This window comes from Paramisgurnus dabryanus, chromosome 11, assembly GCF_030506205.2.
Source record: "Paramisgurnus dabryanus chromosome 11, PD_genome_1.1, whole genome shotgun sequence".
In the NCBI taxonomy this organism is placed as follows: Eukaryota; Metazoa; Chordata; class Actinopteri; order Cypriniformes; family Cobitidae; genus Paramisgurnus; species Paramisgurnus dabryanus.
This window is the reverse complement of record NC_133347.1, coordinates 5,925,922-6,041,063: the sequence shown is the minus strand read 5'-3', so window position 1 is coordinate 6,041,063 and position 115,142 is coordinate 5,925,922. Positions and strand designations below refer to the sequence as shown.

The following is a 115,142-nucleotide window of genomic DNA, read 5'->3' as shown; positions in this document are numbered from 1 at the left end:
ATTTTTTTGCTTGTTTTAATCACAAATTTACTTAAAGTTTATATTTTTAAGATATATACGTTTTTATTAACATATTTTAAGAAAATAATTAAACATATAGAAAATACGTTCTTATTAACGTATTTTCTTCACTGCAAAAAATTATTTTCAGGAAAAAAATTCTTAGTATTTTTGTCTTGTTTTCAGTAAAAATATCAAAAAAATCTTACATTAAGATGCTTTTTCTTGATGAGCAAAACGACCCAAGAAAATAAGTCTAGTTTTTAGACCAAAAATATCAAAATTAAGTGATTTTGTGCATAAAACTTTGCCAATGTGGTTAGCAAAATTTTCTTGAATTTTTCTTGAATTTAGTGTTTAAAAAAAAAAATCTAGATTTTTTTTCAAGAAAAAGCATTTTAATTTAAGAATTTTTAGATATTTTTACTGAAAACAAGACAGAAATACTAAGATTTTTTTTTCTTGAAAAGCATTTTTTGCGGTGTTGATAAGCAAAATGACCTAAGAAAATAAGTCTAGTTTTTAGACAGAAAATATAAACTTTAAGTAAATTAGTCATTAAAACAAGCAAATAAAATCTACCATTGGAATAAAAAAATTCTTGAAATAAGTTTACTTTTTTCATAAGCACTTAATAATAAAAATTAAGCACTAATTTGCTTAAATTGTATATTTTTTGGTCTTAAAACTTTGTCTTAAAATATAGACTTAATTTCCTATGTCATTTTGTTAATCAAGAAAATACATCTCAATTTAAGTATTTTTTATTATTTTTACTTAAAACAAGACAAAAATACTAGGTAAGAAATTCATTTTTTGCAGTGTGCAGCAGCCTGCAGTGTGACTAAACACATACTTTAAACATTTTTCTCATTCTGTAACACTAACATGCATTCAGTTTCTATGAGCTCATATAAATAGAAAAATTACATCAAATATTTTGTTTTTTATTTTGTCACACTGCAGGACCATTGCACATAAAAATTAAGGAATATGCACAAAAAATATAATGGTGGCCAGTTAAAATATCTAAAATAAACACACTTATATCAAATCTATGCTAATAAAGTTCATGTCAATATTAATTGTCAACAACCCATTTAAAGGAGCAATACTTGTTATTCATTCAGTAACACAATTTGTAAGATTCAGAACAGCGAGATCTCCTTTCGGTCTCAACATTACAGTATAATGTAAGTTCATACAAGCAAAAATCAGTTCTCATTTGTTTAAACACCCTACGCTTGATCTACACGTGATATCAGATGACTCATATGGAGGTGTGGTCATATTAAAATAATTTCTGATGATTATATTCCCTGCAGATAAAGAACGGTACACAAACCGTTCGGATGGGGAGTTAAAGTCACAATAAAGAAACCTCTCCCATCCGTGACATTAACACGACATCAATGCAGCAACAAGCGTCATTGCTTCAAGTTCACTACTTGTATTAGACACTCAAAACACATTTAAACAGTCCCTGACAATACTGACAAACCGTCAGATTTGACAAAAAAAGAAACGTATCAAATATGTACGTGTGTAGATACATGTATGCCATATGCAAGTATAAAAATAATTTAAACATACACTTTAAATATATATTAACACTTTTTAATGTATGTGTGTGTATATATGTGTACTTCTATAAACTTATTTCAAAGCATTACAAGACACTGATAAATGAAGATGCACAAACTGCTTATACAGTAGATAAGAGCATTTTTTTGGACCGAGGAAGACGGCGGATCCGATACCATCCACAGCATCCATATCAAACAATTTCACATGACTTAAATCCACAAAGAGCATCCCTTTCAGGTTTGTAAGTGTCGATGAAAGGGGAAGTTAAAACCACATGCATGATGTGTCACACATGAGCACACAAAATCCAAGACAAGATTCAATTTAAATTCTTCATGTAATACTGAAGGTCAAAATTTGTGTAAAAATCACAAATCACTCGATCTAAGTGTATCTGTCATTGCAAAGACAAACATCCCATAAATCATCTGACCTGTCCAGCAGTCGATGGATCTGATCGGCGCACAACAGAGGCATAATTTAAAAAGTTAAGTTACAATGACAAGAGTCACGTGAAAGGCTCATTACAGGCAGAAGCACAAGTCCAGAGAAAAAGACGCTAAACCGACGCCTGAAGATTTAACTCATCAATAAAAATGATATTTCACCTGTCAGTCATGCAATGACAGGAACCTAAAGGGATGTGAGCTGGTTTATAACATCACACACCCTAAGAGACGCCCGACACACACAGGAAGCAAAAACACACAGCTCCAGGATCATGATGGATAACCTGAGGTCTGCCCTAATGAGTGCCTGTTTCTCATTTAAAACTCCAGCGGCCCTATGGAAAGACTTTAACCTTGAGAAAAGGCTGAGCTGTTATTCATCTGCTACCAGCTCTCTGTCAAAGACAAACACTAAAGCTGTGTTCAGAATAGCATACTAACACACTAATCCTATGATTTCTGCCATGTGTAGTGCTGTGCACTGTATGTAATTCATTACATGTATGGCACACGGTTAAAATGTGAATATCAGAGCACACTGCACAAAATACAGTATCCCACAATGCAATGCAGACTATTCTCCTACTTTAATGAATGAAATCGCATACTGTGACAGTAGGTACTATATAGTACTGTATAAATAAGGATAGTATGAATGAATTCGGACATACTACATCTGCCATGTTGATGCATCACATGACATACTCATACTAAAACAAGTGCAATTTAACCACATGGGACAGCTGTTTAATATTTGTATTTGCATTTGAATAGAGCCTCGTTACCGCTTTCCGACATTTTTTAATAAAACAATGCCTCTCCTTCTTCAACGCAAATAACTACTTTCTTACTCAGGTCATTTTGCTCATCAAGAAAATCTTGATTTAAGAACTTTTTAATATTTGTACTGAAAATAAGACAAAAATACTAAAAAAATAAGTCTAGTTTTTACAAAAAAGTGAATTTGTTCTTAAAACAAGCCAAAAAATTGCCAATGGGGAAGAAAAAAAATCTTGAACTTTTCTGAAACGTATGATTCTTGACAATTTTAAGAAAAATGTGCTTACCCCATTAGCAGATTTTTTTGCTTGTTTTATGCACAAATTCACTTAAATTTTATATGTTTGGTCTAAAAACTAGACTTATTTTCTTGGGTCATTTTGCTCATCAAAAAAGCATCTTAATTTAAGAATTTTTATATATTTTTACTAAAAACAAGACGAAAATACTAAGAATTTTTTTTCTTGAAAATCATTTTTTGCAGTGTACCCCCCCCAAAAAAAATCTGCTTACTGGTCCCATCTACAAGAATTCCTACATTCACTTTTATTTGATAGTAAGATGGAGCACAAATTCAGACATTAAACATCTGTAAAATTTGATGATGTCAAAATGAGAAAAAAATCTTGAATTTTTTTTAAACGCTTAATTCAAGAAAACTTTAAAGGAACAGTATGTAGAATTGTGGCCAAAACTGGTATTGCAATCACAAAACTTGTGGCTAAAACTGGTACTGCAATCACACAACTGGTGGCCAATACACAAAATGACAACATAAACATCAGTTGAGGGCTGCAACTCCAATTTTTAAATGACAATATCCTGGCCAGACCACTGTTGTCAGTGATATAAGTATGTGAAATGAAAATGATTTCTTAATGTCTAGTGACATATCAGGGCCATTTTATGATTAATTGATATACATTTCTTACATACTGTTCCTTTAAGAAAATTTCCTCACACCATTGTCAGATTTTTTTCTTGTTTTAAGCACAAATTCACTTAAATTTTATGTTTTTTGCCTAAAAACTAGACTTATTTTCTTTGGTCATTTTGCTCATAAAATGCATATTGATTTAAGATTTTTTTTATATCTGTACTGAAAACAAGACAAAAATACAAACAAAATAAGTGTAGTTTTAGACAAAAAAAAAACATAACATTTTAGTGAATTTATGCTTAAAACAAGCAAAAAATCTGCGAATGGGGTAAGATTTTTAAAAACTTTCAAGATTTTTTTTCTTACCCCATTTGCAGATTTTCTGCTTGTTTTAAGCATAAATTCACTAAAATTGTATGGTTTTTTTTTGTCAAAAACTAGACTTATTTTCTAAGTATTTTTGTCTTGTTTTCAGTAGAAATATCAAAAAATTATATTTTTACTGAAAACAAAACAAAAATACTAAGAATTTTTTTTCTTGAAAATAATTTTTTGCAGTGTACCCCCCCAAAAAAATCTGATTACTGGTCCCATCTTTTTTATTTCACTGCAAAAAATTATTTTCAAGAAAAAACAATCGATCAAATGTCAAATGTAAGTGATTTTGTTCATAAAACAAGCAAAAAAATCTGCCAATGGGGTAAGCAAAAAAATCTTGAAATTTTTTCTTAAACACTAAAATCAAGAAAAATTCAAGGAGAAAACTGCTTACCCCGTTTTATGTTTTTTTGCCCAAAAACTAGACTTATTTTCTCAGGTAATTTTGCACATAAAAAGTGAGACATTTTTTCAAGATTTTTTTTCACCCCATTGGCAGATATTTTTGCTTGTTTTAAGCACAAATTCACACAAATTGTATATTTCTGTTTAAAAACTAGACTTATTTTCTTAGGTCATTTGCTCATCAAAAAAACGATCTTAATTTAAGGATTTTTAGATATTTGTACTGAAAACAAGACAAAAATACTAAGTAAGAAAGTCATTTTTTTGCAGTGTATAGTATGGAAGTAGTATCACCCAAAAATGTAATCAACTAAATTACAAACCTTAATTAAAATAAAAAAACAAAAACGAATGATGCAACATAGTGAGGTCACATAACAATGTCTTCATTGTAAGAAGCGTTTATCGTTGCTAATACCACGGAGCTGTTGAATGCTTTATTCTGATTGGTTGAGAAATGTTCCATGGGTGTTAATTATTAACACCTAACTTGTCAAATGTCTTTAAAAAGTCTTAAAAAAAACGAATGTTGTGCAGCATTACCACCTTTGGTGTACATTATTTTCTTATAATTCAAAGGCCCGTCATCAATTATTCCTTATTCCAGTCTAACTGTAAATAACAATAGGTGATACAGTAGTATATAGTGTGTAGTATTCAGCTAGTATGCTAGAATTCTATTGTGAACACAGCAAGAGATCTGCACCGCAGTCAACGCCTTCAAATCAATGACAAAACAAGAGAAATAATGACAGAACGTATGAATCATTGCATATTTCAAGAGGATCTCATTCGTCTTCATCATAAATACTTCAAAGTGTTTTGAGAGAGCTGAGACTGGAGAAGGTTCAGATCTCAGCTTGCGCAGCGTTTCCTCACTAATTGGTCTGAAGTTCAAAAGATCTGAATGTTCTGATGTGCAGATATTTTATGCAGCAGTTGCAAAAGCATCCAAAACAGCCACCCCCCCCCAAAAAAAAATTGCTTACTGATCCCATCTACAAGAATTCCTACATTCTCTTTTATTTGATAGTTCATATCTGATCCAAACATTAAACATCTGTAAAACTTGATGATGACAAAATGATGTCACTTCATCAGATCTGTCCAAGATACTTGAATCTATCAGAATCAGTCATAAACCAATATATCAGGTATGCTGATACGTAAATCAATGTGTATTTGGTGATGTTGAGGTTATCAGTGTTTGTTGCTCACCACCATGCCTCAGTTTTACTTCAGCCCAAAGAAAATATTCCTTATTACATTTATTTTCATTGCATTTCAATATTTTGTGTGCATTATCACTAAAATTGCATTATGTATACGGACATAATATTGACCAAACATGAATCTGAGCCTCACTGGCTCCCTTCAAACACACAGCTGTCTCAGACCAGCGGCATTCTGGGTAGCTTTCATAGAGTAAAAGGAAAATAAGCTGACTGGGTGAATCAGAAAGAGATCCTTGCTACAGTTTCATTCATCTCTTCTGTTCTCTCACACTGACTCTAGATCAGTAAGGATGATCGTTCTCTTAGCTACTGCTGAGAGGTCAGAAACTCCTCATTATGAATGTGTGAGTTGTGTACGCAGACCCACATTGGCTCGAATCGGCCCTCAGTCTTTCAGGTTGTCCTCACCTACGCCCTGTGCGGCCAGTTCTCTCATAACATTGTCCAGGTAGTTGGGGTCCGGGTATCCGTGGCCCGTGAGGTTCGAGCCGAACTCGGTTTTATGATGAATTTCGTTCCACACGACCGTATCCGTTTCTCCTGTGGTGCTAGACGTCCCGATGGTGAAGATCAAGTGCCGGTCCCACGCCATGATGAGCAACTTTAACACCTTGAAGAAACGAGGGTTGCATTCGTCATGAAGTAGATGCAGTCTTATTTTGTTAAATTATACTGATAACACCCTAAAATGCTTTCTTTATGTAGGGTTAGACACTAGGATTTGGAATCATATTTGTCGAACATGTAAAAACCTGAACTCTCACCCGTCTGCCCTGCTCATTGTCTGGCAGGTAGCAATGTCGTGGAAAGCCTCGTGCACTGAATTTCTTCCCAGGGTTCGGATGTTCTGAGGTCTGGACATACAAACATGGTCACACTTCACACAACACTATTCAAATAGCACACAAGAGTGAGACTGATAGACAACACACTAAGGTTTATGAGTCTTATTCAACACCACAGGGCACATCATCAAAAATCACTTATACAAAATTGATCCCAGAAAATTCCCATATAATGACAAATTTCTGTAATGACCGACGTGCGTTCACGAGAGAGTGCGTTTCCAGTGTATGACGTAAGGTAGTCGTCTTCAACTACTCTTCAAGGGCCAAATTTTAAAATATGATGCGGGCCAAACTTTAACCCCTATTTGTACCTTTTTTTTTTCTTTGACCTATTTTATATATATATATATATATATATATATATATATATATATATATATATATATATATATATATATATATATTTAGGGCAAGACACAAAAGTTCATTGCAAAAGAAGCTGGCTGTTCACAGAGCTCTGTGTCCAACCACATTATTAGAGAGGCGAAGGGAAGGAAAAGATGTGATAGAAAAAAGTGTACAAGCAATAGGGATAACCGCATTTATTTTAATCGCAATTTCTGTTTAATTGTAAGTCAAGTGAAAAGCCTTTTATCTAAGTATGTATGTATTTATACTTATTAATTTATTCCTCAGTAATCAATCGTTTTTAAACTGAAAAAATTAAACAAAAATGATTAATAATTTGGACCTTGCATAGTATTTTGATTGGAACACACTGAAATACATCACTTCCGGTTAACATGTCACTTGGCTTAGTGAACACGTTTATTTTTTATGCATCCAAAGCTCAAATTGGATCCGAAAATTACGCACCTGCATTTGGTTGGCATCCCACGCAGCCCATTTCTGACTCTCTTTCCGGTTTTTCACCCGTTATTTGTCATGTACAGTGGAATGATAAAAGTAACCACGCTGATTTTAAATCAGACAAATATTTCCAGCGGGCTGGATAAAGATGATTGTAGGGCCGCATTTGGCCCGCGGGCCACCAGTTGACTAGCCCTGACGTAGGGCGTAGACGTAGGTGAGACAAGACAGACATACGCTGGAAATGCACTCTCTCGTGAACAAGCGTTGGTCATTTCCAGAAGGCAAGCTAGTTATTTACGTTTGTAACGTTTTAAATATTTACATTTTTCTTAAAAAATCACATTGACTGCCATCAGAAGGCCACCATTATAAGCTTGGAACAGCCAGGACATTTTCTGTTATAACTCCGATTGTGTTCGACTGAAAAAATATAATCATAAACATCAAAGATGGCTTGAGGGTGAGTAAATCATGGGGTACTTTATAATTATTTGGCTGAACTATCCCTTTAAATGTTCGCTTCCTGCCCCGTCAATGACGTCAGTGCTAAAACAGAAATAAAATACCGTGAAATGTTTAGGAAGTGAGTGGGTGCTCATGCTTTAGTTTGCAACACAAATACATGACCCAGTACGAGCCGGAAATCCCCGCTTAACCACTTCCTCACATATATGTACATGTACATCACCAGGTGACCTATTAAACATCACAAACACACATCAATACCCAAACTGTATCCCACATGTACCTGGATCCCAGCAGGAATGTCATACACTATTCGAATAGTCTTTGTTTCAGAGTAACCGGGTAGAGAGTGAGGAATAACATGATATTCCATTTTCCCAGGCGGCTGTGTGCCCGTCTTCTCTCCGTAAATGGCCTTACAGGTCGGACACTGAAGACTTCCATCCTGAAACAACATCAATGAACAGTTCACGATTTGACACATCAGCATTTCTCTTTTATCATTTCACTTAGTTTATTATGACTCAACTTGTATACTTAAATGATCTGATTTCTTTGTATGAATTTAATATTTGGCTTGATGACTACATCTGGTGAAAATTATGTGTCAATAGCCCACATAAAAATCAGATAAAAGTGCTGATCAAATACTTATTTTCCCTGCTGTATAGATAGACCTCTATGTGCTGAATGGTTGGATTAGATGACCATGCTCCTCCCAAACGTAGTTAAATAAACTTCATTTAATCACAAACAAAACTTACTTTACAATTATCCTCACAGGTGTGTCTGTCACCTATAATGCATTTATGACACTAAGAAAGAGATCATGTGAGCAGTATAAAAGCTTAAATCTGTCAGAGAAGATGTATTACAAACCGTACGGTTTTTATCATTTCTGTAATAATAATTTAGATTTTTAGGCCACTGACATGTGTAGCACATTGTGTTATCAGCGCAAAAGTCATGAGCTCAGTTAAAAGTACTGTATAGCTTGTACTGTAGTAAGCTGCATTGTATAAGCATCTGCCCAATGCATAAATGTAATGTAAATGATAAAGTGGATACGAGGAGAAGTCCTGCCGTATGCAGAATTAAAACAGCTTTGTTCAAACCTTATTTCCATTGTTGTACATGGCCACCAGACACAGAAGATGATACATGTGGCCACACTTGCCCAGTTTGCCAACCATTTCGGGTTTGATGCCTTTAAAGCTCAGAACCCCCTCGTATCCAGATGCTGTGGTGAGTCTCTCCATACAGATGGTGCAGTCCTGACATCAACATAATAGCATTAAAGCATAGATTCAAGTGTGAATTACTGTTAGTGTATTTTAAATCTGACATTCACCTCATCTGGGAGCATTTTAGTTTTCTCTGTGTAGCGCCGGACCACATCTTCTGGGTTTTTACCTGAGAAAAAGACACATGCTTACACAAAAAGACAAGTCTATGAGTCTGACAGATGTCTGCCTGATCTATGGCAACACTGTTTGGTGTTTTGTAACACTGTTTAGAGTTCCCACACCTTAGTTAACTTCAAATTCAAGGACCTTTCGAGTCGAGCTGTTTGATTCCGGATTTTTTAGGAATCGATTCCAATTACGATTCCTGTTTCTGGAATCGAAAGAACCGATTCCAAGAATCGATTCCTCAGTGTTATTTTCTATTCTTTTTTATAACATGTGGTCGCGTCACCGTGCCACAATTACATTTCCCTTTCGAGGGAACTCGCGCTGCGTCAATGCGGTGACACTTTGGGGACGCCTCCAGCGGTAAGTGCGTCTGAATGTGTATATTAAATTCAACCAATGGTGAGGCTTAATAAAAAAGACATGGTGACGTGGGAGCCAGGAAGTACATCGCTATCTGAAATATTGCCAAAGAGGACGTTACAGGGATGCAGGAGGTATGGCAAGGAGACGCAGCGTCTCGTTCCCTTCTCAGGGAACAACAGTTACATACGTAACCTGAGACGTTTTCATGTGTCAACTATAACACAACTATACAAAAAGCATTTTTGTATGAATCAACATACAGTTTAGCACGTGTGCTTAAAAAGTCTACAATTTTTATGATATTATCCTACACTACACAGGGAATAATATGGACTTTTTTTCAGAAAACTTCTTGCATTAAATAGATTCAAGCACTTTCAATGACCTGTATCTATTTATGTATATTTTCAAAAACTTCCAAGGGCCTTTAATTTTTTTCCCCAGATTCACAAACTTTCAAGGATTTTAAGGACCCGTGGGAACCTGACTGTTTTTTACAAGAAACTGTGACACTGTTTAGCTCTGGTCAGTCACAGAGAAATAAATGCAATCACAGACGGACACACGTAGACCTCTGATGTCTCACCTTTACGAATGTGTTTCTTCTTGGTCTTGCGCCTAATGCTGTTGATTCCTGGTACTGGTTTCAGATCACTCTTGTTGACAGGGGGTGGGTGCAGAATGGGTTTAGGGGCTCGGGTCAAACACACAGGGAGTCCAGCGGCACACATCAGAATGCCTGTCATTCCTGACACAGAGAGACATATAGTAGAGCTGTCAATCAAATCAAATACATAAACGCATCATTTTGTAATAAGTAATGCATTCAGTCTAGAGCAGTGGTTTTCAAACTGGGGGCCGGGAGATGGTGCCAGGGGGGCCCCAGATATATGACATTTTATAAAATACATTAGTAATTTACCATGAATTCTGTGTAATTAAACCTAAAAAATAAGGCTACTAACCAACAGCACTACTTTGTATAATTTAATGTTTTGTTTAATTAAAATGTTAAGTTTTAGAACTGTTTTTGTCATACATTTTATTTTGGGGGGCCGCGAAGGAATGCACAGTACACAAGGGGGGCCGCATGCTGTCTAGAGTATATGAAATGATCTGGTGCAGCAAAAAAGTATTTTTGTGAATGACATCCATATGAAAAATATAAACTGGGTAATTTTCAACCCAGGTCAAAAAGGGATGAGCCCAGCATGTTGGGTAGTAATTTAACCTACGCTGGGATGTTTCAACCCATTGTTGGGTCAAATGTAAACATTTTCTACGTTAAATTACAAGAGGACATTTCACAAGACTTTTTTAAGATGTCAAATAATTCTTTGGTGTCCCCAAAGTACATAATTTAAGTTTTAGCTCAAAATACCATATAGATAATTTATTATAGCATGTTAAATTGCCACTTTGTAGGTGTGAGCAAAAATGTGTCGTTTTTGGGCATTTTGTCTATTAAAATGCAAATGATCTGATATGTGCACTAAATGGCAGTGTTGTGGTTTAATGGTGCAGATTAAGGGCGGTATTATCCCCTTCTGACATCACAAGGGGAGACAAATTTCAATGAGCTTTTTTTTGCAGAGAAAATTTAAACCAAAGTTACTGGGTTGATCTTTTTCACATTTTTTAGGCTGATAGAAGCACTGGGGACCCAATTATAGCACTTAAACATGGAAAAGTCAGATTTTCATGATATGTCCCCTTTAACCCAATGGCTGAGCTCCATACTTTCCTGCTTGACCATTGACATTACGATTGTGAGTATTGAGTATTACCTGCTAATGCAGGGTGGACAGGTCCTGATCCCGTGAGATTCTTTACAGGAAGTGCAGGAACCCTAAAATATATCAAAAATAAATAAACAGACACACAAGTTAATCAAACCTGTGACAACTTGTGCATGAAAAAGTCTATTTTTGGAGAATTTGATGGTGAGTAAATAATAGTAACACAATCAGAGATGGTGAACACTGGAAAGACGCCATCGAAAGTAAAATGGTTGAATGGTAAATGGACGATACCATGGTATTAAATGATTACCGTGCACTATGGTAATTACGTAATACATTAATGTAACAGAGGAAACAGGAAGAGTGAAATAAAGTGATAAACGCTAAAGAAACATCACAAATACAGACAAAGAGACCAGCAGGTCCAACATCTCTCTCTCTCTCTCTCTTTCTCTCTCTCTCTCTCTCTCTCTCTCTCTCTCACACACACACAACGCACACACAGCATTCCTACCATCTTGTTTCATCCGAATCTTCATCGGACTCCATAATTTCTTCTGTTTTTATCAAATATAAAAAGCACACACTAGAAACTTCCTCTTGTGATCAAACACACTCGCTCAGTCTCGATCACACACACACACACACACAAAATAAACACACACACAGCACGACAGGAAATCACACAGGAAGACACACAGATGACACACTGAGGCTTGTTAGTTTCACCTTAAACATTAAGCACTGAGCAGGCCGCATTTACAAAAACAAATAATGAAACATGACATTTCTTTCTGGAATGCTTGTACTCTTATTGTTGTATAAAAACAGTTTGAACTTTAAAAGTACAAGTCTAAAGAAACAAAATGTTGCAAAACTCACCTAAACTAAAGCATTAAGTTCATTAAAGCCTTTAAACCATGTTAGAAACTTGAGAATCGTACTTTATATTTCATTATGTGATGAAAGTTTGTTAGTGACGTGTGCACACGCATGCATGATTCTGCCCTCTAGTGGTGATGGTAAAATCACACCACAGTCATATTAGACTGAAATACAATACATCTGTCGAGATACTGAAATGTAAGATCTCAAAAGCACGACACGGAAGATTTTGATATTCGTGTGATCCACAGTTTAAAATGTATTTCGGTGAAGTGAATCAATACATGAAACAACTAAGGGCTGCACAATTAATCGTGAAACTTATCCGGATTACAATTATGGGTGAAACAATGACATAGTCGCCAAATGCCTCAATTACAGCTGTTCGTTTGTGCTCATTTCTGTGCGTTTTGGCAAAAAAATACAGAGGTGATTCACTGATTTTAAAATTGAGAAGTTGATGGGTCCTTTAGCCATTCGTTTTGGATTTCGTTTTGGAACATAACTCCTATCATTATTTGTGATTTACATTATATTATTTAGTTTTGGATGTTTACCATGCAAGCTGCTTCACAGAAAGTTATTACACATTTCAAAACTTAAATGTAAAATGAATCACCAATAATTTAAAATTACGATTTTTTACAATTATGATTTTTTTTGTCAATCGTGCAGCCCTAAGATGAACCTTAAGAGTTGTAGCACTCGCCCCCATTGACGTGCTCTGATCCTTTCATCCCGAGAACGAAACTGTTTCACAACCCCAAAAAAAACACTTGATGAGATGAAAGACAAACGTTTCATGCCACAAAGTGGGAAAGATGTACTGCTGTATAAGTCTGATAGATGTTTATACTACGGTATCTGCTTTATGTGTGTGTGTTTGTGTGTGTTAACCACACTCATCCTGTGTGTGGAACCACTCGACTGGGAAGAAAGTGAACTCATTTGTCTGTCTCTTTATAAACATGTTCACATCGAGCTGATGTGTGTGCTTTTGTGAATCCAACCTGTTTGCGGTTTCACTAAACATTTTCACATTTACTACGATTTACACCCCTTTATCAAGTGCTTTACTGTGTGTGTGTGCGCATGCTGAGACATCTGTTTGGCTTGATCTATTATTCATCTTCCCCTTGTGTATCGAGGCCAGATGATTCACACACAGTTGTGCGCACGCACATTCACTTTTAACACAAGCATAGATAACAGTCAAACAATGACTGTCATACATGTACAGAGGAAAGCACCTGATTTATAGATTACAGACCATTGTGTGCGTGCATGTGTGTGTGTGTGCGCGTGTATGTGACCATTATTGATTTTTTATTGTTTTTAAAACAATTTATCTTTAAAAACAGAAAGATAAGCTGTAGCATTGACAGAACGAGTGACGCAAAGAACAACAACCAGATCAGAATGGACAGTGACGTCAAAAATAAATGAATAAAATGAAAAGATCACATGTAGCATAGAAAATGTAAATCAATAAAGAATGAAGTCATTTAAAATATAATTTTATAATTTTTTTCTTAATGTAAATTTTTATGTGTTTCTGTAATATTTGTCCTGACATACTAAATAATCTTTGCCAAATTATGTAAAAATGTATGTAAAAAAATCATATTACACTAAACTAGATGATTATATTTTATTCCACATTTTATATGAATATAATAATATTTTAATTTAAAAAAATACTAGTTACACCAATGGACACAAACCGGTTACACCACATTGACATTTTTGCTACTATACCCCAAATATTTCTTTAAAATTAAATAAAACCAGAAAGTATTCTGTATATACGCAAGTAATCTGCAAATTTATTTTGCAATTTGAACCCTTTTACATTTAATTTATCCATATGGACACAAAATAGTTAATGTCATTGACCCACAAATCATTGCAATATTTTGTAAATGTTAATAAAAACCGATTGCGAAATTAATCGACTAATTTTTCCTTTTGCAATAAGTCATTCCAAAAGCCATGGCGATGGTTGTGGGTAGGTTTACGTATATGGCGGTCATCGCACTAGGTATTATTTTTAGTCAAAGGAGATGCAGGTGTGTAATCCAATCATCAATTGCAAGAAAAGCCCCTTATGGTTAGAGTCGTCATGTATGAGGTGTTTCTGGGAGGTTATTGTATGCGATTTCACATCATTACAGAATAATCATGTGACTTTTACGCACGTAAGATGACCTTTAAACATAAAAAACTGTTTGTATTGCAGTTTAGCAAAATATATCTGTTTTTTAAATTGCATTGAAAAACCACTTCATGTGAAAAAACGTTTTCACTTTCTTGCTCATTTTTCTTTTGTCGCTAAAAGCTTAATTTAAGACCTTCAAATGCTTTATCTGTAAAATCCAGAAAAAAGTTTTATGATCTAATGATTAGACTATATGCACTAAAGTTTGATATTAATCTTTGACATGACCTTACTCAGTCAATATTAAAGATATAAAGTTTATATACGAGATACATGGTAATGGGGCCTTTTATACATTTTGTATTTCTTTAGAAATAATTAATGGACAAATGGAGTCTTTAAACGCTTCAGATGTAAAATTATTTGCTGTCAAAGTGACGCCAAAATGAATGGGAGTCAATGGAATGCTAACAGCAGGTGGGGGTCCGCTAATCAATGGCGGAGCCCAGGGAAGCTTCAATAAAATATGAAACCCTGCCATCATTAACGAATAACGCTACAGAAATTGGCTTTTGCATCTATTGATAATGCGCATTACTTTTAACTATACTGTAACAGAGGTACGTTTACATGCAACCAAATAATCAGTTTGTAATCGGATTGATGGCTCAATCGGATCGAAAAGCCTTCATGTAAACACTTTAACTCTTTCCCCGCCATTGACAAGTTATCTCGTCAATTAAGAGAAAACATATGCATAAAAAAGGGTTCCTGATGATTTTTTATGTTAATCTTATTATGATTATCCACTAGATGGCGCACTTACCAAATTTATGAAAAAAAACTGAAGCCAAAACATTAGTTACTCATTTTAAACTCTGTGTATGTTTTGATAATCGTTTTGAATCTGATCTCTAACAAAATTCCTTCACAAAAATGCAATTTCATCTTTTTGCTAAAAAAAACATTTTTAAAGAAAATTACCCATATTTAAGAGTTTATAAGCAGAGATAAAAAAAAATATACATAGGACGAAACTTTTTTTCCCCTGTTTTATTTATTGTTTGTTTGAAAGCATAGGGTTTGTTCCTTCATTTAGTATGTTTATATATTTTTAGAAGAAAATTTTCCTGGAAGGCATTTTGTGAAACTTTTGTGAAAATCACAAAAATGCTGACAGGCAACTTTTCGACAAATGGCTGGCGGGGAATGAGTTAATCAATACAATTTGGGTCGATCGGATGCAAGATCGTATTGAAAAAGGGTGGTGTAGTCCTGTCTTTTATCCGATCATCAGGAGAAAAGTACACATGTAAACGCGTGAATCATATATTTTCTCAATTTGATGTTGTGCACATGCGCAGGAGAATTGTGCTTAAGTTCACATCTTGTATTAACCTCTTATTTACGTATCACATGATTCTCGTCACAGAAACATGCAATAGCAACATTATTGTGGCAGTGTTGCCAGGTCCTCTGCTTATTTTGAATTTAGATTTTGGTTACTTTTAAAACTGTTTCTCTTTAATTTTGTGGGTTAAAAATGAAAGGATTTCCTTCATTAGTTTTAAGTATTTGGTTGTGAATAGTCATTCGGATGCTTTTGGGCTAGTTTTGAATGTCCCTTGGCCTGGTTTTGATATCTAAATCTGGCAACCCTGGCTGTGCACTTGTGCAGATGTTTGGTTCGGATTACATAGAATGTACATGTAAACAAACATTTTAATCAGATTGCAATGTTTAAGATGCAAACTGTATTGTCGTAACCTGCAATCAGATTAAATTCAGTCGGATTGACAACATTTTGTGGCCATTGTGTTATATTCACACTAGTAAGAAAGTATGTGTGTGTCTGTTTCTTACCCAGGTGGGATTGCTCCTCGAGGGGCTGTCACTGCGATTCGCTGCGTGCCTGGCCGGTTTAGATTATTCTGTCCATTAATAGTAAGCATGTGATTGGCTGGTAAGGTCACCAGCGCAGGGGTGCATGGGAAATTTGCCCCACTCATCCCCACCTTCCCACCTCCTCCACCTCCTGTCGAAATGTTGTTATGATGTCCTCCAGCAACGGTCGCCGTGGGAGACCAAAGGGAGGTACCGGCAAAGGTCTTGCTCTGCCTCACGACAGCAGCTGTCTGATTGGCCCCGCCCTCCGTTCCGTACAACTTCCTCTTCTGCTGCAGGGCCAGGATGGCGTTGGACGCCGCCCGCGTGCTGTGAACCAGGAGGCACTGCTGGCATGTGCACGGGGTGCCCGAGTTGGTGCCCACCGGCCAGGACTGGGATTTCGGGATGGATCCGGCGATGAGCGGGTAGGCGAGGTCCATCCGACGCCGGATGCGGCGTTTTCTCTGGCTCTGTCGGTTCGTCTGGGACATCCCGTCAAAGTCCACCAGGTAACCGAAGCCGAGGGAGCTAAGGTCCAGCCAGGGGTGCTGCTTCTCATAGGCGTTCTGAATGCTGACGCACAACTCCATGTCGTAAGCCGTCCAAGATCCACAATCGTTTTCCCACTCCCACACGATGCCCTTCCCCGGAGCCGAGGACGGGTCGTAGAAATTTCGCTGCACGGGACGCATTGTGCCTATGGTGAGAGAGACAGAGATAGATGTTAACACAGTGTCTCCATGTGCGGTATGCAAAGTCAGCTGTAAAAACGACATCGCCAATGAGTGCTTAATCCTAAACGCTGTTTCATAAATAAATTAAAGGCCATAAATAATTAAAAGACATAATCTGCTCAAGGTTTTACTAGAAAGACATCAACTGAATTGATCGTTCCAGAGAAGAGTGAAATCATTTTGACAAATGGTTGCTTTCATATATGAATGATGAAAAGCCGAAGAGAAGAATGGGCAGCGTGACCTCGCGCATGATGAGAGAAAGACTGAAGGTGAAGGAAAGCGACACCGATCGGTTCCACAACCCATTAAAGACCAATTACACTAACACACACGGGACACACACACACAGAGGACACACACACACATCCACCCTTTATTGGACAGCCATGGCACTTTCCTGAAGGATGTTTCTGTGTGTTTGTGTGCAGAGAGGACTGTAAAACTATTGAACACTATAAGAATTTATATTTTGGGGTAAATTTAAGAAGGGTCACTCATAGCAACTAAAGTTTCAGTTGTAAATAATCACACAGACGCTAAAGGAAAGCACCACCAGAGCAACATAAGCAGAAATAACATGACTGACCTTGAATTTCTACAATCCAGCCCTGAATTCCCCACCCGACCGGACGCTTACTTTATTATTGACCCAGGTTCACATCTCAGGGTGATACAAACTTCATGTGTTAAAGCTCTCTCTACATCCGTAATGTGCTGTAATTTCCTTTTCCTTTCTGGAAATATAAGTCTATAATTCTCAGTAACATCGTGATCTTTATTGTAGATAAACTCTGTTTCACACTGCAGAGAAAAATATCAAACTGTGCTTACAGCTAGAATGGAAAGTGTACAGAGGACAAACAAACATATAAATTAATCGCCAACTAAAACAAAATGGCCTAATTTTTTTCAATGTACTTATTTATCTAAATAAGACATTCCATAGACATGTAAGAAAGAGTATTTCCGGGTCCGAGCCTCCAATCGCTTCATATGTGACTACAATATCAACAGCCGTTTATGAGCAATATTTATTTCTATCACGTATTTAAGCTTTATTTTTATAAACTCACTGTGTACAATGCATTCTCCATGACAGCAATACTTTAACAATTAAAAAAAGATTCAATATTTTTGGCCATCTAGAATTTCAGAATTAAGAAAATGTGTTAGGAACATGAATTTTCGGTAGATTTACAGCACACAGTGAGTGTATATTAATATCGTTGTGGTTAGCTTAAACGCTTCCCTGCCAATGACAAATTTAATGGTATTATCCACTAGGTGGCACTCTTACTCAACTTATAAAACACTGAAGCATCCACTGATCCAAACACAGTAAAAACTCAGTGTATGTTTTGTTCATCGTTCTGAATCTGATAACAAAAATGTAATTCTCTTAGCTTTTTACTCAAAATTTGTTTTGTTTTTTTGAAGAAGAAACCTTCCTATATTTGAGAGGTAATAAAAGAGAACACATGAAGATAGGATGAAAAAAAATTCCCACCAAAGGGTCTGTTCATTTGATATATTGTATGTTTATGTATTTAAAAATACAATTTTCAGGAAGGCATTAAACTTTTGTAAAAATCATAAAAAAATGCTGGCCCTGGCTGGCAACTTTAAAAAAAAAAGCTGGCGGGGAAAGAATTAAGGCTTTTGATGGAGCTCTTGGACCTGAAACTGGTAGATATGATAAACCGATAGAAATTTGTCAACCGATAAAGATTTTGGACTATCGTTTCTATCGAGATTATGCGCCTACCTCATGTTGCTGTGAACAAAACTTAACGTTTGTACACATATTTAAAGACAGCAGATTTTAAGCCAATAAAACACAAACAACAGTGCTATATGCGTGCACTGTTTTTGTGTGAGAGGAGCGCGTAAGTCGCACATCAGCTTCTCATTAAGCATTTCTGCTGTTTTATTTGCCTTAAAGGAACAGTATGTAGGATTGTGGCCAAAACTGGTATTGCAATCACAAAACTTGTGGCTAAAACTGGTACTGCAATCACACAACTGGTGGCCAATACACAAAATGACAACATAAACATCAGTTGAGGGCTGCAACTCCACTTTTTAAATGACAATATCCTGGCCAGACCACTGTTGTGAGTGATATAAGTATTTGAAATAAAAAAAATTCTAAATGTCTAGTGACATATCACGGTCATTTTATGATTAATTGATATACATTTCTTACATACTGTTCCTTTAAATATATATATATATATATGCGTCAAAATTCCCGTCTTTGCAAGTATCCTCATTAGGAGGACCATTTAGGCCTAAGAGAAAGTTAACAACTGAAAGAGAAAACACACTTGGAATTGGATTTTTGTCTTAAAGGGGAAGTTACCTAATTTTGCTCCTGTCTGTCACTCATGTTTTTGTGAAAATCTCTCACTGCTCTAGACTAGATCACTTTTCTACCTTTAATAAGACATTATCACTGACTGTTTCTCTTCTTTTTTGTGAGAATTGTGAAAATACTATGGCATGAAATATTTTAATAACATAAAAACCTAAAAATAAAAATCTCTACCGTGATACATATCATTATCATGATCTAGAAGGAATCTTATTGCGATATAAAATTTTGGTAATATTTAGTGATGCATCGATGTAACGGCCGCCGATATTTATCGGCCGATTTTTGATTAATTTAGAAACCATCGGCATATCGGCAATAGCACGAGAAAGGCCAATACCGATTGTTTATTAATTAACCGTAAAAAGGCAATGAGTTGCATGTCTGTTGTTCAATTAAAATGATTTAATGTTCTGGTGTGCACTATACTTATGCACCGACAGAAAACCTTTGTTGAGCTGGCTCAAATGTCTTGGACAATAAAAGAAACAGACTGCACTTTAGTGGGGGAAAAGAAGTCCAACTTTTTAGCAATATTTATACTCCGTTTAAAGCAATGGCACTGGCATTATTTATTTTTATTAAAGAAATCCATTACATGTTAAAAAAATTAGTTCATGTTGTTAATAAAAGAAATGCTGAATAGCAAAAACCACCTTTTGTAGGTTTTTATGTTGTCTTATTTGTTTTAGCTTAATTTGTGCCTCTCTTATTATGTTGGTCAGTTGAATGTTAATCAGATCAAATCCATGTTCCGTAAAAATAATTTGATGCAGAAATAAACTAGCTAATAGACCAACTGTATAGTATTTTATACAAGTGTTTAATATCGGTATCGGCATTGGCCAGAAGTTTTCTGTTTAAATCGGTATCGCCCCAAAAAAATTCCTATCGGTGCATCCCTAGTAATCTTGCCCACCTCTATGTGTGACTTCAGACTTAAAGCGGATGGCCTTTATAGAGCACTAGTTGTAAATACTATAACCTAACCCAAAACTTTCCAAGCTTTTAATGGTAGTGAAAGGTGCTTCGGATCTGAAGGCCAAAAAAGTGCATCCATCCTTCACAGAATGGACAGAATTCTCGCGGCTCCAGTGGGATAATAAAGTCCTTCTTAGGACGATTTTGTAAGAAAAATATTAACATTTAAAACTTTACCAACTTAAACAAGAGCAAAATCACATCAATTGCCCCCAGAAGGCCTTTATTAACCCCCTGAAGCTGTGTGAAATACTTCTGTGAAAGATAGATGGCCTTTAAATCAGAATCATAGACATCAAGGATGGCTTGAGGGTGGGTAACTAATGATGTCATTTTCATTTTTGGCTAAACCATGCCTTAAATCTTGAACAGACAGTAATTGAGACAGTTTTCACTAAAAGCTTGAAACACTTTTATTCACCTGAATAACGTACCACATTAACCTCATCTCCATTGTTTACTCTAAAACTACAGTGGCGGTCTTTCTGTGTGAACGTTGTATTTCAGGATGCATATCAGTTTTTTTTATCTGTGTACCAAAATCAAAAAACAATTACAGAATGTAACAACTATATCAGGACATCTCAAGTAAATGGAAAAATAATATTTGATTTTAATAAAATTTGTATTTATATGAACGGCTGTATGTGATTATTGGGTTTGTGAAAAGTAAACATCTCACAATGCTGTACACAACAGCACATGAAGTCAAACCTATGAATACTACAGCAGTAAAGACAGCATCCCAAGTTAAACACAGACATGACACAATTAACAAACGATGCAATGGCAAGCATTTTAATAAAGCAATATCCCTTTAGTGGAAATGTGATGTAACTCTGTCAACACAGCTGTGATTAGCCAAGAATCAAGAGGCCAAAGGCCAAGATCAGTGGAAGTGAAACAGATCTGATGTGCCAATAATACTTGTCTTAATGCAAACATGATACGATCAGTCCCGATGCTCGATACTGTACAGGGCAAAAAACTCATGCATTAACACACACAACTCTATTTCTCTCTCTCTCTCTCTCTCTCTCTCTCTCTCTCTCTCTCTCTCTCTCTCTCTCTCTCTGTCTCTCTCTCACTAACTCACTCACTCACACACGTAGATGCATCGTGACTGTCCTGTGCCAAAGGAAGTTAGTGTAACAGTGTCCGCTGCCCCAGCGACAGCCCAGCGTGTGAACGTCACTGTGAATTATTCACACCTCATTAAACCAACACAAACACGCACATACAGACACACACATACAGAGAGAGAGAGCTGTGAATATTGTGATCTTATTCACACACACAGTACACCTAAGCATTCTTATTAACGTGTTTCAAATAAGATCTGTGTATTTCCTGCAATATAAAACCAACAAACACATTATCCCCCCACACACTGAAACACATGCACACAAACATATGCACACACACACACACACACTCGCAGGCACGCATACTTTCTGCGAAAAACCCCCATGATAACACAACTGAGATTAACGCCTACACTTTTCTCATAGAACATCTGTGGGTGGAGCCTACAAAACAATCTGTGGGTGGAGCCTGTAATTTAGCTGGGTTGCATTAAATTGTTGAAAAAGATCCCATAGATTTACATTGATTAAAAAACCAGAGTCAAAATATTTGTTTGTTTAAAGTCCCTATTAAATCAAAACTGTGTATTCTTATATTTTATGGAATATTGCAGTGTTCATCAGAAACAATTTATCCGTGTGGGTAATAATTGTTTTTTATTCATGTGCCCTCATAAACTTAAAAAAACACTCTGAAAATGAACTTACTCCCTCTTGCAGCAATCCTTCTCTGATGATGTCACCGAGATGGCTTGGGCGGAGCATCCGTTAACTCCGCCCCCTCCAACTCTCTGTGAGTCTGCTGTGAGTTCCATTTCTAAATTAAACGCCTACTTTTCTATACCCAAACAACTCACAGTGTAAAACACAAGCCAGCCACGCCCACTTTTTTCCACGTGACATTCCAATTCACTCAGAAATAAGTCACAATACGGAAGTAAAGACTTTTTGAGCCCTTATTTAGACAGGTTAGTGGAGATTAGGAAAGCATTGGGTGGAAATAAGGTAGCGTGATCGGCAACGGACCTCAGAGACGAGAATCGAAGTGGGGTGTAGAGATGCTACATTTTGCCTGATCAAAATTCACCTTCAGACCTCAGAGGAGACTTGATTCTCTCTAACAGCACATTTGGCTGTCATTCTTGATGAGAAAAGAGGAAACTGTGTCTGTATGATACAAAAAAGTGTGATTCAGCCGCATGGGCCGCTGCTGCCAAAAAGCATCTGGCTGATATTATTCACTCCGTCAGTCAAGATAAGAAAAGTGCTGAGCAAAGAAAGAAAGACAGAGGTGTCCTCCATCATCCTTTACAGGTTAACTCTTTTATAATACTTCAGTGTGCATAATAATGATACAAGACACTAGGGCTGAGCAGTATGGCGGTATATACTGTTACCGTAAATTCACGAACTTGCAATAACATGTAATCAATAGGGAATGAGATAAAGCATATTTGACGTGCTGTCCGAGGGGAGGGGTCAGAGCTCAGAATTTTAGCCTGAACCCAGAGTACTCCCCAAAAATGCCACGTAAATGACAGACGGCAGCCAGAAGACGAGTGTAAGCGTAAAAACCAAGCATGCCACACATGCCAGAAAAGTGAAGCCAAAACGTCTCGATCCCCCCAGTGACTGGTCCCCGTATAGATCATAAACCCCGCCTCCCCTATGTTATTCAAAGGGACTTGAGACCAACTACACAATTTAAATACACTTCAACATCTTTCTTCTGAAGCTGGTTTCTGTCATTTACTAGTTTTTATCACGATGGTGTAAATTCAAATGTTTGTTTTTAAAATAAGTTTGTTATTAGTTAGTTAATTAATGCTGTAAAAACATTGGTGTCACGTCATGACTGACAGCTGTGATATGCGCATTCTGTAAGAGCGAGGGCGGGGCCTTGATTTCGCGGCTTTATTTCCTGCTCACTACTCCGCAGGACCGTCAGCACCTTATCGGGACACTGACGGCTTTACAGAGGTCTCTCGATGTGCACACAAAAACTTTATGATCATCCCCTCATAGCACCTTTAGTGTATTTTCACCTATTATATTTTTAAAACTGTTGTGAGCATTTAATTAAAAGCTAATTAGTGAGTGGCAAATTTCTGTATATTCCAAAAACAATATAAACATAAAGCTACAAAAACATAAATAAAATGACTAATTCCATGAAATGGATTTTTGGTCATACCGCCCACCACAATAATAAATAAAGCATACTGAAACAACTGTACAAATATTCAACCGTATAAAATCTTAAACTCCTCTTTAATTGTTGCTCCGCCCTTTATTTCTAAGTCAAGCAGTAAGCAGTTTAAATATAAACCATCGGTGATAAATGTTTAGCAGCTTTTTAGCCCACTGATAAAGATTACTGAGAAAGAAACATCTCTGTTCTGATGTCAGTGTTTCTTGGGAAACTGCTGATGTTTCACTTATAATCCATCACAAGCACAGATCAGTTTTATCTTCACTAAAGCATCTACAGCTATGAGACACCAAGCACGTAAACTTCCCACAAAAAGAAAAAAAACCTCCCACAAGCATACAGTAAACATAAGCATGTATTCAAAGTGCACGCACACACATTTGTAACCACACAACCACATGCAAAGAGCCTTGGAAATAAACATACATCAGCTCTGATAAGTTTCTCACGGTAAAACAGAGGTGTGAAAAACCTTGCCGACCCTGAGGTAATCTGCACTGCCCAAAAAAGAAAGGTAAAGTGAATGCATGCAGAGAAGATCTGTTTATCTGATTGCACACGACGGTAACCATAACACCTGTCCAACACACATTTACAGATGACTGCATTAAACCCACGTTGATTGTTGTGTCATAATAAATCTGCTGAGCCATAAAAACCCTCACATTAAACTCATAACCTTTACACAGCTACATCACAGGCTGCTCTGTCACAAATCTCACAGAATGAACAAATTGTTTCGATGCTCATCTTGATATGCAGTTTTGGTGTGAACTACAGTATATTTGTGGTTTTCCACTGAAAATTTGTATGAATTGTAAGTGCATCTGACATCTTCATTCTTAAATTAGCATTTTTTATCAGACTCTTAAAGGGGACATATCATGAAAATCGGACTTTTTCATGTTTAAGTGCTATAATTGGGTCCCCAGTGCTTGTATCAACCTAGAAAATGTAAAAAAGATTAACCCAGTAACATGTGAAAAACAGGTCATTGAAATTTGGCTCCCCTTGTGATGTCATAAAAAAGGGGGGAAAAATAAGAGGAGCTCAATGTGTACACAAAAATTCTTAAAAGTTTTAAATACGTGGCCGATAACTATTCTGAAACGCACAGACGATATTATTCACAGTCGTTTCATGTACTACAGCTTTTGATCAGTAAGTCCTTATCGATCTAAAATCGATCTGATTCGTTAATAACATGCATTTGAAAAACCAACATTCGTCAAACATAAACATTATATTCTTTATTATCATGAAAGTACCTGAAAAGGTTTGAAGAACAGCAATATAAATATATCCTTAAAGGAACAGTCTACCCTTTTGCCATATGAAACTATGTTATTACCTCAACTTAGACTAATTAATACATATCTATCTTTTTTCAATGCGTGCACTGTACAGCGCGTCGTGAATGTGTTAGCATTTAGCCTAGCCCCATTCATTTCTATGGTACCAAACAGGGAAGCCACCAAACACTTCCGTGTTTTCCCTATTTAAAGACTGTTACATGAGGAGTAATACCAGTAAGTATGGTGCCACAAAATAAAACTTTTTTTTGGTACCATAGGAATGAATGGGGCTAGGCTAAATGCTAACACATTCACAACGCGCTGTACAGTGCACGCATTGAAAAAAGATAGGTATGTATTAATTCGTCTAGGTTGAGGTAATAACATAGTTTAATGTGGCAAAAGGGTAGACTATTCCTTTAAGCCATTTCCTGGAGCTGGGTGTCATAGCTGCATGTGTATGGTTCTTCGTCTGCAGCGCATATTGAGTTTCTGCACGAGAGCGCCCTCTGGCTTTTGGATGTAGCGGCATTTCACCGTAATTTATTGGGAAGCATAGCAAGCATTATCGGCTGATATATCGGTGCTCCTTTAGTTTAAAACGCACGCTCTCTGGATGTTTATCTCATTTTTGACGAATGTGGCATTTAGAGGATTTTGCGTCTAAGCTCCTCATTTAGTTTATATTAATTTCGATCCGTCATAGTTAGTCGAGTAAATGTGATTTACTCACGTTCAATCTTTACGTTTCTCATATGTCTCTTAAGTGTAAAAAGGAAGCCAGCCATTTAAAACTCAAAAGATTTATCATTTATATTTAAAAGCTAATGATTGGACTTTCACATTGTACCCACTAGGGCTGTCACAATGATTAAATAATCGTCTCATTGCAATTGTTTGACCTCATCGTGATGCATACAGATCACCACAATGATTGCACATATCTTTAAAAACACAAGGGGGAGCTGCAGTGCTTGTATAAACAACATTGTAAACCCATAGCCATTCAATACAGTGGATAAAACGCATTTAAAGATATGCTGCAAAACTTTGATAAGCAGTATGAATTGCCAGGTAAAACATACATTTCCAAAACAGCAATTCCAAATTTAGGGAAGTGAAGGATGCTATACTTAAGAATCTGTAAGGAATAGATTTTTTTGCAGTCACATACAGACATGTGGTCCAGTAACAATATGACCTTGTAGGATCATGTGTGAAAATAATTTCATGAACAAACAAAAAAATTATGAGAAGTAAATGTCAAAGCAATAAAACAGTCAATTAATCATCATAATCGTCACAATCTATTAGACAATTAACCGCCAGCCAAATTTCATAATTGTGACAGCTCAAGTACCCACAACCCTTGAGTACAAGATCAGGTATCATGTAGGGTTTCAAAATCTGTCTGCGTGCGAGACGAGTAAGAGGAGAAGCTTTACCGCGGTATAATCAAACCACAGTCACTCTCCTGAGACAAACACAGATCAATTCGGTCTGACAAGAGATTAAACACAAGATACACAATCTCACCGTCTCTGGTTTACATTAAACACACACTCATCTTTCATTTTACAATCATTCAGTAGTGTTAACTACATCATACATTGACATATTAACATTTCTCATATTAATTTCATCAACCCCTTAATTATTAAAGAGTAACTAAACCCTAAACCAACTTTTTTAAGTTAATGATCTGTAAGAATGATGCTTTATTAGTGCTGTTCATTGATTTTAGTAAGTTTTTTGACATTTGGATATAAAGTGTTTCAATACTACAATATATGGTGTAAAAACGTCTGAGTGCTGCCCTCTTTAGGTTGAATGGTGGCTACTGCAGTTGAATTTTCCTATTGGATGTTGGGTCCAAGAAATAACTCGTGACGTAAGCAGGTTCAAGATCACCACGCCCTTGTTACGATCTCACCACACACTTAGTTCGTCCCCTCTATCTCCGTTGGGATCTGCCCACTTTTCTTGCATTTTTCAAATATTGCAGTGGGTGGAGTCAGGCTCTGACCAGGGGTTTAGTTACGCTTTAAAGTTTTGCGTTTGTATACAGAAAAATGCTATGGCTGTTAAGAAGAGAAAGTCAATAAAACTTCAATCAAACCACCCAAACAACCATCTAAACACCATAGCAACTGCATCACTCACTCCGAGTACCTTAGCAACCACATACAGTAGCAACACCACAGCAACCTCTCAGAGCATCCCAGCATCATGCAGATATACAGTATAGTATGAAACTCTTCTCCGAATGTATCCCACATAAATCAAGGGTATGGGAATGCAGAAATTGCACTATACTTTACTATTTTTAGTAAAGAATGCAGGGTTGAACCATGTCAACATGACCTTAGCAACCCGAAGATAGGCCTACATCACCATACTGTACTACACATCAGACCATAAACAAAATGATATATTCAAACAGTTTGGGAGGAACAAGAACACACATCAAATTGCGAGAATCCTTCTGGACATCTTAAAGAAGTATGAAGTTAATAGGTTTGTTGTTTAAAAAAAAGTTAAGTTCTGCTTACTACTGAGTACTACTAGTTAATGAGTTTACACTAGGGCAGAATTTACAGATACATTTTCATTAGAAATAAGGCAATGACAGTTTAACTTTCAGTGCACACGAGGACAGCAACCATTGGAATGAGTTTTAAATGTGATTATCCATTCAGATAAGGGGAATGCTTTTATTAAAAATCCTGTGTGATTCAAAGGTGATTGAGTTCAAATTCATCTTGTGTGTTTGTTGTCTTACCTGTGTCCTGTCTGAACTGATGCATGGACTGCAGGTCTATGACATAAGGCGCGAGCTGAGCCTCCACCTGCCCCAGTATGACGGTTCCACGCGCATCTCCCTTCAGCACGTTCTCGATATGATGACAGACTGCGGCGGTGTAAGGCCTCCAGCGGCCATGTTCATTTAACCATTCCCAGACCACCACTCTGGCCATGCTGGGAGAGTATCCCAGTCCCCCTCCCATCGACACCAAAACACCAGAGCCAGGACGAGCCATCGATTCATCCAGCAGAAAACAGAACGGATTTTAAGCAAATATTCCAGGAGCACTAATAATGGTCTCTTATTTATTATTTTTATTAACTCGATCAAATACTTTTCAGTTCATTTGAGATCCACAGAAACAGCAGAAGGAATGAAACACACTCTGAATGTCACCGCATGCTGAAGAGGTCAACACAAATCCCGTAGAAAAAACGAACAAGGGGCTGTTTCACTCGCTATAGATAGATTCATCACTGTAATCGAGTTTGCTTAAATAAATGAGATTAGTCTCTAATATTCCTGTTATGGAAGTAATCATGGTGTCCACAATACTCCTCCTTCAAGAATAATCTATGATCCGGAAAGAGCAGATGTGATATAAACAGACAGAAGTGTTGGTTGAGATGATCAGATAACAGGGTGGTCCTAAGGTCCAGTTTATCAGGTCCAGATCAGATCTCAGACAGAACTCCCACCTTCTGTAGTCAGAATCTCATTATGGGTTCTTCTTAATTACTGTAAAGTAATGAACCAGAAAAAAGTCAGAAACTGTAGCATGAAATATAGACACAACAAAAATGAATGTAATATGATAAAGACTTGAAGTAATGATAATAATGTGTCTTAATTATTCCTGTATTTTTGTGGACAGATTTATTAAACATCATCAATGATGATTTTCAAGCTGCATAAAGGTTTTGATCATAGAGTTAGCCACCAGGGGCGGGTCTAGAGAATTTTTCATGGGGGGGCCGGACTGGGGCACAGACTTAGAGAGGGGTGGCACATTTAAATACATATAAACAGTGAATTAGTGTAACTTGCCCTACATTGAAGGTAATAATACTGTATACTGTATCCTGATACATTCAGTACATTTAAACCTCCTGATGTGTTTTTGTTTTAACCTCCCTCTGGTCTCTGCATGTAATACAAATACCTTGGTTTGCAGAAAAGTCAGTGGACTACTGCTGCATCTTCCTCTCTTCCCTCTCCTCATGCCTTTCTGCTTCGATCTCTCTTTTTTTCTTCAAAATGAAGAAATTCTGAATTTTTTGAGACCTTTTCATTGGTCCTATTGCCTGTATCTGACTGTCTGTCTGTCCCTAAAGAAATAATAATGCATTTTTCTCAGTTACTTTGTCAAGTCATAAACTAATTTATTTCCTAAAGTTGAATGTTGTCCGCATATCATCTTAATAAAGATATTACATTTGGTAGGGATGTTAACCGATGACCGTTTGACCGATGGTTGACCGTATCAACGTTAACCTGTCAAAGTTGTCGGTTGTCGGTTAAAAAAAGGGATCTGTAAAGGGCTATTATAGACTAAACCCTACTACAGTTAGTCATCTCTTTCTTTCCAAGATCTTTTTGTGTGAAGTGAACAAATCCCTCACACTCAGTTTTTCATAACTGGTCTGTTTGTACTTTATAAACCAATAAAAAAACATTTGGCGTGAGGTCACTGCTTTTGGTTTGGCATGTTCACAAGGTTTGCGAAAAGTAAATGCTACAGGCTATTTTTTGATAAATTCCTTTATTCGAATAGTAAATAAAATACAGTAATACAATAATTAAAATTAAAGTCTCTCCTGGTTGTGTTCCAAATTATTAACATTTATGTCTTTTAGGCTAACAGTAAAGTGCAGAGTAAGTTTTGTTTCTGTAAATCCTCAGCCATGATTTTTACCACTTTATTAAGTTTTGCTTTGTAGAAAGAATTTCTTTGAAGTGAATTTCGTTTTGTATAAATTGTATCTTAATTTTAATAAATGTTTAATCAACCAAATGCATGTATTTATTAAATAAAAAGCAAATATAGCAGAGTATATAATTACCGGTCCGTGCATGAAGGCGCCGGCACTGCGCGTTCACTTGCATTGCATTGTTAATTAGAACGCACCTCATCATAAATAAATAAAACTCAGCGTAGGCCTATATGCCTCATACAAGCATTAAATATCTTTGCTGCATTTGTTCTAGAACAAAAACAGTGCGAGACCTGCTTTGGCCGGTGCTTTTACACATTCTGAAGGTGCCCGTTTAATCCATTGGTTTTATCGTGTTGCAGTCTATTAGGCAACATTCCGCATAAGATGGGTTTAGATTTGGAAATACATTACATCTATATTTCAGTGGTAACAGAAAAGGTGATGATGATCATCCTATGTCTTTAATATTACTACCCCAAACTAAAGCGCAGTCTCTCTTCTGAGCTGTCATTTTATTAAATGAGCCGCGGCAATTTTCAAATGAGCTTCACAAACGCCTTTATTTTCAAGTTCAACGCGATCACCTAGTACCTAAACTATTTCAAAACTAAGCACGGCGCCGCGTTTGCGGGACTCATGTTTGGCGCTGTAGGGGATTTAAAAAGTATTGTGAGGTCTGTGTGTGAGCCGGAGGCAGAGCGCAGAGAGATGCGAGTTGCGAAATTGCAGGCGCGGCTCGAAATGGCTGTTTATTTTAAATAGCATAGCATATTTTAAACTAATAGGCCTATCAGTTAACCGGTTTCAACCGGCCAATGAGGCTCGGTGGCCGGTCAAGAACATTTTTCGTTTTCGCCATCCCTAACATTTGGTTGTATTAAATGGCATATTGCACAGAGCCCCAGTGAGTTAATGTATAGAAAGAAATAATGTTTATGTTGTTTTCTTTAAATATGCTTCTGAGGCTGTGGTCTGTTGCATGAAGCTATTTGAACAACAAACTCTTAATTTTCAAAATTCAGAGTAAGTTTGGAGTCGACAAATCTAGATAAATCCAAACTGGTTTAGATCAGGATCAGATGTTGGACAGTGCTTGGTTTAAACTTTGTGTTTTATCTAGAGTTTGCAAAGCCTGTGCACCTGAAAGTGAAACCTGCTTCATGCAACAGAAAATGTACTTAACAAAAGGAAAACAGTTAATAGCAATGAAAGTTTAGAGGCTGAGGAAATTCTAGACGTTTATTCATAGTCGTATGACATGTTAATGTTTTTGCATGCGCCGAATCAACGCAAAGCTCTCTCCGTGTGTCGACTATTGAGGGCACTTGTTTGTCGTCTTAAATAAACCCATGCACACACAGACGGCGCAGCTTAAACAGTCAATCCACATAAAAACGTTACGTTGTTTTTCATTGATCTATTCCATACACTATGAGATACAATAGCGCAACTCTCCCTAAAGTTTACACATCAATATTTGAAGGATATAGGGAGGATTACGTCTGATTGGAACGGGACCGGACACATTCAACCTGTCTTTGCATACAGCTACTCACTTAGTGCCTTTTTAGTGTTAAATTGCTTAAAAGCACTTGAAGGTTAACATTTTAAAACACGTGTAAATTATAAACTATCCCTGTTTAATCCGCGATCGAATCGCATGCGGGTTGAAACGTGGGTTCTGATCCGTATGGATAAACTGCGATCTAACACACCACTATTTATTACAAACGCAAAGGCAAACGTGACTTTATATATTCTTTTAATGTACCGTTAGGTTGTCTTCAACTTTAGTAATGAGCATTCTCGACAGTAACAGAGAGGAGCTAGCTCTAACTTACTAATCGCAGGTTTCCACATTTAAGGAAACATACAGTATCAAAACTCAGCTCACTCACCTATGACTTTGTTGTCCTTTTTCACTATCTGCATAAAACTCCTTTCTCCGTCCTCTGTGTTTTTCCTTGTTTTTCCTTGCTTTTTATTGGTGCCACCACCGTTCGTTACTATAAGTGTGCGCCTACTAATTGACTCCGATAACAACATGTCACGGTAGAGTGGTTCCTCGGGTCTAGACAATTTTTCATAGGCGGAGCCTCCACAAAAATTTTTATTTTAATATTTTAAGCTAATAAAAAAATGTAATATAAATTAATCAAAGCCCTGTAAAATATGAAGTTTTATTTTAAGAAAAGCAAAACCACTAGTACATAATTAATACTGACGAGACTGATGGTGTGGGAGGGGGGGCACTTGGGGTGGCCAATCAAATTGTGGGGGTGGCCCGTGCCCCCCCTGCCCCCCCCCCTGGCCCCGCCCCTGTTAGCCACGTGCATTTATTGTAACCATATAAGCAGACACACTTAATATCAGACAGGTACATATGTACATTATAGACTGACACAAAGATAGAATCCAGCAGTCAAACATATCTCACTGGTCCCCGTGACTGATCCTGTATCAGTGATCAATAACTGAAGAGATCTGCTGATGTACAGCTTTGACCAAAGGATTCTTTGTCTCTGTCATTTTATGCGCATTTTTCCAACACACATCCTTCCGTATAATATCGAGGTCATTCCTCGTGTGTCTCCCCCTTTAATAATCCCATAATAAACCCATGTGCGCACAAACCACACCGCGCAGAATGTTCCGACGAAGCTCGTGTGATAAAAACGATCTAGTTCGCACTGAAATCCCTTATGTTTAATTTCGGTTAAAGACAGACATCTGTCTGAGGTCCATTTACACGGCCACATCTCCTTTCATCCCCATTTACCATCAAATGATCTCGCTCTTCTCCATATGGACAGCAGATTTCTCTTGTCCTGATTTTATGAGATCTGTTCATCAGAATCTCATCAGAGCACCACATCCAGAATCAGATGTGCCAGTTTTTCTTCGAGCTCTGATGAGAGCGAGAATCGCAATGATATCTTAAATAACGGAATATAAACAGTGCACATATATACTGTAGGCTACATGGAGCCATTTCCAACATTATTCCTAAAAAGACTGTATGTGTATGTGCATGTAAATGTGGCTACGGTTAGGTCCGTTTTTTACCTCATTATGGACGCAGACAGTCGAATTCACTCACCTGTGATTCGAGCCGATCCGCTGAGAGCTTTGATCCGGAATAAAACATCTGCCCGGCATTAAATAAAAGACTTGATTGATTCAATCTTTCTAGGACACATTAAACGAACAGAAGAGACTCAGAATTGACCGTCTACTGTTGTGTTTCAGCTGCATTTGCTGTTGCTCGAGCTGTGCGCATTCCCTGCCGCGCGACTGTTGCGCGACCATCGGAGATTGTGCGCTTGCGTGAGTGTGCGCGCGCTCAGCTCTACTAAACCCAGCGTGAAAGGACGCGCAGTTTTAGGAGGAGAAAAACTGATTTCTGTTTGGACGAGCTCACGTTTGACTCCCAACTCAAAAGATGAAACAAAACCAAAGATAGATATGAAGGAGACAGGGGCTAGTTGTCACAGATAGACCTACACTGTAAAACAACCTCGCTGACTTACATTTTTATTTTCAAAAAATTGACTGTGCAAGTCATTTCAACTTACTAATTAAAAATTTGGGTTTGCGAAGAGTTGATATGAGTTAATATAATTTATTTTTGGAACTTTATTGTGTTATCATTTCCCTTTTTGTCTAATAAATCAAATCAAAATTTACAAAAAATAATAAAATAAAAAAATGACACAAGTAGGCTAGATCTTGACAAACATTTACTGCAGTAAAAGTGTGACAACTAGTCCCAGACTCTATTAAAAATAAATAAAATAAATAATAATATTAATGGACCAAACGTCCATTAGGCAACCACAGTAAATGCACATTTGGTCGAAATTGAGTTTAAAATCTCTTTTTAAATGGACTATTAAGCCAAATGTCGCTCAGATGTTTTTATATCAAATAACTAAGACAAAAAAATGTAAACTATTTTTCGTAGTTTTAGTCTTGCTATAGTTTCAGTGTTTGCCTTACTATGGCATGTCTACATGCCCCTTCGTCTGCTTCAACGTCTAACACTACTGTAATACATTATCATGCTATAGCATGTTTTAACAGAGGTTTTGTGTCAGTAATAGTCTGTGGTCGTCCGATCTGATGCTGACACTTCAGACTTCACAAGATGATCTGAGACTGCAGAAATCAAAAAATATAAAAGGCACAGCGCCTTCTAGCGTTTGATCTGATGATATTCATATAATAGAAAAGGCCACAGTAACTTCAAAACTCACCTCTGAGCTAGTTGAGAGGTCTGACCATGAAAGCAGTACAGCCTAGTATCTGACATAAGTGTTACCAAGGCAACCACAGCATCCTAGTTTTACAGCCTGAGGCACCTTTGTTTGTCTAGCATGAACTATATAATGTATATTATGTTTTTGTGTCTGTAGTCAGACAATATATAGACATATTTCTGAAGTATAGCTCGCCTGAGTATAAAAACACATTACATATCAAGAGAGCAAAAGGATTTTCTCATCATCGACTGTATGTCTTTCTTATCACTTGCCTCATAAACTGATGTAAGTTCAAATAATTTGAACAGCTTTATTATATATAATGAAGCATGTGTTTTAAGTTAAATGGTTAAATGAATAGTCTACTAAGTGACTAATAAAGAAAGCAACTTGCCCCAGCTATAATAATGTAGGCTTACCTGCACTCAACTTCACAATCCACAACAACACTAAAAGGCCAACCACATTGATTAACGTCCTATCTAGTTAAACTTTATTTTCCAGCCTTGCTGCAAAAATATTTTGGGGAAAAAGTATTACAAAAGTCATACAGTTGTGTTTGAAGGGGACATTTCACAAGTTTCACACAAGATTTTTAATATGTCAAATAATCTTTGGTGTCCCCTGAGTACATACGTAAAGTTTTAGCTCATATTAAAATGGCTACTTTGTAGGTGTTAGTAAAAATGTGCCATTTTTGGGTGTGTCCTTTTAAATGCAAATGAGCTGATCTCTGCACTAAATGGCAGTGCCATGGTTGGATAGTGCAGATTAAGGGGCGGTATTATTCCCTTCTGACATCACAGGGGGAGCCAAATTTCAATGACCTATTTTTTCACATGTTTGTAGAGAATGGTTCACCAAAACTAAGTTACTGGGTTGATCTTTTTCACATTTTCTAGGCTGATAGAAGCACTGGATAATCAATTATAGCACTTAAACATAGAAAAGTCAGATTTTCTTGATATTTCCCCTTTAAAGGTAGTAATGTGTTGCCATTTTGGGTTTGCTGCTTATGGTGGGGACCCCCTTCATTCAATTCGACACTGCTAACAATGAACAATACTTCAACAGTTATTAATCTTGGTTAATGTTAATTTAAGCATTTAAATTAAAAGTTTTAACTGTTAAAATTAGTTAATGCACCATGAACATGTTTGGCCATAACTCTTTTAACAAAGATGAATAAATTATGAAAAACTATCGCTTATTGTTGGTCCATGTTAGCCAATTCATTTAATAATGTTAACAAATACAACCTTATGGTATAGTGTTAGCAAAAAAACGAAACAAACCATATATATATTTGTTTAGCTAGCTTTAGTTAAAGGCAGGGTGCATGAAAGCCAATGTTGACATTTGAAATCACCTAAACAAACACACCCCTACCCCAATAAAATCTGAACCTTATTTTGATAGACCCGCCCCACACATACACAACCCAAGCAACAATGTCGGTTATAAACACGCCCCTTACTGCTGATTGGCTACAAGTGTGCTTTGGTAGTCGGCCCGACTCCCTTTTCCAAAGTGTATTTCAAAAATCATGCACCCCGCCTTTAAGCGGTCTTTCTGCCTCCACCTAAACTTCACCCACAAAAAACTCACAATGTTTACCAACACTGAAAGGGTCAAATGTTGAACTTAAAAAAAAATAGCAAAAAACTGTGACTTTACTTAGGAAAATGCAATTGTTTTTGTCTTCTTTGTGAAACAATGTAATTCAGTTAGATAAAATGCATACTTATTTTTAAATCTATATAACTATAATAGTTAAACAGAGAGTGTGTCATTCCACATGCTCAGGTTTATAAAAAAATTATATACTTTCCTTGTTCTCTTCAAAGTCAAATGAATGAATAAATGGCAGAGAATGTTACATATTATTAAAGCTGAGACCGACCTCTGGTGGTTAGATTGGGAACAACAGGGTTTGTATGTGATTGTGCTGACATCATCGCTCCAATGTCCTTACATAAAAGTTTTGAACAAACAAAATAAAACACTGGACATATTTTAGGACAAGAACATTCAGTCTATCCTCACATGCAGAGTTCAAATATCTCACTGATTCAGTTTTAGGTTTAGTCATCTTTAGTATACTACAATAAATAACCATGTGTACACATGAAGAATTAATGTAGACTAGATTTATTCAATTTAATACCACAGACAGAATAAATACACAAGTAACAGTGCAAACAAGTTTACAGATATTACTTTTACTGCAGTTTACTAATCAATAAATGTGTACTACAAAAACAAGCAGTCATTAGCAGTGATTGATCGGAAGTCATGTGACCTAAAGATTAAAAACATGTTAAAGTCTGATCAAAAATTATTTAAACGACAGAATTACTCTCTTTATTTGTGCTTTAAACTCAAAAAGAAAAATATAATTGCGCCATTTTTTTTCTTATGGTTTTAAAACCTCATTTTCAAACCCGTATAACTTTCTTAAATATAATGAAAAAATATAGTTTGAATTTAGGATTTATTTATTTAATGATTCAGTTCTAGAGCTCATTTAGACTGTTCATGGTAGAAGAAGATTAATAGTCACCTACATAATTATTTAATATGCTAAATGAAACATCTGATACAATATAGCACACACAAGTACATTATGACACTTTAATGTTTTGTCATTTCTGGAGCTTGACACACATGGTCACTACAGTATGTACTTAAGGTGTCAAGAGGACTATTTAACACTTTTTTATTATATTATTTTATGTTTTATGGAAAAATAAAATAATAACAGAATTGTAATTTTGGGTGAATGGTTCATTTAATGCGAGTTTGTCACCTGTACCATTTCTAAAATGTCACCTGGAGCTATAAAATAATACATCTGTCTTCAGTCCAGTCACTTTATATAGTTACTAAAGTAGCATCTGTTGTCAGGAACACAGAAAAACAACACTTGCACAAATCTGGTTTAGTAATATTTGCAGTGTTTAACTAAACTCCATTCATGCAGTGAAACGACTGAACTATGAAACGAACAACACACACAAACATTTTTTTTTTAATATGATCAAATACTGCTGATATTATTAATCCATGCGAAAATATTTGAAGCTCATGAAGTATCAGGCTAAAAGAGAGAAATAAAATATGTATACACACTCTCTTACACACACACACACGCAAGCTCCCTCTCATGCACACACGAATGTATGCGCACACACAAACATAAACGCATACACAATGGTCTTCAGTATGGAATCTGATTTTGGTAGTACTGGATCATATCATAGGTTTTGCTCCTGAAACAAATATTTATTTTATTATTTTTAAACATGTTAAAATGCAAGAATAAAATGTGTGTATGTTAAAAAGAGAGAGAGAGAGAAAGAGAGGGAAAGAGACACTTACCTGCTACTCAGAAAACAGTTTTGTATAACTTTAATGATAAAAGCTGCTGCTTCTTTCTCACTGACTCCAGGATTAAAACGCTGCCTACAACAAAAACTACTGTTATCTGCCACAGTCATTTCAAAACTATCAAGTGTTTGATTTACTGCTGTTTATCCCAATACCTGAATCTTTCATGGCATTTTTTATTTTAATGTTTTTTATTACTTTTCATTAGATGAATTATAATACAACCACATCCTTCCTGGATCTGAATGTAAAACAGAGATTTGTTGCTTGAACTCACTTAAGTAGTTTGATGGTTTGACCACGGAAGCAGGGCAGGCCTGTATCCAACATCAGCGTTACCAAGGCAACCACAGCATCCATGTACGGCCTGCAGCACAACAGAAGTTAATTCAGTCTAACATTAACCCTGCATCATAACAAAACACGAGCACACTTCACCTGACGGCCAGGTACCCGCGCACACACATCTCCATAAACCATTTGAAGGGCGTGGCCTCCATCTTCCCCCCCATGATCATCACCATCTCATCCGTCAGTTTGATGTCCGGCTCCCAGCCCAGATTCCCACCTGGGGAACTTTCAAACATAAAGCCGAAATCTGTAGAGGACACACAAACACATTCAGGCAGGCAGACAGAGATGAGATTTGTTTTTATAATGATGAGTTTATGTGCAAAAGATTTGAGATGAATTTTATTTGTGAGATATTTGAATAACATTCATAGTACCCCACGATTTGGTTTGGGTCAGATTACTTTTGGGGGCTTTTCCACTGGGTGCAGTACTTTTTTTAGTACCACCTCAGTTGGGGTTCCAAGCGACCTGAGCTGATACCAAAACGTGACGCGAAAACACTGTAGATCACTGATTGGTCTGAGAGAATCGTCACTACCGTGTCATCACTATAATGTAAAAGATTAGCTTTACCTTTATGCTAGTTTGCGCTGTCTCGAGTAAACGTTTTCATCCGTGCTTTACTTTAAGTTCCCAAACTCCCTTTTAGCGATGAAAAACATCCACAGGTTGAGAATCAGCAACACCATAACAGTTTTTTTCCAGACTTGCAGTTTGTGGCGACATATTCGCGACGCGCACGTTCGTATATATGCTTAAATGCAATTGAATTAAGGCTCAGCGGAGCGCAAACATCTACTTGTGGTGGGCAATTTTAATTTTGTGTCGGACTGAGAAATAAATTAATGTACGGGAATGTACAACAACGCTCTCACTTGTATGATGTCACAACAGTAGGCAACGCAAATATAACGACACGCCTATAATCCCACCCACTCCGAAGTGATACTAAACTCAATGGAAAAGATAACCAAGCAAAAGTGAGGTGAGCTGACCCGACCTGACCCAAACCAAACCGTGGGGTACTATGCAATGGAAAAGCGCCATTATAGATCTGTGTATGTTGTGTTTGTGCAGCTAAATGATCTTCTGTGATCTCACCGATGTGGATAAGATGCCCCTGTCTGTCCAACATGATGTTGCCATTGTGTCTGTCTTTAATCTGAAGCAGAAAGAGTAACAGACTGTACGCAGCCATACTCCTGATGAAGTTATACCTCGCCTAAAAGAGAAATAAATACATAAAGAATGAGCAACACTAAGTAGGGTATTGAAATACAAGATACCTTCTGGATTTTCCCACCTTCTGGAACGCCAGTGTTGATTCATCTCCATATTGGTTGCGGAAATAATCGTACATTCCAAAATCTGTCTGTCGACCCAGCTGATCTCTGGACTTGCAGTCTGGGATGCATTCAATGACTCCACACTGCAGAATAAACGCAAGATTTGTAAGATTTTATATCATTTAATATTTACTTTTGTTCTTTTGTAAAGGTTGTGTGTAGTTTAGCGGCATCTAGCTATGAAATTGTGAATGGCAACCAAATGGCAACTTCCATGTAAGAGAACCTGTGGTGTTTGTAGATAAAAACGGCTCATTATAAGGTAATAAAATCAATACAGTTCATTATGTAAGATCTTTATACACCACTAATAATATAGTTATGTATATTATATTGCATTTCTGTCAACAGATCCTCCTAAAAGTTACACATTGCATCTTTAAAGAAAAGGGCTGCCACAAATTGGCCATGGAGGTTAACTTCAGGAGCTGAGGTTTGCCTCGGACACTGAGACAAAGAAAACGTGAAAAACACTGAATAGGAATTATGTTTGTTAAAGGAAAACACCACTATTTTTCAATATTTTACTATGTTCTTAACTCAACTTAGACTAATTAATACACACCTTTCTTTTTCAATGTGTACACTTAATCTTCGTACAGCGTGTCGTAAATGTGTTAGCATTTAACTTAACCCCATTAATTCTTTAGGATCCAAACAGGGATGAATTTAGAAGTTATCAAACACTTCCATGTTTTCCCAATTTAAAGACTGTTACATGAGTAGTTACACGAGTAAGTATGTTAGTAAATTAAAACTATATTTTATGGCGGAAGAGCACTTAGTTTGCAGCACTTGCAGTAATATTGACGGAAGTTTGATCCGCTTAAAAACCCGCCACGTTTTATTTTGTGCCACCATACTTAATCGTGTAACTACTCATGTAACAGTCTTTAAATAGGGAAAACATGGAAGTCTTGGTGACTTCTAAATTCATCCCTGTTTGGATTCTAAGGAATGAATGGGGCTAGGCTAAATGCTAACACATTCACGACGCACTGTACAAAGATTAAGTTAACGCTTTGAAAAAAGATAGGTATGTATTAATTCATCTAAGTTGAGGTAAGAACATAGTAAAATATAAAAAAACTATGGTGTTTTCCTTTAATCTGCTATTGTCATTGCAACATCATCCACTTAATAGAAAAAAGCCAAAAATCATTCTCACACGCAAAAATACTTTCACATTTTTATACATGGCTCTATCTCACACCTGGCCCGACGCAAGTGTCTTTTGCTAGTTTCCACCTTGCGCAATTATAATTTTTACGTTTAGCGCCACGTTGTTTAAATAGCAAATGCATTTGCGCCCCCTTTTGCACCCATGGGCGTTCTGGTCTGAAAACGAGGTGTGTTCAGGCGCATTGTTGGCGCATTGCTATTTTGAGGCAACTAAAATAGCCTACGCCATTGACCAACAAAAACCTGCTCTAAAGTCTAAAGTCAATGGCTCAATGTGTTTTATGTTATTTAAAGAGCGCATTAGTAATATGCACCTAAATGGGACGACAACGCGGGTTTGCTTAACACATACATGAATGCGCAGCAGCACAACAACGCTTTTAAATATTAAAGATTAAAGGATTGAATGTAAAAGATTATTTTTGAGTCTCTTGGACATAAATGAGGACTAATTATGAGATGTTAGAAAGCGCAAAGAGCTGCTTCACCTGCAGCCTGGTAAGTAAATAAATGCTTTGCTTTAAACAAATGCATCTATTTTTAAATGTTTTTTTTAAATGCTACCTCACGGATTTATTTTATATGATGACTCTGTACCTGTGGATATGGTGGGATGAGAAACATTTTTAAGTAATGCTTTAAAAAAAACTGACGCTGTCCAAGTGCTGAACCTTGCGGAGAGCCGTTTGTAAATTCTTTATCTCATGTTTGTTACAAATAAAGTATTTTTAGAGTACAAACCTTTTCTTACATACTTGTAAATTATTTTTTGATGATATTGGATAGCCATACATTTAAAGCAGTTAAAAGCCTGCTTTTTTACTTCCATGACTAAAAGAAAACGGGTTTTAAAGGTTTTAATAAAAAAAAATAACAATTTCAATACAAGTGAAAAACAACACAATTATTTAACATTAATCTTAAACTGTGGATCTTCTTCCTCTGATAATTTTTTTCAGTTTACAAAGTCTGTCATCTAAATAGGGATTACACACAGCGCCAGCGCAACTGGCTTTTAAAGGGGATGAGAGCTGAGACTCTCATTGGTTTATCGCACGTTACGCCCAAAATACTCCCATCACTCATTAAAAAAAAAGGACCAACCCTTTTCGCCCATGCGCTTGGCGCACAAACCATTTTTCCTGTCGTTAAATTAGCAAAAGTGGGTTTGGACACGCCCATTTAGACGTTGCGCTGTGCGCTTTAGACAATGCGCTTAGATCGTTAAAATAGGGCCCACAGACTTTATATTTCTGATGTAAATTCAAACTCACTCCTGGTGCCGTAGCCACAACCCTGTAGGGAAAAACGAACAGATCCAAGCCGACCAGCTGGAAGATGTTCTTAAAAAGACCAATGATCTGCAAAGCCAACATGTCCTACAGAGAGAACAGTACAGTACTGTTATTTTAAGAGCTGTTTCATTAATCTATATATATAAGAGATAGACGTGAAACGTCTACGCACCTGTCTACAGTCATCTCCTACTTTAAAGATGGCCGCCTGCCAGCAGATCCTCTGTGCATCTTCCTCACTGCGTGCTTCATCCAGCGAATCTGATCGACACAGTAAACCTACACAAACACAACACATGTGTTTATGAGTTATCTTTATATGTTTTAACAAGTACATGTGTGCATAATATCACACAATTTCCTATGTAATTATGTATGTGTTTGTGTCTGTACCCTCTTTTTCCAGCTCACTCACTCCACAGCGTTTCACCTTGAATTTGGCCAGGTACGGTGCTTTGGCAGCACTGTGATGACAAACATTAAGAGACATGTGAAGCCCATCAGACAGATGTCAGGTGTAAAAAAAAAGGCTGATAATGCTCACTGTACCTCTGCATTGGTGTACCGGATTTATAGTCAATGTCTAAGACTATCGCCTCTGGGTTACTGGGCAGGTAACAACCTAAACGCAGAGCAAACGCGTGTTAGACGAATTATTATACAGGGAAAGACTGTCATATGTTTAGATTATAGAGAAATCTGATTTGTAACCTGGCTGGACTTTGATATCAGACAGAGCTCTCAGACATGCTCGCCGACGCTCATCTCCTTTAGGAATAGGTCTGATAAATAAACAAAGAGATTAGAGAAACTTTTATTTAACCATCAAAGTGTATCCGAATACGAACATTTCATTGATATCAGAAGTACTTTATAATAGCTGAGACGTTGGTGATCTTGTTGAAGAAGTCAAACTCGCGCTGGTAGAAATCTTTCGCTGGACCGGACAGAGAACCAGTGATCTCCTCCACCATCTGCTCAAGAAGTTCACCGATGTCAGCTGGAGAAAAAAAACACACGACATGAATACCACAGTAAAGCATCGACACAAAGGTGTTAAGGAGATTATTTATTTACGGTCTTTCTGGTGTCCCTCTTCATCCGTGTAGATGTTCGTCTTCATGTTCCAGATAAACTGATGCGCGAGAAGCTGAGACTTCTGGGCGGCCCATAGGATATACTCTCTCACGTATCCCATCTACACAACAAAAATTCAGCATTTTTCTCCCAACGTGTATCTAAACGTATGACCTCAATTGTAAGTTGTATTTCGACCTTAAAAACAAACAGAATAATACCTTGTCATAGCGCAGAGCCTGAACAATCTGAGGGATGTAGAAGAGAATGGCATCCTGTTGAAAAAGTAAAAACTACATTCAGTACGACACGTTAAAAATGATGTTAAATACAGATGTTATGGATTAAGATGAGCGTACAGGAGGAAAGGAGCGCAGGACTTTAACAGCGTATTGTGCCGTCAGTGGATGAGGTGGATACATGCTGGAGAAATACGACAGTCCTGTGGGAGGATCGGCTGGAGCCCAACACAAGATGTGACTCAATTCCGGAGAATCAGCATCTATAGTGTGCCACGTCACTAAAAACTGAAGACAAACACACATTTAGAAGTCTTACCAGTGAAGGGCTGGTTTAAAATGTGACTCTGGACCTCAAAACCAATCTTAAAGCGATATTTCACCCAAAAATGAAAATAATGTCAATTCAAGAACTATGAGTTAAATGTAATTTTTTGATGTAATAATTTCTGGGTTTTTACCTTCACAGCCTCAGGAATGTCACTGACCGCTCCAGGATCAAGACGAACCAAACGGGTCACTTCTGAAAAAATGGCTTCTGTGTTCTTGAATCTTTAAACCAGGATGTCATGCATGTGTTATTTGAACATCTAAAGACACAAACACACAGAGATAAACACAGACAGACAGAGACACCTGGCTGGTAATTGCAGGGCGAGATAGGGTGCGATGCTCCAGGCCAGATTCACATTGTCCTTCCACTGTTTCTCGGTCAGACTGATGTATTTCGATCTCCAGTTAGCGATGCTGGTTTCCACAGATTGTTCAGCAGATATCTGAAGCTCCTGACCGCCCAGTGGACTGTACCAGGTTGTCAAACGCTCCACCTCACTCGCCTACAAACCAAAAATAAATAAAAAAAACAACACATCTGTATGAATAATACTTTGATTAAATCATTTGTCCCGTACAAGACAAAATTAATAGGATCATATGGGCAATTCCATGCAAATGTCAAACTTATCATGAAAGGTAAAGTTTTTACACAATGTTTTTAACCATACCATTATCTTAGATCTAAATATTTGCTGGTTTAAATACTCATGCAAAGTCTCTGTTAAAGCATTTTTTGTATTATTTTTCCCTAGTAAGTGCAAATTTCTCTTCCGAGGGGCACAAATTACAAATATGTCATGTGTTGTTTGTGTTTTCAAAATGTGTGTTTGTTGCGTCATGTAAACCATGTGTATCATGTATTTTGTCAAAATAAGTGTCTGCTGCACACGTTTCAAAACTGTTTATAATAAAATAGAGACATTTACAAAATACACTCCCTTAACACTAAACTCTGATTACGCATGAGATTATGCCAGTATCTGGAAAACGCGAGCGTCTCTTTTATCATAAAATTTTGATGAAATCTTAAATGTTATTTGAAGAGACGTCCCTTCTCCATTTGTAGGGTGTTATTGCTTCTGGTTTGTGACTTTTTTTACTGCAAATGTCACACCCATGACGCTGGCATTGCTCATATAATAATTTGTTCTAAAGCCCGATTTATACTCGTGCGTGGGTTCTACGCCGTAGGTTATACAAGCCTGTGCGTAGCTCTGCGTAGCCTGACGTGCACCTCGCAAAATTCTTAACAGCACGTCAGATCTACGCGGACCACAAGCGCTGTGACTTGTCCACCAGAACCCCTCCAGTCAGGTAAAAAAAAATTGCGTCATAGGTATTTCCGTTTGCGACGGTGAAAACAAAGATGAACCAAGTTGAGGAGTGATTTAACTCAAAGTGCAACCAAAGTCAATGTTTATTTACTTCCATCATTGCTGGTCTTCTTAAAGGGATAGTTCGGTCAAAAACGATATTAAACCCATGATTTACTCACCCTCAAGCTGTCCGAGTTGCATATGTCCATCGTTTTTCAGACAAACACATTTTCAGATATTTTAGAAAATGTTTTAGATCTTTCAGTTGATTAAATGTAATGTTACGGGGTCCACGACCTTCAAGTCCAAAAAAGGTGTGTCCATCCTTCACAAAATAAATCCAAACGGCTCCAGGATGATAAACAAAGGTCTTCTGAGGGTAATCCGCGAGGTGTTGTTGTAGAAATATCCATATTTAAAACTTTATTAACGTTAATAACTACCTTCCGGTAGCGCCGCCATCTTAGACTCCTCTGTATTCAGGAGAGAGTATTAGCGTAGTGTACGCACTTTTCTTAGTGACGTATGACAAATTCGGAGGGCGGGGGCACAGATCAGCAGCAGAGTAACCTCCGTAGGCTGCGTAAGCTCTCATCCTGAATGCGGACGCGACTAAGATGGCAGCGCTACCGGAAGGTATTTATTTACGTTAATAAAGTTTTAAATATGGATATTTCTACAACAACACCGCGCGGATGACCCTCAGAAGACCTTTGTTTATCATCCTGGAGCCGTTTGGATTTAATTTGTGAAGGATGGACGCACTTTTTTTGGACTTGAAGGTCGTGGACCCCGTAACATTACATTTAATCAACTGAAAGATCTAAAACATTTTCTAAAATATCCGAAAATGTGTTTGTCTGAAAAACGATGGACATATGCAACTCGGACAGCTTGGGGGTGAGTAAATCATGGGTTTAATATCATTTTTAGCCGAACTATCCCTTTAAATCATACACAACAAGTTGCTGTTTCTTCTTCGTTTGTGGGTTAACTTGTCAAGCTTCTTCTTCTTTGAAGGTCGCGCTGCTACTGTGGTTACACGCGTGGATACTGCATACCAGCGGTCTGCGAGTGTGTTTGCACAGCGTCGCGGACCTACACACAACTAAAACTATAACCTTAATGCTGCGTTCAGCCCAGCCGCGGTAGAGGCGTCAAGCGTGAGTGATTTCAATGTTAAGTCTATGTAATGACGCGTTGACGCGCATCTGAAGGTCTCACAGCGCTAATGAGGCAGAATCGTGTCTATCGCCCGCGGCAAACGCTCCTATGATGCAAATTTCCGCGTGAATGTCTCGATGACTAACATTTCACGCACGGCTTACAGGTGCGAATTTAGCGAGTAAACTCAAAATGTTCAAGCTGTAAACTAGACGCGGTGGACGCGAATTTGACGCCTCAAACGCGGCTGGTGTGAACCCACGGTTACAGCTAATGTCAGTCAACATTTATTGGCTAGTTTAGTCATTCATCATGTGACTCTAAAAGGTCAGTTAGATGTACTGTAGACTTGTATATTTACTACATCCTCACCAGCAGGGCCAGAAGAAGTGTTCTGCGTTTCATGAAGTACTTATGTAGCTGTGTTCCTCTGTTAGTCTTCTTGGACAAACCTACAATAAGAGAGATCATTTAATTTCACTATCTGCGTTTCCATTACCGTTTTAACACAAAAACGTTTTTACGCTCACATAAGGTGGTTTTTTAGGCTTTACGGAAAAGGTATGCAATATTAAGATGTCTGCTCCCAAGTATAAGAGGATTTCCTTGCCAATAATGTTTTGATAACACTCCTATATCTCTTTTGATTTAAAATCATGTACTATTACCTCCAAGAAACACCTAAACGTTGCCGCTCCTAAGTATAAGGGCCTTTCCTTGGCATTATATTTCATATTCATCTCCTTCGATTAAGAATAATGCCTAGTGCGGTGGATGTTAAATTAGTAAACGTACAAACATCAGTTGATGTGAGGTTAAGAATAATTTAACGCGAGAGGAAAAACTATGTTTCAGTCACCTTTCATCGGTTAATGGAAACGCTGTCATTTTGCAATAGCCTTTTGACGACATTTAGAAAATAACGACAAAGTTTTGTGCAAATCTGCAATGGAAACGCAGGTACCTGCTGGAAAAACCATCATACCAGCAAGACCAATAAATGTTGTGTTATGCTGATGACCACCAGCTAAACCAGCACCAAACCAGCATGGGAATGATGCTGGTATATGCTATTTTTGTCAGCAGGGGTATTGTCTGAGCGCCCCGCTCACAGTTTACAGCCCAGAACAACGTGTATGTTATAAACAGTGAACAGAAATTTCCTCAACATTGATGGAGGAAGTAGAGAAAGTCAAACATGTATAATAACCAGATTTTTTGGAGAGTGTTGAGACTCCGCTGGACAGTGGGTACGTGTTGATCCAGCCCTGTGTAGCCTGCTGTCTGGAGCCCACGGCTGCATCCAAACTGCTTCTGGAGTCGGTCACGGCCATCACAGACAGACTGTTCACAGACACATCCTGAGGATCTGACATAAAACGTCATTATCAATCATTATCATTACAATCACATAAATAACTAATTAGCACATACAATTGTTCAGTGAAGAGGTTTGTTACCTTGTGGCACGAGTTGTGCAGCAGTGAGATATTTCTTATCAGACAGCAGACATGCATAAAACTTAACAATAATGCTGATGTCCTCACGCAAACGTTTCTCTGGCTGAGTGGGGAATCGCGGAGCCACGCTGACACACACATACACACACATTGCATGAGAAACTACATATTATATTTCTTCTATTAATATTTGATAGTTGTTAGTGCTTGCATACCTAAAATAATCAAATGCTGTTGAGTAGATTTTCTCTCGGAGGACATTACGAACAGTGGCGTTAGTCACAACATCAGCATGAAGGAGAGTCAGACCGAGAGTCAGGAGCCTGAGCAACACACACAAACACACACACACACACACGTTGTGTTTTCGTGTTGTATGGGTACTGTACAAACTGTAGATTTTATCTCCTAACCCCAGTGGCGGCTCGTGACTTCTTTTCCAAGGAGGCACGAATGTGAAACACGTCAAAACATCATCATGTGTGTGATCTTCATGTCAAAATGTGTGTTCCATGCGTCATGTGAACCTATGCGCATTGCGCGTCATGTCAAAATTTGAGCCTGCCACAGACACTTCGTAAGGGTTTATGGTAAAAGAGATGCTAGATACTTGCTTAATCTCATGTGCAAACAGAGTTTAGTGTCTTGCGAGACATGAGCGTCGCTTTATCACAAACACTTTCCAAGCGTATGCAGCAGGCACATATTTTGACATGACAAGCCACGCATGATACCCTGAACACATTATTACAAAATACTGTTATATACAATAAACAAAATATTGTTTTGTTTTGTACCGACCGCCACTGCCTAACCTAGGGTTTCCAAAAACTGGGGGTAGTGAGCACCTAGTGGTTTGTGGGAGAATTGCAGTAGTTGATAATAAACAATTACAATAAAATCATAAAATGTGACCATGGACAACAAAACCATGGGGTCATAAGGGTACATTTTTTTAAATTGAGATTTAGACATCATCTGAAAGTTAAATAAATTTTCTTTCGATTGATGTATGGTTAGGATAGGACAAGTATTGAGAAACAACTATTTGAAAATCTGAGGGTGCAAAAAAAAAAATCTTATTGAGAAAATCGCCTTTAAAAATTGTCCAAATAGTCTTTATAAGTTTTGATATATTTACGGTAGAAAATGTACAAAATATCTTCATAAAACATGATCTTTATCATAATGATTTTTGGCATAAAATAAAAATTGATAATTTTGACCTATACAATGTACAGTGTTTTTTGGTTATTGCTACAAATATCAGGGTCACAAATGTAAAAAAAGTATAAAATAAAATAAAAACTAAATAAAACATTTTTTAACAAAATTATATACTGTTTGTTTTATTTGTTTAATTTGCATGTCATGTGACCATTTTACAACAAAACAATATAAAAAAAACTGAAAACTCATGCAAAATTGACAGATACGTTTTATGAACCAATAAAAAAAATTACCAGATGAAGAAAAACTGTAACTACTACTGATAAAAACTTTAAAGAGATGAAAAAAAAAATTCCGCAAATGTGCTATTAAAATTTATAAGTACTTAAAAACTCAGAGGGTACTTCAAGTAAATAATTTAGGACAAGGTTTTTGGCTGAAAAAAGTCTGTAAGCCCCTGGGGAAAGAAAAAATGTGGGGACAGTGTTTTTATTCCCATACAATTTTATAAAATAGTATCTAATATATAGTATAGTCTCTACAAAATCAGCAATGTCTGGCTCTCTCTTAAGGACTTTTTCCGTCAAATGTTTTATTTTTTTCAACCCCTAGGGAGTCAGCTGACATTGGCTTAACTTAGTACTCTCTTCTATATGTTACATTATTACTACGCTCGCTAGTATGATTTAATCTTAGCCGTTGTACTATCCTACTTTTGTTGTCCCCAGATTTTTTTTGTGTTTTTTCTTGCTTTTATTGATGTAAAGCTGCTTTGAAACAATTAAACGATTGTGAAAGCGCTACAATGCAAAAAATGATTTTCAAGAAAAAATGTTCTAGTATTTTTGTCTTGTTTTCAGTAAAAATATCTAAACATTATTAAAGTCGCCATGAAACGGAAGTATCAATTGCCTAATTTTCCCCGTGGTGACGTGTATCCAAATAAAACCGGCCTCTGAAATGAAATAAGGCAGGGCTGGATTTGAATTTGTCCATCGAGATCTGATTGGATGATTTGAATTTGGGTCGTGTTGCTGATTGCAGCGATATTCTCCCGGACCCCGCCCACCTGCCATACATTATGACCGGAAGTGAAGAGAGATCGTTTTTAGGAGGGGAGGAGATTTGCATTTTTGATTAAAGATTATGAGGGCACATGAATTTTTAAAAATTAATGAAGCTCACAGATAAATAATTTGTAAAAAATACCACAATATTACAAAACTAATTACAGTTTTTTATTTTACTTTTCATTGCGACTTTAAATTAAGATGATGAGCAAAACGACCCAAGTCCCAAAAATATCAAATTTAAGTGTGCATAAAAAAGCAAAAAAATAGTTCTTGAATTTTTCTTGAATTAAAATTTTAACGATTTTTTGCTTACCCCATTGGCAGATTGTTTTGCTTTTTTTTCGCACAAAATCACTTGAATTTGATATTTTTGGTCTAAAAACTAAACTTATTTTCTTTGGTCGTTTTGCTCATCAAGAAAAAGCATCTTAATTTAAGAATTTTTTGATATTTTTACTGAAAACAAGACAAAAATACTAAGAATATTTTTCTTGAAAATAATTTTTTGCAGTGTATATAAATAAAATTGAATTGAAAAGATAAATTGGACCCCACAATCTATAAAAACCAGTACACACGCACACGCACACACACACACACACTTGTCTCTATATATTTTACATGTATGCATTTATAAGATGCTTTTATCCAAAGCGACTTACAGTGCATTACAAGGCATACATTTTTATTAGTATGTGTGTTCCCTGTCTTATATATAAACACAAGGAATAAAGAAGTGATTTCTCCTATAAAGTTGTAAAACATTCACATTAGGTTTTATAATGTGTTTGATTTATCACCTGAATCGAGGTCCTATGGCAGCTACATGACGGTTCAAACAGCTCTTAGGTCCACCAACACTAACAGACAGCGCCCTCTGCAGGAGACTGATGAAAATCTCCACCTGATCTGCACTGCTGTACTTGGCGATTTCGAATCTCTGCACTAAAAACTACACACACGAAAACACACAAGCACTGATGTGAAGAATATATTGACATGATTATAATTGATGTTAAGGTAAATCACAAGCCACAACCGATTTAAAATTAATTAACTGTACCAGGTAACAGTTCACAGAAATAGTACTGAAACAATAGATGGAATACAATAACAAGCTACAGAAAGAGTAAAAAGTGAGTATTGAGATACAAAATAAAAGTTAAAGTGATTCAGACCTCAATCCAGAGTGAATGAGGAGTGACATCAGGAGGGCGGGGCAAAGGCTGACGCTCCTCTGATGCAGCTAAAGGATCCGCCTCCGGCTCCATCTCGGAAAATAAACCCATCTTCATCTCTACGCTCATCTGCCACGCCCCTGCCATCTCACGCATAAACTACACACACATATACACCAATGTGAGCGCTTTGTTTTACATCACACGTGACTTTCAATCGTACGTCTGAAGAGTCACCTGCACTTCCATCTCTCCGCACGCAGCGAGCAGCCACTCCCAGCAGGCGATGGCCGTCTCCATCCCCTGCTCCACAAACATCTTCAGAGGAGACCAACACAGATGATGGAGTAATTGAAGATCCCAGTCTGGGAAGAGAAACGACATAACGGGCGTCAGTCAAAAATCATCTGATTTCTTCTCTGCAGATTTGTGTGTGTTACCTTTAGTGCTGATCAGCAGCGCTGTCATTTTAAACATGTTCTGTGTGAAAACCTCCAGGTTTTTGCTTTCGAGAGCATCACTCATCTGAGAGATCATTAGCTTACTGAGGTTTGACTCGCTGTGTGTGGCCTGAGCAAACTGCACCATCCCTGCTACCTAGTCACACACATATACATTTAGCATAAAATATGAGCCAGATTTGAGATTTACAAAATAAAGCATCTGTATGAAGCGGTACTTCTCCTGTGTAGCGGTTCCTCAAATTTAGAGATGCCATGAAGTTGGAATAATCTTTCTTCACACAGGTGGGGCGTTCAGTCAGCTGGGTCACCTGAGAACCACACAAACTCCATCAGTGTCTGAAACATCTCATTTGTTTATAAATGATGAGTGAGTTACAGAGAGAACGAATGAATGCTGCGATACAGGACAAGAGCAGCAGTATACCAACCTGAGGAAAAGCTGCCTGGGAGGAAGGGGGAGGAACACAGAGCAGGCCACGCCCAACAAACCATGACCAACCAATCAGGCACACACAGAGATGAGTTTACAGCAGGTTAGATGTGACGCAGCACAAAACACACACACACACACACATCAAAATAACATTGAAAGCAAAATGAAGTCATGAATAAAATGAAAATGCTCTACAGACATTGAGTATTAAATAAATAAATAAATATGGAGAATAATGAGCATAACACTGTTAAAGAAGCGTTAAGAGTTAATGCATAAAAAAAGTGTTTTAAAGAGTAACTAAACCTTAAACCAACTTTTTTTAGTTAATGATCTGTAAGAATGATGCTTTATTAGTGCTGTTCATTGATTTTAGTAAGTTTTTTTGACATTTGGATATAAAGTGTTTCAATACTACAATATATGGTATAAAAAAGTGCTGCCCTCTTCAGGTTAAACGGTGGGTACTGCAGTTGAATTTTCCTATTGGATGTTGGGTCCAAAAAATAACTCATGACGTAAGCAGGTTCAAGCTCACCACGCCCTTGTTACAATCTCACCACACACTTGGTACGAGCTTATAGTTCATCCCCATCTATCTCCGTTGGGGTCTGCCCACTTTTCTTGCATTTTTCAAATATTGCAGTGGGTGGAGTCAGGCTCTGACCAGGGGTTTAGTTTCGCTTTAAGTGTTTAAATGGAAGATATTTTGAATAATGTCTGAATCAAATCGATCAGAAGTCCCTTTGACTTCCATATTAGGAAAAAGGAATACTATGGAAGTCAATGAGGCTTCTGCTCGGTGAGAGTAATGGTGCGCTCACACCAGAAGCGAATAAAGGATTAAATGGGAGTGATTTACATTATAAGTCAATGCAAAGACGCATCATGATTCACACGGATGAATGGCATGTACAACACGATTCGCACAAATTGAGCGCTTCGGGCATCTAATGTGCAGACGTGTGATTTGCTTGAGTTGAAAAATCTAAACTTTGGAGGATATTCACGCAGCATTAACCAATCAGGAGCTTGCTCTAGTAGTGACGTGATTACGACGTCGCGAGCACAAGCAGAAATACAAAGCAAAAATCCTCTTCACTGTATGTGGACACTCGGAGAAGTATAACACATCTTCATACTTTTATAGAAACAGGAATACAAAGGTTCTTGCTTGGAAGAAAGTGAGTGAGGAGGTCGGACAATCTGATAAGTTGTAAAAAATGCTCTTTACTCAATTTAAGCTATATATATATATATATATATATATATATATATATATATATATATATATATACATATTGAGATTACAAACTAGCTAAAGCCGAAAAAATTTATGTATTCGCATTTGATCACGTCACTAATAGAGCAAGCTCCTGATTGGTTAAAGTGGCGCACTTTTCTGCCAAAGTTCAGATTTTTCAACTTGTGTGTTTCCCGCGGCAACACTCAATTCTTGTCATTTGCGCGAACTAGACGCGCAAATAAGGCGGATTTGTGTCTACCGCGCCGCGCTAAATGTCTCATTCGTGCCGCGAGAACTCCAGACGCACGTAAAAACGTCTTTAAATTGACTTAACATTGAAATCACTCGCGCTTGACACCTCTACCGCGGCTTGTGTGAATGCAGCATAATGCTACCTACACATCAAACGCAGGGCATCGCGTTACTCGCTCTAGATTACTCGCGGGATTTAACTTCGTGTCATGTGAATTTTTCGCTCGAGTTGAATAATTTCAACATGGGGGCGAAGACGTGTTTGAGGTGAATCAGACTCACATATATATGCAATCACCACCCATTACCCAAATCCCTCGCCTTCGCCGCTTTGTACCCCCCAGCCGGACAGACGGGTCTGGGCCAGCGCCGAATATGGCTGCAGGACCGGATGGCTGTTTGCCTGCGCTGGGCTATCTCCAAACCCCCATTCCCCCCTATCGTGTTGCAAGTCGTGTGTTGTTGATTTTGTAAGATGTACTGAATATGTGCTTATGTTGCTGAGTTGTTTTTTTTCCCTGTTCCCAAACTGTACTCCTTTTGGAGCATAGTCTGGGGGTTTGTTTTTTTTAACCTACCCTCCCTCATGTAATGCTGTACTTCTTCTCAATGCTCTGTCGACCTGTTCTGTCTACCCCCCCCCTTGTTTTTATGTATTGTATGTATGGACAGGTTGATGGCTGTAATTTCGTTGTACTTGTACAATGACAAATAAAGCTTCATTCATTCATAGCGTGTGTTTTCGTGGCAGACGCGCCGCCCATATCGCGTCATTCGCATCGCCCCATGCATCGCGTCTTTGCATTGACTTTGTATGTAATCTATTTGTGCAAATCGTTGAACTCGCGTCTGGTGTGAACCCACAGTAAGAGTACTCTTATGCTGCATTCACACCAGCCGCGGTAGTGTGCTGATGAGAGTGAGTAAAAGAAGACAAGAATTTTCATTTTTAGGTGAACTATCCTTTTGTTAATTTAATCGGAACATCTATTATTTTAGTATTAATTACAATTATTTAAATGATTTATTTTTATCGATCCCCAAAGACTTTAAATGATCGATTGATTGGTTTTGATCCATTATACACCTCATCTTACCTTAATCTGGCCAAAAACCTCATAAACCATCTCAGTTATCATCTATCATTAAGAGTACATCAGTCTGTCAGTATGAGGATTTGACTGGTGTTTATGGGCAGTAACTCGAGTGTTTTCTCACCCCTAGTGTCGTACTTTGGCGGTTGTATCCAGCAAAACTCAAAATACTTTCGGTGGCCATTGCCAGACCGGTGTGCTGAGATAAACCCGATATCCAATTCTGATGTTTATTCAGATACTCCTATGAAAGAAAGAGACATTTTCACTTGCAGTCCCTTAGGTGGTTTACTATAGTATATTTTAATAATACTGAACTTTAAGGCAACACTATGTAGTTTTTTTACCTTTAAATAATGTCTCTAAAATTATTTCAGTGATAGAACAACTTTTAACTGAAAAAATTGTACTGTTGCTGCAACCTGAGCAGCCTCCTAGCTGCTACAAGCACACTCTGAAAGTGGCGGTGGAGGGTAGGAACACAGCCCCGCCCCTCCCCCTGCCTGCAGAAGAGTGTCTGATACCAGGCACTGTTGCGCTTTTCAACCACATGGGGGAGCTGTAAGTCATTTTTACATGGAAACTACATAGTGTTGCTTTAATATATACCATGATTCTGAATGACCATGATATTTTTTTATGATCGGGTCTTTCTTTAAAAAAATATATTCATGCACCTCGGGTTTGGGTAAAAAATGACTCGGGTCATTTCAGGTCAGTAACATTACTTTGGACCCGAGAAGACCTCTTGCGTGTAGTGCTCACCTGAAGATGGGACTTGGTGACTGAAGCGGCCCATTTCATAGCCTCCTTTAAGATCTCTCCACAGCGGGCAGCAAAGTCTTTCACGATGCTCTACATAACAAACACAACACTCAGGCCGGTCTGTCTCACACTGAGGAGATTTATAACTCATGTTCATTTCAGTTGTGTTTCTCACCTCTCTGGCCTCATGCGTGTCCGGGACTGTTATTCTGTAAGGAGTACCGGGAATGTCGTAATACGGCTGATCTTTGTGGATGTCCTGCAGCAGGGAACAGAGTGTTGGATAGTTAACTGTTACGCAAGTGAGAATGTGTGCAACATCGATCATGTGTTTCCTCATGGGCCACATTTTCATTGCATGTTTCAAGGGACTCATTTCCGATTATATGTGTCACAGATCGGATATGACCCACGAACAAAAAGAAAAAAAAAGGAAAAAAGCGCATAGATTCCGATATTCTCAAATCGGTTTCTGGCATCATTCATATGTGGAAATTGTATATGAATCTGATACATGCATTCGTGTCCGTAATGTAAGCAGAGAGATAGGATATTTCCATGTCAAGAATTGTCATGCGTCACCTGACGTTAATTCAGGTGGAGACCGACGCCATGAAGCCATGTGTTGGACTTACAGCGCTAAGAGAGAGAGACAGAGTCTGTAGGATATCCAACATGGTCCTTAAAACTTTTCCACTCCAAAGGAGGTGAGGAAACCTGGAGGAGAAATGGACAAAACCTTGTTGAAAGTAGACTAAGAACTAATGCTCTCACAAGCAAAAAAGGTTTACTGGGCTCAGCAGGTTTCCCAGCCTGGTCACGCTGATCTGTTGGTTGGTTTTCAAACGTTTTGTTTAAAAATAAATTGTCTCAACAAACGTAGCAGCTCGCTGGGGTTTAAGAACGAGTCCGAACGAATCATTGAGACACTTACGTTTCGGCGAGTCCCGAGAGATATTTGTCGGCAACTCTGCGGATCCTCTTGTGGGTGTGGTTAAAGTTGACCAATAGAAACTGAGCATGTCGCTCTAGCTCCTCCTCATGCTCTTTGGTCTTGGGCTGAAACAGTGAGCGGTAGGATTATCAATAATGGATTATCATTGATCAATACAACATACTGAAAATACTAAATGAGTTTTACTGACCTTCTCAGCCATCATCTGCAGAAAAACGTCAAAGACTTTGTCACCGACACATATCACACACTGCATCATACCTATGTGATGAGAGAAACAAACTAGCGTTTTATGATTTTCACAAAAGTTTCACAAAATGCCTTCCAGAATTTTTTTTTCTTCTAAAAATATATAAACATACAAATATATCAAATGAAAGAACAGATCCTATGCTTTCAAACAAACAGGAACAAAAACATTTCATCCTATCTGTATTTTTTTTCTGCGTATAAACTCTTAAATATGGGTAGTTTTCTTTAAAAATAAAATTTTAGCAAAAAGCTGAAATAACTGCATTTTTGTAAAGGAATTTTGTTAGAGATCAGATAAAGAACGATTATCAAAAAATACACAGATTTACAAATTAGTAAATAACTTTTTTGCTTCAGTTTTTTTTGGCTAGATTGGGTAAGAGTGGATAATGTCGGTATTACAGATTAATATTAAAATTCATCAAGACACTTTTTTATGCAAATGTTTTCTCTAAGCTGGTTTTAGCTGGTCTTATAGGGCTTCGATACACAAATCTTCGTCTTGTTTTAAAGAAGACAATTGAAGGTTTCTCACAGAAGTGTTTGGAGGTGAAAATATCAAATAAAAATAATAATAAAAAAAATTGTTATAGCGGTTAAAATTTATTTTAAGAAATAAAAATAATGCAATAACATAATTTTATAAATAAAATTATAAAAATGTAAACGTTTCACAAAAGTTATAATGTAAACATGAAGCCACAAGTCTCAAGTAGTTGTGATCCAAATTTCAAGTTAAACATCACAAAAAATGAGGTTTGTGTCACACTTTTAGTGGTTTTACCAACAACGGCCACTAGGTGTCAACGGTTTGCTGCATACTCTTGTCACAAATTAATAAATTACTGTCACTGCATTATTATTAATGCAAAAAGGTTTCAAAATATGAAAACTACATTCTAATATTAAAATTCATCAGGACACTTTTTTATGCAAATGTTTTCTCTAAGCTGGTCTTGGCTGGTCTTATTAGTAGGGTTTGTCTGTATACACAAATCTTGGTCTTGTTTTAAAGAAGACAATTGAAGGTTTCTCACAGAAGTGTTTGGAGGTGAAAATATCAAATAAAAAAAATAATAAAAAAAATTGTTATAGCGGTTTAAATTTATTTTAAGAAATAAAAATAATGCAATAACATATTAATTTTATAAATAAAATTATAAAAACTTAAACGTTGCACAAAACTAATAATGTAAACATGAAGCCACAAGTGTCAAGTATTTGTGATCCAAATTTCAAGTTAAAAATCACAAAAAATGAGGTTTGTGTCACACTTTTAGTGGTTTTACCAACAACGGCCACTAGGTGTCAACGGTTTGCTGCATACTCTTGTCACAAATTAATAAATTACTGTCACTGCGTTATTTTTAATGCAAAATGGTTTCAAAATATGAAAACTACATTCTTCGAGCTTTCTAATGATATATTGTCAACATTTTTTAAAGATTTATAATAGAATATAGCGTAATGAATAAATAATAATTAATATGCATTCCTATGGGCTGGGGGTCATGTAACAAAAAAACTGTCACTACATTATTTCTATCATCAGATGATGACCTTGAAACATGAAAACTACATTCTGAAAGCTTTCCAGTAATATATAGTTTGTCATGATTTTTTAGGTTTCAAGTAGGGTGTTAGTGTTATAAATATGTAAAAACAAATTTGGCCTTACTGTGGGCAGTGACCTTTTAGAAACTGACTCTCACTACGTCATAATTCTTCCAAAATGGTGATGCAATATGAAAACTAAACTCTTAGAGATTTTAAATGATGTATAGTTTGTCAAGATTGTTTAGGTTTAGAACAGGGTACCTGTGGACCCGTGGCATTTTAGAAAATGGTTCTCGCTATGTCATTCCTTTACCAAAATTGTGATGATAAATTAAATCTACACTCTTGAAGCTTTCAAAAGATTTATAGTTTATAAATGTTTTGAGGCACCCCCTTTTCACAATAAGTGATTTATTTTCATCATTAATATGAACAGTATTCAAATCTGCTTGTTTTCTAACCTGACTTGTCTTTCTGGATGGCTTTGTCCTCAAAATATCTGAACATCACTTGGAAACGGTCAGGATCATTTGAGTGCAACATCCTGAGAGAGAGAGAGGGAGAGAGAGGAGAGAGAGAGAGAGAGAGAGAGAGAGAGAGAGAGAGAGAGAGAGAGCACAGAAACAGCCCACAGATAGTATAAATTACACACAGAATCATTTTAATGACTATAATTTACAGACTGAAAGGACAGAAGGGACCAAGCAGGGGGCTGAGAGCATCTCTAACCTCATGTATTCAAGTCTGTAGACAGACAGCAGATATGTAGACATGGCAAAGTCAAGTTTATTTATAAGGGCAGCGGCCTCAGGTGACGGATCCAACAAATTGATGATAGTACCGCGTAGTTCGCTCAACTCCGCCTTCATAACAGATTTTTAAAGTAAGCAAACCATATATACAGTACAATGTATACAGGTATACCGTGCATTTTCTGTTTTGGTTACCGGTGTAACAGTGTCGTTCTTCAGTGCAGAGTTATATTGGAGTTCTGAACGCAGCGGCTCACCGCTGGGAAATGTGAGCAGTGGAGATTTCGTTGCAATTTCACAAACTCCTTCATACCATTCCTCAGGCCAAAGACCTAAAACACACACGCACGCAGACAATGAGTATTTGCTCAAATGTTCAGTTACTGTGATACCGTCGATTTGATTTGTTTACCAGAGCCTTCCACAGCAAAACCCATGACCACAGAGTACAGCCAAAAATCTCTGAAGAGCTTCTGTAGACGAGGTTTGGCTTCTTTAATGGGGGGCAATCGACGCGTTAACTGTAAAGAAACACACATAACCACTTTATCTTTATCCACAGCATTAAAAAACTCAAATATGTATTTATCTTAGTACACAACAGATGTGTGCTGCTGTATTTCAAGGGTTAAATCAGTCAGATGAGGAGGACTGTTTGAACTCGGTTCTGTTTGATCAGTGAATACCCACTACAAAGTCCAGCTGAAGATTATATTCACAAACCAACAGTTCATACACACAAACAGAGATTTCAGAAAGAGAGAGAGAGAGCAGGTAAGCTCTTTATTTTAACATTAAAACAACTTTATATAACTGTTGATTCGTAAAAGATAGCAATATGTATTTAATTTAATACAAAAAAGTACTTCTTTATAACTTAAATAAGTTTCAGCTTGTCCTTTCCGCAATTTCCTAGGATGTGGGTCATTCCAGTCATAATTGTAGCCTCTCTTCTGAGCACCCCTGCTTATGCTGGGATAAAAGATCTCAGTTCACATTTTAATGACAAAACGTCGGTGGACGCCCGTGGACATTCTCCAGGTGAGGGGACTACAGACATAGAGTCCATACCTCTTGACTTCCACCGTGAGAACACGGTCACCAATGACCTGCCGATGGAAGGACTCGATGAAGAAGACTACATCGACTTTGATAAGATCCTGGCAGAGGGTGAAGATGACTACAGTGAAGGTGATGCAATCGATGAGATCTCCACCCCCGCCCCTCATCTTGACCCCTTCTCGGAACCCACCGACCCGAAAATACGACGGGAGCGTCTCCTGCGGCTATTCCACGGGCGGACACGCCTGCAGCGAATCAATGTGGTCAACGGCCGCTTTGGGTGTAGGCTTTATCGGAAACTTCGTAATCGACTCAACCAGACAGACAACATCCTGTTGGCCCCGGTCGGAATCTCGATAGCAATGGGAATGATGGCTCTAGGCGTTGGCCCTACTGGTCACGAACAGCTCTTCCAAACTCTTGGATTTGAAGAATTTGTCAACGCCAGCGCTCACTACGACAACACGACCGTGCATAAGCTTTTCCGCAAGCTGACGCATAGACTTTTCAGACGAAACTTCGGTTACACCTTGCGTTCGGTCAACGACCTTTACGTGAAAAGAAACGTGCAATTACAAGATAGGTTTCGCGGGGATGTAAAGACTTACTACTACGCTGAGCCACAGTCCGTGGACTTTTCCGACCCTGCTTTTCTGGTGAAGGCGAACCAACGCATTCAGAAGATCACCAAAGGTTTGATAAAAGAGCCACTGAAGAGCGTAGACCCCAATATGGTGGTGATGCTACTGAACTACCTCTACTTCAAAGGTGAATTCATTCTGACCAGTTCTAGTGACTAGTAAGCTAAGAACAAATGAGTAACACCAGATTGTCTCTAATTAGTCCCTTGACAAGATCCTTGAGCAAATAGTTGTGCATGCAATATGAAAAATGTAGGTTTCAATACCAGAAATCAATATATATACTACATGGTACTCATAAGTATCTCACAGTGATACGTTTCTCCACTCAAAACCCAAATGTAGGTACATGGGAGCAAAAGTTTCCGAAGGAATTGACACAATACCGTAACTTCCGAGTCAACGAGAAAACGCAGGTGCGAGTTCTCATGATGCAGAACAAAGGCAGTTACCTGGCAGCGGCCGACCACGAGCTGAACTGTGACGTACTGCAGCTGCCTTACGCCGGAAACATCAGCATGCTCATCGCAGTTCCGCAAAAACTCTCAGGGATGAGATCTTTGGAGCAGGAGATCTCTCCAACCCTGATCAACAAGTGGCTTAACAACATGACCAACAGGTAAAACTTAAAGGTGACATAGAATGATTGAACGGGGTATTTATCCTTGTTCTGTGATGTGACATGTAGACAAAAAATTTTTTGTTTGGGTCTGTAATGCCTTAGAAGCTTCCTAAAAACCTCTCTCAGATAGCTCTATTAGGGTGGGGGATTTTAAACAAGTGGTTTTGCACCTATTTGGCTCCCCCTACTGGCTTAACTTGCAATCTCATTACTGATTGGCTGACTTTGCTGCCACTCTAAAAATGTTATTTTAAAGTGGAGGGGCAGTGAGATGTCTGTGATGTCAGAAGCATCAGTTTTTCAGATTGGGCCGTTTTCTGGCTGACATTTCTAAAAGAGGAATTTCTATGAGACTGAGATGTTTAGCATGTCTAGCACTTTTTGTATGTTCGTGAATGCGGGTAGACTACTATTATTCAACAAAGACAAGGTAAAAATGTTTTTTCATTCTCTGTCCCCTTTAAAGTAAAGTTCCTCCCATGAGTTAAGCAGAACATGTTTTTAGATCAGTGTCACTTTTGGTCCCGAAACAATCTTCCTATGAAACTCAGGTTTAAGGATTAGGGTTGTTTTCAGACTTTGAACCTTTGTTTCGGAACCTGGTGCGTTTCTCCCGTGTTTCAGTTTGTTTAGGCATATGAACACTGCAATTGCGCTCGGATCCACACCAAAACAACTGCTCCGAAACCACCTGAACGAGGTGGTCTTGGCCTGATTGCAAACAAACTCTGGAGCGGTTCGGTAAAAGTGTGAAAGCAATCTGACCCAACGGATCAATGAACAGGCAATCTTACTGCTTTATTAACCATGAGCTCTTACCTGATAGCTCTTTGGTGACGATTCTGGTGAGCACGTCAACGCCATTCAAAACCAAACTCTACTGTAAAATCCTGGTGAGCTGGTTTTAGCTGGTCTCCCAGCTTGGATTGCTGGTGTAGCAAGCTGGTCTAGCTGTGTTTTGGTCACTTTTTGAGCTGGCCTAGCTGTGTTTTGGTCACTTTTTAAGCTGGTCTAGCTGGACTTAACTGGTCAGGCTGGAAGACCAGCTGACCCACCAGCTTTGCCAGGTTGCGAGGACCAGCTTAAACCAGCTACTGCCACCTTAAACCAGCTACCAGCTTGTGCTGGTCTTAGCTGGATTTTTCATTAGGGAAGTGCACCTGTTCCTTAAAAAATATCTTCTAATTGCTCTTCTCCACAATAGGTACATGGTAAGAATGTTGTCTCTCCCAAGGTATGATTCCTGCTTAAAGGGGACAGAGAATGAAAAACCATTTTTACCTGGTCTTTGTTGAATAATGGTAGTCTACCCGCATTCACAAACATACAAAAAGTTCTAGACATGCTAAACATCTCAGTCTCATAGAAATTCCTCTTTTACCCCGGATTTCCACCGACTGCGGAACGGCTGCGGATCCGTTGCGGAACGGCGGCGGAGTCAATCGGTTTCCATTCAAGTCAATGTGTGTATTTCCACTGACTGCGCTCCGAATCCGTCACAGCTCCGGCCATCCGCAGCCCTCCGGCACAAATACGCAGAGCTTCTATTTTTTACGGATGCCGGACAGCTCCGCAGGGCGGAGCCATGACTTTATCGCGTGATCATACCTGAATACGCGAGAACTCGTGTTTTTTTAATTAAATATTTGCTATACAAACATTACAAACACACACAAATAAAGTCATTAATACAGAAACAACAAATAATAGACAAGAACAGAGCCAGTGGGAGTTTCAAATAAATACATTAAAGATAGAGCATAAATAAATGTTTTAGCAGCCTTCTTATTTTTTGAATTTTGGATGGATATGATGTACTGCTCTGTCTACGTGAGTTCTCGTGTTGTGATCTGGGCTGGTTTGTAAAAACGTCATAATTCAACGGAATAATGGGCAGAGATAGAACTAGGTATCGCGCGATCTTCACGTGAATTTGCGAGACCTCATGGGTCCTCGTCACTTCAGCACGCAGCCGCTCTGCAACAAATACGGATCTGGTGGGTATTGATGGACGGCGGAGTGCAGAGCCGTAACGCAGCGGAGCTGATCTGCAGCCGCTCCGCAGTCGGTGGAAATCCGGGGTTAGAAATGTCATCCAGAAAACGGCCCAATCTGAAAAACTGATGCTTATGACATCACAGGCATCTAACTGCCCCTCCACTTTAAAATAATTGGCTACATTTTTTGAGTGGCAGCAAAGTCAGCCAATCAGTAATGAGATTGCAAGTTAAGCCAGTAGGGGGAGCCAAATAGGTGCAAAACCACTTGTTTAAAATCCCCCACCCTAATAGAGCTATCTGAGAGAGGTTTTTAGGAAGCTTCTAAGGCATTACAGACCCAAACAAAAAAATTTTTGTCTACATCTCACATCACAGAACAAGGATAAATACCCCGTTCAATCATTCTATGTCACCTTTAAAATTATGAAGTTATAAAACCGCTGTTACCAAAAAATCAACTCAATTATCCAGTAAAGCTACTGTCTGTCCCTCCTGACGGACAATTTGAGAGGAATCCTGGAAAATAAACAAATGCACTTTGACCAATTAAAGAAAAGTTTACTCGCACGTGGCTCGTATTAACAAAGTCTGGTACGTTTGGAAATATTGCCATGTAAATGCGAACCGAACCAAGATGAAATTGCAACATTGTAGCCATTAAACCCCCAGTTTCAAAACAATGCACTTGAACTACAGGTCTGAAAACACCCTAGGTTCTAGAATTGTGATTAGGAGATTGAATGACTTTTGTTCCCATCATATCAATTCCTTATAATTTTATGTAATTGTTTGTTAGATGGCTTGCACTTCCATTGTTGGATGTTGGACTGGAATGCCCAAATACAGAAGGATAAACACTTCCTTAGCTAAAGTCTTTTTTGACTTGACATGGTCTGATGAAAATCAAACAAATATTATTGATCTGTTTTTTGTCTCGCCTGTAGGACCCGTGAGGTGGTGTTCCCTCGATTTAAACTGGAGCAGAGCTATGATCTTATCGAACACTTGAAGGAATTGGGTCTGACAGATCTGTTTACTGAGAAGAGCGACTTTTCCCCCATGACTTCAGAGAAAGTCAACATTAACTGGGTAAGGGAAGAAATGACATTAGTCAAACAAATGTATCGTACACTCTTAAAAATAAAAGTGCATAAAAGGTTCTTCATAGCAATGCTATAGAAGAACCATTTGTGGTTCCTCAAAGAACCATTCAGGTAAAGATAACCATTTCTTGTATATTTTAACAATCTAAAGATAAGTTCTTCAGATGTTAGAGGATCTCTATGGATCCATAAAGCACCTTTATTTTTAAAACTGGGTGTCTTCCTCACCTCTTGATGGATTACAACATTGGGCATTTTTCTCTAGTCTAGAGAGTACATTAGGTTACCTACAGTCAACGAATCTATGACAAAACACACTCTTTGACCTTAAATTATCCTTTCTCTCTCTCTCTCTCTCTCTCTCTCTCTCTCTCTCTCTCTCTCTCTCTCTCTAAGTTTAAGCACCAGGGCACTATCACAGTTAATGAAGAGGGGACCGAAGCGGCAGCAATGACACAAGTCGGCTTTATGCCTTTAACAACACAGACACGTTTTGTTGTGGACCGGCCGTTCCTCTTTCTCATCTATGAACATCGCACAGGCTGCGTGGTCTTTATGGGACGTGTGGCTAACCCTTCACGAACCTAATCACACACATCATGTATCACTGTACGTGCTTTAAAAACACAATAAATCGATTAATGTTTCTGTATCATTTCTTAACAAGTGAAGTGAGACTGACTGTAATGTAACCACTGATAATAAAATAAATCAAAGATTTGGTAAGCTGTAGTCATTTGTTCAAAGGCTGAATTAAAACAACACTCATGTACGCCAACATCATGGTAGGACATTTTGCAAGCCATGTAAATATTTATCAGCTGAGTTAAAGTCTAACCACACACGCTCAAGATCTAATACAAGGATTTTAGGGTGGCAACACAGTAATGATGCATCCAGAAAAACAGATGTGTGCTAATTTATTTGCGTTTTAAATATAAACACAATGACTAAAAAGAAATGAGTAAGAGCTGTATAAACATACATAGCACTTTAATTTGCATGCTTTTAAAGGGGACATTTCACAAGACTTTTTAAAAATGTAAAATAAATCTTCGGTGTCCCCAGAGTACATATGTGAAGTTCTAGCTCAAAATACCTTATAGATCATTTATTATAACATGTTAAAATTGCCACTTTGTAGGTGTGAGCAAAAATGTGGCGTTTTGGGTGTGTCCTATAAAATGCAAATGAGCTGATCTCTGCACTAAATGGCAGTGCCGTGGTTGGATAGTGCAGATTAAGGGGCGGTATTATCCCCTTCTGACATTACAAGGAGAGACAGATTTCAATGATGTGTTTTTTTACATGCTTGCAGAGAATGGTTTACCAAAACTAAGTTACTGGGTTGATCTTATCCACATTTCCTAGGTTGATAAAAGCACTGGGGACCAAATTACAGCACTTAAACATGGAAAAAGTCAGATTTTCATGATATGTCCCCTTTAAATGGGGTACGAAAAATGAACTTGAATTAGGTTTAATAAATTAAGGTAATTTTTCTTACCACAAAGGCAGATATTTTTACCTGTTTTAGGCATAAAGGTACGAGTTGAAAAATCTGAACTTCGGCGGATTTCCGCGACCATCAAAACCAATCAGGACCTTGCTATAGTGGTGACTTCATTACAGGAAGCGAGCGGAGTGGCGGAGTCTCAGTGGAAGCCCCTCCCATGACGCGAATTTCGCGTAAAATTCTCGAATGACTAGAATTTTACAATAAACTAAATTAGAATAAACGCAACATTACAATGCAAAAAAATATTTTTTTAAAAGGAAACTAATTCATAGTATTTTTGTCTTGTTTTCAGTAAAAATATAAAAAAAATCTTAAATTAAGATGCTTTTTCTTGATTAGCAAAACGACCCAAGAAAAAAAAGTCTAATTTTTAGACCAAAAATATCAAATTTATGTCATTTTGTGCATAAAACAAGCAAAAAAAATCTGCCAATGGGGTAAGCAAAAAATCATGAACATTTTTCTTAAACACTAAATTCAAGAAAAATTCAAGAAAATTTAGCTTAACCCATTGGCACATTTTTTTGATTTTGCTTGTTTTATAAATAAAATCATTTAAATGTGATATTTTTGGTCTAAAACTAGACTTATTTACTTGGGTCATTTTGCTCATCAAGAAAAAGCATCTTAATTTAAGAATTTTTAGATATTTTTACTGAAAACAAGACAAAAATACTAAGATTTTTTTTTCTTGAAAATATTTTTTTGCAGTGTATACCTTTTATCTATTCTAAATACTCTGTCTGTGTGTAAAGTTGCATGCACACCGTCAGCGACAAGCAATGGTGGAGGAACGCAATCTCATTCATTTTATTGGAAGTTTGCCGATTTCTGACGACAAAAGCGACCGTTTGCGACAGGAAGTGGGCGTGTCCTGCTACGCGACAAAGTTGAGAACAATTCAACTTTAAGTAGATGATGAGCGACTTTTGGGAGCTACAACCAATGAAAGTGAAGCAGTCATTCGTCTTTTGTCATTGAGTACGTTTACATGCACAGAATAAGCGGATAACTATCAAAAATCTGCTTATTACAGAAAACTGTTTTCATGCGTTTACATGCAAATCAATAAGCCGGCTATGCAGACAAATGCGTTTACATGGGACTTGAAGACTTCAGTTTTCTCGCAGGCAGTGACGTCACCACCTATAGTACACAATAGTCGTTCAAAAACTCAACGGCATATCTGTCTTAAGCTGTACTGTTGTATCTCTTCTTGTGTGTGCAGAACCTGTAAATGTTTCTCTGCCAACTGCTTTTGTCGAGCGGAGACTTTTATGCATTACTTTGCGCTTACTTCCGCGTGTGACGTTTATCTTTCATACTCGGAGACATGTGCACATGGACAAAACCATGAGAAAGCCGGTTAAGGTGTTTACATGCCACACGAAATCGTCATAATGAGCAAAAAACTACCTGTGCCGATTGGTTTTTGCTTACGCCGTTTATGAGCTTTCCCCGATTAAAGAAAACAGTTTTACGCGTTTACATGACCCCACGTGTTATCAGTTTATTAAGCATAATTGGCGTAAGACTGTGCATGTAAACGCACTCATTTACTGAGATGGTTAATCGTTTATGGTACATTCACACAGGACTGAAGCGTTAACGCTTGACCGAAGGCTTGTCTGAAGCGTGGCCAACAGCCAATCACATGCTTCGGTCTTCCATAAACGTAATTGGCTGACTCTGCCAAGGTTATTTGTATAAGGTGATCTGATTGGCTGAAGCACGCATTGCCCCTTGAAAAGTTGAGAAATTTTGAACTTCTGCCGCGAGCAACGGCAGTGACGCGGCGCCTACGGATCCACAATTCAGGTCGAAAATAGTTGTTCCTTTGACAACCAAAATAAGGAACACCTCCTAACAACCCCATTGAAAGCATCACACAGCGACAAATTCACTAGCGGTGTTCACGCAAATTCAGTGTGTGTGTTTGTCTCTTACCACAGCGATTACAGGAATGAGAACACCTAAATTACCAGCGCTGCTTGATGCCTAGGAAACAGAACAACAAAATAACATAAAAAACACACAGAAACTATGTGTAGACTACTTCCTATAGTGATTAAATGTTAAATGTGTGTAATCTCTCAGTAAACCCAAACTGACCTTAAGGGCAGGACCTTTATCACTGGCCCGTTCACTTGCTCTTTTACCCTCCAGACCGAGCTGAACAAACAACTCCAGCAGATTGACCAACAGCTCATCCACCAGCGTCTCCCCCTGCAGGTTAGCTGCGATATTCGCCAGGGCATTTATCACAGCTAGAGAGCAGTGTCTACACACCCAAAACACACAAACAACATTAAACCAAACTTAAATATAGTATCCAAGTAGGCGATTTTGGATGCAGTTTTTATGTATCAATCAATTGTCCTCAAACACACCTGTATCCATGGTCTCTGTAGTCTTTAGCAGCAGAATACACAACATTACTCGCTTTCACACTGATCTGCTGAAAGAGATTCCAAACCTCCTGATAAATGTATTGCTAAAAGAAAACAAAACATAAACACACACGTGTTAGAGAAACAAACATCCACCACCCAATCTACTTGGATCACATTTCCAAAAATATCCATCTGTGTCGCAGCTTCACACATTGATTGGCTGTAATTACATTGGAGACACGCTTACATTTCCAGTGATGACCATGCAGCCCAGCTGGTCTATAATCAACACATCTAACTGTGAGGGAGGCTGACAAAACTTCTGCTGTAAGATCTGCAGGATGGGCTCCATCACTTTAGGACTGTCTCTCATTGCCACCGCAATGTGACCCAGCGCACGAATGGTGTGGTCTGGAATCAGATGGGCGTCCCTGAGGACAGATTTAACCTTTAACATTTAAAATGATGGACAAGATGATAGAAAGAAGGCAACAGAAATTTGTTTCCTCACTTGTCGTTTTCTCGTGAGATGTAGAGGCGATTTGACAGGCTGGCTAGAAAAGCTTCCACTATAACAGGATCCATGGTGAGACCCGCTTTAAGACATCTGTATAAGTACAAACATAACTGAGAATGAGACCATACAGTCGATCTTTTATTAGCTCTTTCCCCACCAGCGATTTATAAAGAGTTGCCAGCGTCAGCACCTAATGGATAATAGTGGAAAAATGGATTGCCGTAAAAACTTGTCATTGGCAGTGAAGCGTTTTCTCTTAACTCTTTCCCCGCAAGCATTTTTTTTTAAAGTTGCCAGCCAGCGCCAGCATTTTTCATGATTTTCACAAAAGTTTAATGCCTTCCAGAAAATGTTCTTCTTTAAATATATAAACAAACAATATATCAGATGAAAGAACAGACCCTCTGCTTTCAAACAAAAAAAAAAACGTTTCATCCTACCTTCATTAGTTCTCTTGTAATCACCTCTCAAACATGGGTAGGTTTCTTCAAAAACACCCAATTTTGAGCAAAAAACTGAGATAATTCAATTTTTGCGAAGGACTTTTGATAGAGATCAGATGCAGATGGGGTGTCCTCGACTAAGGATTTACATATTCGAATCAGAATTTTTGAATCTTTCCATAGTCGACCGATAGTCGAATCATCTATGTTTGTGTGCATGGGTTGGGAGGGGGCCAGACCAGGTACAAATTGGTAACTTTTATTTTCTTTCACAAGCAGCACAGATAAACAACTTTCTGTTAAAGAGTAACTAAACCCCAAACCAACTTTTTTTAGTTAATGATCTGTAAGAATGATGCTTTATTAGTGCTGTTCATTGATTTTAGTAAGTTTTTTGACATTTGGATATAAAGTGTTTCAATACTTCAATATATGGTGTAAAAACGTCTGAGTGCTGCCCTCTTGAGGTTGAACGGTGGCTACTGCAGTTGAATTTTCCTATTGGATGTTGGGTCCAAGAAATGACTCGTGACGTAAGCAGGTTCAAGCTCACCACGCCCTTGTTACGATCTCACCACACACTTGATACGAGCTTAGTTCGTCCCCTCTATCTCCGTTGGGATCTGCCCACTTTTCTTGCATTTTTCAAATATTGCAGTGGGTGGAGTCAGCCTCTGACCAGGGGTTTAGTTACGCTTTAAAGTGACCAAAACTGTCTTTCAAGTAATAAACGAAGACAAAACTGACGATGCATTTACAGTGGGGCAAAAAAGTATTTAGTCAGCCACCAATTGTGCAAGTTCTCCCACTTAAAAAGATGAGAGAGGCCTGTATTTTTCATCATAGGTAGACTTCAACTATGAGAGACAAAATGAGAAAAAAAATCCAGAAAATCACAGTGTCAGATTTTTTAAGAATTTATTTGCAACTTATGGTGGAAAATAAGTATTTGGTCAATAACAAAAAAGCAAGATTTCTGGCTCTCACAGACCTGTAACTTCTTCTTTAAGAGGATCATCTGTCCTCCACTTGTTACCTGTATTAATGGCACCTGTTTGAACTTGTTAGCAGTATAAAAGACACCTGTCCACAACCTCAAACAGTCAGACCCCAAACTCAACTATGGTCAAGACCAAAGAGCTGTCAAAGGACACCAGAAACAAAATTGTAGACGTGCACCAGGCTGGGAAGACTGAACCTGCAATAGGCAAGCAGCTTGGTATGAAGAAATCAACTGTGGGAGCAATTATTAGAAAAAGGAAGACATATAAGACCACTGATAATCTCCCTCGATCTGGGGCTCCACGCAAGATCTCATCCCGTGGTGTAAAAATGATCACCGAAATGGTTAGCAAAAATCCTTTAACCACACAAGGGGACCTAGTGAATGACCTGCAGAGAGCTGGGACTATAGTAACAAAGGCTACCATCAGTAACACACTACGCCACCAGGGACTGGAATCTTGCAGTGCCAAGCGTTTCCCCCTGCTTAAGCCAGTACATGTCCTGACCTGTCTGAAGATTGCTAGAGAGCATTTGGACGATCCAGAAGAGGATTAGGAGAATGTCATATGGTCAGATGAAACCAAAATATAACTTTTTGGTAGAAACTCAACTTCTCGTGTTTGGAGGAGAAAGAATGCTGAGTTGCATCCAATGAACACCATACCTACTGTGAAGCATGGGGGTGGAAACATCATGTTTTGGGGATGTTTTTGTGCCAAGGGACCAGGATGACTGATCCGTGTAAAGGAAAGAATGAATGGGGCCATGAATCGTGAGATTTTGACTGAAAACCTCCATTCGTCAGCGAGGGCATTGAAGATGAAACGTTGCTGGGTCTTTTAGCATGACAGTGATCCCAAACATACCGCCCGGGCAACGAAGAAGTGGCTTCGTAAGAAGCATTTCAAGGTCCTGGAGTGACCTAGCCAGTCTCCAGATCTCAACCCCATAAAAAATCTTTGGAGGGAGTTGAAAATCTGTGTTGCCCATCTACAGCCCCAAAACATCACTGCTCTAGAGGAGATCTGCATGGAGGAATGGGCCAAACTACCAGCATCAATGTGTATAAACCTTGTGGAGACTTACAGAAAAGGTTTGATCTCTGTCATTGCCAACAAAGGGTATATAACAAAGTATTGACATGAAATTTTGTTATTGACCAAATACTTATTTTTCACCATAATTTACTAATAAATTCTTTAAAAATCAGACAATGTGATTTTCTGAATGTTTTTTTATATTTTGTCTCTCATAGTTGAAGTGTACCTATGATGAAAATTACAGGCCTCTCTCATCTTTTTAAGTGGGAGAACCTGCACAATTGGTGGCTGACTAAATACTTTTTTGCCCCACTGTATATATTTATTTTTTAAGGTAAGGCAACATTTGTTTAATTATTCCTCATAACATTTTTAAGCCACGATCTACAGACCATCACACAAAAATACATTTTGATAACTAAACCTAAAAAAATAACAAAGGTGATCCTGCCTTGGAAACTCCGGCTACAATAAAGTGTTTTTATTTAATTTGGAGATATAGCGCGTCAAAGCAGTCATGACCAAAAAAACCCGACAAATGAGAAATGACAAATAATTTGTGATTGTGACTGTAAATGATAAAAACTAATCTTTATATACAATTCATTAAGCGTTCATTTATAACAAGAAAAACACTGAAATTAATGATTTTATAGACACTACGCGTTATTATTTAGCACAGAAATACCTGCTTGCTTGCTTTGACTTTGATCATCTCTGTATTCACTTTAGATACAGAAAGACCGGATGATATTATTTATTTCAGGAATCTCTTTGCTATCATTTGAAAGTGAACACCGACCGACCATAATATTAAATCACAAGAAAGACATTCGTGTCAGGCAGAAATAGGTTCGGTGCAGATACTAGTTTCCGTTTCATCACCGAAATAAAAAAAACGGCTTACCTGTTTTGTAGTTTAACTTTAAGATAGACAATATAACCACTCTGTTTTAAATAGATTTTAAAAACTTATACTCATCGAAAAAACATCCGTTTTTTAATGTTTAGTTTGATGAACTCCTAAATATGAGACGCAGAGCACCTAACCCGTTCGGCTAAATTACATGCGCAAGCATGGCCAGCACGCAATAGCGCAACATCGATACAACGAAAAGCTATCCAAAATTTACATACTTAAATTAGATCGGAATTTACGTTTATAATAAATACAATTTTTTTAATAAAATAAGGTCAGAAGTAACAAAGTGCAGAACAAATATGCAAAATGCCTCAAGTGCACGGAAACAAAACACAAGCCAAATAGATAAATCAGACAACCCAAAGTGATTTATAAATAAAATAAAATATAGAAATTATTAAAAGAACGAAAGTTATAGTTTAATATGCCAGCTTTGTCTTTTAAATGTAGAAACAAAGAGGCAATGGTTTATTAACGAAGAAACCTCCGTGTAGCCCTGTCACAGGGGTTGTTGGATTTATTAACGCGTTTTAAAAAATATTTATTGAAAGCTGCTACTTCACATATTATTTGCAGCATTATCATAATATGCTATATATTAATATATTGTGAGAAAGCTGTTATATGTGAAATCAGATAATGTGTGCACCCATATACGACCAAAATTGAATGATCCTCATTTCATAACACATCTGCGACGATTCGACTATGAGATTGGAAGTCGAGGCTTCTCCTATCGATGCATCGAATCTTCGACTATTCGGGGTCACCCCTAGATGCAGAGCGATCTTTAAAACATACACGGAGTTCTTTCTCTTTCACGTGAGGCACTACTTCCGGGTTGTATAAGTTGCAGAAGTTAGCGGATAATAGCGGTATTGCGGAAAGACGTAAAGTCTCGTCATTGGCGGGGAAGCGTTTTCTCTTAATTGACGAGATATCTCGTCAATGGCGGTGAAAGAGTTAATTGACAAGATAACTCGTCAATGGCGAGGAAAGAGTTAAAAGGTGCATTGTTTAACTTTTATAAGGACATCTTGACAGAAATGCAATATAATATACATAACTACTATATATTATAAGTGGTGTATAAAGACCTTACAAAATTAACTGTATTGTTTTTAATACCTTAGAATGAGCTTTTTTATCTACATATTAAGAGTTTGGTTCCAAAACACAATAAATCCATTTTGACTAATTTGGTATTTTGTAAAATTGGTAATGGTAAAAACTTATTGTCTATACCAAGAAAGTGGCAAGATAAAAACCACTATTTTCTGTTACAAACTTTCACATAACATATTTAGATTATAATAACATTAAAAATTCAAATCCATATTTTGATTTTCAAAGATTTATTATAAAAACTGATATTTTTTCCATAAAATGCAATAAATCCATGATCCAAGTTTTTTTTTCAAAATCCTATAAATCTATTGAATCAATATATAAGTGTAAATTTAGCTTTGCCATGTTATATTGATTTAGTTGACTAGTGGTATACACTAATTAAAAAATAAACATTAATGGCATTAATCAAAACATTTACTTTGTCATATTAAGAACACTGTCATTGCTGCTGTTATTCTTGGGACGTCAGCGCTAAACTTTTTTTACAGCGATCAGCTGTAAAATGTTTTGGTGCTGCTCGATTTTCATTGACTTTGAGTAAAATAATGGAACGTTTTTCATAAGATCCCCTGGGGTCAATGTGTTATCATGACAGAAGTTTGCTGCTGTCGTGTGAGAACAAGCAACAACCGGTATTTTTCCTTCATCCGAGTGCCTCTTGTGTAAATTATTAGATTTTGAAGGCTTACGTTTCTTCACCGCCACAGAAAACCACCACAGGTTTAGCAATGCCAACAAATTACTATTTTGTTTTTGTTTGTTCGTTGATCACGAAGTACAAAGTAGATGAGGAAAACTAGGATTCTGGGTGCACCGGCATTGTTGTTTACAATGCATGGAATGGTGCGCTGTGATTGGTTGAGCAGATTTATTGCATTCTGCAGAAAAGGAGGACTGGCATTTATCGCGTTTTGGGAAAAAAGGGATAGAAGATGACAGAATAACACGGCGGATATTGGATTTTGCGTAAAATTACAATACTGATTTTTTTATCGCGTTTTGGAACCAAATTCTTTATGTGTTCCCTGGGGATCAAACCCATGAGCTATAACACTGCTAACGCCACAGGAACACTTATCTTCACGATCACGAGAAACAAATTCAGCCCAGCATGATCAAATCTTCTGAGAGCATCATTTTAGATCAGTCTGACCTGCAGATGTTATCGATGGAGACGTCTCTGAGCTGCTCGTACATGGACGGCTGGTCTTTCCTGTTACACAGCAGGTTAAAAGTTGACTGAGACTGCTCATTGGTGACGTTAATTTTAATCCCGCCTCCTCCTAAAGAAATGTAAACAGAGGATTTGAGACAGTTCTTAAGATACGCAGAGAGGACACAGAGAGAGCTGAACTCACCTGAGACGCACTGACTGTGATACTTATAAAGTTTAATCAGCACAGCGGATGGAACCACCAGAAAATCTTTCAGGGACATGGTGGCCGAGTGAGCGATGACAGGAAAGCGCTCGCATAGACGCCCCAAACCCTGCGAGAGAGATACAGACGGGTCAGTCGGTTTGTTCGGTATACGCCGACCGCACCTGTGCTCGAGTCTTTACCTGCAGACAGCAGATGAGCAGAGGCATATGAGCGATGATCACTTTACTGGATGTTTTGGACTGAAGTTTCTCAGACAGTTTAGTGCACAGATTCTCCGCTCCTGCAGTGAGAAATAAACCAACAATTAATGAACATTCATTTATTTGCAAACATACAATAAGACCAGGAATGTTAAAAGCACACATATGTCACTTATGTGTTGTGTTGTTTACATATTGTGCTATAAACAGAGATGCGTGATGACCTTGCTCATCTTTGACAGCCCACACCATGAGGTCTACACAGGCTGCGTTGGCATGACAACGGAGCTTGAGAGGACTGGGTTCCCCTGGCAACCGCTCTTCATGCAGAACCCTCAGCAGTTCCGATTGGCTGCTGCTGAACTGCTCCAGCACGAAATCATGAACATCCTTCACAAAACTCGTCTGCACATCTGACCAACACAAACAGAGATGAGCGTGATTTCACAGGTCAAAAGGTTTTTACTGTATGATCAGATGTGTTTAGATAGAGATGAGATTTTAATAACCTTTCATGTAATAGAGCGTGTCCCTCAACATCTTAAACACGCTGACATACAGTGGGTCACTGAAAGCTTTGTAAAACAGATCAATGCCTGGATTGGCCTTCGAACGAGAGAAAAAACTAAATTGAGAAATGCAAATAACAAGCAAACTGTAATGTCTCTCTGTTTGAGTATCTGCTTCAAAACAAAGACTTTATTTGAAATAACACACAGTTTGTTTTTACTTAAAGTCCCTGTGAACGGGAAGTTGCAATCGACTTTACTTCCATATTGTGACACACAGTATTCAGGGTTGCCAGGTTTTTACAGCAAAACCAGCCCAATTGCTATTTAAAACAAGTCAAAAACTAGCCCAATCGTGTTTTCATGAAAAACATCCCGTGGCAACCGTGTTAAAGTAGCACAACTTGGCAACCCTGGACATATTTCTGCATGAAATGCAATATCACATGAGGAAAATAGTGGCCGTGGCTTGCGTTTGGATATAGACAGTTTCAGCAGTAACAACATAAACAATCTGCTGTCACGGTCCACACGTAACTTCCGGTAAACTCTGCTAATAATAAATAACCACAAAGTACTTTAAACGTAGTTTATATATATAACAAGCAAAAAAACAACACATAGATTACCTAGGAAACCAAAACATTTGTTATTTTCGACAAGGCATTTGTTCAAGAGATCAGTTTAGCAACTAATCAGATCATTAAAGGGATAGTTCGGACAAAAATGATATTAAACCCATAATTTACTCACCCCCAAGCTGTCCGAGTTGCATATGTCCATCGTTTTTCAGACAAACACATTTTCGGATATTTTAGAATTTTTTTTTAGATCTTTCAGTTGATTAAATGTAATGTTAAGGGGTCCACGACCTTCAAGTCCAAAAAAAGTGCGTCCATCCTTCACAAAATAAATCCAAACGGCTCCAGGATGATAAACAAAGGTCTTCTGAGGGTAATCCGCACGGTGTTGTTGTAGAAATATCCATATTTAAAACTTTATTAACGTAAACAACTACCTTCCGGTAGCGCCGCCATCTTAGACTCCTCTGTATTCAGGAGAGAGTATTAGCGTAGTGTACGCACTTTTCTTAGTGACGTATGACAAATTCGGAGGGCGGGGGCACAGAGCAGCAGCAGAGTAACCTCCGTAGGCTGCGTAAGCTCTCATTCTGAATGTGGACGCGACTAAGATGGCGGCGCTACCGGAAGGTAGTTATTTACGTTAATAAAGTTTTAAATATGGATATTTCTACAACAACACTGCGCGGATTACCCTCAGAAGACCTTTGTTTATCATCCTGGAGCCGTTTGGATTTATTTTGTGAACGATGGACGCACTTTTTTTGGACTTGAAGGTCATGGACCCCGTAACTTCACATTTAATCAACTGAAAGATCTAAAAAATTTTCTAAAATTTCCAAAAATGTGTTTGTCTGAAAAACGATGGACATATTCAATTCAGACAGCTTGGGGGTGAGTAAATCATGGGTTTAATATCGTTTTTGGCCGAACTATTCCTTTAAAAAAACGAAACCAGAAGTAAAGTTCGGATCCAGACGTGTATCACGTGCGTCCGATGAAACCGTCTATAGAAAAGTTGGCTTTTCATTCAGAAATGGAACTGAAGTCCTAAACGAGACCCGACCGGGTTGGGGTCTGAAAGTTTCACGTGTGACTCGTACACGGGTTGGGTATAATAATAGCGAAGTCGCGTCTCAGGTAATTTAAAATCTTGCATGTGTGCATCAAGTCCTTTTCCAACCCCACCTCTGTTTGCGAAGAACGATTGCAACATTGTGTGGCTGGCGGTAGGTTAATTTTCGTTGAGACACACCTGTCAATCAATTTTGAATGCACATTTTAGCGGTTACCTTGGTGTCCGCGTCAGATAACAAAGGAAAATAAAATGTATTTTTGTCTGGAGCAGGATGCAGACAGTTAGTGCTTTTTACATTCAGGTCCAGTCGAATAAAAAAAATTGCCACTGGTTCAGGTCGGATTCGGGTCTAATTTTCGCAGGTTTGTCTCGGGTCTTTCTTTAAAAAAAAATTATTTATGCACATCGGGTTTTATCATGGTTCTGCCAGTTTATCCTGTGTTTAATCTGTCTTGTGGCAGAATCATGTTCTGTGTGGGATCACATGGTCTGAGTATTGGTTTTACTAGACCACGTGTTCCCTGTGTCTTGTCACTTTTACCTCGCTCCCTTGTCACCCTCATTGGTTTATTCATGTCACCTGTTGTCTTCATTAGTTCTCCCCTATTTAAGGTCCTTGTGTTTGATAGTCGGTGCCTGTTCATTGTTGTGTTATGTGTGACTCCATGCCTTGTTCCATACCTTGTTCCATACCTTGTTAAATCAGTGTGAGTACTTTGTTTGTTTAGTCTAGTTTTCCAGTGTTTTTGTGTTTTATCCAGTTATTGTTTTATTGTTACTCTGTTATTTTTCCCCCTCGTGGGTTGTTTATTTGTGTTTTCTGTTATAATAAATCCCTATTTTTGATATCTCTGCGTCTTGCGTTTGGGTTCTGTTAAACGTATCGTAACAGATTCGGGTTAAAGATGATTCGGGTCATTTTGGGTTGGGTACATTTCACTGGACCCGAGAAGACCTCTACAGCAGACTGACAAGTTTGAGGGGGTGGAGTTAATGGATGCCCCGCCCATGCTGTCTATAGTTGACGTCATCAGAGAATGATCGCCACAAGAGGGTTGGAGTACTTTTTCAAGTTTTGATTAAAGTTCGTGAGGGCACTTAAATAATGATTTATAATGAACAGTGCAATATTCCATAAAAAATATTCGAATTGTCAGTTTTGATTTCATGGGGACTTTAAGTAAAAAGTTTGCAGAACCGTTCAGCACCAGCAATGCATAATGACATTTCTATTGGTCTTTTCCAAAGAGACAGTTCCCCCTCATTTATTCCCCCATATTTAATAAAAGGGAACACACTGACTGGATTTTACCTCCGTCACCTCCGCAACAACAGCTTCCAGAGACTTCAGGAATGAATCGGACACAAACTGCTTCACCTACACAAAAACACTTTGTTAAACACGCCTTGTGTGTGTGTGTGTGTGCGTGCGTGCGTGCGTGCGTGCGCGTGTGTGTGTGTGTGTGTGTGTGTGTGTGTGTGTGTGTGTGTGTGTGTGTGTGTGTGTGTGCGTGCGTGGTACCATCTCTAGCAGAGTTCTCAGCAGATTCAGAGGAACACTGATCTCCTGACCACTGGCACCAGTAAAGAGCGGAGAGATGGAGAAGCTTGAACTGACTGTGGTGAAATAATAATCTGGATTCACTGCACTTCCATCAGACAGATATGAACCTGACAAAACAATTAACATATCAAACAACATTCATTATGGATGGTTTCAGCAGCAACAACATAAACAAACGGCTTTTGTGAATTTAATTCAACTTCCGATAATGACAAGTAAATTACCTTTGTTTATATCTCATATCTAATGCATATCAACTATTACACTTTTTGTTTTCTACATAAAATCATCATCATACATAATGTAAAGAAGATTTTGTTAAAATCAGTTTTATGTTGACTAAAATGAAGACTGAATAAGACTTGAATTGCTAAATTTAAAAAGTGAATTTCTAAAACCACACAGATTTACTACAGAAAAGCAAATGGGTTTATTCAGAAACAAACATGTACATTGTGTCAACTCTGAAATCTGATGAAGAATGTTAAACCTTCTGGTTTAGACAGGGGGGGATTAGACTCGTGACAAAATAAACCTTAAATTACCTTCAAAATACTGCGGTCCCAGTGCTGTGGGAGAGCAGGGTGAAGGACCGCCTCGATCCGGGCTCACCTGTCAATGTAATACAGATAATAATGACTGACACAGACAGAGGATGAATTTAAAGATGAATGTAAGGGTATATGTTTACAATAAATGCGCAGTATTTGACTGCATTTAATGACAAATTAAACATAAGTAACAGACACCATCTGTGATTTCGAACATGTAACCCAATCCTGTGGTTGTGACCTGAGCGTCTGGATGGGCAGCTTTGCTCTTGCGTCTCAGTGTGTCTCCCTGACAAGCCATCAGCAGAGAGCTGGGCAGAATGGAGCGAAAGTCATTGAAAGATCTCCTCCGGGTGCCCTCGGTTCTCACAGAAACGCGGTGGGTGGGATTTGTAGACCCCCGTGGAAACAGCTGCGAGAGGAGCGGCTCGCTGCCGTTACCATAGCGACCGAAGGCTCGAGTCACACCCAGAAGACAGGGCACTGCATACCTGCACAGGTACACTGCACAGACATCATGGGTCAGGTGTGTGTATGTGTGTGTGTGTCTGCGTGTGCGGTGGACCAGGACCACATCAGCTCACCTTTATCATGGTTTTCAGGTGTTTGGCAAAGCTCCAACAGAGACTTCATAACATCCATGACAGCTTCCAGAATCTGGTGATGGAAGATGAAAAAGATGGCCAGCAAATGTATAGTGAGAAACTGATAAAATATTATAATGTATTTCGATAAGTTTATGTGAAATAATCAGAAACCAGACTTTATTAAATTGAGTTGGTGCTTAACAGAAGACGGTCAATCTTCAATGTAAATGCATTTGTGTCAACCATGATAGTGTGTCTTTAAAAAGAAAGAGAGAGAGGTGAAGAGAGCAGACCTGTAAGCGAGACTCTCTGTCTCTCTGTGCTACATCAGACAGAAGGGTCACCAAACAAAAGCTGAAGTTTTCTGACATAGGAAGAGTCTCTGTGGACATGAAGATATAAACGTATTTCAGTATCTGTATATGAATGACATGTACAATTAACAATTGAAAAAGTTGAAACATTTACAAATGCAATTTACAAAACATTTTGATGTGACACTGTAAACATAAACACATGTTTTAATAAATGCACTATACTGTAAGTGTATGCTGCCATTAAGAGACTTAGGGGCAGATTCACTAATAGCTTGCGCCAGCACTTACCATCATTTTGGTGTTAAATAATGACTGTCGGGATTTACTAAAGACGCGCAGTGGATAATTAGCGCTAAAAAGGTGTGGTCTAGTTATTTCTGCGACTGACCTTATTGCATATGACGTAATAGGAGTTTCCTTTTCAGAGTCAAAATTTATGGAAGGAGCAGATTTAAATGATTAATGCAACGCGATTTACTAATGTTTGCTTGTGTAGCATTAGCCTACTGGTATTTGCACTGTTATTTAACTCTGAAAAAAGCAAGTCTTAAAGGGACAATAAGTAGGATTTTCCCCATCTTGTGGTGAAATTGTATTTTGCATTCAAACAAATAGTGCTCTCTAGCGCCTCGCTTTTCCAAATGCGTGTTGCAACTACGGCAGCCGTTATGAACTCACTGATCTCCTTGTCCGTTTCAGCTGGTTCATGTGTTCTGAACGAGAACACGTTGCGGTAGGCTAGTGCTTTTTGTCCCTCTCTGCTATTATAGTTTATCAATATGGCGAAAAGACATGGAAGCCTTCAAGGACTTACCCGTTCAATGTAAATAAAGAGAAGAAATTCTAAGCTTACAAAGAAAAGTCCTTTTATTGGCAGAGGTCATTTGACACCAATGAGGACATATTTATGAATAAAGACATTGATTTTAACTAATAAAATACTTAAAAAACTACATAGTGTCCCTTTAAATCATTTTGCGCTTAAATGGCTGCAATTGTAGCTGATAAGATGAAGCTTGGCAGGATTTTTTCCACATGTAGATGTTTATTTGTAATGCCAGAAGAACATATTATTCAAAAATATTGGGTCTCATTCACGAAGCATGCGTATGCACAAATTTGTTCGTGAAATGTGCGTATGGACGTTTGACTTACGAATCAAACAAAAACTTTCATACAAAAATTTATTTTAAATGTATGCAAAAATGTAAGAACAACTTATACCACACGTACATCATGAACAAGGAAAAAAAACACCCGCAGACATCTGTGGGGTTTTTTTGGAATTGCATTCTTGTGCTCATTTGCCCCGTTTAGTAAATCTGACCCATAATCTGAAAACATAGTTTTTATTGTTATGCTTCATATCTCCTTACAATCAACAAATCTCATCAATTTTTTAAACTAACACCGTTTATTAGTAATACCAAAAACTGTAGATGGCCAATATTTTCCCTCCTTCTGAAAATTTTTTTGAACATTATCCAAATAAAGATGACTTGACAAAAACAAAAAATTAATATGTCATGTACAATAAAAACAGAAATGTACAGTAAATGGGGCTTGTAGTATGTGGCTTAGAACAGGGGTCTCCAACCATTTGTGAGTAAGGGCTACCACAATGGATAAAATATTTTGGAGATTAGTTTTTTAATACAGTTTACTCAAAACTTTTTTGTTTTACTTGTCGATTTTATTTAATGTTCATCATCATTTATAAATCATTTATTTAATGATCATTGTTCACATATATAAAATAATAAATTTAATAAGAAAATATTAAAATTGAGGCTATTAATAGATTGTGTTTTGGCGGGCGACTCACAGACTCCGTGCGGGCACCATGTGGGATACCACTGGCTTAGAGAGATAAGAAGTGACTGAGGTGCCTTTGATCAAGACATCTTGCCTCCTGTTGCTCTCCGGATGCTGCAGTGAATGACAGACCACTACTGTGTTTGTTTGTTTGTGTGTGTGTGTGTGTGTGTGTGTGTGTGTGTGTGTGTGTGTGTGTGTGTGTGTGTGTGTGTGTGTGTGTGTGTGTGTGTGTGTGTGTGTGTGTGTGTGTATGTGTGTGTGTACTACTCACTAGATGGGTTAAATGCAAAGGAAATGTTTTCCTGTTTGGGTTGAGATACTTAATAATGACCTCACATAAACCATCTTCAGCATTACCTTTATTCTTTTTCCCGGCATTCTCCTCCACCCACTGAACTCTGGGTAATCCCCTGAGCAGATTCAACAGATAACTGACCACTGTCTCTTTGTGCTGAGAGAAATGACACAAACAAAATATTACAAATATAGTACAATATCACAAAGTGTGTGTGACACTTGTGAATTTTTTATAAGAGCATGTGTTAGTGAAGCATGAAGCTGGATAGCCTAAATCAAGGGGACATTTCACAAGACGTTTTTAAGATGTCAAATAAATATTTGGTGTCCCCAGAGTACATATGTGAAGTTTTAGCTCAAAATAGCATATAGATAATTTATTTTAGCATGTTAAAATTACCACTTTGTATGTGTGAGCTAAATGTGCTGTTTTTGGGTGTGTTCTTTAAAAATGCAAATGAGACGATCTCTGCACTGAATGGCAGTGCTGTGGTTGGATAGTGCAGGTTAAGGGGCCGTATTATCCCCTTCTGACATCACAGGGGGAGCTAAATTTCAATGACCTATTTTTTCACATGCTTGCAGAGAATGGTTTACCAAAACTAAGTTACTGGGTTGATCTTTTTCACATTTTCTAGGTTGATAGAAGCACTGAGGACACAATTATAGCACTTAAAGGAATATTCCATTTTCTTAAAAAGAAAAATCCAGATAATTTACTTACCAACATGTCATCCAAAATGTTGATGTCTTTCTTTGTTCAGTCGAGAAGAAATTATGTTTTTTGAGGAAAACATTGCAGGATTTTTCTCATTTTAATGGACTTTAATAGAGCCCAACAGTTTCAAAGGACTCTAAGCGATCCCAAACGAGGCATAAGGGTCTTATCTAGCGAAACGATTGTCATTTTTGACCAAAAAAATAAAAAATATGCTCTTTTAAACCACAACTTTTCGTCTAGATCCGGTCCAGCGTGACCTAACGTAAATGCGTAGTGACGTAGGGAGGTCACGTGTTACATATATAAAACGCACATTTGCGGACCATTGTAAACAATAAACTGACACAAAGACATTAATTAGTATCAGTTGACATACAACAACGTAGGAACGGTTCTCTTTCAACACACTTGTAAACACTGGGGCGGAGTTTCGCGTTCGTCCTCTGTGACCTCTTGACGTATTGCGTGGGGTCACGCTGACGCATCACGACCGGATCTAGACGAAAAGTTGTGGTTTAAAAAAATTTATTTTTCTTGTCAAAAATGACAATCGTTTCGCTAGATAAAACCCTTATGCCTCGTTTGGGATCATTTAGAGTCCTTTGAAACTCCATTGATAAAAACTGTTAAGTGTTGAGTTAAGTATTAAATGTTGGGCTCTATTAAAGTCCATTAAAATGAGAAAAATCCTGCAATGTTTTCCTCAAAAAACATAATTTCTTCTCGACTGAACAAAGAAAGACATCAACATTTTGGATGACATGGTGGTGAGTAAATTATCTGGATTTTTCTTTTAAGAAAATTGACTATTCCTTTTAATATGCGCTGAAACAGTAAAAAAGCCTAAGTGGTAAAAATTATAATTCAGTTGTGATTAACAGCCACTTTCTGTAACTGTATCAAACATGCACTCAGCTTAACTTGTAAAACACATTACAGATTATATTGTACTGCACCTAATAAAGCCAATCAATCTCAGTTTTTATACAAGAGCTCCATTATACCTGTAAATCTGACTCGACCAGGAACACAGCCAGTGCAATGACAGCATCTGTGCGCCGGACGTCTAGAGTAAAGACACCACGACTCTCGCATGGACACATGCATAATAACTTTTGTACCTGTGGGAAAGAGACAGACAGACAGCAGTGTATAACAAATAGCTTTAATTTAAAGAGAAACAAAATACAGAATCATAAAGTAAAAATACTAAGAAGAATATATTGTCATAATCTAACACTAATATCCTGACTTCAGGAAATTTTTTATTCTGGTCATAGTGTTTAACAGGTAGCCAAAATCTGTCGATCTAGTCGACCATCTGAACAACAAGAACAACCTGTTAAGAGGATCACGCATGCTCAAGGTCATACTCACAGTAAATAGACATTTCTGACACAGCATGAGAGTTTAAACAGTGTGTTGCGGATGTTTGACTGCAGTGCGCAACACCCCTGCATGAAATTAAATGATCAAACAGACAAGATGTGTTCTCATGCACACGTCTGCAGTGTGGCAATGCATTTCACAACAGCACATAAGGAAGTATAGCACACAAAAGCAGGTTTTTTATGTATCAGTAATTATTATAAACTGCATCACTGTATCTGACTTACTGTAATGTCTATTTTAACTGCAGAAAAGTCTCAGGCACTCAGTGCCCTACATCTCTATGACAATAATCAGATCAAACCTGCTTTTTAAACAATATATTGTGTCAATCAGAGAAGATATATAAATAAACAATGAGCTTTAAACTTACATTTATTTTTACATTTATTCTGCAGCTTATTTGTATTACTGTTAGTTAGGAGCAAATACTGTTACAATAAATATGTTTTTGTATGCGGACATAGTTATATCAATAACTATATCATTGTAGTTACATGTACATGGAAGTTGGCTACCATGGTATTTAAATATCATTCAGTGAAAGATATTTATCACATCACTGCACCAGTTTACATGTTACCAACTGAAGCAAAAAACAGCGCGCAATTTGTCGTTGACAGGAATGTGCGCGTCGAGTGCCGCGCGCAACAAACTCGCGCAGTCCTGCACCTGTCGCGCACACAGCGACAAAATCAAAACAACAAACAATGCAACAAAGTAACAGTGTTGTGTCTGATCGCGTGTACCTTCTCGACGGGCGCGGGTCTGTGCGCGGCCAGTGATCTCGCGAGTGACAGCACCGTGTTAAAATAAAACTCGCGCGTGCCTCCGCGCGTGGACATGATGAGATAGACGCCAGTAATAAAGTTGACGTTTAAACGCAAAAAATATTATTTCTCCAGCTGCGTCTTCTGAAAGAAAACCGATACGACCGCCAAGAAAGGAACAAATGACAGCCTGTGCGCGCAACGAGTGATGGAGCGCGAGCGAGGCGTGTCGTGTTAGCATCATCACAGTTTACTTTTTCTTATTGGTTTAAAGAGCTAATGGATATACATATGCAGCTAATAGAGTTTCAAAGCTCAAATGAATTAGTACAAGTGTATCTGTGTTTTTTCAACATCTTGTGAATTATACACAAACACATGCTTTATCAATTTAAATGTAAATGCAATGGAGAAATAAGGTTTTGTGTGTCTATTCAATTAAACAATTTTCAACAAAACATTTTTTTTTCTACTATTCCCAGTCACATTATAAGCAATAAACACGACAATCATCACGTAGATATGAAAAAAAAACAATTTTGTTAAAAAGAATGACGACAGCGAAATCATCTATGGGCGGAGTCTGTCTGACGTCACGATGATACCACCGGAAGCAGTTTTAGCAAGAAGTCAGCTGATAGCGAGAGAAGAAAATATCAGCCTCGGCGATTAAAGGTAAACATTTTTACCTACGCGTCAATATATCGCGTTTAGATCAAATAGACTGAGATAAATTATCAAGAGTTTTAAAGGATGTAGGGTTTTATTCGTTAGCTGTAGATATTGCCATCGATTAGTTAGCTGAGATAGAAAACAACTGACGAGCGTCAAACCTCGTGTTATTTAAAGATATGTGAAATATTTACTTGTCATGTAAGATGTTAACAAGTTTGATTTATATCTCGAATGGTTTACAAGTCCGATGATTTCAATAGAAATAGTACCATAATCGCATTACTACGATGATTTCAGCATGCAAATTCCTTTACGTACAATGTCAATACTATTGTACACGAATGGCAATCATTTGGGGCTAATATAAACATTTAAATACAATGATATCTGATAGAATCACTGTGTCGTGGTACCACCACGGTAATTTTGTAAGCATTAACTGGTTTAAATTTAATAAAGCATTCTTCTGTTCGAGATCTGCATCAAAATAAGTGTCTATATAATCTCATTTTACTCAGTCTCAGGATGTCAGCCTATCCCAAATCTCACAACCCGTTCGCTGATGATGATGATGAAGGGGACATGGCGAGCGGAGGGCCTAGAAGAGGCTTTAACTTTGATGATGAACCAGATGAGAGTTCACTGAGTCCAGCAGAGAGGAGACAGAGACAGCTCCAGAGAGAAGTGATGCACACAGCACAGTCCGCCGTGGACAGCAGCTACCGATCGGTCGGACTCATCTACGAATCGGAGAAAGTCGGAGCCGAGACGGCAGAGGTGAGACGAAACCTATAGACGGTTTACCCAGATTTACTGTTCATTTATCACAATAGCTTTATCAATTGCTTTCTCTCTCTCTCTGTACAGGAACTGATTCGTCAGGGTGAAGCTTTGAAGAGAACAGAGAAAATGATTGACAACATGGAACAGGACATGAGGACGAGCCAGAAGCATATAACCACTATTAAGAGCGTATGGGGTGGCCTGTTCAATTATTTTAAAGCTAAACCTGATCCCAAACCTCCACAAAAGGACCAACCTGTGTCCTATGAGGGCAACAACAGGTAAAATGAACTGCTGAGGGGACATTTTAGTATTTGGACGTTTATATTAGCGCATGGGTCTTCAACAGAGAGTCCGGGGCCCATCGGGGGTCCTCCAGATATTGTTTGATTGTATTTTTTTTTAATAAATGAAAGTAGGCATCCGACCAAAACAGCAATAGGCTAATAATAGAAATTGATTGAATTAAAGGTTCCCATATAAAATTAGATTAAAATGAAAACACCCCAATAAAATCTATTCAGTAAATGTAAAATGTTATGTTGTATGCTAAGTAAGTATATGTGATACAAAAATCATAATTTTAATATCTTTGTAATCTAACCGTCAAAACAAGTATGTAAATCCATAATTTGATTTGATACATGTGCTGGGGTCCCTGCATCTCCTCTCTATCCATTGGCCTGAAAAAGGTTGAAGACCTCTGCATTAGTGGATTGTGATGATATATTGATCCTATACATATGAGTAGCATAATATACATTTTATACACATTTTAAAATGTATGTTACTCTTTTAAAGCAATTATAAATAGCTTTTTTTAACAACCTGAGTATGTTTTACATTCAGATTGCAGAACGCACTTTCAGAAAGCAAACAACAGGAAGACAAATATCAGGCCACCCATCCTAACCTCAGGAGACTTGACACATCTGGTAAAATGCATAACTTTACTTACAAAATTTTGAGTTTATCTGTGTGCCTTAAAGGGACACTCTACTTTTTTGAAAATAGGCTCATTTTCCAGCTCCCCTAGAGTTAAACATTTGATTTGAACTTTTTTTGGTATCCATTCAGCTGATCTCTGGGTTTGGCGCTAGCACTTTTAGCATAGCTTAGCATAATCCATTGAATCTGATTAGACCATTAGCATCGCGCTAAAAAAATAACCAAAGAGTTTCAATATTTTTCCTATTTAAAACTTGATTCTTAGACCCGGAGATCAACTGGGAGGGAACTGGAAAATGAGTATATTTTCAAAAAAAGTGGAGTGTCCCTTTAAGAAGGTAAGCAGGTGAAACAGAAGCTCTGTGTCAAATACAAACATCTCTCCATTTATCAGAAACGCAAAAATAATGTTTGTTTATGCAGGATTTGGAGCTTCTGCGCCTCTGAATAATGAGCCATCCGATCAAAACGGATATCCCAAGAACAAACAGCTGCGGGCTGCCCATCAAGTACTTGACAATAATCTTGGTAAGAAATATAACATCTGCAGCTTTTGATCATAAGGATGTGCAGGTCGGGTATACAGACTTAATATTTTGTGTGGTTTCTTGTCAGATGAAATGTCATTGGGTCTGGGCAGGCTGAAGAATCTTGGGCTGGGACTGCAGATGGAAATCGAAGACCAAGATGTTTCTCTGGACTCTTTGCTTAATAAAGTCGACAACATGGACGGCAAAATCAGCTCCACCAACCGACAACTCAAAAATCTTAACAAATAGACTCTGTGCGATATCATTTCGTAAGGATGTGGCGATGGTGCTGTCTGAAACGATCCATACTGGAAACACCTGCTTGATTTTTTTTTCCGAGGGAACGGTGTGTGTTCATGAACATATGTGTGCACTTACATGAACGTGTTGGATGAAGAAAAAAAAAGAAAAAATTAGATGATTTGATATTGAGATGGCTTATTGTGATGGTTAGATGACACTTCATTCCCACCTTTATTTCATCACTCAATAAAATAAAGCAAGCCTACATAAGCTGTGAATGTCCATCAAAAGATGGTTAAGGATAAAATACTGTATATTAAAGAGCTAAAACATGTTACCAGGATAGTAAGCAAATCAAAGACACAAACACGCTTTTCTTTAACAAATCATTTCATTCACAGCTGTCCACCAAAATAAATATTATTCATGCATTAATCAAATGTGTTTATGATACCTAGTTTAGAAAAACTACCATTGTTCCCTGATGAATGTAACTTGTAGTGATTTTGTCTTTAATCTTGGACTTTCATCATGATTTACCTTTTAGATTTACCATGTTTTGTCTGTTAACATTAGTCTATTTTAGTCACTCTATAAGAGTCTGTGAGCCCGATAAACACAGATCTGCCTTAATGTTTCTTGATATCTATTGAAATGTTTTGTTCAGTGTATTTCTATTATAGTAAACATTTTTTGTTAGCTGAATGTGATGCGTATAATGTGACTGACCATAAATAAAACACATTGTTTTATTTTGTGTTAAATGCATTAATGCAATTTCAACTTGCAAAGGAAAATAATATTCAAACAGACAAATTAGGTGAGTGCTATTTACCACATTAGAAATGTGATATTCTTTGAGTACATGGATGTGGTAAACATTTAGTAGTAACATGGTATTATTAGTAGTATTACGTTCACTGTGGCAAAATGGTGCAACAGTACTTTTATTTTAAAAAAATTGTAATTGCAAGATGCCACCACGAGATGGCAATATTTCACATCTACTGAAGCCTAACAGTTTGTTTATTTCTTAAACTTAGACCACAGACTCGTGAATTTAAAAAATGTCTTATTGCTTAAACTAAAATATTTGACTGAAATACTTAAAAAAAATGTTTTATTGACAGATTCCCACACATTCATTATCATTCTTTCAGCTTGCACAGCTGCGCGCGCGTCTCTTGAGCTCTAATTAACGCTCGCGTGAACAGCTGCTGCTCGCTCCAGACTGACAGGCGGCTGTTTTCACTCAGGTACATTTTGAGAAATTCTTACGTAATCAGTTTATTTGTTAAGTCACGTTATTGCTGCTAAATCTGGAGCTGTTGTCGTTTAAAGAGTGTCACACAAACTTGAAGGAAACAACTTTATGTTTCACCTTTGTTGAAGATTTCCAGATAAAACGCATAAATCTGCTGTTTTCTTTGGTCACGTTCACTTGTGGTATTACATAGTTCCCCTCATGTTTAGCTTGTGATATCTATCGTTGGTTTTGGCTGGGCTATAATGGCCCTCTTTCAACCTCTAATCCCAAAATCCCCTGCTGTCAGCCCCCATAAAGCAGCGAGGCACAGATGACATGTTTCCTCTCTCTGCTATCCATCCTTTCATGCTGAAATAAAACTATAAAATTCTAATTCTCACATCTACACAACAAAACTGTAAAATCTCTACAGACCTCTCACATCTACACAGCAAAACTCCACAGGCCTCTCACAACTACAGAGCAAAACTTTACAGATCTCTTACAACTACAAAGCAAAACTCTACAGACCTCTCACAACTACAAAGCAAAACTCTACAGACCTCTCACAACTACAAAGCAAAACTCTACAGACCTCTCATGCCTACAGGGCAAAATTTTACGGACCTCTCACAACTACAGAGCAAAACTCTACAGACCTCTCATGCCTACAGGGCAAAACTTTACGGACCTCTCAAAACTACAGAGCAAAACTCTGCAGACATCTCACAACTACAGAGCAAAACTGTAAAGACCTCTCACAACTACAAAGCAAAACCACAGACCTCTCACGCCTACAGAGAAAAACTCTACAGACCTCACACAACTACAGAGCAAACTCTACAGACCCCTCACACATACACAGCAAAACTCTACAGACCTCTCACACATACACAGCAAAACTCTACAGACCTCTCACAACTACAGGTCAAAACACTACAGACCTCTCACAACTACAGAGCAAAACTTTACAGACCTCTCAAAACTACAGAGCAAAACTTTACAGACCTCTCACATCTACAGGGCAAAACTCTACAGACCCCTCACCCCTACACAGCAAAACTCTACAGACATCTCACAACTACAGAGCAAAACTGTAAAGACCTCTCACAAAGCAAAACTACAGACCTCTCACGCCTACAGAGAAAAACTCTACAGACCTCTCACAACTACAGAGCAAACTCTACAGACCTCTCACAACTACAAAGGAAGACTCTACAGACCTCTCACAACTACAAAGCAAAACTCTAAAGACATCTCACAACTACAAAGCAAACTCTACAGACCTCTCACAACTACAAAGGAAGACTCCACAGACCTCTCACAACTACAAAGCAAAACTCTACAGACATCTCACAACTACAAAGCAAAACTCTACAGACCTCTCACAACTACAAAGCAAAACTCTACAGACCCCTCACAACTACAGGGAAAAACTCTACAGACCCCTCACAACTACAGGTAAAAACTCTACAGACCCCTCACCGCTACACAGCAAAACTCTACAGACCTCTCACAACTACAGGGCAAAACTCTACAGACCTTTCACATCTACACAGCAAAACTCTACAGACCTCTCACAACTACAGGGCAAAACTCTGCAGAACCCTACAGAGCAAAACTTTACAGACCTCTCACAACTACAAAGCAAAACTACAGGCCTCTCACGCCTACAGAGCAAAACTCTACAGACCTCTCACAACTACAGAGCAAACTTTACAGACCTCTCACAACTACAAAGCAAAACTCTACAGACCTCTCACAACTACAAAGCAAAACTCTACAGACATCTCACAACTACACAGCAAAACTACAGACCTCTCACGCCTACAGACCAAAACTCTACAGTCTTCTCACAACTACAGAGCAAAACTCTACAGACCTCTCACAACTACAGAGCAAACTCTACAGACCTCTCACAACTACAGGGCAAAACTCTACAGACCTCTCACATCTACACAGCAAAACTCTACGGACCTCTCACAACTACAAAGCAAAACTCTACAGTCTTCTCACAACTACACAGCAAAACTCTACAGACCTCTCACAACTACAAGCAAAACTACAGACCTCTCACGCCTACAGAGCAAAACTCTACAGACCTCTCACAACTACAGAGCAAACTCTACAGACCTCTCACAACTACAAAGCAAAACTACAGACCTCTCACGCCTACAGAGCAAAACTCTACAGACCTCTCACAACTACAGAGCAAACTCTACAGACATCTCACAACTACAGAGCAAACTCTGCAGACCTCTCACAACTACAAAGCAAAACTACAGACCTCTCATGCCTACAGAGCAAAACTCTACAGACCTCTCAAAACTACAAAGCAAAACAACAGACCTCTCACGCCTACAGAGCAAAACTCTACAGTCTTCTCACAACTACACAGCAAAACTCTACAGACCTCGCACAACTACAGAGCAAACTCTACAGACCTCTCACAATTACAAAGCAAAACTCTACAGACCTCTCATGCCTACAGGGCAAAACTCTACAGACCTCTCACAACTACAAAGCAAAACTCTACAGACATCTCACAACTACAAAGCAAAACTCTACAGACCTCTCACAACTACAAAGCAAAACTCTACAGACCTCTCACAACTAAAAAGCAAAACTCTACAGACATCTCACCACTACAAAGCAAAACTCTACAGACCTCTCAGAATTACAAAGCAAAACTCTACAGACCTCTCATGCCTACAGGGCAGAACTCTACAGACCCCTCACGCCTACAGGGCAAAACTCTACAGACCTCTCACAACTACAAAGCAAAACTGTACAGACCTCTCACAACTACAAAGCAAAACTGTACAGACCCCTCATGCCTACAGAGAAAAACTCTACAGACCACTCACGCCTACAGAGAAAAACTCTACAGACCCCTCACAACTACAGGGCAAAACTCTACAGACCCTTCACCGCTACACAGCAAAACTCTACAGACCTCTCACAACTACAGTGCAAAACTCTACAGACCTCTCACATCTACACAGCAAAACTCTACAGACCTCTCACAACTACAAAGCAAAACTCTACAGTCTTCTCACAACTACACAGCAAAACTCTACAGACCTCTCACAACTACAAAGCAAAACTACAGACCGCTCACGCCTACAGAGCAAACTCTGCAGACCTCTCACAACTATAAAGCAAAACAACAGACCTCTCACGCCTACAGAGCAAAACTCTACAAACCTTTTACAACTACAAAGCAAAACTCTACAGACCTCTCACAACTACAAAGCAAAACTCTTCAGACATCTCACAACTACACAGCAAAACTCTACAGACCTCTCACAACTACAAAGCAAAACTCTTTAGACATCTCACAACTACAAAGCAAAACTCTACAGACCTCTCACAACTACAAAGCAAAACTGTACAGACCTCTCACATCTACACAGCAAAACTCTACAGACCTCTCACAACTACAGGGCAAAACTCTACAGAACCCTACAGAGCAAAACTTTACAGACCTCTCACAACTACACAGCAAAACTCTACAGACCTCTCACAACTACACAGCAAAACTCTACAGACCCCTCAAAACTCTACAGACCTCTCATGCCTACACAGCAAAACTCTACAGACCTCTCACATCTACACATCAAAACTCTACAGACCCCTCACGCCTACAGGGCAAAACTCTACTGACCTCTCACGCCTACAGGACAAAACTCCACAGACCCCTCATGCCTACGGATTAAAACTCTACAGACCCCTCACTACTACAGGGCAAATCTCTACAGACCCCTCATCCCTACGGATTAAAACTCTACAGACCCCTCACGCCTACAGGGCAAAACTCTAGTGACCCCTCACGCCTACAGAACAAAACTCCACAGACCCCTCACCGCTACAGACCAAAATGTACAGATCCCTCACGTCTACAAAGCAAAACTCTACAGACCCCTCACCTCTACGGATCAAAACTCTACAGACCCCTCACACCTACAGGGCAAAACTCTAGTGACCCCTCACGCCTACAGAACAAACTCCACAGACCCCTCACCGCTACAGACCAAAATGTACAGATCCCTCACGTCTACAAAGCAAAACTCTACAGACCCCTCACCTCTACGGATCAAAACTCTACAGACCCTTCCAATCTAAAAAAAAACTCTACAAAACCTTACAGATCAAAACTGTGGAAACCCCATTTAATTTTGTATTTTGAATTGCTAAATGAGTGACATCATTGGTGAGGAAATCAGTGAGCTCATCTGTTGTCTTTCGATGATGTCACTCTTTTTTCATTTAAAAGGGCTTTTGCAATTTTTATTGTATATTGACAGTAGAGGGAAGACAAGAAGAATGTTTATAATGACAGACCTGAGTCCTGAGCACATTCATTACCCATGATGCCACAGTTCTGGCAAAATATTTTGGATTACGTTTGATGGGGTTTCTATATCCATTCCAGTCAAACTGAAAGTTAGTGAGAAAAGCTATCATTACCAAATATTTACGTGCAGCTGAGAGCAAGAATGTAAAAAATCCCACAAAATATATATTATGGGCAAAGTATTTGTGCAGAGGGTGTGTGTTGTGTATGTACACACAAGACAAGACGCTTTGATCTCTAATGATCACATGTACACTACAGTACATACCTGCTGTTTCTGTGTGAAGCAATAACTGAGGTATTGAAAGCAGGGTATGTGGGTTTCAGCTGTAATGCATTACAAGAAATAATAAACAAATACAGAACAATAAAAGAAATTCAACTTGAAAGATATGACTGTTTAATTAATAGATAAAATCACAAATAACATGGCAACAAAATCATACATTATAGCATCTATAAAATTAAAGCTGTTAAAGGATTTATTTGGCGCAGTCCTTGTTATAAAATACATATATATGTGCGCAAGAGTCACTATATATTAAAGTCTGAGATGTTGTATTTGGCTGCAATAATAAATAAAACTTCTGAGAAGCAGGTAAGAGTCACTGCTAATGTTTAATTTTACACACCTGGTCCCATTGTGTGCTTCCATTTAACCCCCTCTTCTTCCGTCTAATGCATTGCTAGACATCACAGAGAGAATTTAAGCTGCTTGCCTAAGGCAACGTCTACAGCAAAGAGAAACGCATTATACTGAAATTGGCAAATTTGACTAATAATAGTTAAGTTTGGCCAATCCGCTTTCATATCGATTGCAAACACATGACTTTACCCCTGACCCTTTATCACACAGATTTTTTTGCACACTTTCACAGCAGCCGAGCAAATCGAAAACTCTGTTGTCACATTTGCAACAAAAGCTCAAGCGTTAAAATGTAATAATCGAGAAACTGATATTCTGCATAGATCAAGAGACACCAGAATTTGTGAAAATTTTAAAGAAAACTACGAAGTAAAAAGCCTAAGATCTCCAGAGAATGCAATACAAGAAACATTCATGTACTGTACAATTGCCTTCCATTCAGCTACTAAAACACACAAACATACTGCAGATACATTAATCTACACGCGTGCAAACATAAACTTACACACAGAAGTTACATTCAAATGTATAAAAATACAGTACATATGAAATGAGAAAAGACACAAGGGTTTATCAAAAACATGTGCAGGTGCATTTCGGAGGTAGAGAGCAAAGTTCAGAAAAGTGTGATTGTGTTTTGGTTCGGTGGGGGAAAAGAGTTGACAGATGTGCTGTAGAGTAGCTTTTTACGGACAAAATTTGGCTTCAAAAGTAAGAGGCGCTCCAAGACTCCTCGGATCAATCCCATACCTTGTAAAAAAGGCTTTGAAAGTGAACATAGTTCAGACGAAAAGCAAAGAATAAGGTGGACATTGGCAGTTTTCGGTGTGGGATTCTCGAACCCATGACCCAGAGCAACCAGGTGCTGATGCAGCCGACCAGAAAGTTCTGTTGAAAAGAACACCATTAGTTGATTTATTGGGAAGTCTGTGTACACGTGTGTACGTGTATGACGCGTACCTGGTGTCCTTCAGGCCGTCTCCAAGGCAGCGGTTGTTGGTCGCCATGGCATCGCTCTGGCACTCTACACATATTGAACGTTCATAGACCAGCCTAGCACTCCACATTTTCAGCTTACATGCTAAGCTCGCCTGCTTCACGCGCATGTTCACACAATAACTGCAACAGAGATGGATGACAGGTATAATTCAATGGGATTTTCAAAAGTATATTCATCTGTCTGTATAAAATTACTCAAACTGGGGGCCTCCCGAGATGATTCCGGGGGGGCCCTTTTTAATAAAAGTTTTATAAAAATATATTCATTTATCATAAATTCTATGTAATTGAAGCTCAGAAAATAAAGTTACTACCCAACAGCACTACATTGTGTTATTTAATATGTTTTAATTAAAAGTTATAGAATGTTTTATGTCATGCATTTTCTTTAGGGGCTTCGAACGGGGGGCCGCTTGCAGAAAACATTTGTGACCACTGGCTTAGAAGATATCATCTTTAAGTTAGAAAGGTTCATCTTCAAGTTTACAGTATAATAGATTGATTACACAGATGTTCTGTGATTCTTAACAATTTTGTGTTCATTGAATAGTTATCATGTGTATCTAAATGCTGTTTAATCTTGTATGTTTCATGTAATCACACTTAAGGCCGCGGTATACTTTTTTTTGTTACTTTTTGGAGCCTTAAAGGGTTAGTTCACCCAAAAATGAAAATGATGTCACTAATGACTCACCCTCATGTCGTTCCAAACTCGTAAGACCTCCATTCATCTTTGGAAACACAGTTAAAGGTATTTTATATTTAGTCCGAGAGCTTTCTGACCCTCCATTGAAAATCTACGTACGGTATACTGTCCATGTCCAGAAAGATAATAAAAACATTATCAAAGTAGTCCATGTGACATCAGTGGGTCAGTTAGAATTTGTTGAAGCATTGAAATGGTCCAAAAACAACAAGAATTACAACTCTATTTAGCATTGTCCTCTCCCGAGCTTCATTTACAGTCTAAGGGTGACCCATGCTGTATTCAAGCTATTCTACATTGTTTGTATTTTGGTATTGCTATATTTTTTAAAATGGTGTGTAAGTGTGTATGTCGCGAATGTCCTAATCCCTCAGACTGTAAACGAAGGGCGCACCAGATAACATGTCAGCAGTTTTGTACATCAGCAGCGTCACTGCAGTGTGGTGAACGCGGATTCACAACAGACACGGAAGAGAAGACAATGCTGAATAAAGTCATAATTTTTTTTATTTTTGGACCGAAATGTATTTTTGATGCTTCAACACATTTTAACTGACCCATTGATGTCACATAGACTACTTTGATGATGTTTTTATTACCTTTCTGGACATGGACAGTATACCGTACATACATTTTCAATGGAGGGTCAGCAAGCTCTCGGACTAAATCTAAAACATCTTAAACTGTTTTTTAACGAAGATAAACGGAGGTCTAACGGGTTTGGAATAACATGAGGGTGAGTCATTAATGACAATTTTATTTTTATTTTTGGGTGAACTATCCCTTTTAACCCATAGTAACGCTCGAGATTCACTTCATGGATTCAGTCTAGAAAAAGTTGAATCATTCTGCTAAAACCATAGGCATATAAAAATAAAAGTTTGTTTTTGCATAATATATGTGTGTACGCTGTCTGTAATTATTTTGTATATACAGTATAAACACACACACATGCATGTATTTAAGAAACATTTTACTTAAAGATATACATGTATGTATGTATTTATATATACATATTAATTACACACAATACACATGCAAAAACATATTATGCAAACACAAACTTAAAATTTGGAATGCGATTATTCATGATTAATATTTTGCCAGCCCTATCATCGATCACTTTAAATCTAAACTTAAGACTTTTTTCTTTAACAAAGCATTCACATAATTTGTCAAGTATATTATATTTATCTCGCAATAGTTAGCTTGTACGGAACAAAGCATTCACATAACTCATCTGGGTAATATACTAATGCTGCAATAGCTAGCCTGTCTGGAACCGAGCATATATTAAAACACAACACTGTGTGATACTTGCATTCCATGCGAACGGCCCCTATGCTAATAGGATTTTGTTTTTCTCTCCCTGTCTCGTCCTCGAACCCGAGGACACTGAGACAAAAAGACCCAGTTTCGGCTGCCGTGGAGGTCAACACACCACTGATCTACTGGCCGCCCCTCAACGTGATGCCCAGTCGATGCCTGACCAACAACCACGGATGGAACCCGTTAAATCTCCTTATCCGTTTAAATACCGTTTACATACCATATAAATATATAAATAACGTCAATACATATATATATATATCTCCCAAGGGGTTTTTTCCTCCTAGGACTTTTGTTCCTCCCTGAGGTTTTTCTCCTATGGGTTTTTTCAACCCCGGGTAGTCAGTTGAGATTGGCTTAACTTAGCACCCTCTTGTATACGATACATTATTAATACGCTCGCTTGTAAAGTTTATTCATAGCCACGTATTTTGCTACTTATATTGTCCGTCGATTTTTCTGTGTTTCCCCTTCTTTTAATGTAAAGCTGCTTTGAAACAATTACCAATTGTGAAAAGCGCTATATAAATAAAATTGAATTGAATATTAAAAATATATTTTTTTAAATAAAGGGCTGAGACCAGGGTTTGTTCATGAACTGATGAAAAAAAATTATGAATAAATAATCTAAATAAAAAATAAAAATATATTTATTTACTTAATCTGCATGTCATTTGACCATTACACAACACTACAATATATCAGAAAACTGGGAACTAATGCAAAATGGACAGGTATGTTTTATGTACCAATAAAAAAAACATCATTTCTATAGTTAAGTTAATGTGTTTAATAAATTGATGTGTAAAAATAGTAAACCATAGTAAATAAAGAATGAGTAAGTGTTTTCAAACTTTAAAATGGGACTTTATGTTATCAGTGAATAAACTATGTCAACTTTTACCATTTCCACAAACATAATACATAAGCTGCATGGCACGCTGACTCCTACACTGAATTTAATTAGTTTGAATTGTTAGGATTCTGTGGCATCTTTTCCTCCTACATGGTGTAAGTATGTAGGCCTACTCACTAACTCACTCAGGGATTTCCTGTCTGTAATTCTAGGAAAAAACTTCAGATATCCACAGTAATCTCATTTTACTTGAACCTGCACCTGCTATTTAATTCTGGCTAGAGTAACTTCCTCTGTGTTGATCACATACACACACCTGCCCTCATTTACTGTATTCATATTAATAACTGTGTTATATATTATTTACCCACGAAAGCAAACACACAAATCTTTGATTGTCGTCTTTTTAATCCTTAGAAATTTAAATTTTTCAGAACCCCCAAAATACCGATACTGACAGCAGCAGAGACCTAAACTATTACATGCAGACAAACTGTGAGCTCTCCCAGTCAAAACAAAAGATACTCAGTGTGTATCAGTTCATAAAACACATAATAAACCGCTTCATACTCATCTTAATCTAGTTCAGTGTTAATAAGGGTCACGGCAACTTCCTTAAATACGACCTTCTAGTGTTGATTATTATTAGAAGAGCAAAAGGCCTTCAGTCTTAAAGGGATAGTTCACCCAAAATTTAAAATAATCATGTCGTTTCAAATTCGTAAGACCTCCATCATCTTCAGAACACAGTTTAAGATGTTTTAGATTTATCCGAGAGCTTGTTGACCCTTCATTGAAAATGTATGTACGGTATACTGTCTATGTCCAGAAAGGTAATAAAAACATCATCAAAGTAGTCCATGTGACATCAGTGGTTCAGTTAAAAAGTGTTGAAGCATCAAAATACATTTTGGTCCAAAAATAACAAAAATTGTCTGTTGTGAAGCGCATGCGCGACGCGGCTGACGTGTTATCTGGTGCCCCCAAGCTGTTTTTTTGTGCGCACGGGCTTTGTTTACACTCTGAGAGAGACGCATGCTGTAAGTCTGAAAAAAAAACTTTGCAAACATGTCTAAGTAAGGTTAACACTTATGCTGAATAAAGTCGTGATTTTTGTTATTTTTGGACCGAAATGTATTTTTGATGCTTCAACACATTCTAACTGACCCACTGATGTCACATGGACTACTTTGATGATGTTTTTTTACCTTTCTGGACATGGTCAGTATACCGTACATAGATTTTCAATGGAGGGTCAACAAGCTATCGGACTAAATCTAAAACATCTTAAACTGTATTCAGAAGATGAACGGAGGTCTTATGAGTTTGGAACGACATGAGGGTGAGTCATTAATGACATTATTTTCATTTGTGGGTGAACTATCCCTTTAAGAATGTGTATTATTTAGTCTATTTTCCCTTTGCAATACTTTTAAAGCACTCTGTAATGTTTCATGTCTATTACCTTTTTTTCTCCTGCTTCATAAGCATGTGTGGACGTCTCCAAGGGTCCTTAAAGTTCCGCCTGAATGAGTCAGGCAGGATTTTGGCCACCTCTGAGGAAGAAGAGGAGATCAAGATAATGAAAGAGAGCAAATTAACCGTGTCCTCCTGAGACTAAACACAACACTAAACACACACACGTGTGTTAACAAATTATAAACAGTGTCCTGTAGTTTAACTTTCTATATTTTTACTAAAACTGACTATAATAAATCTCTCATGCTGTATTTGCATAATTATTACACATATGCATTTCACTGCAGATAACACAAATACATCAACATGTACCAAATTCAATTTAAAGGGGACATTTCACAAGACTTTTTAAGTTGTCAAATAAATCTTTGGTGTCCCCAGAGTACATCTGTGAAGTTTTAGCTCAAAATACCCCACAGATAATTTATTATAGTATGTTAAAATTGACACTTTGTAGGTGTGAACAAAATGAGCTGATCTCGGCACTAAATGGCAGTGGCATGGTTGAACAGTGCAGATTAAGGGGCGGTATTATCCCCTTATGACATCACAGGGGGAGCCAAATTTCAATGACCTATTTTTTCACATGCTTGCAGAGAATGGTTTAACAAAACTAAGTTTTTGAGTTGATCTTTTTCACATTTTCTAGGTTGGTAAAAGCACTTAGGACCCAATTATAGCACTTGAACATGTAAAAAGTCTTTTTCATAATAATACTTTTTTCAAGATTTTCATGATATGTCCCGTTTAAAGCATTACAGGAGTATTTAAATGTTGTTAAAATAATTGTGAGTCCTGCAAACTTCTCATGAGGAGCTTTATTACTGTATGTGTGTCACTTAGTAAGGTTCCAGTTTAGTCAAAATGCTCCTTTTAAAGACAACTGCATGTAGACAGAAGACACCAAGACCTCTCTCTAGTGTTTGATACAGAAGTATTGTGTGTTACCTTTAGCTGTACCGCAGGTGCCAGAATGTCCAAGACAGCCCCTGCGCTGCTTCAGGTCCGGACACGGCTTGCCTCCGTTACGCGGTGGTGTCTTTACCTGTCGACTTCGTTCAGTGGTTCCCTCCCCACAGATAATTGAACATGGAGACCACAGACCCCACTGCCTCACTTCACAATCTACAGCTGCTGAGAGAGAGAGGAGACCGACAGAAAAATATATTTTTAAGAATTTTCATAATTCATATCTCAAATGAGACAAGATTGTTCAGGCAATTTGTGGACAAATGATGCCTACATTTGGTGCTTTTTTTCAAATGGACATACTACTGTAATAAGGACCCAGATTTAATTTTGCATTTACAGTTTAATGGATAATGTTTGTGTTTGACACACACTACCAGCTCACATAAAGTATGTAAGTGTACATCTGTCAACGTGTGTGTGTGTGTGTGTATTAGGACATTATACAATTCTCACCTTAATCTACACACACACACACACACACACACACACACACACACACACACACACACACACACACACACACACACACACACACACACACACACACACACACATGCTGTGTATCTGAATAATACAGCTGCTCTTTCATGTAGTGTTCAGAGAAACATGCACGCTTCCCCACTGCCTCACACGGCTCACATTCTGTGTGAGCTTAAAAATGTTGGGAAACTCATTCATAGATTTGTTTGTTTACAATTCATTTTAGAAATGAAACTTGCCAGTTATCATAAGGCTCACACTGTACAACAACTGTATATAAATATATTTATACTACGGGTCCGTTGAATGCTTGAATATGAGTGGCTGATTAACGTTCTGAGGTGTGCAGTTATTTTCTGGGAAATGCACGGCGAACGTAGATCCAGGCAGCTGTCTTGACCGCATTACAGTTCCATATCACTTTGCATAGTTAACTTTAATAAAAAACAACAAGACAGACGGTTTTCCGAGGTAATAACAGTGCTGTTTAGAGACGCACAGAGGTAGACTAGTTCACACAATCTCTCTCGCTCGCTCGCCCTCTCGCTCTCTCTCTCTTTAAAGCCACGAGGATTAGTTTCAAAGTAGTCCATGTGACATCAGCGGGTCAGTTTGAATGTGTTAAAACATCGAAAATACATTTTGGTCCAAAAATAACAAAAATTACGACTTTATTCAGCATTGTCTTCTCTTCCGCGTCTGTTGTGAAGCACATGCGCGAGACTTAAGTCACGTGACTGCAGTGACGTGGATGATGTATGACGCGGCTGACGTGTTATCTGGTGCGCCCCCGCTGTTTTTTTTTTTTTTTGTGCCGGGGCTTCGTTTACAGTCTGAGGTAGACGCACGCTGTAAGTTTGAAAAAAAAACGAGAACATGTCTGAGGATAACACATCATCTGTGTCACTGCAGTCACGTGACTTTAGTCTCGCGAATGTGCTTCACAACAGATGCGGAAGAGAAGACAATGCTGAATAAAGTTGTAATTTTTGGGCCAAAATGTATTTTTGATGCTTCAACACATTCTAACTGACCCACTGATGTCACATGGACTACTTTGATGATGTTTTTATTACCTTTCTGGACATGAACAGTATACCGTACGTAGATTTTTAATGAAGGGTCAACAAAGCTCTCGGACTCAGAGGTAGACTAGTTCACACAATCTTTCTCGCTCTCCCTCTCGCTCTCTCTCTTTAAAGCCACGAGGGTTAGTTTTGGGTAGTTTAGGAAAATTACTTAATTTTGCAATATTTAAACATTTTCAACTTAAATTTTTTACTTAAAGTCGTTAGACGTTACCAATTGAAGTAATTTTTTAAGATTGATCCAACTTGTACTTCATACAGTGTAGAGAGAAAGGTCACATCATGACGTACCGATTTTCTACTGGTCACATTTCTTCATGTGATATGAATTCGCAGGCCAGAGTTATGCCGGTTTCACACCGCATGCGTGAGCAGCGCGTATGCGTAGCGTGAGCAGCGCGTATGCGTAGCGTGAGCACCGCGTATGCGTAGCGTGAGCACCGCGTGCGGAGAGCATTTGCTGCGCGTGGCCATTGTGCTTTCACACCGGCTGCGTTTGCAGCGCATACTGTGCAGTTTAAATAACAGTATAAAAATCTCGAGTTCACATTACATTATTTTACATGCATTTATGAGCAAAACCTCTTCAAGACGCTTTTTGAAGGTCAGTGTAATTTATATAACTCTGATTTGTTTAATCCACATTGTTTTCGTGCTGTTCTGGTCCGTGTAATGACAGATATAGACACAAAACACAATTATAGACATAAAAAGCCCATGGCACATTATAAAATCTGTTTCTCTGAAGTTTTACTATAAAATAAAGAATTCACTCAGTGATTGACAGCATGAAGCAGTCGATCGTGTTTCCCTTCAACAGTTTAAGCATAAGATTTAAATTTATAGATGAATCTTTTTCTCTGAAGATTATTAAGATAGATGAGGACTCATTTGCTGGGCAGAAAGTGAATGAACGCAGTCTTCTGGCAACAGTGTGTTAATATTTCATTGCTTTCTTTTAAATTGCTCAAAGTCATGACTGTTTCAAACACACTTGTCACATTCGTGAATTTATTGTAAAATTACACTTTTTCGCGTCAATCCACGACCATTTAAACCATAAACAATGCACTGTCACTTTAATTGAGCATGAGCAACGCAGCAAAAATAGAGCCAACACCGAAACGATTGCTGCCCTGTTGCCTCAGCAACGCTCCTGCCACGCGAGCACGCGCTGCTCACGCGTGCAGTGTACATGCTTTAACTTGTTAACATGGGCGCCGTAAAAAACACGCGCCCCTTACGCGCTGCTCACGCATGCAGTGTGAAACCGGCGTTAGACTTAAACTTTGGTACAGCAAAATGCAAAATTTCGTAAAAAATGCGTTTTCGGTCTGATGCATTCGCAGGTGTATGAATGGATGGATTCAATGGAACAAAAAGTGTAGCGTGACCGCCCCTTTAAAGACATATATATGTGTATATGCGTGGATTATGGTTAAAAACACATTATTTTCCACATACTGTACATTTTTTAGCTCACTGATTTTGTACAAAACTCGTCGATCTGAAAAGCGCTGTGTCCCTGATTGGCCAGCTTATCTGCAGGTTGTGATTGGCCTTGAATACCTTTGACGTCAACCGGAAATGTGACGCTCCAGGAGGAATTATGATAACCTCAGTCTTCTCTACATCACCAATCCCAGGAAATAAACTGTTGCCTACAATCCGTGTGTATGTTGTAGTCCAAGAAAAGAGATTTACATTGGAGACAATAACTCGTGTCATTTGTTTACTTTGGGGTTTTACCTTTTGCATAATCGTAATTCCCACTTACACACCAAAGGAAATGAAAAATCATGAATTAGATAAATGGTGCTCTTTAAACAAGCTACTAAACAGCAATTAGAGCAATACATTTTAACAGAATAAAAATTAACTCTGTCTGTGAACTCTGCAAAACTAAACTAATTCATTTAAACAAGTTTTGCATTGTTTAAATATGTGCACTGTCTAAAAACAAACTACAATATGAAATATATAAAATTACTTATACACTTCCAAAGATTTTGGAAGAAGAATTGCCTCATGAATTTATTCCATTTAAGTCCCTGTCCGTTGTTTTAGTGACCTCATGGCTCTTGCATTCTCATACAGTACTTCTGTTTTTCCACACTAAAGTGACACACATTTGTCACAAAGCACACAAACACATACCTCCACATAAAGCCCCTGTCAAATTCCCCACATTCCCCTGTATTAGTTCTGCAGATCTGGACCGTACCCATTACACAGACACTGTACCTCCTCTCTCAGATGACCATGAGGTCCAGACTTACTATTGATCCAAATCTCATTCACACATTCTGGGGTCTCCAGAGGTCACCACTGTTCCCATCAGGTGATGCAGTAATCCATAAGGCTGCTGACATTTAATTACAGTGTGACTTTGGAAATAATCTATGCTGGGTTCAGAGCCTCTGAATTATCAATCAAGTTTTAAAGATTGAATGAAACAAATCATGGGAGTCATTCAAATACGGTATGCAAGTAGTATGCAAATGCAAACTTTGTTGTAAAGTAGTTTTGTATGAATTGCGCTCTGAAGAATTAATTTAGCATCATTTGTACACTTATTATTGCAGTGCATTGTGGGATTGAATGTGTGCACTCAGTAATGTTCACTATGATTCTAGACACCGCTAGAAATAGTTTCCTCAAATTAGTGCACTCTTTAAGGGTATAGGGGGCCATTTAGGACAAACATTGAAACCATGAAACCCATCAGGACATTTCCACACCTGAGCTTAACCTGTCTTTCTCACTGAAACTAAATGTTCATCACCATTTATAGTTCCTTGAGGTGTCATGTCAATGATTCTTTCAAGGGATTCTTTGTTTAGTTTTTTTGCTAACAAAAAGTATTATATTGATGCATTTACTGCCTTTCTATAGGCCTTGAATGTTGTAGTTGTGTAGCTGTCAATCAGAAGGTCAGAAAGCTCTCAAATTTAATCAAAAATATCTTCATTTGTGCTCTTAAAGGTGCAGTGTGTAATTTTTAGAAGGATCTCTTTAAAGAAATGCACAACTATATTATCAGGGGTGTATAAAGACCTTCCATAATGAACCGTTGTGTGTTTATTACCTTAGAACGAGACGTTTTTATCTACATACACTAAGGGTCCCCACACATGGAAGTCGCCATTTTGTGCCGCCATTTTTCTACAGAAGCCCTTAACTCTTTCACCGCCATTGACGAGATATCTCGTCATTTAATCAAAAACACTTCCCCGCCAATGACGAGATTTTCCGTCTTTTCCGCAAGAGAACTAATGAAGGTAGGATGAAACGTGTTTTTTTTTGTTTGAAAGCAGAGGGTCTGTTCTTTCACCTGATATTTTGTTTGTTTATATATTTAAATAAGAACATTTTCTGGAAGGCATGAAACTTTTGTTAAAATCATGAAAAATGCTGGCGCTGGCTGGTAACTTTTTTTTTAAAATGCTGGCGAGGAAAGAGTTAATGGACAAATTTTTTACTAAGTTGTCTCCGACAATGACATGTTTGTCCAGTGGAGGCTACCGTAACTTCTCTATGCGTTTCAAAAGCGAGGGGTGAGCAGTAGACTGAGCCGTTGGTTGCAATTCGCAACCTCACCACTACTAGATGCCGCTAAAATTTACACACTGCACCTTTAAGGGCGGTTTCATATTTGGTGCGATTGCCTGGTCCGAACCCGAGTTCGATTGCTCCCCCCTCCCCATGCCCCCCATGGACTGTGTTCACATATTATTTTTGCATCCGAACCGCGGTACGCTTGCATCATCAAGCTGCAGCCGGCGCGTTCTCATGTTGCTTGGCAACCGCTATAAACGATAAGACGACAAGTGTGATTGATTGACTAACTGCAAGCAGAGAGATGATTTCTGAATGCCTCCGCAAAAATTGACGTCGGCAGACAGACGCCTTGTCATCGAAACGACTTTAGTATGTTTGCGGCAGACAGACGAAAGTGCGTTTCTGTATTATTTCTTTGAAAACAAAACCAAAGCACGCATTCTATGCATTTTGTTGTCAATGTAAGTGCACGCACACAAACACACACGTCTGTTTTGGTGGGACATTCCATATAATACGTGATTAACAGCGGTTCACTTCCGCGATTTGGTACGATTGCGCTCACATTAGCAGCGAACCGATCTGGAGTTCACATGAAACGAACCCCAGACCACCCTTTTTAAGCGGACTCGAGTACGTTTCGAGGGTGCGCACCCGAGTTCGGAAGACAGCGTTCACATCATCCAAATGTACCGAACTCTGATGTCAATCGAACCCGGGTGCGCACCAAAAGTGCTAATGTGAAAACGCCCTAAGATGAACGTAGGAATCGTAGGAATGACATGATGGTAAGTTAATGACACAATATTCATTCTGATGTCAACTATACCTTTGGTAACAGCCACAGCGACATTACACACCTGTTCATGCATGCAGACAAAGAGACTCTGTTAAGATTTTATTATTGAAAAATAATAAACTTTGGTCAAAGAAAATTAGTCATAGGAGATGATGATGATGATGCAGGAGGTCACAGAGAGAACAACACTGACAACACGTGGTGCTCAATGCGAAGTTCGTCACAACATGTCTTTAGCCCATCATGTGTGTGGTCCTAATTTCAAAATATGTGTTCGGCGCGTCAAGTGAACCTATGTGCATCATGTGTCTTGTCAAAATAAGTGCCTGCTGCAGACACGTCTAAAGGTTGCCAGATACTCGCATAATCTCATGCGTAATCAGAGGTTAATGTTAAGGGAGTGTATTGCGTGTATTTTGTGAACGTGAGCGTCTCTTTTATCATAAACGGTTTTGACGCGTGTGCAGCAGGCACTTATTTTGACAAAACACGTGATGCACATTCACATGACGCAACAAACACATATTTTGAAAACACGAGCAACACATGACACTCTGAACACATATTTTGAATTTGCGCCCCTCTGAGCATTCACGAGCCGCAACTGCTGACAACATCTCATAATAAAAGTGAGAATAAGCTGCTGCAGGTCACGTCACATTCAATACAAATGTTTCCAATCTGAGAAACATTTCCTCTTCCTAATGTTCATGCATGCAGACAATTTCCTCTCTCTCTCTCTCTCTCTCTCTCTCTCTCTCTCTCTCTCTCTCTCTCTCTCTCAATTTAATGGAACAAACCATATGCCTTTACTTATAGAAACTGAATCGTTTGGTTTATTTTTGTCAACATAAAGATAACAATCCAGTTAATTTGTAGCTCATATAGTATAAGTGTAATGAACCACATCTTTGCACGTCTAACAGCAATGTAACATCAGATATCAACCAGGACTGGAAACAATTACTGTGTGAACACCAAGCACTTTAACACGCGTGTGCATGTGCCACACTGTTGTGTTACTCTTGTGTCTTTTTTTATGTGTTTCTGTTTTATTAAAATGGTTACACTTTTTATCTGCCTGCATGATAATATTTTTTTATTTTTTTAAACACAACATCAGACCACCAAAAAACCACAGGCATCTTATAAACACCCTCCTCTGTGGTTTCACAAACACAAAAATCTGATCTTGGGTGTATTTTCCTGTTAGAAAATATGTAGCATTGTTGTTTTTCCTCAGTTATATATATCAAGTTTATTGCTAGCACACACACGAACACACATCTGACATTGATTGTTGCTAAGGGAATTTAGTGGTTTGAAATGAATCAGATCAAGCTGTTATTTGACACATCAACAAACCAAAACCACCGAATCCCTCAAGTCAAACATTCTGATAAGACAGACAGAACAGAATCACCTGGCTATCAACACACACACACACACACACACACACACACATACACATACACACAAGTAAAGTACTGCTGAAACCATCTTTCCAAAACTAAACAACATGAGATGTGTATTCACAACATACCATATGTACTATACACACATTAACACAAACCCTCACTTCTGAGCAACTTTCTCTTTTTGACATTTTTACAAAGATTCCCCTGTCTTGATGTCACACAAAAACAACACACATTTTCATTGCACATTTTCATTGAAACTTTACAGACACATTCTGGGGATACCAGAGACTATTTTAATATTGCTGAAAACACCTACGTTTGGGGGCCCTTTAAAGTATGTGTAAAGTGATATTAAATATGTGTTGCCGGAAGAATTGTTGTTGGGAAAGTGCAGACTGCTGATGATTGACAGGTGTGAATGTTTGGGCTCCTTCCATACCTATGTTTATAGGGGACATTTCACAAGACTTTTTTAAGATGTCAAATAAATCTTTGGTGTTCCCAGAGAGTACATATGTGAAGTTCTAGCCTAAAATACCCCACAGATAATTTATTAGCATGTTAAAATTGCCACTTTGTAGGTGTTTTTAGCGTGTGTCCTTTTAAATGCAAATGAGCTGATCTCTGCACTTAATGGCAGTGCCGTGGTTGGATAGTGCAGATTAAGGTGCGCTATTATCCCCTTCTGACATCACAAGTGGAACCAAATTTCAATAAGCTATTTTTTCACATGCTTGCAGAGAATGGTTTATCAAAACTAAGTCACTGGGTTGATCTTTTTCACATTTTCTAGGTCGATATAAGCACTGGGGAACCAATTATAGCACTTAAACATGGAAAGTCAGATTTTCATGATATGTCCCCTTTAAAACTTCACTAAAAAGCATCGATTACAATTGATGTGTTTAAAGGGACTTATTTCATAAAGTCACAAAGAGACAAATGAAAACAAACGATTGAACACTTTTGGACCCCCAAGAAAAATTGAAACAAACCCAGGCCAAGACCTCCCAGGAAAACACACAGACCGATGAAAGCCCTGATGCTTTGTCTACCTCTCTGACCCTGGATTCTTAGCGCATGCAGATAGCCTCAACATCTGCAATACTGCAGCTGTGATGTTGTATCAGAGCCTGTGCTCTGTTTTACATTAAATCACACTTAACTATTTCTATATCTGATGGTGTTTCTTCCTATACAACTTGAGTTGTTTCTGAATTGTCCTGCTGTATCTGAAGCAGGTGAGACGCAGACACACATGCAGTGATAATTACTGACTGCGATAATAACCCCTGCAAACAGCCCAGGTTTACCAACACACATACTTCCCTCGTCACATCATCCATTATATACTGAGAGACAAGAGCAAGTACAGTAGAAAACAGGAGGCAGAGTAAAAACCAGCTGTCTGCCAGCCGACGATTTCTGCTCTGTCTGTCTCACCTTAGATTATAACACACAATGGAGGTAGATGGTGACCAACATAAAAGTAGCCCATGTGTGTGTATATGTTATATATACACTGCAAAAAATGACTTTCAATAAAAATTTTACTTAGTTTTTTTCTTTTGTTTTCAGTAAAATATCTTAAAATTCTTAAATTAAGATGTATTTTCTTGATGAGCAAAACGAAAATAAGTCTAACCAAAAATGTCAATTTTAAGTGATTTTGTGCAAAAAACAAGCAAAAAAAATCTGCCAATGGGGTAAGCAAATTTTTCTTGAATTTAGTGTTTAAGAAAAAATTTCAAGATTTTTTGCTTACCCCACTGGCAGAATTTTTTTTTTTTTTTTTGCTTGTTTTATGCACAAAATCACTTAAATTTGAATTTTTTTGTCTTAAAACTAGACTTATTTTCTTGGGTCGTTTTGCTTATCAAGAAAAGCATCTTAATTTAAGAATTTTTAGATATTTTTACTGAAAACAAGACAAAAATACTAAGTAAAATTTTTCTTGAAAGTCATCTTTTGCAGTGTCAAATTTTGTTTACAAAGTGATCTGTGTTGGTTTCTATCCCATATTCACATTCAGCTGTGTGCTATTTCACAAACAGGTGTCACACAAACGTTCACGGTGCGTCATTAACTTTCCTGAGACCTAACAGTCCCTGTTCCCATCCACTTACAAGACAGCAGCTTAGACTAAACTATGTTCCACAGTAGATTAGTATGCATGTTTGAAATGACATGAAGGACACTATGACATTTATCACTTTTGGGTGAACTTTTCCTTTGAAGTAGCACTTATGTGATACTAAGTTGTGTTTACAAAAATGTCCATTAGTGTGCACTGCTTTAAAATAACTCAATCTTACTAGTAAACACACTTTAAAGATCTACAGCACCCTGTGAAAAATACTTCCCAGAATACTTCCTTGTCTGTCATATACACATCTTTATAGAGCATCTCTCCATACATATTCATTTTTTATTTCCTGTGTGGTTAAAACAACTTTATTAACTAAATGCATGTTAGAAAAAAATTACTAACACAGGTGTAAATAACCAACCCACAAGAAATCCCAAACAAATCTTTTTCTCTGATAATAAAGTTGCAGCGACGTTACGTCACAGCTAAAGAGGTTAAGTGTCTCGCGTCAGCATCAGTTACAGTACAGTTACAGTAACAGGTGATTACTAAGTAGTTGTGGTTGATGTTGATGATACTAATTTACCTGATCTGTGGCAGATTGTGTTGTAGTCCTCGCAGCAGTCTCCGGTTCTCTTACAGTAAGCGTCGCAGTAACACACGGATCTTCTCGCGCTAAACTCTACGCATTCGTTATTGCGTCCCGGGCAGCACGAGGGTGACGCTCTGTCCGCACATCCCGCGTCACACACACCGCACAAACACATTAAAACCACAAACACAACTCCTGTCAGCATCATTATTAAACTCTGAAGACGAACCGTTTCTGATCGTTAAACGCTCGCAATGAATCTTCTCAGTCCGGACGCGAACATTGATGAAGTAAAACTGAAGAGATTCTGACTCAGTGAATCCATCCAGCGCCACTGACGCTCCTGATGCGCGCCCCCTGCAGGCCAAATATAAGAATTGAACAGTGCTGTACAAAGTGTGTGTACTATTATTTTGGATGTTGAGCTGGTGTATGTGTGTGTGTTCTGGAGAATTACAGAAGATTCCAGAAAAAGAGTTGGGAAACATAGACGACACGCACCATCTGACTCCTCTCAACCAAATTTGGCCACAATTATTATTCTTTTTTTTTTTTGTAAGGGGTTATGAAATAAGAAGTGATTATTAAGCTGATATAACAGAGCCAGTGTGTCTGAAAAATCATAAACAAACAACAAACAGGATGGAAAGCTTTTAAAGAAATCTGATAGAACATTTAATTTGAAACAGATACAATATTCAATGTCTATCGGCAAATCATTTGCTGCTTATTCACTTAAAATTAACCATAGTAAAATGATTACAATAAAGGTAATTCAATAAGCAGAGTAGGCAAATTAACACAAAACAAATTTGGCAAAAAAACTTTTATAATAGTTTTATAATACTGAAAAAAGTAAAAGTTGGATTAAATTAAAAATGACTTCAATAGGTAACACCTAAAAATTTCACTTTAAAGGGATAGTTCACTTTCAAATGAAAATTCTGTAATCATTAACATCCTCATGTTGTTCTAAACCTGTATGAATTTCTTTTTTCTGATGAATAAAAAAATAAGATATTTAACACACAGCAGGTGGAGACCATTGACTTATTAGGATATTAATATTTTGGAAGTATTGTGATAAATGATGAAGAAAATATGTTGATAAATGATGGTTAGCACACAGTTGACGGTACCCATTAAATTCCATCATATTTTTTTTATTCCTACTATGGAAGTCAATGGTAATAATCAGCTGTGTTTCTCAAAAATCTTCCTTTGTGTTCATCAGAAAAAAGAAATTCATACTGGAACAACATTAGGATGAGTAAATGATGACTGAATTTTCATTTTAAACTAAAGTGAACTATTCCTTTAAGCTTGGAAAAAGCTAAAAAATGTAGGTGTTACCAATTAAAGTGATTTTTAAAAAAAAGTTATCTCACCTTACATTTTTCATTCTAAGTGAGACAGTTTAAATTGATAAAACTTAAATATTTTAAGTGATACCAAATATTTTAAGTAGATCCAACTTTCACTTTTTACAATGTAATAGTTTTATACTAACCTACACTAAAAAAGTAAAAGTTGGATTAATTAAAAAAATTACTTCAATAGGTAACACTTAAAAATTTCACTTTAAAGGGATAGTTCACTTTAAAATGAAAATTCTGTCATCATTTACTCATCCTCATGTTGTTCCAGTATGAATTTCTTTCTTCTGATGAATACAAAAGAAGATATTTTGAGAAATGATGATAAACACACATATGATCATTGACCATTGACTTCCATAGTGGGAAAAAATATTTTGGAAGTATTGTGTTAAACGATGAAGAAAATATTTAGATAAATTATGGTAAGTACACAGTTAAAGAATTACATCATATTGTTTTATTCCTACTATGGAAGTCTATGGTCACTATTTGCTGTGTGTACCATCATTTCTCAAAATATCTTCTTTTGTGTTCATCAGAAAAAAGAAATTCATACCGGAACAACATGAGGATGAGTAAATGATGACAGCATTTTCATTTTAAAGTGATCCCTTTAAGCTTGGAAAAAGCTAAAAAAAAGGTTGGTGTTACCAATTAAAGTGATTTTTTAAAAGTTATTTCACCTTACAAGTTCATAAAACGTAAATATTTTAAGTGATACCAAATATTTTAAGTAGATCCAACTTTCACTTTACAGTGTAATAGTTTTATAATAACCTACACTAAAAAAGTAAAAGTTGGATTAACTTAAAAAATTACTTCAATAGGTAACACTTAAAAATTTCAGTGAACAATTTAAAGTGGAAAAAGTGAACAATTTAAATGGATTAAGCTAAACAAAAATGTAGGTGTTACCAATTTAAGTCATTTAAAAAAAGCTTTTTTCACCTTAAAATTTTTAATCAAAGTAAGAAAACTTAAGTTGTTAAAACTTAAATATTTTAAGGGATACCAAATGTTTTAAGTAGATCCAACTTTCACTTCTTACAGTGTAATAGTTTTATAATAACCTACACTAAACAAAATGTGACCATAAAAGTGATTTTAGACCAAAGGTTATTTGGCAGAGATGAGATATGCAATGAATCTGTCAAGGTGCAAATGAAAACTCAAATGCAAAACAAATGTGATTAATACACAAATGTAAAAAAAATTAAATGAAATGTGCCTGGAAAAATTAAGATTAGAGCCGTAATAGAAACTCAAATCTGTCTCTCTCTGTCTCTCTGAAACATGAATGCAGACATTACTTGCGCCTCAGAGCTCATGTATGTGACGTCCGGCCCTCAGTGCTGCTCATTTTCATGATGTCCCAGTAAAACACATCTGCCGGTGGGTGTTTTACTCTGATAACTCAACAACAGCTATTGGCAGATTTCTAAAGGCAACAAAAGGCCCATTTTGTCTCTCATGTCTCTCCGCGGCCTGTGAAAGTTTCTCACAAATGAGAGGATTTCACTGAGAGATCACAGCTGTCAGAGATATTCACAAACTCGACAAGATAAATACATTCTGACTCACATTTACTCACCGAACAATCCACACTGACAATACGTATTTACGAAAGAGCTGAATTTAACAAGAAAGATCTGTGGTATTTCAGCACAAATTCATCTGTCAGGATAAACAGATGTTAACATGGACAGGCTATTGATCATCATCTATGAGATAGTGTCAAACATGACAACAGCATTGTGCCATACACTGTAAAAAACATATTGTGAAATTCACAGTAATTAACTGGCAGCAATTGACAAGTAACTTACTTTAGAAAAAGCACAGTAAGTTACTTGTCAATTGCTGCCAGTTAACTACTGTGTTTTTTTTCTATAGTAAGTTACTTGTCAATTGCTGCCAGTTAACTACTGTGATTTTTCCGTACTGTAAGTTACTTGTCAATTGCTGCCAGTTAACTACTGTGATTTTTCCGTACAGTAAGTTACTTGTCAATTGCTGCCAGTTAACTACTGTGATTTTTCCGTACAGTAAGTTACTTGTCAATTGCTGCCAGTTAACTACTGTGATTTTTAAGTACAGTAAGTTACTTGTCAATTGCTGCCAGTTAACTACTGTGATTTTTCCGTACAGTAAGTTACTTGTCAATGGCTGCCAGTTAAATACTGTGATTTCTTTTCCACAGTAAGTTACTTGTCAATGGCTGCCAGTTAACTACTGTGATTTCTTTTCTACAGTAAATTACTATTGTCAATGGCTGCCAGGTAACTACTGTGATTTTTTTTCCACAGTAATTTACTGGCAGTCATTGACAAGTAACTAAGCAGAGATTATATGTTTTTAATATATAGTTCATTGTGGTTTTCCCTACAGCATTTGATTGGTTAGTTATTTTCTGTAAACATTCATCAATGTTAAAATAAAGTTGTAACGGCCAGCCTTAAAGGTTGAGTTACAATTATTTAAAAACTCAAGACTGTCAAAATGTGGAAATACAAAAAACAAATCTAAAACAATATAAAAGTCCAAGCGTGTTAAAAGTCCAAATGTGCAAAGTTTCCACTGTGTATATAAAATCCAAGAAAGTGATATCCAAAGTCCATAAAACGTAACTGGACAGGTAAGCCCAAATACACAAACTCCACAACCCAGCAACCGCTTGTTTTAGCTATAGCGTCAGCTAACCATGTGCTCCTGCTCCTTCCTTTTATACAAAGTTCCATGTCATGTGACCCCTCACATGACAGGCAGACGAAGCAAAATAAAAGACATACACACATAAAATAGCAAAAGGATAAAATGGCTAAGAAAACACGTAAAACTAATTTAAACTCAAATATACATAAGTCACAATAAAACATGTATCTTGTGTGATCATGTCACAACGTTAATGATCTAATTTAAATATGCTAAATTACAAAACAATACAATAAGTTTTCTGATTTGAGGGAAAATGCTACTATTTCACAGATATGTACTAAATTTAAAAAAAATTTTTTACAGTCAAATACATTCAATAAATGCATGCTAACATTTGTAAAATAACATTTTAATTTGGATGAAAAAGTATGAATTCCCAAGAAATGTATCTTAAAACATCTTAAACTTTTGTTACAATCTAAAAATATCTAAATATAATTCAGTACAATCTGTAAATAAAACAAAATCATTAATTATAAATCAAAAGTACACTTCAAGTAAACTGTTAAAGTTTCCTCCAATTTTTATTAAACACAATATTACTGTGAAGTATAATAACTGAAATGCAAAACAAATTTATGTCTACAATATTTTCACTCCAAAATAAATAGTTCTAGTGCACAACACAACCATTGATTCTAAAAATGATTCTAAATTCAGAATCCTAATTTTACAGTGTATAAGTAACATTAAAATATGCCCAAAAAGGTCAGTGAAACCATACCACAACAGACATTGTTAAGAGATTGGAAAGCTGT

At 37.7% G+C, this 115,142-nt stretch overlaps 5 protein-coding genes across 7 annotated transcripts; 2 read left to right on the top strand and 3 right to left on the bottom strand.

The window, feature by feature from the left end:
- Window positions 1-4,122: 4,122 nt before the first annotated feature.
- On the bottom strand, window positions 4,123-33,073 carry dtx1 (deltex 1, E3 ubiquitin ligase). Its single transcript, XM_065248328.2, has 10 exons — window positions 32,818-33,073; window positions 27,757-28,518; window positions 16,267-16,987; window positions 11,406-11,467; window positions 10,205-10,366; window positions 9,192-9,253; window positions 8,956-9,114; window positions 8,124-8,285; window positions 6,479-6,568; window positions 4,123-6,324 (listed from the first exon to the last, which is right to left on the bottom strand). Exons 2-10 carry the CDS (start codon window positions 28,013-28,015, stop codon window positions 6,100-6,102), a joined length of 1,902 nt encoding a protein of 633 aa, XP_065104400.1. The 5' UTR covers window positions 28,016-28,518; window positions 32,818-33,073; the 3' UTR covers window positions 4,123-6,099.
- A 3,041-nt stretch (window positions 33,074-36,114) lies between these two features.
- On the bottom strand, window positions 36,115-84,721 carry pi4kab (phosphatidylinositol 4-kinase, catalytic, alpha b). Of its 2 annotated transcripts, XM_065248325.2 has the most exons (56): window positions 84,471-84,721; window positions 83,337-83,453; window positions 81,672-81,765; window positions 79,473-79,561; window positions 79,177-79,249; window positions 78,834-79,096; window positions 78,587-78,653; window positions 78,000-78,148; window positions 77,790-77,855; window positions 74,819-74,915; window positions 74,534-74,722; window positions 74,289-74,389; window positions 74,086-74,215; window positions 73,881-74,010; window positions 68,181-68,276; window positions 67,917-68,100; window positions 67,667-67,770; window positions 67,389-67,557; window positions 67,224-67,274; window positions 58,742-58,850; window positions 58,525-58,661; window positions 58,307-58,440; window positions 58,039-58,121; window positions 55,959-56,029; window positions 55,748-55,872; window positions 55,449-55,530; window positions 54,989-55,072; window positions 54,814-54,903; window positions 54,173-54,292; window positions 51,452-51,466; window positions 51,239-51,331; window positions 51,000-51,156; window positions 50,797-50,924; window positions 50,560-50,718; window positions 50,182-50,333; window positions 47,354-47,461; window positions 47,139-47,266; window positions 46,889-47,047; window positions 46,051-46,130; window positions 43,499-43,698; window positions 43,324-43,414; window positions 42,983-43,150; window positions 42,845-42,898; window positions 42,624-42,744; window positions 42,417-42,546; window positions 42,258-42,328; window positions 42,096-42,168; window positions 41,940-42,010; window positions 41,719-41,825; window positions 41,526-41,630; window positions 39,027-39,152; window positions 38,825-38,945; window positions 37,808-37,967; window positions 37,647-37,736; window positions 37,361-37,444; window positions 36,115-37,251 (listed from the first exon to the last, which is right to left on the bottom strand). In XM_065248325.2, the coding sequence occupies exons 1-56, from the start codon at window positions 84,564-84,566 to the stop codon at window positions 37,200-37,202; spliced, it is 6,303 nt and encodes a 2,100-aa protein (XP_065104397.1). In that variant the 5' UTR covers window positions 84,567-84,721; the 3' UTR covers window positions 36,115-37,199. The 2 variants fall into 2 exon arrangements, with proteins under 2 accessions (XP_065104397.1, XP_065104398.1); XM_065248326.2 differs by lacking the exon at window positions 51,452-51,466 and having other exon boundaries at window positions 84,471-84,720.
- Window positions 58,950-64,361, top strand: serpind1 (serpin peptidase inhibitor, clade D (heparin cofactor), member 1). Its single transcript, XM_065248327.2, has 5 exons — window positions 58,950-59,103; window positions 59,246-60,159; window positions 60,378-60,651; window positions 63,599-63,743; window positions 64,154-64,361. Exons 2-5 carry the CDS (start codon window positions 59,247-59,249, stop codon window positions 64,343-64,345), a joined length of 1,524 nt encoding a protein of 507 aa, XP_065104399.1. The 5' UTR covers window positions 58,950-59,103; window position 59,246; the 3' UTR covers window positions 64,346-64,361.
- A 313-nt stretch (window positions 84,722-85,034) lies between the features above and the next one.
- snap29 (synaptosome associated protein 29) lies at window positions 85,035-88,422 on the top strand. Its single transcript, XM_065248324.2, has 6 exons — window positions 85,035-85,166; window positions 85,685-85,943; window positions 86,034-86,230; window positions 86,799-86,884; window positions 87,321-87,425; window positions 87,513-88,422. Exons 2-6 carry the CDS (start codon window positions 85,692-85,694, stop codon window positions 87,674-87,676), a joined length of 804 nt encoding a protein of 267 aa, XP_065104396.1. The 5' UTR covers window positions 85,035-85,166; window positions 85,685-85,691; the 3' UTR covers window positions 87,677-88,422.
- A 5,228-nt stretch (window positions 88,423-93,650) lies between these two features.
- LOC135730407 (somatomedin-B and thrombospondin type-1 domain-containing protein) lies at window positions 93,651-110,647 on the bottom strand. 2 transcript variants are annotated; one of them, XM_065248322.1, is made up of 5 exons: window positions 110,285-110,647; window positions 100,237-100,422; window positions 99,275-99,365; window positions 94,880-95,038; window positions 93,651-94,807 (listed from the first exon to the last, which is right to left on the bottom strand). In XM_065248322.1, exons 1-5 carry the CDS (start codon window positions 110,496-110,498, stop codon window positions 94,702-94,704), a joined length of 756 nt encoding a protein of 251 aa, XP_065104394.1. In that variant the 5' UTR covers window positions 110,499-110,647; the 3' UTR covers window positions 93,651-94,701. The 2 variants fall into 2 exon arrangements, with proteins under 2 accessions (XP_065104394.1, XP_065104395.1); XM_065248323.2 differs by having other exon boundaries at window positions 100,237-100,419; window positions 110,285-110,646.
- Window positions 110,648-115,142: the final 4,495 nt, after the last annotated feature.

Coding starts and splice junctions, on each gene's coding strand:
- dtx1 (XM_065248328.2), bottom strand. CDS start 28,015: ATGGCTCGTCCTGGCTCTGGTGTTTTGGTGTCGATGGGAGGGGGACTG. Junction 6,569..8,123: donor ACATTCCTGCTGGGATCCAG/GTACATGTGGGA, acceptor TTGTATGTCCAG/ACCTCAGAACATCCGAACCC. Junction 6,325..6,478: donor ACAATGAGCAGGGCAGACGG/GTGAGAGTTCAG, acceptor CGTTTCTTCAAG/GTGTTAAAGTTGCTCATCAT.
- serpind1 (XM_065248327.2), top strand. CDS start 59,247: ATGTGGGTCATTCCAGTCATAATTGTAGCCTCTCTTCTGAGCACCCCT. Junction 60,160..60,377: donor GAACTACCTCTACTTCAAAG/GTGAATTCATTC, acceptor ACCCAAATGTAG/GTACATGGGAGCAAAAGTTT. Junction 60,652..63,598: donor CTTAACAACATGACCAACAG/GTAAAACTTAAA, acceptor TCTCGCCTGTAG/GACCCGTGAGGTGGTGTTCC.
- pi4kab (XM_065248325.2), bottom strand. CDS start 84,566: ATGTCCACGCGCGGAGGCACGCGCGAGTTTTATTTTAACACGGTGCTG. Junction 54,904..54,988: donor ACACGCATGAGGCCAGAGAG/GTGAGAAACACA, acceptor TTTGTTATGTAG/AGCATCGTGAAAGACTTTGC. Junction 39,153..41,525: donor TTGTGGCTACGGCACCAGGA/GTGAGTTTGAAT, acceptor TTTATTCTGCAG/TGTGGAGTCATTGAATGCAT.
- snap29 (XM_065248324.2), top strand. CDS start 85,692: ATGTCAGCCTATCCCAAATCTCACAACCCGTTCGCTGATGATGATGAT. Junction 85,944..86,033: donor TCGGAGCCGAGACGGCAGAG/GTGAGACGAAAC, acceptor CTCTCTGTACAG/GAACTGATTCGTCAGGGTGA. Junction 86,885..87,320: donor CAGGAGACTTGACACATCTG/GTAAAATGCATA, acceptor TTGTTTATGCAG/GATTTGGAGCTTCTGCGCCT.
- LOC135730407 (XM_065248322.1), bottom strand. CDS start 110,498: ATGATGCTGACAGGAGTTGTGTTTGTGGTTTTAATGTGTTTGTGCGGT. Junction 99,366..100,236: donor CACCTGCGGTACAGCTAAAG/GTAACACACAAT, acceptor CTTCTTCCTCAG/AGGTGGCCAAAATCCTGCCT. Junction 95,039..99,274: donor ATGAAGCAGGAGAAAAAAAG/GTAATAGACATG, acceptor TCTCTGTTGCAG/TTATTGTGTGAACATGCGCG.